General features: G+C 45.5%; 4 protein-coding genes across 7 annotated transcripts; 1 reads left to right on the forward strand and 3 right to left on the reverse strand.

Moving 5' to 3' along the window:
* Positions 1-649: 649 nt before the first annotated feature.
* Positions 650-17302, reverse strand: UTP14A (UTP14A small subunit processome component). 3 transcript variants are annotated; one of them, XM_083371768.1, is made up of 15 exons: positions 16882-17302; positions 15474-15547; positions 15302-15366; positions 13800-13942; positions 12867-13022; positions 11542-11661; positions 11324-11418; positions 10212-10335; positions 10004-10081; positions 8948-9299; positions 7609-7946; positions 4772-4962; positions 4439-4538; positions 2918-3201; positions 650-1924 (listed from the first exon to the last, which is right to left on the reverse strand). In XM_083371768.1, the coding sequence occupies exons 1-15, from the start codon at positions 16951-16953 to the stop codon at positions 1732-1734; spliced, it is 2385 nt and encodes a 794-aa protein (XP_083227894.1). In that variant the 5' UTR covers positions 16954-17302; the 3' UTR covers positions 650-1731. The 3 variants fall into 3 exon arrangements, with proteins under 3 accessions (XP_083227894.1, XP_083227895.1, XP_083227896.1); XM_083371769.1 differs by lacking the exon at positions 650-1924 and having other exon boundaries at positions 2633-3201; XM_083371770.1 differs by lacking the exons at positions 650-1924; positions 2918-3201; positions 4439-4538 and having other exon boundaries at positions 4951-6924.
* A 479-nt stretch (positions 17303-17781) lies between these two features.
* ZDHHC9 (zDHHC palmitoyltransferase 9) lies at positions 17782-31707 on the forward strand. The gene is made up of 10 exons (XM_083371989.1): positions 17782-18027; positions 19906-20171; positions 26007-26167; positions 26285-26443; positions 27554-27691; positions 27853-27899; positions 28077-28181; positions 28907-29010; positions 29827-29989; positions 30628-31707. The coding sequence occupies exons 2-10, from the start codon at positions 20005-20007 to the stop codon at positions 30745-30747; spliced, it is 1164 nt and encodes a 387-aa protein (XP_083228115.1). The 5' UTR covers positions 17782-18027; positions 19906-20004; the 3' UTR covers positions 30748-31707.
* Positions 31708-33676: 1969 nt separating this feature from the next.
* SASH3 (SAM and SH3 domain containing 3) lies at positions 33677-49040 on the reverse strand. Of its 2 annotated transcripts, none has more exons than XM_083372250.1 (8): positions 48809-49040; positions 42316-42414; positions 41456-41599; positions 40503-40602; positions 38946-39094; positions 37624-37830; positions 35001-35151; positions 33677-34554 (listed from the first exon to the last, which is right to left on the reverse strand). In XM_083372250.1, exons 1-8 carry the CDS (start codon positions 48863-48865, stop codon positions 34370-34372), a joined length of 1092 nt encoding a protein of 363 aa, XP_083228376.1. In that variant the 5' UTR covers positions 48866-49040; the 3' UTR covers positions 33677-34369. The 2 variants fall into 2 exon arrangements, with proteins under 2 accessions (XP_083228376.1, XP_083228375.1); XM_083372249.1 differs by having other exon boundaries at positions 40491-40602.
* Positions 49041-52359: 3319 nt separating this feature from the next.
* Positions 52360-81247, reverse strand: XPNPEP2 (X-prolyl aminopeptidase 2). Its single transcript, XM_083371988.1, has 21 exons — positions 80750-81247; positions 78764-78837; positions 75357-75467; positions 74268-74331; positions 72446-72550; positions 70479-70565; positions 70141-70287; positions 69457-69558; positions 68744-68825; positions 66521-66719; positions 64135-64224; positions 62778-62887; positions 61551-61628; positions 60440-60511; positions 58539-58599; positions 57575-57644; positions 56739-56843; positions 55162-55221; positions 54741-54817; positions 53628-53726; positions 52360-53552 (listed from the first exon to the last, which is right to left on the reverse strand). The coding sequence occupies exons 1-21, from the start codon at positions 80799-80801 to the stop codon at positions 53352-53354; spliced, it is 2046 nt and encodes a 681-aa protein (XP_083228114.1). The 5' UTR covers positions 80802-81247; the 3' UTR covers positions 52360-53351.
* Positions 81248-109461: the final 28214 nt, after the last annotated feature.

Here is a 109461-nt window from a genome sequence, read left to right on the forward strand (position 1 = left end):
CGTTTCAACCTAGTTTAAGATGTCAGTCAGTCGCTTATCCAATGATGTTCGACAGGGACGTTCAGGCAGCGGTTCTTAGGGTCTCTAAGCACTTTTTCTCACCATCTACTAATCCAGAGGTCCCCCAACTTTTTGGGCACCGGTTCCGTGGAGAGAGGTTTTTCCATGGACCGGAGGGTGCGTGGTTTTGTGTGCTGCCTGCATCCCGCAGATGGGGCTTTGCTTGTTTGTGCGGACCAGTTGCTAGCGTGCAGCGGCCCACTACTGGTCCACGGACCCGGGGGTCGGGGACCCCTGTACTAATCTAATCCTGGCCAGGAACAAAGGTAAATCCTAAGTCTTTCTCCAGGCTCTATCCAATGCACAGTCAAGCATTTGAACCCATGTTTCTGCCTTCTGGATTCATGATCCACGGATGTGCTTCCCTTGGAGTTCATAAGTCATGTGAAAAATAGCCTCCAAGTGTATTTGGAAAACACAAGCACTCCTCGGTTTACGATCACAAGGGACCCCAAAATTTCCCTTGCTAATGTGAGACTAAAGTTACGTGAGTTTTGCTCCGTTGTGCAACCTGTCTCGCTAAGTCGTTAAAGGAATCACTGCAGTTGTTAACAATTAGTAACACGGTTCTTAAGTGAGTTTGGCTTCTCCTTTTGATTTTGCTCATCAGAAGGTTGCTAAAGGGGAATCACATGACCTTGGGACACTGCGACTGTCATGAACATGAGTCAGTTGTCAAGTGGCTGAATTTTCATCATGTGACCATGGGTGTGTGTGTGTGTGTGTACCGCAGCGGTCATAAGTCTGAAAAACGATCGTAAGTCTGAAAAACGGTTGTCAGTCACTTTTCCAGCGCTTTTGTAACTTCGGCACTAAAAGAATGGTTATAAGTCCAGGATTCCCTGTATTCGGAGCTTTCTCATAGGGGGAAAACAAATAAAATGAGTCTGGCACAAATTTTACAACCTGATTTACTTGGTGGATGTTTTTGGCTAATCTTAGCTTTAGCTAGCAATGTTTGCTGGGCATTATGAGTATTGTAAACCCACCCTCTCTCAGGATCCTTGGGTTGGAGGAAGGCAGAATTAAGCCCCACACCTCTGTGGGGTTCATCTGTGACTCATTTAGGAGACCCGGTAGTATTTTCATTTGCTTGAAGGTGGATTTACTTTGAATCCATTTTTAGCATCCTTGTCCACAGAGGTGGTCTTTTTGATGTGCTTAGCAATGGCTTGATAAGTTTCGCCGATGTTCTTCAAAATGGGGAGAAAACAAGGAGAAATGGAGGAAATGCTTTCCTGCCCCCCCCATGGAGGCAGGACCACCCATCTATTTAACCATCGTTGAAGCTATTAGACTTTAACCAAAATATGTTATTTTGATGAAGCAAGACACATAAAATGATGCAATACAGTCAATTTATATGCAACTGTTTTGTTTGCAAAATTTATCCTCTTCCTGTCACCGAGAAGGGGGAAGCATCTAAAGATGTGAAAACGTTGCCTGCGGATTCCTAAAAATGTTGTTCAGTCTTACCCACTCACCTTCCTAAGCCTCTGAAAAATCAGCAGTGCCTAAATCATCTTTTCAGTCATAAGGACTGGAAACTTAGAAAAACAAAACGGTTCTCACAAAGTTGAATTGTGGATCAAGAAGATAACCAAGCAGGGAAATAGTGACAACTTTAGAAGACAACTCATTTAAGCAAGCAGCCTAATTTATTTCTGATGTCTAGGAACTCAAGCTCTGGCAAACACAAACACACACACACACACACACACACACACAGACATCATTTTTAAAGTTACGCCTGCAAATTTTGAAGGGCGTTCGTTGTCCTTTTTCTTTGCATCTTGTTGAGAAAATTAGGAGGAAAGAGAAGGCAATCACAGATTCACCCTTGGTACAAAAAACACGTTCCTGCCTTAGAAAGAATAAAGAAAAATAGGACATTTTTCCAAAATACACAGATCCTTTTATTAGTTGGCTGTTTCTGGTCATTTTTGCTATTTGTTGGTTACCTGCTATAAAAAGACCTGGCTTTCTGCAAGAAAACTCCGTGTTATCCCCTTCTCTTCCTCCATCTAAACTGCACTGTTTTGCTTTTGGCGTGGGTGCGTGTTACATTTTTCTCCTCTGCCCTGCTTAAGGACAATGGAATTGTGAACAATAATACAGATGTCTCAAATTGGCAGTGGAGTAAAAGTTTGTCTTTTTTTTTTCTTTCCCCCAGACAGAGTTGGGGGTGCCTGAAGGGGCTTGCGCCTTAACCTCCACTCCCCCCCCCCAAAAAAAAGGAAGAATCAACCGAATTATTCCGAGACAAGGGCTGAGGTTTTTAACTGGTGACAAGGGTGTGTTAACCTTCTGTAAGATCCAAGGCAGGGGTAGGCAACCTCGGCTCTTTTATGACTCATGGACTTCAACTCCCAGAATTCCTGAGCCAGTATAGCATAGCTGACTCAGGAATTCTGGGAGTTGAAGTCCATGAGTCATAAAAGAGCCGAGGTTGCCTTCCCCTGATCTAAGGCACGTTTCAGACTTTATTAGGGTGCCTTGCAAAAGGCTCATGGTTATAAGACTGCTTGTCCCCCGAGGGAGCTCATCACTTTATTGTACTTTGACAATAAAGGTTTATTTATTTATTTTTATCAAGAAGGGACGGGTTGAAAGAGTTTTAACTAGCTTCTTTAGCATTTTTTTATAAAAAGGGGAGGGGTGGGTGAGGGAATAGGGAAGAAAACCAAATCGTTTGAAAGGAAGCAGTTATGCCTTCCATTTCCGTAGACGCAGCCTCGGTACGTATGATCCTCATATAAATAGGATGAGCCTCAAAGAAGGGCAGTGTCCAGTTCTGGACATTGCCAAGAAGATGCCAATGTGGCCCATGGTCGAATAAGCACAAATTCAGTCCTACCGGCCTTTCTTCTTTGGGATATGGCGGGGACGAGGCTGGCGAAGAGGAAGGGTTAACTCCAAATCTGGCTTCTGTCCAGCTGTGGCTGTTGACCTGTCCTTCTGATGGATCAGGTTGGTGTCTTCTGCAGTGATGGGATGGATGATCTGGCCGGGCTGAGTGATGACCCGGGGGGCTGTCAGCTGTTGAAAAGCCCGCTGCGTGTTCCAGGTGGAGCCCACCGGCACTTGGACGCTCCGTTCAAATTGTTGGCTGTTCTCAAAGGGGAAGGGGAGCTGGTTCACCTGTGGGAAGAAAGGGATCCGTCATGGTAGGTGAGACAGACACTGGGAGAAGGGAGGCTCAGATGCTGTCTAGACAGCACAGTCCCCACCTGGATAGTGGGGTGGGGCAAGAGACGCTCAGGCTGCAAAAGAGACGGTGTCATTTCAGACTGGCAAGATTATCTTAATGTAGCTTTGCAATAAAAAAAACAACAGAATTAATTTATCTGGTCATGTTTCCTAGCTGGTCTATCTGGGAAGGCTGATAGTATCACGGTCGGCCCCGAAAGGTAAGATTGAAAAACAGAGCATCACATTGTCTGAATTGGCACTAGCAATCTGCACTAGACTTATACGCTAGCCTGTCAGGATCGAACTCCAGGCTGTGGGCAGAGTTAGCCTGCAATACTACACTTTTTGACCACTAAGCCACCAGGGTTCATTCAAGCCACCGCAACATCAGGAAAGGCAGAAGAGGCATATCTGCCTTCTGAGTTAGTGATTATTGTTGAAACTTAAGTGTCTTCATTTATTTTCCCAAGTTCACAATTTGTAAAACATGGATACTCAGCAACATATAAAATAATGGCCTGATTTATACAGGCTATTAAGATTTAGAAATTGTTTCAGGTAGTTGCTCAGCCAAAATCTGAAAGAAAAAAAAAGAAAATGACCAGAATCTTGCAATATTTCAAAACACTCACCCATGCAATCTTCAGTATGATTTTAGTATGATTTCTGAAAATTATGTAAGATTCTCAGAAATAAAAAAAGCTTTTAAATGTATTTTTTCCTATAATATTGGATTCCTATGGCTTTTACGTAAGCATATCATAGGCGCCGTTCCTGTTCCTTGCATACCACTGGCTGGGCATGCACAATTCATTTAAACCAGGTTAAAAATGGAGTAACGGCATTCTTATTCTAAATGTGGTTATATTTTTGGTAGCTTTTCATGTTGGCTAAACTCAGGCCATTCAATTCTTTTACAATTCACTGTATTGGTTGAACCTAGGAAACAGGTTAGTTCAAAGACCAAATTAAGTGCTTTGGGGTAAAACCAGCGAACGCGTGGTTTTATTTGATTTGGAGTTAGCGTGGTTAGCTCTGCGTTGCTGACCTGCCAATCCCAGCTTGTTTTTAAAATGGGAGCCTCTGTTGGGAGAAGGGTGGCTGCATCAATCAAATCAATAAATCCAAATTAAACGCGCAAAATTGACCGGGAAGAACCATCCTGAAAAGGAACGTTGGATCTCACCTGATGAGCTGCAAGTAAAATATTCCGCTGTTCGTTCAGCAAGACGTTGGGCAGGTGCCGGTCTTTCCTCGGCGGTCCGGGTGCTGGCTTGATAAGGAACCTAAGAAAATAACAAGAGTTGGAAGGGATTTTGGAGGTCTTCTAGTCTTACTAACCCTCTGCGCAAGCCGGAGATGAGGCTATCTAGTCTCTTAAAAACCTCCTTGGATGGAGCACCCGCAGCTTCTGGAGGCACGCCGTTCCACGAGTGAATTGTTAAGAGAAGCAAGAGACTGAGCAGAGAACAGGGCAGGGGCCTTGACAGCCATCATCCCACCTTATCCCCCAAAGTACCTTTTCCTTTTTTTTTTGCTTGGCTGCAGCCCTACGCCTCCCCATTCACCCCATCCGGGAAGCACCAGGTCAATGGCTTTGGGTTTGCCGGCTTCTTCAGCTGCTCGCTTCTCTTTCAGGAAGTCATCAAGGACGTTGTCGCTGGCAAAAGCCTCCTGGATCATCTGCCGCTGGCTCACGGCGGACTCCAGCTGCCCAAGGAAATCAAAACAGGCTCTGGTGAGGCAGAACCCGATAGGTTTTCGGTTCCACAGGCAAGGTGGCAGGTGAAGAGGATAAGCGTGGCTCTCCCGAGCTATTTTAAATGTGAATTCTTTAAAAAAACAAAGGTCAAGGACTGCGTTACGGGAAGCTTAGAACCCGCTTGAAAGATCTTTGCTGGGCCCTAAAAGGAGACAGAACTGTATGGAATGCAGAAGCTAACAGCGGCTTTGCAACTTGTCTCTCCCAATGCCTCTGCCCCGTGTAAGCTAAAAAACACACACACAAAAAACACATTAAAAAAGCCCATGCTAATTCATCTTGGGGGCAATTCTTTATCTGGTTCTATTCTGAGGACCAGCCCAGATTCTTACACTTTCCTTCCTTCCTTCGGTGCGCCTTTGAATGAGCATCAGCTCCTTGGAATGTCAGCATTAATCCCTGCCGTTTTCTTGGCAAGATTTCCAAAGTGGTTTGTCCTTGCCTCCCCATTTCCTAAAGCAGGGAGTGTGTGTGAGCGGCCCAAGGTCACTCAGCTGGCTTCAACTGTCAGAGGTGGGGCTAGGAAGGTAGACCAAAACTCACCATCTCTTGGCTTTGAGTCAGGGGTTTTTCATCACCAACCCCAAGGTGGCTCCATGCAACTCTTAGAACTTGAGAGTCCAGTCCCAGACAGCTGTGCTTTGAGCTGTCCTGAATGCACCTCATACTAGGGCAGGGGTCTTCAAACCTGGCCCTTTTATGACTTGTGGACTTCAACTCCCAGAATTCCTCAGCCAGGCACACGTGCCTGGCTGAGGAATTCTGGGAGTTGAAGTCCACAAGTCATAAAAGGGCCAGGTTTGAAGACCCCTGTACTGGTATTCCACAGCCGAGAAGAAACTTGAGGAATGTGGGCAGTTCAAGAACAAAAGCGCAGCTTCCACTCGTGCCTGCACGAAAGAAGCCCACAGCAGCTGCCGGGTTCTGACCTGTCCTGTCTTTCTCATTTGGGTCAGTGTGATCTGGACTCAACGTTTAAATGAGCAAAAGGAGCAAGCTCAGATGGAGGAGCTGTTACTGCCCACTCTGACCGGTTTCAGCTGAGCTTATGCCCCAGTTGCTAGACCCAAGCAAACAAGCATCGGGGGGTTCTGGATGGTTCCTGCCACTAGCGAGATCAGTTAAATAAGCCAAGTAGCGTCCATCCGTGGTTCTTCTAGTGTACCATAGCCAGAGACCATTGAGGATCTTTTATATCCTATGACTTGTTAAAGGAAGACCAATTCAGGACTTCTGGTTCAGATGTTAAAACGGTTGATCAGAGTTTGCTTGGTCAGCTCTGTCAGAAGAAGACAAGAGTGGAACTCTTAAAAGATTCAGTCAAGGGTTTCTTCTTTTTCTTACTGCTCCGATCCATTTTGGACAGGAGTTAAAACAAGGAGCAGATTTAGGATGCTCCTCTCTGTCTGAAGCCCACAATCCACCACTACCCCTTTCTGTAAAGTAGGGTGACTTGGGACGAGGCCTCCACCGTAACGAAGCAAACATCTTGGAGAGCACAGCCCAGCTTTCTCCATCCCACGCTTCTTCCCTCGACCAAGAGAGGTTTCCTCCAAACCGGAAGGAAACTTAAAACAAAAAGTAGTGAAGTGGAATGTGCAAGAGAGATGGACATCCTATCAACCTCCCCCCCCAAAGACAAAAAAATGTCCTCCAATCCCCTTCAAGAGTCCTCAAAGCCACTCTGCTGAAGTTGCTGAAAGCAGGGAATGTAGGTTTTGGCCACTGTGAGGGAAGAATGAGACTATCAAGGTTTGTAGGGCAAAGATATAAAATAGGCTTAACACACAACACAGGAGGGGGAGCGATGGTCTTCCAAAACAATGAATTCTTACGCAGAGATGTCCCATCTCCGCCAACTCGACGGCAGTTCCAGAAGGGCCCCAAAACTTTATAGCAGCCCCAGCAAGCTGGTGTGAAAGATAAGGAGGATGAAATAGCCAAGCCATAGAAAGTTACCCAGATGACTTTGGACCAATCCTGTTCTCTCAGTTCAGCCTACTCTACTGGACTGTTGTGGAGATAACCGAGGGTAAGAGCATTAAGCACGTCAGGAAAATAATATGAGCGGTCCTTGGTGCCCTCTGAGCTTGGTGGTTTTCTCGCAGACGTTTTATGACCCAAACTAGGTAACATCATCGGTGTTAGAAGGGAATGTGATTTATGGAAGGGAGGAAGGAGGAGGAGATAGGAGAAGGACTATATAGGGTGCTAAGCTTGCAGACATTTCATTACCCAACTAGGTAACACCACCAGTGTTAGAGGGAATGTGGTTTATGGTATGAAGGAGAAGGGAGGAGGAGGACTGTGGGGTCCTTGATGCTCTCTGAGCTTGGTGGTTTTCTTGCAGACGTTTCATGACCCAAACTAGGTAACATCATCAGTGCTCCCCAATGAGCACAGACGAGGTTGCCTAGTTTGGGTCATGAAACGTTTACGAGAAAGCCACCAAGCTCAGAGAGCACCAAGGACCCCTCATTTCAACCCTGAGCTACAAATATTCTTCTTTATTGGAAAAAGACCTACCAAATGGGTGCTTCTTCTTCCTTGCCCTCTACCCGAATAGGTCGCCCTCTTTCCCTGATGGCGCTCACCTCATCCTGCACGGCAGCAGGCACAAGCGGGCACTGTGTGACCCGTGGTGCTCCTGCAAGGACTGCCTTGAGATCAATCAGGCTCTGTTGCTTGGCTGACTTCTTGGACTTGCTGATCTGGGGATGTAGCAGGGATTCCTCTCCCACTGACTGGGAAGACTGGATCTCTTTGGCTTGCAGCATCTCGTCTTCTTGTGAAACGTCTTCCGGCTCCAGGACCCCCTCCTCCTCCAGGTCTTCCAGGGTGCGGACCCGTTTCAGCTTCTCACTCAGGAAAGGCTGCTCCCCTGAGGGGGGGCTCGGCGGAGCGTCTGGTGGGACCTCTTCTTTGCCAGGTTCTGCGCCAGAATCAAGAGAGTGCGCGTGATAGGAGAAGAGCCAGGGTGGACTAAAGCAAAGCTCTGTTTCAGACAGGTTCACACATGCTAGGATAAAATGGGAAATGGCCTGTGTTTGCATGATACACCCCCCCTAATTAGCCAAAATCACCCCGATTGTCTGAGTTGGGTTCATCCGGCAGGGTTCCTAATGGCATGTAGGAATGAACCTTGGGAGACAGAAGGGAAGACTCCATGATAGTCAGATAAGAGGCAGCTGTGCCCACAAAAAGAATAGGGGCGTGGTAAGCATCTCAGAAGGGACCCCCCTTTAGTTTCTCAGGCTGTAAAGGTGAGGGGACCTGCAAGATTCTGTTAAGGTAACCTTATGCAACAGAGCAGACATACTTCATCTGGGTGTGCTTCCTGTCTGGACTACCTCTCAAGGCTGACACAAATGCATTACCTGGATGTGCAAACACTCAAACACCCAGACTAGCCAACATTTTTAGCCTATTGTGCCATGCAAAGTTAGTCAAAATAGCAATGGCAATAGCACTTAGATTTATATACAGCTTCATAGTGCTTTGCAGCCCTAAGCGGATTACAGTCAGCATAGCTCTGATTAATGGCTCTATGTAGCAACCTAACTGGCTCAAGTTCTGCAGGTAAACTGTGTGTGTGTGTGTGTGTGTGTGTGTGTGTGTGTGTGTGTGTGTGATAAAATATCCAAACCAAACCAAAGAGTGCACAAGTATCAGTGAAGGGGAATCTGTAGGTTTCTAGTTGTCATCTAACACTCCTCACCCACCATAACAATTTTAGTTCACCAATATCTGCAGGGCAAAGGATTCTCCAGCCCAGTTACAAGTTGATGGTGCGTGGCTGGCTGAGGAATTCTGGGAGTTGAGGTCCACAAGTCTTAAAAGTTGCCAACTTTGGAGACTCCTGAAATAAAGGACACCTCCACCCCCCCACCCCCCACTATGATTAAAGCTTTTCTGGATACTTTGGCAGCTCACCTTGAAGCCCAGCAGTGCCTCGCTGACATTTTAGGCTCTGCCATGGTCCATCAGAACCTTGAGGCAGATCCTTCTCGCTGGCCACGAGTGGTTCTTCTCCTTCTCCCTCGCTCTCTCCGCTGTCTTCTGCTGGAAGATTTGGCTTCTCCTTGGCTTCTGCGGGACCTTTTCCTAACATCCAGGGGTTGCTGGAATCCATTCCGATATGCCTCTCATTGACAACCTCTGGAACAAGATCCTTCTGTGCTTCCGGGCTGCCACCGAGGTCTTCCTCTTCGCTTTCTGAGGCAGGACAGACCTTCTTGGTTAGCTCTTTGTTCTGAGCCAGCTGCTCTTGCATTGCTTGCCTAGCCTGGGGAACCAAAGTAGGAATCGCCATGTAGCGGCCGAACGCAAAACAGGTCTCCCTTTGACTTATTTTTATCTAAACCTTGAGAGATCACCACCGATCAAAGCCAGGAACGAGAAGCAAAAGGCAAGTTCTGCAGGAGGCCAATAAGTTATCCTAGCTGACATGCTGGGCCAACTTGTTAAATTTATAAAGCACGTTTTCTTCCCGGTCTCTGCTAAGGGTGAGATGTTAAAACAATAAAACTGAAAGAGAAGCTACTTTTGGCATCCGGTATTCCTAAAACCTTCAAAGTCAGAAATTCCTGCAAAAGGTAGACATTGATGAATGAACCGGTACGCACAATTACTCTTCCTTGGAGAATTTCTCCTCTAGAATGGGTTTTCACCTCTTTTCTGAGAAGAATGTAGAAATACTGGGGCTAACTCCATTTAATAGCAATAGCACTTAAGACTTATATACCGCTTCGCGGTGCTTTATAGCCCTCTTTAAGTGGTTTACAGAGTCAGCATCTTGCTCCCCCAACAATCTCGGTCCTCATTTTTCCAACCTGAGAAGGACAGAAGGCCGAGTCAACCTGGAGCCAGTGAGAATCAAACTGCTGACAGTCGGCAGAGTTAGTTTGCAATACTGCAGTCTAACTCCTGCGCCACCACAGCTTAACAGCTTAAGATGTTAAGGGGGAGCCTCCTCCAATGCTCTCTCACCTGGAGGTCGTACTTTGCCATGATGACAGTTGACTTGGCCCACCTGCCCTTGTTCTGGTGTTTGAGGCTCATCCTCTCCTGTAGAAAGAAAGACAGAACTGTCAACACAACAGAGCACTGGGTGCCCCCCAAAGCAAGGATGTCGGTATGTTCATCTCAAAGCAGAGAGGCCTCGTTTCAGCTTCATTTGGAAGAAGACCAGCCTCACCTCGATCCGTGCTTTCTCAATCTGCTCCAGCTGCTCCAGGGCAGCCTCGGGATTGCATTTCCGTAGCGTCTCAAACTCCTGCAGCACTTTCCGACTCTTCCCCTTCCTAAGCACTTTGTGAAACCTTGGGGTGAGAAGGAGAGAAAGGCCATGGATGTAATCACCCAGGTTCCGAAGGAAAAAAAGAAAGAAAGGAAGAGTTGCAGCCACTTCTGGATTCAAGGAAGGCAACGCAAGCCAAGAGAACAAAGCACTGGAGAAGAGCCAGGAACCGCTCATCCTCCAGATGTTTTCATATTACATCTCCCATCCTACGGGTAAGTCTTCAATTACAACCGCAACGGAGCCTACAAATCCATCGTGTGGCTGTGGGATGCTGAAAACAATCACAAATGCAGGCCGGATGTCCAAGCACCAGAAATGTGATCACAGGCCCTGGCCAATGGAACCAGGTCTTAAGTTCCTTCGGCAGGGAATCCATCGTAGCTGAACAGTTGCTAAATGATTGGTCCTAAGTCAAGGTCTACTAAAAGGATCTCTTCCACTGCTGAGGAATCTCTGGATTTCTCCCCTATTTAAGCCCTAGTAGATCTTTGTGCTCAACTCGTGCTCAGTTAAATGAGTGAGTCACGTGTTCCAATCCTTCCCAAACCTTTGGGAAAAGGGGAGGGAGAACACAATTGCCCACGATTTACCCCACCATTCAAGGGATGCAGTGGTTCAGCGATTAAAGATACTGAGCTTGTCAGCCGGCAAAGCTGACAGCCCAGGTTTGAGTCCTGAGTGCTACGCAATGGGGTGAGCTCCCGTTCCTTGCCTCAGCTACTTCCCACTTAGCAGCTTGAAAGCCTGCCAATGCGAGTAGATAAATAGGTATCACTTTGGTGAGAAGTAATAGTGTTCCATCTGCTCGTCGTGTAGTCATGCTGGGCACATGAACATGGAAATATCTTCCGGACAACGCTGGCTCCTTCGGCTAAGAAGTGAAGGGTCCCACTGACTGGAAATGACCGGGCAGGGGAAACCTTCACCTTTACCCACCCCGTTCAAGGGAAGCACCTGTTTCTTACATTATGACACATTCCCATCCGTGGCATTCCAATACTGCTTACTTTTTACTCTTAATTTTCCGTTGCCGTCGGGCTTTTGCTTCATAATAAGACTGTATGGCCCGGGCTCTCTGGAGCTCCATTCTGCGCAGCTTAGCCTGGAATACATGGAAGAAGTGAAGAACAGCTGGCTGGAAGTTTTGTTCAGGTCACACTAAAGTCAAGCATGGCAGGGCAAGCAAGGTAAGGAATGGAATGGGCTCAGCGAGGTCAAGATTTACCTCTTCCAGGCTCACGGCCTTCAAGGAGACTTTTTCCTGTGGGGTCAAAAGTGGATCCTTCACTGGCTGCTGACCTTTGTGGAGAAGGCTGAAGATCTCTTGCTCCAAGGGGGTCCGTGCCTGCAAAGTGGACGTGTAAGACATAAGCCACATAAGTTCAGGCTAGGTTTGAGGGAGGCTGAAGAAACCAGCAAGGTGGCTGCTATGGTTGAAGGCAGACTACAGAATGGTGGGGACCATCTTGGTGGTTTAAAATTAGCTTAAAGTAGGAGTCAGGATGCACTGGGAGATGACTTGAGGGATGAAGAAGTACGTCTGTTCCCTTAAATCACAGGTGTCAAACTCGCCACGTCACGTGACATGTCATGATGCATCGCAACTCTTTTTGCATTGGGGTGGGTGCTGCTTCGGTATGATGAAACTGGTCCGTGGGCCGGCAGTTTGACACCCCTGCCTTAAATTGACTGAAATTAGTAAAGTTGGAGGCAATCAAAATATTACAGCTATAAGCCTCGACTTGCGACCGTTCAAAGTTGAACATGTACCTTGGGGCTACTTATGAACCGGATTTTAAGTGCCAATGGTTAATGGTTTCTCTCTCTCTCTCTCTCTCTCTCCACACACACACACACACGAACTTTGGGCACTTTGGCAACATGGCCGCATCTATGGATTAATATGATGGGAAAATCCAGCCAAGTGGTAAAATATTCTGCGATTAAAAACCAGGCGATTGGGAGTTCTAGTATGGAAGACATGGAAGCTACGTGGGCGATTGGGAGTTCTAGTATGGAAGACATGGAAGCTACGTGGGTGACTGTGAACCGGTCATTCTCTCTCTGGCAGAAGGCAAGAACAAGCCATTTCCAAAATGTTGCCCCCCAAATGCAGGAACTTTTCCAGGTAGTTACCTGGAGTCAATGTGACTTGAAGAAAAAAAAAAGAATGAAGAAGAAAGAAGAAGCACAATCACACATCCTGTGTGAATAGAGCCGCCAGCCTCTCTAATTGCCTGGGTCATGGGCTAGATACAGGGGTAGGCAACCTTGGCTCTTTTATGACTGGTGGACTTCAACTCCCAGAATTCCTGAGCCAGCATGGCTCAGCTTGGAAACTTCTCCCTTTCCCCTCACCGTGGCTGGCTCAGGAATTCTGGGAGTTGAAGTCCACCAGTCATAAAAGAGCCAAGGTTGCCTACCCCTGGGCTAGGAAAAGCATGAGTAAATGGTCCACACAGCACAGCCTATATACACTTCGGAGAGTAGCACACTGGTGCAGCTAGACCAGGCCAACTTTAACTACCATAGAGTCCAGATAACACTGACCTGCCAAGCTGACATCACTTCCTCAATGGGCATAATGCTCACACTCTCCTGCTGCAGTGGGAAGATCAGTTGCTCAGCCCGTCGATTCTGCTTCACGACGGGCTCCCATTTGTTCAGCGCTTCGGCGGTCTGAGTGTAAGCTGCTTCCCTCACCACCTGCAGAGAAAGCGCATCACCACGAGTCCCAATTTTCAAAACATCCCATCAAGGAGACAGTTATCAATGACAGAAACCCATTTCCGATAGCACTTTACAGACCAAAGGCCCTTGATTGTCTTTTTTTTAAAAAAATTCTGAATTTTATTTTTATTCTTGTTTTTGTTTTCCTTATATTGTTTACATTAGTTTTAGCTTTGTAATATTTATTTATTCATAGCTTTTAATGTGTTTTTTTTAAGTCCATGTGTACACTGCCCCAGGATCGCTCTGTAAGGGAGACGGGTGGTCTTCAAACATGAGATCAATAAATAATTTAATTTAATTTAATTTAATAATTTGATTTGTATACCGCCCTTCTCCCGAAGGACTCAGGGCGGTGAACAGGGCAATACACAATAAAAATAGAATACAAAAATTAAAAAGCCATTAAACATTATGCCCATAAAATTAATACATATTAAAATTAAAACTATTTGTAAAAACCCAACCCCATCCCGTCAGACCAGGCCAGCTTGTTCGAAAAAGAAATGACGCAATGGGAAGGACAGTCACAATTCAGGGCAGATGCTAGTCTAGAAAGGCTTTTGAGAGAGCAGCAAGAGAGGATCTAATCTGCTTCAACGTGGTGACAATTCCTAAGGCACAGAAAAAATAACTCTTTAGAAGTGCCCTATACGAAGATAGGGTTGAAACTCTCAAGCAGAATGCAAAATCCTACCAAGGATACATACTCCAACTAATGATAACTCATCCAATCTTTCCTTCTGAACTTACCCGTTCAGTCTCCTCCTTGCTAAGTGGAATTTCAGTTGGTTTTTTCTGCTGGGCTTTTTTCAGCTGTTTCTGAACGGGGCGCAGAGCTGACACGGCAGAAACCGGCTGCAGCAAGTCCGAGAGATGGACTTTCTCACTGGCACCTGCAGAAGAAAATGACATTTCGGAGTCTGGACTAGAGGGACTATGGAAGCTCGCATTGTTCTTCCACACGCAATTGGCCCAGGTAGTTTGCATTGGAAACGCAGAAAATAGTCTTAACTGAGCAAAGAGGAGTTACCTTCGCTGATTATGACCACAATTGAGCGCAGAATTTCTCTTGCTAAGTAAAACAATTGAGTTTGGGCCCACTTTATGACCTTTCTTGCCCCAATTGTTAAGTGAGTCGCTGCAGCTGTTAAGTTGGTTATGAAGCGAATCTGCCTTCCCCACTGACTTGGCTTGTCAGAAGATCACAGAAGGTGATCAGATGAGCCTGGGGCAGGCAACCTCGGCATGGCTGGCTCAGGAATTCTGGGAGTTGAAGTCCATGAGTCATAAAAGAGCCGAGGTTGCCTACCCCTTCCCCGGGGGCACTGCAACCGTCATAAAGACATGCCAGTGGCCAAGCGTCCAAATTTTAATCACCTGACCATCCTAAGTGTGAAAAATGGCCGTGCCGCTTTTTCCCCCCAGTGTTGTTGTAACTTTGAATGGTCACTAAACGAGTTAAGTCAAGGGCTACCTACTGTAGGGATAAAGATGTTGCAGGGCAAGACAGGAAGAGCAGCGATGCCTTTGAACTTTGGTGTTGGAGAATACAGAGGATAGCCAAGGAACAAACCAAAGGATCACCCAGAGTTCTTCCTCAAGGCACAAATGACCAGGCTCAAATTATCCTACTTGGGACAGATCGTATGAAGACTCGGCTCTCTGGAAAAAGCTTTTAATGCTGGGAAAGGTGGAAGGACAGAGGACGATGGACAGCAAGGCGGAGGGTCTCTGTTACAGTGGCAATGGGGATGCTGCTGGGAGATTTAAAAAACAACAACCCAGTGATGGCGAACCTTTTAGAGACCAAGTGCCCAAACTGCAACCCAAAACACACGTATCGTCATGTGCCGGGTGGGCCCATTGGGTCGGCGTGGCTGTGGTGGTAACGGCAGACTGGGTGGGACTAGCAAGTTCAATCGATCAGTTCTAACTTTGTGAGATCTTTTTTTTCCCCGCGAGAAGGTGAAATTGATTGAACCTTTTTTTTTTGCACATGGCGGCGGAGGCCTAAAGCGAAAAGGCTTTATAAAACCCAGCTGAAGGCCTAGGACTGAGGTGACGGCACGCGTGCCCACAGAGGGGGCTCTGCGTGCCACCAGTGGCACTCGTGCCATAGGTTCCCCACCACGGGAATAATGTTGCAGAGAAAATTTTACCATGTGGTCCCTAGGAGTCAAAAACGACTTGATAGCACCTAATCAAAAGGTCTTGTATGGACTTAACAGCGAGAAGCCACCCCCAAATCTCACCTCCGCCACCCACATCGAATTCTGAAATCTGCGCGCTGGCCTCAGTCCGTTCAGCCTTTCGCCGTCTGCGGGAATGACAATAACCAACTTGTTAATGGAAAAGGATTATTACACGACACCCTTTGAAAGTGGCTCGTTCTTCTTCTCCCCCACCAAGGACTTTTTCTCTTACCGCTTCCCACCAACCAAGGCGGTGAGGGCATCTACCAGTTGCTGGTGCTTCTTGGCTGCCCCTTCCTGGTCCACCTGGGGAACAAGGACTCCCAATAAGCAAAAACTCATAAATCCAGACGAAAGTAACAAGTCGTGGAAAATTATCCCTGCATCAACAGGCTTTTGTTGTCCATTGTTTTTCAGTCGCTAAGTTGTGTCCCACTCTTCGCAACCCCACCGACCATAGCACGCCAGCATTCCCCCCCCCCCACCTCTCTTCTGGAGTTAACATTAACAGGCTACCTCAAGGGGAAAAAAAACATCTGCTAGGAAAGCAAACGGATTCATAAGTTGTTCCAAATCCAGCATTTACTGTAGATCCAAAACAAGAATGGAAAAGAGGAAAGAGAAGGAGAAGTCAAATTATGCCAGAATAGAATAACTTTGTCACTTTAAATGTACACCAACTGGCATACTTAAAACAAAATTGCTTTGCATACAGCTCTGAAAGGGTCACCACCTCCAACATACACTACATACATAAATATGACAAAAACTTTTTTGCATATACCCACATATATTCTATGACACAGAGAAACAAAACAGAAGAGGGTCTATTTAAAACCGTTATACGGAAGTGCCTTTCTAACTTTTATGTAATAGGACATTTCTCCCCCCCCTCCAAACACGCTACAGTTGCAGAGCCTTTCCCAATTAACTCAAAAGTTGCAAAACTTCCCAATTAAAACTCAATTAAATGCACGAAATGGATTCCAGAAGATGGTAGAGGACAGGAAGGCCTGGAGGAACGTTGTCCATGGGGTCGCGATGGGTCGGACACGACTTCGCAACTAACCAACAACAAAATGCACGAAAAGGCAAGCCCTCTGCCGCCGGTCGTGGGAATGCATCCTTGCTGATCCCATGCAGAGAATGATTTGTTGTTGTTGTTAGCTACGAAGTCGTGTCCGACCCATTGCGACCCCCTGGACAACGTTCCTCCAGGCCTTCCTGTCCTCTACCAGCCGGTGCTCATCTCCAGTTCAAAGCCGAAGAGCCAGCGCTTGTCCAAGGACGTCTCCGTGGTCATGTGGCCGGCATGACTAGACGCCAAAGGCACACGGAACGCTGTTACCTTCCCACCGGAGTGGTCCCTATTTTTCTACTTGCATTTTTACGTGCTTTCGAACTGCTAGGTTGGCAGGAGCTGGGATGCGTAACAGGCGCTCACTCTGCTACGCGGCACTCGGGACTCGACCCGCCAAACTGCCGACCTTCTGATCGACAAGCTCAGCGTCCTAACCCACTGAGCCACCGTGTCCCTTCGAGAATGATTACGAAATCCAAACTTCCAGAATTAGGAAGAGGGTCGGGACCGATTGCTGAAGCCGGAAGGGACCAAGGGATCTTTTCTTTGAGAAGCTCACCTCTTCCCCCTCGTCCTCCTCGCTCGGGATCAGCTCCCGCTCGGAGGGATCTTCCTCTCCGACAGCCGCCATTGGGGGCGAAGTCACCGAAAGTCTCCTCTCTTTCTCTCCACTTCCAGCCAAACACGGGAACCGCCGCCTTGCCTCCTCCTCCTCCTCCGAACGGGCTAGGGAACACGTGCCAGAGCCCTCTCAGCCGTAAAGCACGCCCGCAGTTCCGCCTTTGAAGCCAGCCTTTTGCAGCAGTTCCGCCCTTTCCCCCAATTGAAACCCATTCCTGGGCTGGAATTATACAGTTCAGGGGGCTGTTCTCGTCCCGTGTGCGGGGATGCCCCACGGGTGTTTACCTATGCTGATTATTTTAAAATTTATGCAAATAGGCAATTACCCAATCTCACGCCTTTGGAAAGGGTTCCGATAACGGCGGACCCGCTTCCCCCACCGGCTTCCTCCGGCATTCTGCAGAAGCAAGGCGAGGTGTCTGGCCATTTAAACCGGGTGGGTGGGGCTACAGCTGACCCCGCCTCCTTTAGAATCTAGGCCACCGCGTGGGCGCGGCTTACCAGATCCAATGAACGGTAGGAATTCAACGTCGGCCCGCCCATCCATTTCGATTAATTGGCGCAAGGAAAAATGGACAGCTCTTGCCCGCTGGCCCCGCCCACTTGACAGGTCGCCCCGCCGCTCTTCCCGACAGACGGGCCAGCTGACCAATAAAAAGGCTGCCTTGGGGCCGAGAGGGCGTCTCCACAGAACATCAGCTGCTGCCCTAAGGGGACGAAGTCCACCTTTTTATCCCGCTCCCGTTTGCAGAAGGAGCGGCCTTCTCGGTCTCCGGGAGGGTCGCCTGAGTCAGGCGGCCCCTGTTTCTTCCCTCGCCCGGAATCCGACCGAGCGGGAACGAAGCCAGCCGAAGAAAAACAGCCTCGCCCTCTTTCCTGCCCCCGCCCGCTGCGTTTCTTCAGCGTGAGTGAGGGGCGGCTCGGCCAATCGCAGCCCCCGGCTCGGCCAGGAGGCGGTGCGGAGGCGCGGCTGGGCCAATAAGCAGTGCGTCTCTCTCTTTCCCCCTCCCTCGGAGCCGCGCCGCGACACAGCAGCCAGGCCCCGGCCAGACCCGCTCTCGGCCCCGGCAGCGCCGAGCGGCAGGTGAGAGCCGCGCCGCCCGGGGTGGGAAGCCAAGGAGAGGCGGCGCTGCCGTCTCTGCCCTTGGCTGGCTGGAGCGGGAGGGTGGTGGTGGTCGTGCGGACCCTTCTCCGACCTCCGGCCGCGCTGGGGGTGTGGCTGCCCGGCCGCACGTGGGGGCGCCCGCCCGCCCGGCCTCCCTTCCCTTCCCTTGCGAGAGGACACCCCCCCCACACACACACCCCTCCCGCGGGAACCCAGGGCGCGCCTTCCGCGCTGCACGTGAGAATGCCCGGACGCGTGTCGAGCGGGGCTGTTTTGGGGGGTTGGTCCGGTTGGCGGAGCGCAGGAAATCGCGATCTGTGTGTGTGTGTGTGGGGGGGCTGTTATTGCGGGGCTGTTGTCTCGGGCGTGGGGGTGGGGGGATGGGGGGCGGCCGCCTGCCTTTGTCTGCCCGCGAGAGGGTTTTATTTTATTTTATTTTATTTTTTTATAATGTTGGCTTCTCGGAACGGTGGGGAGAAGAAGCCGGGCAGGCTGGGGCTCCTCCTGCAGAAAAAAAGAGGCGACCTGGAAGGGGACCTTTTATCCTCCGGGAAGAAAGAAAGAAAGAAAGAAAGATGTGCCAACCAAGGAAGGGAAAGGCTGAATTGACCCGGTGTTTTTGTCTCGTCTGTCTGGGCTTGCTTGGAGGGTGGCGGGGAGGATGCCCGCCTGGATGGAGGCGCCTGGATCCAGACCCTTCATTCCCCCCCCCCCCCAAAAGCAAGCAAGCAAACAAAAGAACCTCCTCGCTATTGAAAAATTTAAAAAAAATGCAGACTCGGTCCTGCCCGCTTTTGATTTTCATCTTAACCAAGCGGGTGTCGCTCCTTTTCTTGGAAGGGTCGCCCAGACGAGCCTTGAAAAAAAAAAGGAAAAAAAAGTGGGATCTCGTGCTTGTTTTTGAGCCCAGCCCCCTTTATTTTGAGCCTCGACTTCCCAATTGGAGTGGGTCTTGTGACGGCTTGCCCCGGTCAAGCGCATCCCTTGCTTACCACCAGTTCAGGATCCTGGTTGGGGAAGAGTCAGGAGACTTGTGGGCGGTTGACGCTTTGCAAAAGGAAAGCTGGGGTGGGGGAAAAAAGATGTTTTTTTTTAATTTAAAAAAAATGATTTATTCTCATTGTCAGTCTGTGCGGCTTAAAGCAAGTGGGAGGAAAGGTGGGGCAGAGAGAGACAGAGGAGAGAGAGCGAGCTGAATTATTAACAATTCTGGATCCAGATTCAGTAAGGAAAGAGGTGGGTTTGGTCACTGGATAACTTTGGAGTCATACTAAGGCCAGCGTGCGGACGTCTGGGCTTGGTCCAAAGGCTTTGTGCTAGCAAATACTCTCTGATGCAGCAGGGTGTTAACTTCGTGACGAGTGCCCGGAAATCCATGTAGCATTTTGTGGTTACAGGTGGAATGTAAGTGATGAAATATTATTTTGATTGGATGAGGCTTTGCTCTCTGTAGCACAGACACTTGACATGTCAAGAGGAGGGAAAACAAACCTTGCATAAAACACTGCGGCGCGGTTCGGTTTATCCTCTGAATAAGAGGAAAGGTTTGTCAGGAATGCACTGAAGTCGAAGTGAGTTTGGATGGTTTCAAACTAGTCTCATTTGCCAGAGGAACTCATGATCAATTAGTCCTGGATCAAGCAGGTTTCTTTCATTCCGAGAATCAAGGCGCATATTCTTTCCTCCTTTGTCAGGCATTTCTCTTGCTTAAGGAAATTGTACGGTGACTAAAGCTAAATGTAGGATGTGGGTGTGCCAGAAAGGATTTGCTTCCAGTAATAATAGCTTGGACAATTTCCTAATCTAAGTGCCTTGTGAGGAATTGTGTTGACCTTTCCTTATCGCTTATCTTTCCAGGGGCTGAGGCTGGATTGCTGAGGATGGTGTGTGCTTCCCAGTGGCCGGAGTGGAGACAGGCCATTACCGAGTTATCCCACCTTTGGTGAAGGTGCAGCCATGTCTGTGATGATAGCAAGGAAGAAGGTGACGCGGAAATGGGAGAAGCTGCCAGGAAGGAATACATTCTGCTGCGATGGGCGCATTATGATGGCCCGTCAGAAAGGCATCTTCTATTTGACACTCTTCCTCATTGTGGGGACGTGTGCTCTCTTCTTTGCTTTTGAGTAAGTTCATAAAGATTGGCCTGTTTGCTTGAATGTTTTATTCACAAGACTGGAGTTCATTAACGGCCCACATACTTATAGATTATAGTTGCTCTAGCGTGCTACAGTCCATTTGGCTTCTTGTAGAGATGAATATGCTTTTTTCCCCTTGATGGCTTTGGATGAAAGCAGTGAAGTTGTCTCTCTTTCCTCCCCACCAGTACATACTTCAAAGAACCTACCAAAGGTCAAATGGTCAAAGCAGAACGTACCAACAATCGATCTCCATTGTTTATTTGTTTTTAAAGAAAGATTTGCTAAACGATGTCAGAATTCTGTTTGGAAACGTACTCTGCTTAAAACTTGCTTTCATTCTTGTGGTTTCTTATTTGAAAGAGCTGAATCAAATGAAGGAATTTAATACAGTAATGTTTAATCCCTTGTAAAAAGTGAAGAAAATTCTTGGATCCTTTCCCGGTATGGAATATTTGAATAGTAGAGACTGGATGCATTTGCCTTGTTAGAGAAATGCGAGTTCCATTGTGGTTTGGGCAGGATTTGTTATTGACCAGAATGTGTTTCCCAGAATATGGTTCACCTTTGGGAGACTATTCTGATAGGAGTGGCTTACAGAACTAGGAAATGGCATAATAAAAGGATGTTGGTTGTCTTCTGCCAATAATGTTTGTAGCATACTTTGCAGGAACCTTTTTTGGAACTGCTTAGTTGTGAGGCCCGTACGCTTTTGTGTGTTTTTCTGAAATTTATGCACTTCTGCTACTCAGGTTCATAACCTGGTCAGCTGGTCAAAGGAAGACCATTTTTGGAAAAGGATGTGGCTTAATGCATATTATATAGAAACAAGCATATGCAGGGGTCATTTTTTTTTGGCAGATGAAGGGGAATTCTAGTTATACTGGTAGACTGCTGTCTTCATTGGCTCAGGATTATTATTTTTTTGGAACTAAATCTGATATGAAGGAATGTGGACACCAGAGGGAACTGGCTTGTACGGCACTGCCCCCCCCCATATCTTCATCCTTTGGAACTACAGTATCTAATGAATACCTTTTCTCATATTTTGTGTTAAAGCTCTGAGCACATCTGAAATCCACAGCTGCAGTTGTGGTTAGTAGGAACAGGTATTTATTTTCAGTAATATCTTTTCCCACAGCCTCTGTTTTCGAACAGTTATCTAGATTTACTTCTAATATTTTAGATCATCTTGCCATGCCTATTTTCACCTCTTGCTTTGGACTATTATTATTTTTTTTGATTTGTTCATTTTTAATATATAAATACAGACTTTGCTGTTAGTTCTCCTGGCATTCTGTAATAAGATAGCTTGTTGAATGTGAAGGGGACTTATAGAAGCATAGTATCCTTTATGTTCCTTTGGGTGCTTGGTGTGTATATCCAAGGCCAATCTTATATATCTTGATTCTGACATTGTCTACCTCCATCTCCTTTAGTGACACTGCATCACTCTTCCCAATCTTGGCTACCTCAATTTGCAATGGGTTCCTTAGGGTTTTATGACTGTTGCGTTCATGAGATTAATAGAGTGATTGATCAGTCTTGTTACACAAATGTTTATATGTTGGCACTCATGCCTTTCAACTCACTTTGATGAGCATTCAAGCATTTGCTGGTGAGAGGGGGGGGCAGACTGATCTGAGTGCCCGCTTCTCATCCGTGAAAATTGAATCTCAAGATTCAGCATTTGGCCATTTAATTTCTTTCGTTAACTTAGAATTTGTTCGGAGTTCTTTCTTGTTTAGCCCTGGATGGGGTGACTGTGCCCCAAAAAGATTTGGGGGTCATTTGGGAGACTCCTGCTTGGATCAAAGCTGGAAATTACAACCAGGAGGGTTGCATTCAGGAACTCTGATGATGCCTGAGTGGTGACCTTCTTTGGATCAGGAGATTAGTAACTCATGACCTTGTCATGTCATGTTTGGATTATTCCGATTTACTGTTTGCGAAACTGTCCTTGAAGGCAATTTGGAAACTCTAATTGAATGTCTGGTCACTTGTCAACAACCAATTTTGTGGAAGGTGCCCTCTTTATCAGAAGCCTCTTGGGTGCAGCTCAAGGTTGCTGCTGATCACTTATAAAAAAGCCCCTTAGGGCTCAGGTTGCTTCTGTTTTGGGTACCATGTGACCCAAAGTACCCCCTGCCCATCCAGTCCCCAAAATGGGAAGATTAATGTTTTGAGTGAGGAAGGGTCAAGGGAGGCAAGTTATGGGGGAGGAAGTGGGGAACCAGGCCTTCTATACAATTGATTGATTCAATACATTGATTTGTGCTTAGATTGTAAGCCGCCCTGAGTCTTCGGAGAAGGGCGGGATATAAATGGGATTTAAAAAAAAAAAAGCTCCTTCCCTTTGAAATAGCCTCCATACTGAAGGGTGGATAGACTCGGTTACTGTTTTTATTTTGCAAAGCAGCGAAAACTGCTTTTTTCCATGGACCTTTTGGGGGTAGAAGGAAGCAGTCCACTTACGGAAGTACGGTATTCTGCAGCTTAAATGCTAGGTGATGGGTTGCGATTTATTGATTTCACTATTTGTCTTTTAGGATAGTTTATCTTTTTTTAATCTTGTGAGTTGTCAAGAGTCCTAGGCGGAGAAGGGATATCTTAATAAAGCAAATGCTGTTGTATTAATTAAGCAGTGTTAATTGGATAACATTGTTATCCAGAGAGATGGTTGAATTCTGCCTTTGAGAAAATGTCAGAAATAGTTCTTCAGCTCTGAATAAACTATGCTGAATTTTTTTCTCCAAAGAGCTCAGCTTGATTTGTAGTTCTTCTCACTCCTTTTATTCTTGTAAAATCATAGAATGGGGGGTTAGACCCAAAGAGCTGTTCGTACCTGAACAGCCTTCAGATGCCCAGATTGTGTGTGGCATTGTTCATGGAAACTAAACCCAAGTCTCTGTACCACTTTTCTGATATTAGTCCCTGTTCCGTATTGGTATTTTCCTAGAGTAATATCTTTAAACACTGCTCTCCCACCTTGGGTCTAGACTGGCAATATCAGAACTATCATAGTATTGTTCAGTAAGCTGTTCTCAGGTTAGAGAATGTGGCAAAACAGTGAATGGGTAGAACTGTTCCATAAATTGTATGATTTAATATCGTTCCCTGAAAAATCTAGGAGAAATATCACCCCAGTCTGCACCTTGGCATGAATCAGCACTAATGCAAAGTGGGAAGTATAGTAACCAGAGGTCTTGTCCAACACTTTATATGTAGCTGCTTGATGGATGATATAAAATATTAGAAATAAATAGCTATGCCAATATGTTTGAAAACTGGGAAGATGTGTCTTAAGCATTAAAAGACAATGGAGAAAAGATTTCTCTATGTGAACTTTTAGAAAGGTTAATTCAATTTTATCCATTTATATGAAACTGGCAGTTGGAAAACTTCATGTTACGAGTTCAATGTCAATCTTCAATCTCTTCTCCACTCTTCAGGTTTGCAAGAAGAAATTAGACAGATAAAGATAAAAGACCATGATGTTCTAACCACCGGTGATGCTGGGGAAGTGTTTCTAAATGAAGAAAGAGAACTTTGAATTTTTTTAATAGATTGGCTTGCATTTGTTAACATTTCAATAAGCTCCTGGCATTCTCCTCTAAGCAGAAATGAGAAGAGGTTGAGAAAGGACACGTTGAAGGATATCATTGAGGACTATTGTATAAATTCAGAACGAAAGTAAATAGCAACTTAATGTTGATTTTCTTATGCTTGTTTAGCCTGTCGGACAAGGTTAATTGGCTGATTATGTCACTTCCAAACAAAACAGCCATTTTGCCTCTGATGCACGTGGAACTTCAAAAGGAAAGAACCAGAATATTCCGTGCTTGAACCTTGCTTCCAGAAATGTTGAAAGCTATAGAAGGATTATTTTAAGAAATCACTGTGATTCATTTAAGCTATTACTGTATTTAAGCTGTGGAGGTCTTTTTCCATTGCAATATTTTTGACTTTCGAAGTTGGTTGTTGTTTTTTTATTATTATTAAAAAAGCAGATGTTATCAAAACAATTTGATTGTGTTGTGAATAAGTTTATCTAAGTCATGTGAACTTATTTCCATTAATGCTTAAATGCTGTTTGTGGTTTCATATACTTCCTGCCTACGCTTTTAGATCAACCAGATAAAAATGTTGGCGTGGAATACTATGACTGGCAATGTGCCTTTTCTCCCAAGGGGCAGGGCTGCCAGTTTGATATAGAAGCATATGTGCTCCTTGGGGTGCAAACATTTTTATTGTGTCATGTATGTGTTTTATGATGGAATACCCAAAGTAGGAGAGATGGATGGGGTGTGTGTGATAAATTTGGAATCCCTCTAAATTGGGCTACTGTGCAGCTAAAATATATAAAACTAGACAACCTGTCACCCATTGCCATTGTTTGAGTGAGCATCCATTTGAGATATCCATGCTTGTAAACATTTTACCTCTGTTCCTGCATCGTATCACCCAGTTAAAAGTTAAGGATATGAGAGTTTTAGTAGTACATAGTGTACCGGTAGATAACCCATGAGCAAAAAATTGTTGCTATTTTTGTTTTTTATAGGCAAGAATACTGGGGGGGGGAGAAGAAATTTGATAGCATTCTATATGTCTACTGTACTTCCTGTTCAGTTTTATTAATGTCCTGGTCAGTCATTGGATGGCTGACATGTAGATAGCTCTGAGAAAGATTTTGGTCTGAAACCAGGCAGAGCTGCTATTGGTTGACTTAGACAGAGCTAAGCTAAATCAGCAAGGGACGCGGTGGCTCAGTGGGTTAGGACGCTGAGCTTGTCGATCAGATGGTCGGCAGTTTGGCGGGTCGAATCCCGAGTGCCGCATAACAGAGTGAGCGCCTGTTCCTCGTCCCAGCTTCTGCCAACCTAGCAGTTCGAAAGCACGTAAAAATGCAAGTAGAAAAATAGGGACCACCATGGTGGGAAGGTAACAGCGTTCCCTGCGCCTTTGGCGTCTAGTCATGCCGGCCACATGACCAAGGAGACGTCCTCGGACAAGCACTGGCTCTTCGGCTTTGAAATGGAGATGAGCACCGGCCCCTAGATTTGGAAACGACTAGCACGCATGTGCGGGGGAACCTTTACCTTTACTTTACCTTAAGCTAAATCAGACAACTACCTATAATTCAATAATGAAATAATTGCGCAAGAAACTCGGGCAGGGGTGGAAGGGTTAGGATTTGAAAGAAGGTACAGCGCACTTGTTCCCATGCAGAAATTTGTTACGTACCCATACTTACCTTCACATTTGCACGTCTAGCTTTAATAGCACCCTGTGAGTCCAGGGTATAATCATAACGTGTTATAGCTCAAGTGTGGAAGGTCAAACCCAGCCTGTATGTAGACTAACTTGGAACTTATATGAAACAGTTTTCACCTACAATATGCTGTGTAAACAAGTGCCTTTGCTCACTTTTATACTCTCAACATTACTTTGACTCCTTGGAGCTGTTAAACGAGTGCCAACAGAGCGTGTCAATAAATGCCACAGGAGGAGGAAGCCAGACATCAGCGCAGGCCATTATACAAATGTGAGTTAGTTTTAAGCTTGCATTGGAAGCTGCTGAGATATTTCCAAGAGCTTCCAGCAAATGTGGGATTGACAAGTATTGTTTTTAGAAAAGTTTTTTTTTTTTTAAAAAAAATGCAAATTGCAGCAAGAAGTCCCTTCTGTGGCCTCTAGTGAAATGATGGAAATCTGCAGTTCTTGGATTCTTGCCTGGAGCCCTTTTTGGAACCTTTTAAAGACTTCATGGGAACGCGCGTCTTTGCGTTCGATTTCAGTGACCTGAATTCTTTCTTATTCCAGGTGCCAGTATCTTGCTGTCCACCTCTCCCCAGCGATCCCCGTCTTTGCAGTAATTCTCTTTTTGTTTGCAATGGCAACCCTGTTGCGGACAAGCTTCAGTGACCCAGGAGTTATTCCACGGGCCCTACCTGACGAGGCAGCTTTCATTGAAATGGAAATAGGTAGGTGGGTGGCAATTGGCGAAACCAGCCAGCCAAAGGATGAAGAATACTTTTCCCCCTATTTCGCCCGGTGAGATGGGTAAAGATCAGGCAGTGAAAGGTATGCTTTCATTTCAGAGGCAACCAATGGAACGGTGCCTCCCGGCCAGCGGCCACCTCCGCGCATTAAGAACTTCCAGATCAATAACCAGATCGTGAAGCTGAAGTACTGCTATACTTGCAAGATCTTCCGTCCGCCCCGGGCCTCACATTGCAGTATTTGTGACAACTGTGTGGGTGAGTGACAGAACTGCCCTCCAATCCCTTCAGGGCTCTATTTGGGGCTGGGAAAATGCACCTAAGTACGCTCTCCCAGCAGTCCATGAGCTGGCTGCTATATGCTGCTCTGCAGAATTTAGACATTCTAAGGCAGTGAGCGCTGCCTTTTGCTACTGATTGAAGGGAAAACAAAATTGAAGAGCTGGCAACTCCACTCACCGGAGGCAGGACTTCTACCGTCGCCAGTTTTCAAACCTGTCTTTAACTGTAAATTCTAGACTTTTCAATGAAATGAAAGCAGGAGTTCTTGGGTTTGTAATTTTGATGCCACGCAAGCTACCACACAGTCTACATCTGCTGTGGTTTGCAACTTCCCTACAAAACAGGATGAGAATACCTGCAGGCAGAGTGTTGTGTGGTCTTCAGGTTCAGCTAAAATAGACCTTGTCCCAAACTGCTTATTTAGGCTTTGTTCCCTCTGCATTGCCCACATTGGTCAATGGTAGGTTTGCTTCACTATACACGTAAAAATTCGGAAAGCCCCTTTCTTGTAGGTTGCTATATGTCATGCTATCATGGAGGAATGCTTAAAAGATCCTTGGTGGAGCAGTGGGCTAATGCCTCCTTAAGTAACACCAGCTGCCTGCAATTAGTGCAGGTTCGCGTCCCACCAGGCTCAAGGTTGACTCAGCGTTCCATCCTTCCGAGGTAGGTAAAATGAGGACCCAGATTGTTGGGGGCAATTAAGCTGACTTTGTAATAATGCCGCTTGGGGGTTGTATGAAAGCCCTAATAAGCAGGCATATACATAGAATGAAGGCTATTGCTAAGCACATTGATTTGTGCTTTAAATTGTAAGCTGCCCTGAGTCTTCGGAGAAGGGTGGGATATAAAATTAAAAAATAAATAAAAAATAAAATAAAATGATGTGGGTTTGGAAGGCAAAAGTTGCCCCCTTGACAATCCTCCCACCTCAGAAATGAGTGCATGAATCAGTTTCATAGTTGGCCAGAAGGATTGCAGCGTGGGCTTGGTATATGAGTGAAACTCTACACATGCTGGCATCTGGCAGAGGTTTCTGTGATGGCACCAAAGAGAAAAGGCATTGAGCTTCTCTCTTTTTTACAGAGCGTTTTGATCATCATTGTCCCTGGGTAGGAAACTGTGTGGGAAAGAGGAACTACCGTTATTTCTACCTCTTCATCCTTTCGTTGTCACTCCTCACCATCTACATCTTCTCCTTCAACATTGTTTACGTCGCCCTGAGTGAGTAGGGCTTGTATGAAAGGGAGGAGGGAATTGGACTAAAAGCTTGGAGAGGCATCTTGGAAAGGAAGGAAGAAAGGGTGGGGGCTGGGAAAAAAGCCTCCACTCTTGGTGTGATAAATAACTGCAGGTTAAATACGTTGTATTTTCATTCCATACAGAATCCGTGGATATCGGCTTTTTGAGTACGCTGAAAGAAACTCCAGGGACATATCTTTTCTGCTAGTGGGTAGCGGCTTTTAACTTGCCCAGAGAGAAATAGGAGAGAAATCATTGTACCCTGCTCTCCGTTGAGGGTGGTGGTGGTGGGGAATGAGGCAGGATAGCATTGGGAGAAGTTAACGATTCCGTAAGGAGTTTGTGTTGTTCCTTAACTGAGCTTTCCACCGCCCTGGAGGTTTTGATCTGCTTCTTCACCCTTTGGTCTGTGGTGGGCCTAACTGGATTTCACACATTCCTGGTAGCCTTGAATCAGACAACGAATGAAGATGTAAGTACTTCCATTTCTTCCTGTAAATTCTCTCTCCCTCTCTCTTTCACATACACAAGCGCGTGCGCACGCGCACGCGCACACACGTACATTATCTCTGTGAGAATGTTCTTTTTCAGAAACATTTGTTAGAGCTATTCTTATAGAAGTCTGTGTTTGGCCTTGCTCTAGGCAGGCGTGACTAAGTTTCTTGAAAGAATATCCATTCTCCCTTAAATGGATTGAAGCCACTGGATTTCCTTCCAAAGAACACAATAAACCTCCTTCCAAACGTGTCAGATTTTTAAAAAGAAATCTTCATTTACTGAAGTGAAGACTCGACGCATTTCCATCTTCTGTCCTTTTGTTACAATTTGCAGTGTTTCCCCCCCCCCCCCAGTTCATTCCAACAAGGCTTCAGGAGACGGCTTTCTCGAATCCTTAGGCAGAATAGAACCTGCTTATTCAAATGGGCAGTTGTTTCTTTTCAACTGCAAGCAGTAAACAGCCTTTGACTGATGTATCAGACTTTGGGGGAGTAAAACTCTTCTACCCATGAGGAAGGCCTCTCATTAGAATGAAGTAATTAGAAAAACAGCGGGTGCCGAGAGTTCCAGGAGAGATCTGTTGGAAGAAGCCAGAGTAACTTGAAAGATGCTTTTCACTTGGGATCTGGATGTACATCATCACACAGATCAATGCTAACGTTGGATTTGTATTTTTGGAGGCTGCTCTTGTTCTTTCAGATTAAAGGCTCCTGGACAGGGAAGAACCGTGTGCAGAATCCTTATAGCCATGGTAACATTGTGAAGAACTGCTGCGAAGTTCTGTGTGGTCCTTTGCCTCCCAGGTGATGGTTCAAGCTGTATCTTGTGGTTGTTGGTCCCTGTGTATGAAACAGCACAGCATTTGTGGTGTAGAGGGATTTGAGGGAAGGGCCCTTTCCAGCAGATCGAAGTCTGAGGCGGAATTTAGCCGTTGAGGGGTCCTCCGAGCTTGGTTGTCTTCTTGCAGATGTTTCATTACCCAAACTAGGTAACACCATCGATGTCCTGGTTCCGATAAATGAGACAGTTCAAACAAAATGCAAGCATTGTTTATCTAAAAAGTCTTAATAATGAAAGGAAACATCGGCACTCTTGGAGGGATGCCAGAATCTGAAATCTCCTCCCCCCCAAACCCATTGTAACACACACACAATCCCCGCCCTTATCTACACATCATAAATCACATTATCCAATTAGTTTTACATGTGAGGTTTCACTTCCCATTCTGTACGTGGGCTTTTCTAATCTTCTCACAACATCCGGGTAGTTTTCCTCACCCCGCCACCCCCCCCCCAAAGCAAAGCAATTAAAGTAACAGGCTGTCTCTTATATTGTCAGTGCAAAAACATGTCAATGTTTGCAGCATTGACAATCAATGCTAGTGATCGGTGGAGTAGCATGGATGATGTAACCTAGTTTGGGTAACGAAACGGGGGGAGAAAAAAACAAAACACCAAACCCCAGCCAAGCTCAGAGACCATCAAGGACCCCTCGTTTCAACCCTGAGCTACGAATATTCTCCTTTATTGGTAATTTAGCTCTTTCTCATCTCGAAACATTTCCCTCCCCCGCCCCCCTCCAAATTGTATTTTCCCTGATCTCCCGCTTCTGCTTTGTAGCATGCTGGATAGACGGGGCGTCTTGGTTCAAGAGAGTGCTGTCTCAGGGAACGGAGCTGGGCCTGAGCCCAGAACGCAAGAAGAGAGAAGCCCAGAGCAATGCAGAGCCCAGGAAGCCAGTGGGGGCCCCGAGGGCGGCAGTGCCTTCCCAGAGCAAAGCTTGGTAGGTGTGCAAAGCGCAGATGCGCTTGGGATGAAAATGACCTCCTCCCAGGCACGGCCACCAGCACTGTTTTTCTAGCAGCCCAGAGGGAAGTTGCCGGTCGGATGGATTTCCAGCAGGGATTTTTACGATGGGCAAAATACTAAGCCGCCTTGCTTAACGCAGTGATGGCGAACCTTTTAGACACCGAGTGCCCCAAAACCGCCCCGCCCCCACCTGCCCGCAGTGCCACCTACCAACTCCATGACCCGCCGCAGATCGCCCAGGCAGCCCTGCAGCACCATGACAGCCACACCCTCCGCCTGCACCCTGTAGCATCATCTACAGTCTTGTCCCTGTTGCCTGGATGACATGTCCTTGGCTGCGCTGCTCTGCGTGGGCCGCTCCCAGGGGCAACTCTTTTACGGGTGGGGGCTACTGGTGAAGAGGGGGGCCACAGGGGGAGGGGGGCTGGGGCAATGGTGCGCGTGCCCACAGAGAGGTCTCTGAGTGCCGCCGCTGGCACCCGTGCCGTAGGTTCGCCACCACTGGCTTAACGGTCCTCCAAAGGTCGGTAAGGCTGACCGTTTTGCTTTCAAGGAGCCGTTTGCGGGATTCTGCTGCCAATTGTCCTTCTCCCTTGTCTTCTTCCTCCCCAGCTCCCTGGGCCAACGGAGAAGGTGCCCCAGGAAGCCATGAAGCCACCTGCTGCTGCCGCTGCTTCTTCAGAAGAAGAATCATCTGCTCAAACACTCGATCCTGTGCAGATGACACCGTAGCCTCCAAGATGAACCCGAGAGTGCTTTTACTTGGCTGCCTCTTGCAAAGCTGCAGCGTGAGCAAGGACGGGAACAGCTGGCTGGACAGCATGTTGTTCCTTAGGTGGTTTGTTCGCCAGCGGTTCTGAACAGTATCTACAAACTGATGTTTGCCAACGCTCCCTCCCTCGTCTAGAGGCTGGGCACTTGGTTGTGCTGCTTGACGGACTCTTCATCTCTCAGCAGTCTCTGGCCTAATTAAGTGAGTGCCTCTCTGGCCCCGGCCTTGAGTTCTCCGGAACGTGGAATTTGCTGGGAAGGAGCCGGAGCCGGTGATTGTGATCTGTGCCATCTTTCTCCTTGTGACTGCAGTATTGTGTGTTTGACTGGTTTCGTTTGCCAATGGAGTCAGGCTGGATCCGTGGAAGCTAGCACCTGCCAAGTTCAGAAATCGTAGCCTTCCTAAATGTTCCTGACAAACAGTGCCAATTGGCAGCTCAAAGTCCCAAATAGTCCTAAATTACACCCTGCCAGAGGACCGTGTGGTCCTTTTGTCTCCCCACCCCCCACCCCAACGTCTGTTCAGGTATTGGAATCTGTGGTGCAGTATCAACCTTTCCTCCCTCCCTCCCTTTTCCCCTCCTCCCTTCTTCAATTAGAAGTGCTTCTGATCTTCTTCCATGTCCTGGAAAGGTAGAACCTTCCTTCTTGCTAGCAGTTACCGAAGGGCTGCTGGGGAAATGGGTCACAGGGGCAGCGTAAGTGCTCTGGAAGCAGAAGAGCCAGCGTTGTACGGTAGGAAGCTTATTACTGTGCAGATAGACGGGGTGGGCTCTTGGTCTGTGACTTCTGTACAGCCCATAATGTCTGTGCTCTAAGCTCTCTTGATCCAGGGCTGGAAGCTGCTTTGGGAAATATCTGACTAAATTATGGTCGAGTCCGGCTTGTCGTGTTGTTATTCAGTCCTCTCTCTGAAGCCACATAGAACACTGAATGTGGATGGGTGGGCAGGGCGGGGCCGATACATCTCTGCTCACAGAATCGTATTGCAAAGCTACGCTACCGTACACACTTCTGTGTTGACCGTGCCAGTCAGACAGAAAATGGAGATGAATGTTTTGAAGGCTGTGTATCTCCTTGGCAATGGAAAAATAATGTGGGCTGAGAGACAAAGCTGGCTAAGAATCTTTTTCCCTGGGGGTTTTGTTCCCGCAAGAGAACGTTTGGGGAATGATTTTTTTAAAAAAGAATGCCTGTTCTCTCAGTACAGTACACACACACACACACACCCAGAGCGGGGAAAAAAAAAGAATGGCTAAATCTTTGAACTTGGTTCCCAGGAATGTCGATGGAGATTCTCCGTCATCCAGCTCACCGTTGTCTCAAAGGTGCTTTTTCCCAAAGGCCAGCCGGACTTCCTTTGTTTTTCCCTTGGAAGACGTTTCGCTCCTCATCCCAAGAAGCTTCTTCGGAAGAACTGAAGAAGCTCCTTGGATGTGAAGCAAAACGTCTTCAAGGAAAAAACAAAAGTCCGGTTGCCTTTGAAAAAAAGCACCTTTGTTTGGGCAATGGTGCCCAGAGGGTGTAACCTGGTTCAGATGCGTAGAGAATCCCAGGAAAAAACCGCCAGGAAAAACGGTTGGGAATTGCGGCGATTGAAGTTTCTCGCATCCCTGCTTGCCTCGGGACAAGCGATAGTCGAGTCACAGAGCTATTGAGGTTGGAGTCTGGCCAGGCTCCTGCCGTATTTTGGAATAACACCCTCTGCGCGGCCCAGCTCAATGCATTACAGAAATAGAAGCCGTTTCCATAACGGCTGCCGTGATGGACAGGAGAGCTACTGTAATATGGTAGCCTGGGTGGCTTCCTCCTTTCTCCGCACCCCGTCGTGGGGGAAAAAAACACAACTCTTTTTCCAGTGTGTCTGTCCACCCTTGTGTCAAGAACAGAAAGTGCTGCTGGTGCTTTTCCCTTTGCTGCTGATCAGATCTCCTGCTCTGCTTAAGATGCCGGTTTTTTTCATGTTCTGTGACGGATTATTCCACAGAGTGGGACAGGGCTAGCGGCTTCTTCTTCGTATGTCCACCTCTGACTTCAATGAAGGTTTTGGAATTGGTGCGTTGTGTTTTGTTTGTGTGATCTTGGCCTCAGACGGCCCCTGGCTGCTCACCTCCCGACCACTCCTGCTTCTCTGCAAGATTCAGTATTCCCCTTAATTGCTTCTGTTCGTAAAGTACATCGCTTTTGCTACGGAGAAAGAAGCTGCGCTAAGCAGACCAGCCCTGTGTGCAGAGCAGAAAAGTAGGCAACGGATATCTCCTCTCTCTTGCTGCCAGTTTTCAAGATCAGGTCTGCTTAACTTCACGTTTAGTGTTCTCCAAAACCTGTCTTTTGAGATCTTGGAATGTTTTTGGATGAAGCCTTGGGGCCATTAGCCACCAAAATGGACTAGCTGTACTTCATAGAGTCCTGGGTCTAATGTTCCTTTCTTTCTTTCTTTCTTTCTTTCTTTCTTTCTTTCTTTCTTTCTTTCTTTCTTTCTTTCTTTCTTTCTTTCTTTCTCTCCTTCCTTTCTTTCTCTCCTTCCTTTCTTTCTTTCTTTTTCTTTCTCTCCTTCCTTCCTTTCTTTCTTTTTTCTATCTTTCTTTCTCTCCTTCCTTTCTTTCTTTCTCTCCTTTCTTTCTTTCTTTCTTTCTTTCTTTCTTTCTTTCTTTCTTTCTTTCTTTCTTTCTTTCTCTCCTTCCTCTTTCTTCCTTCCTTCCTTCCTTCCTTCCTTCTTCTTTCTTTCTTTCTTTCTTTCTTTCTTTCTTTCTTTCTTTCTTTCTTTCTTTCTTTCTTTCTTTCTTTCTTTCTTTCTCTCCTTCCCTTTCCTTTCCTTTCCTTTGGCAGCGGAGGAATATTTTACCATTTAGTTTTTTCTAAAAATAATACAGACATACAGGGTCATCTGTACACTCCAGAGATAAATGTGCTTTATTGAAAGATCTGTACCGGTGAATAGTGCTTGCCATTCCACAGAGTAAGCCAGTTTGGAAATTGCACCTACCTGTTCTTGGTGAGGATCTTGTCCTAAAGCTACAAAAACCTAACTTTTTAGAACAAAATAACTAGATATACTTGAAAAGAAGTAGAGCAGAGCCCTCCCCCCCCTTTGCTCTTCCCAACTAAAGCTACAGGAGGATGGAAGAAGGCCGCATTCAGAAGTTCGTTCTCCATCTTTGTGGCAGTCTTCGGATTGTGCAAGAGCTGTCGGGGGCAGGCAAACCCTCCGTGCCCCCCAGAGAAGACTGGGCACACGGAGGCAGAGGCGAGTTCAGTTGCTTCTTAGCAAGTCTCACGGTAGCCACCGCTCACTGCAGCCAAAACTCTGAAAGAGGTGCCTCTGTGATGCAACAGTCTGGCAACAGAGTCTTTGGTGCAGTAATCAGTCAGGATTCTGGATCCCAGCCTTCTCCTTCTTATTCACCAGCCAGGACTTGGAGCTGTATTCCTACTCAGCCTGAAGAGTTATCTGGGGTTTTTCTTCTTCTTTTTTTGAGGGGGGGGAGGGGGAACAGAGGCACGTTCCTGGAAAAACAGCTTGTACTTGCCAGCCAACGGGGGGCTCAGGATGCAGAGAAGAGGGGGGGGGGTGTCTTTCCCCTCAGCCCAAACTGGTCAGAGGATGGGATGGCAGCCCCTCCTCAAGCTTCACGTCTTCTTCTCGCCCACTGTCCAACGTCTCCGCCCCTTCAAAACAGCCAGAGTCACGGGGGATGTCTTCCTTGAGCTCTCCAGGAAATAGCTGACCCTCCACGTTTCCTCCTTCCTCTTCAGCCTCGCTGCTCGCTGGGAAGAGAGAAGCCCAGCTGTTAAAAGGAAGACTGGACGGTGTTAAAAAGCGGCAGGAAAGGGAAGAAGGATGGCCTTGCCTCACTTGTTCCCCCAGTGAGAAACGGACGTTCCCACAACCTGGCTTGTGCTGAGCAGGAGCTCTTGGTAAATGTTGGGACCACTAAACAATTCATTCTACTGTGTAGAATTCTCCCTCTACGGAGGCAGCTTTTACGTGCCGTAGGAAACCTACGCTTTGAAGATTTGTAACGCTCTGCCTCGTGGCGCTCCAGTCCGATTTCTCGACTCGGTTTGGTGTCACAGTTGGGTTTTTCATACCAAATGTGATAGGATTTCAAGGTGGGGCTTTTTGCACCCAGAACTGGTCTCACTTCAAGAACGGGGGCCCGACGATGGAGGAGGAAGAAAGCAAGCTCTTTTGGAGGGTGGAGAGCACTTACTGTCATAATCCAACAGGAGATCTGCTGCTGTAAGCAGCTTGGTGCGATGCTGTGGGTCAGTGATGTTCAATTCATTCAGGTGGATCTCTTGCAGCTCCTTGAAGTCCTCCACGGTCTGGTAACCATTTAATAGCAGTGTAGAGGTGTGCTCCTGAATGGGGGGAGGGGGAAGAGACAAGAGTCCCATTGTAATACTTGTGGTAAAGATTACCTGACGGGGTGGGTGAGATTTGCTGTTATTGCTGTCCCTGTCATAGCAGTAGCACTTAGACTTCACAATACTTTACAGCCCTCTCTAAGCGGTTTGCAGAGTCATCAATTGCCCCCCCCCAACAATCTGGGTCCTCATTTTACCAATCTCGAAAGGATGGAGACTTCACAATACTTTACAGCCCTCTAAGCAGTTTTACAGAGTCATCAATATGCGCCCCCAACAATCTGGGTCCTCATTTTACCAATCTCGAAAGGATGGAAGGCCGAGTCAAACTTGAGCTGGTCAGGATCGAACTGCTGGCGGTCGACAGAGTGAAGGATGGAAGGAAGGGCACTAGCAATAGTACTTAGACTTATATACCACTTCACAGTTCTTTACAGCCCTCTCTTTGCAGTTTACAGAGTCATCAATTTGCCCCCAAACAATCTGGGTCCTCATTTTACCGACCTTGGAAAGATGGGAAGCTCAGTCAACCTTGAGCCGGTCAACTCTGAGGGACTTAAAACTCCTGAGAATGTGAGCAAAGTTAGTCTGCAACACTGCATTCTAAGCACTGTGCCACCATGGCTCTCGGAGAATGTAGAAGTGAGTTAACCCCTTCATAGAGGATTTAGAATTGGGTGTGGCCCCCTAGAGATTGCTAAGCAATTCTCATTGTTTGGGAGTTTAGTTTCCCTATCCTAATCCACACCATCCTCACGTTTGCTAGCCAATTCTGTAGAGAACCAAGGATTCTCTATGGCAGAGGTCCCCAATCTTTGGGGCACCAGGGACCGCTTCCGTGGAGAGAAGTTTTTCCGTGGACCGGAGGGGGCGTGGTTTTGTGTGCTGCCTGCATCTTGCAGATGGGGCTTTGCTTGTTTGTGTGGCCCGGTTGCTGGCATGCCGTGGCCCGGTGCTGGTCCACGGACCGGGGGTTGGGGACCCTTGCTCTATGGGGTATGAGGATTCTGTGAACTGTTTTCCAAATGCTTGAGGTGGCTATTTTTTCAAGTTGTGTTTAGAACTTTTCATTTCTAGTTCTGTATCAAAAGGAGTGGGAGAAAGTTGCTTCTTAAATGCTGTAAAAAAAAAGAAATCCAGAAAGGTTGCAGCAAAATAATGAGTATAATTGAACGCTAAATGCTGCTCCATTTGTTATGGCATTAGAAATAGATTCTCACCATCCAAAACAGGTTTTTTAAAAATATATAGTTAAGATTTAATCAACCTCAGATGCAGATCGGGACTTCTTTACCTTTTAAGATACCAAGTCTAATATTTTTGGAGAGTGGGGGGGGGGGGTTGAAGAAAAGAGACAAAACCAGGCAAGCATTTGTGCTTAGAGAGTAGGTGTAGCTAAAGAAATAGTTTCTCTCTTTTGTGAAAGATTTATGAATGATTTGCCCTGCTGCTCATTGCAGCATCCACAAATGGGGATCGACGTATTTTCTGCCCTGTCTCAAAATGAAACGGTGGGGAGCTCAAAACAGGGATGAGGTCCACACCTCTGCCCGACAGGCGTTCCTTCAGTTCCCTTTTAATATTACAAGAGATGTTCAGAGAATGGTCCAATGCCATTTCCTGTTTATAAAGCAGAGTCCGGCTAGGCACGCCAGCTGGGTGTCAAAGGTGGTGAGTAACACTCGAGGCAGGAGAATGCTGGCAGTTTCCTCACCCAGCTCAAACACAGAACTCATTTCACCCTGCTGCCTCTGTGTATCGGCCTTGGTTGCCCTAGTCCAGGGGTAGGCAACCTCGGCTCTTTTATGACTCATGGACTTCAACTCCCAGAATAGCTGGCTGAGGAATTCTGGGAGTTGAAGTCCATGAGTCATAAAAGAGCCGAGGTTGCCTACCCCTGCCCTAGTCCACCAAGTCTATGGCCGTCACCCTTTAGTCCAGGGATGCGGAAGCGTGGCTCTTTCAAGACTTGTGGGCTTCAACTCCCAGAATTCCTGAGGAGTTGAAGGAGGAAGGCTGGCTGAGGAATTCTGGGAGTTGAAGTCCATGAGTCATAAAAGAGCCGAGGTTGCCTACCCCTGCCCTAGTCCACCAAGTCTATGGCCGTCACCCTTTAGTCTAGGGATGGGGAAGCGTGGCTCTTTCAAGACTTGTGGGCTTCAACTCCCAGAATTCCTGAGGAGTTGAAGGAGGAAGGCTGGCTGAGGAATTCTGGGAGTTGAAGTCCATGAGTCATAAAAGAGCCGAGGTTGCCTAACCCTGCCCTAGTCCACCAAGTCTATGGACATCACCCTCTAGTGCAGGGATGGGGAACCTTGGCTCTTTCAAGACTTGTGGGCTTCAACTCCCAGAATTCCTGAGGAGTTGAAGGAGGAAGGCTGGCTGAGGAATTCTGGGAGCTAGAAGTCCACAAGTCTTTGAAAGTGGACAAGTTTGAAGACCACCGTGTTAGGGCAACGCTCCCACCTCGAGGTTCATCCGTCGCAGTAGCTCCTGCAGGGTCTTGGGCTTGGGCCTTTTGCTCCTGTGCCGCGAACAGGTCTTCGTAGCCAAGATGGGCTCTTCAGGGATGATGCTAACGTAGATGAATTTGAAGGAGCCCACTTTGTCATTCAGAAGGCCGGTCCAGGTGCCAGCGGGAGGTTTTGCAATGATGTGGATGATGTCCCCTTTCTGTGACCAATGCCATATCATTAACTTCTTTCAAATTGCATCCTGTTGTAATATTCACATACTATTTAGCACAATCGTGGTTCGTTCTGCATGTCACAATGGGCTCCGTTTGCACAACACGCCGTGCCCTAAAGCTGTGGTTTACAAGCTTGATTCATGCAGCACAGGAAACCCAAATCAAAACATGCTACGGGTTCGTATGACGCTTATTCCTAAGAAAAAAAGCCGCACATTTCCAAAAGTATATTGTGTTGCAATGTTGACTTCTGGAGAACGGCAGTGAGCACCAAAGAGAACTAGAAGAAGGTAACAACGAATCTAATCTTCCAATAGCTATTTCTGTACAATATATTGGAAAATATATATATACACACACACACAAACACACACACACACACACACACACATACATATACATATAATACATATATGTATGTATGTATATGTGTATATGTATATATGTATATATATAACATCCACACACACACACACACACGTATGTGTATATATATTCCTTGATAAGTTTAAAAATGCGAATCCACTAAGCGAACACTGGGATGGAATAAGAAAAACTAAAACAGTTTCCGTTTTTCTTATTCCATCGGATGGCCTTCAGTTAGGCCAAAACAGGAAATAAAGATTTGTCCCATGTTTGGGGCCTAGCAAGGTAATTTAAATAGTTGACAAACATTATATATATATATATATATATATATATATATATATATATATATATATATATATATATATGTGTGTGTGTGTGTGTGTGTGTGTGTGTGTGTGTGTGTGTGTGTGTGTGTGTGTATGTGTATGTATATGTATATGTATATGTATATGTATACAGTGCTTTTTTTGTAAAAGAAAAAGGTGCCAGAACTCACATATGTCATACAACTCGCCTTGCCTATGCTAAGACTCTCAGCTGGGGAATTCTGAGATTTGAAGTCCACAAGTCTTGTCAAGGCTGGACACACTTGTTTTATAGGATATGAAATTAAATCTCTCAGATGACCACCAAAAGCGCTTATTAACCCCAATATTCTAAGTCACGGAATCGGTCCCTGATACCCAAAAGGTTGGGGACCTCTTTCCCTGGAGAAATGCAAAGCACCCACCTGGAGTTTCAGAGAGTCCTTATCGTAGGGGCTGGGTATAAAATCTGTGTGAACTTTGGCTTTCCCACAAAAGGGGCCGTCGTACGGGGTAGAGATGATCTCATCCATGGTGCAGAGGCTGCTTGGGGTGGGACTGAACAATTCCCTTTCTGGAGTGGGACAAGAGCCAGGAGAAAGAAACATGAGCTGACTCCGTCTCAGCTTGGAGACAGTTTAATACTGGTAGTCCTCGACTTAGTGACCTGTTCAAAAGTTACAACATCCCTGGGAAAAAAATGACTTACGACCATTTTTGTCACACGACTGTTGCAGCTTCCCCATGCTCACATGATCAAAATTCAGAGAATTGGCAGCTGACTTAATTTACTATACTTGCAGTCTCTCCCAGGATCATGTGATCACCTTTTGCGACCTTTTGACGGGCAAAGTCACTGGGGAAGCCGCTAGACTCAACAACCGCATTACCAACTTAACCACCCCGGTGATTTACTTAACAGCCGTGGCGAAGAAAAAAAAAGTTTAAAAAAGGGGGGGGAAACTCACTTAGCAACCTAAACTTTGGGCTCAACTGTGGTCGTAAGTCGAGGACTATCTGCACTGAGTTAGGGTGACTCTCCATCCTGCAAACCACCAGGATCGTTGCTCAGCACACGCAAGCCTAAGCTTTTTGAAACGGGAGCTTAGTTTTCAAAACACCGGAAGTAACATTTGCACTACATTTTATATCTGACGAAGCCTCTCGGTGGAATGTTATGTCTGCTTCTGGACAGGGTAAACCAGAACAGGCTTAGGAAAGGACCATCGGAAGCTAGAAACTAAATCTGAAGACAAGGAGTGGGGGGGAGAGCAAGGATGGCTTAGCCTTGAGAAGGAGAGAGGAGGTTTTTTTCAGATATTTGAAGACTGTCCAAGCTTCTCTTCTGGCCCCAGACTGCAGGACACAGAATAATGGGCGATGTTAACGGGAGTCAGATCCTTACTCAACGAGAGCATCTGTTCTTACGCACAGCGTAAGCGTGGAGCGGACTGCCCAAGAGACGGTGGGCCCCTCTTTGTGGAATATATTCACGTACAGACTAGACAGCTGCCTGCTTTGAACTGGATTCCTGCGTGAAGCAGGTGGTCGGATACAGTTGCCGCTGCCCCATTCTCCTCCACGCTCTCAGTTTCTGCCTGGTTGGGAATGCAGTCAGTGGCACAGCTGGCAAGAATCTAGAGGCAAACTGCTCCTCTTTTCTGGCCAAGGAAACGTCACCAAGCCCGGCTTCAAAGAGTCTTCAGAGCTGAGTTCAACGGATAGGAATTTCTACCTGCCTTTGCTCACAAAATATTTGCTCCCAGAAACTAAAGATGCTCAAGTGCCAGAGAAGCACAAAACGTCCTCTGCAATGTTTAGCTGCTTTTTGTAAAAAAAAGGGGACGAGGGTCTCGTTTGGAATAGACCACTCCCCCACTCCCCCCCCAGTTTGCACTAGTATAGTCTAACCCCGGCTTTACCAGCCGGCTTTAAATCAAGGCTGCCTTGAAGCTAGGTGAGCCATTTACCGTCAGGGCCACCGGGGCCATTAGTCTCCTGGGTTGCGACTGGAAAGATGGGAGGGTCCTCTTCAACGGGGCTGTAGCCTGGAGATGCAGGAGTCTCGGATTCGTCGTGTCCCTGTAAAGAGGAATGGGAAACCATGGAGAGCTCTTTCTCCCCAAGGGCCACGGTTGTTAAGTTTGACCCTTGCTCTCTTTCAAGACCTGCCTCCGTGAAGCCCAGGCGTGCTGTTTGGAGAACAGGAAGAGCATGTTGCGCACACGGGGTGTTTAAAAAAGAAGGAACTACACGCATTTGACACTCCACAGGTCAACAGGTTGCTCTAAACTGGGTTGGGGAGCAAGCTCATCCTGAAGGTATGTTCCTGGAAGCTCCCCATTAATCATTTTGCAGCACGATACTTGATTCTCATCCTCTTCTGAGATCTCTCTCCTACCGACTGGCTGAAATCATTGACCAGCTGCGCTTGGCACAGGAGGGGAATAGGGAGATTTGGGGGAGAGGAGACAGGACCGTGAGACAAAAACAAAAGGAATGGTAGAAAGGAGATTTCGTTTCATTTAACCACCCTTCGATCTATTTTAGGCTAAAAAAGGAGAGAAAAGGCATGCTCGTGCTGCGGTTGAGTGCAGGCGGGTTCAGTATATGGGTAGCCACAGAAGTTAGCGACTTTGGCTTGGTTACCTGCTCAAGAGCTGGCAAGCAGAACCTGCAAGGTCTTTGCAGGTGCATGCTCTTTTTTTTCTGCTTTCTCAAAACCACACAGAGAAGGAAGCGTGCGCGTGTTTGTGTGTGTAAGAGAGAGAGAAAGAGAGAAATGGAAAAAGCATGCAAATAGGCTTAGAGGAAGAAGTTAAATGCTAGGCAATGGTGAGAGAGTGAGACTTTTTGGAAGGAGGCATCTTAATACGACTCTCTTGCACAGACACACGAAGACACAGTGTGGAGCAGAGATGGTCTCCTCTCTCACCTGATCGACCAAGGCTTTAGCCACTGCCTTGCCTGTCTTCCGGTTCATGGTGCGGGAAATGGCAGCTCTCCATCGCTTGCCCAGCTTTGAGCGTCCCTCGTCATCTGGGCTAGGTGGCGGATCGGAGTGCTTGACTTCAGGAACCTGCGGAGAGAGCCAGGGACCTTGGACTTTCCAGGAAGGCAGAAGACAACTCATGGGTCTGGGATTGTGTGAATTGAGTTCGGGAATGGGCCTTCCTAGCTTGGGACACTGTCTTTGGACTCAGATGAAGTCTGCCTTTCAGAAAGCGAACCGTTTCTCTGCCCAACCAGCGCACTACTACAGCGATAGATAGTCCTCAATTTATGACCACTCGTTTAACGATCCTTCGAACTTAAGATGAGGTTGGGAAAATGTGACTTATGGCCAGTCCCACCCTTCTCAGTGCAGTCCTGTGATTAAAAAATTTGGGTGCTTGGCAACATGTGTTTACCACGGTTGCAGTATCCCAGGGTCACGTGATCGTCACTGGTGATCTACCCAACCGACTTCCAATAAGCAGAGTCAAGGGGTGCGTGGGGTGGTGGTGAAACCAGATTCATTTCACAATTGTGTGATTGGCTTAATGAGTGGGACAAAAAAGTCATAAAACCGGGCGCAATTATCGCTTAGCAACCGTATCACTTAGGGATGGAAGTTCCCGGTCCTAGTTGCGCATTGAGGAGTCCCTGTAAGTTTAGAGTTGGGAGGGACCGTCCACTGATAATAGAGGGATTTGAGCCAGGATTAGTGGCAAAGGGGACGATGAGAGGCCAACAGAAGCTGTCATTGAAAGGGCACCAGAGAGGGTCCCAGGTTTGGGGGGGATGGGGCGTTACCTCCTCCTCTTCGAGGCTGAACGCCTTGGTGTTCATCAGTGGGGAGCTGGGTTTCGATTTGGCAAAATCCTTGAAACTGCTGGACCGCTGCAGCGACAGCTGTGGAGAGAAGCCAGAGAGGGTCAGGAATAGCACGGATTGCAGAGCAGAGAAAGCCCCACGGGCCTTGGGAATCTTGCAGCTCTCTCCGTGTTTGTCTTTTTTATTCATTTTATTTTGTTTACATGCCCCCCACCCCCATCTCATCATGCCTGTGACTCTGGGTGGCTTACGGTGCCCTTGCTTAGAGAGTTAGCAGATGGAGCTCCAGCCAGAAGTGGATGGGGTTGCCAGGAGACCATTGTTCTTTTGCCTTCTCCATCCCTGGGTGCCTCTTAACACGGGAAGGCAAAGGTGTGCACAGATGTGTACCCTCCCCCAGAAGAGGAGGCAGGGGATCAGCGAGCTGGGTGGTACAGAAGGTTACACAAACATCTTAAGTTCTACTTCCCATCTCCATTTTCTCCATATCGGTTCCCCACCTCCCCAATGATGACAATAATGAAGAACAGGTTAAACCCAGGCCTGGAACAAGAGAGGATTTGGACAAGAGATGGCCTGTTGGAATTATGACTCAGTATCAGAGAAGGAAGTAAGACTTCTTAGGAAGCTTGAACTCTGGGAGATTGTTAATTCAAAAGCCAATGTGGTGTTCTGGTTAAAGTGCTGGGATAGGAAGTTAGGACACTTGGGGGTCAAACCCACTCTCAACTCCAGAAACTCACTGGGTGATCCTGGACCATTTTTCAGCTAAAACTCTTGCAAGGGTCTAAAGAGAAAACATGGAAGAGGGATCACTAAGCAGACTCCCTTGCTCCTGAATGAAAGGCAGAATAACAGAGAGTTGGAAGGGACCTTGGAGGTCTTCTAGTCCAACCCTTTGCGTAGGCAGGAAGCCCTGTATCATTTCAGACAAATGGTTGTCCAATCTTTTCTTTAAAACCTCCAGTGTTGGAGCACCCACAATGTCTGGAGGCAAGCCATTCCACTGATTAATTGTTCCAACTGTCAGGAAATTTCTCCTTAATTCTAGTTTTCTCCTTGATTTGTTTCCATCCGTTGCTTCTTGTCCTGCCTTCTTGTGCTTTGGAGAGTAGGTTGCTCCCCTCTTCTTTGTGGCAACCCCTGAGATATTGGAAGACTGCTATCCTGTCACCCCAGTCCTTCTTTTAATTAAACTAGAGACACCCAATGTCTGTAACCGTTCTTCGTATGTTTCAAGCCTCCAGTCCCCTGATCATCTTTGTTGCTCTTCTCTGCACTCTTTCTGGAGTCTCAACATCTTTTTTATATTGTGGCGACCAAAACTGGCAGCCTGGCAATCTCCTACTTACTTACATTAAGGTAAAAGCTTTTCATGCTTTTTCTTCCCATGATCAAATCTGGGAAGAGGGAGCGAAGCTATTCTCCAAAGCACCTGAAAGCAGGACAAGAAGCAACGGATGGAAACTAATGAAGGAGAGAAGCAACCTAGAACTAAGGAGAAACTTCCGGACAGTTAGAACAATTAATCAGTGGAACAACCTGCCTCCAGAAGCGGGAAATGCTCCAACACTGGTGGAAGTTTTTAAGAAGAAACTGGACAGCCCTTTGTCTGAAATGGTATAGGGTTTCCTGCCTGAGCAGGGGGTTGGACTAGATGACCTCCAAGGTCCCTTCCAACTTCTTCTTCTTCTTCTTCTTCTTCTTCTTCTTCTTCTTCTTCTTCTTCTTCTTCTTCTTCTTCTTATTATTATTATTATTATTATTATTATTATTATTATTATTATTATTATTATTATTTCAAATAGCATCTTGCCTCTGCCTAGCCATTTCTGGTTTTTTGCAGCCTCATTAAAAAGTGGGGTTTTTTTTTTTAGGCTTGTGTATTCTTATCTCCCTGGATGCTCAAAGAATGAAATCAAGAGTAGAATTTGTTTTTGGGCTACCTCTACACATGTGTATAGGAGGGACAGGTTGTTAGCTTGTCGGTACTGCTCACTTCTGAATAACTGGGTCGTCTGGATGCTTCTAAGTTGATCTAGCTATGTTCTGACTGACTGCCCCTCCTCCCTTTCTCTGAAGCTCTTTCTCTCTCTCTCTCTTTTTTTGCAGAGTTGCTCAGAATTGACACGTAGATCAATACCGTGCAGAGGAAGTGGGTTAACATCAGGTGACCAACAACTGCACTTTCCAGAATTCAAACACCTGGCAGAGTAGTAAAAAGCAGCTACAAGTTGAGGGTGGGTTGATTTCTGCTTTGTTCAAAACAAGGGGCTACAGAAAACCAGTTTGTACCAAAAGCCAATTTGGTGCGGTGATTCAGGCACCAGGCTAGAAACTGGGAGACAGTGAGTTCTAGTTCTGCTTTGGATACAAAAGCCAGATGGGGGTGAGCTGGGGCCAGTCCCTTTCTCTCACCCTTAGGAAGGAGATGAGGGCAAACCACTTCTGAAGCCTTGCCAAGAAACCTGAGGATTAATCCAGGGAGGAGGATTAGGAGGAGGAGGATTAGGAGGAGGAGGAGGAGGAGGAGGAGGAGGAGGAGGAGGAGGAGGACTGGTGAATCACATCTAGTCACTGGCCTCTTGTTTGCCTTCAGACCCAAATTTATGAAAATGTTCTCCAAGGGAGGAAGATCCATAGATCTTATAGGCAGAGTCTCCCTACGTTTATTGATACAGTGCGTAGAGGAGGAGGAGAAGAAAAAACACATGTGCATGCCAACCGATGCATGCCCACTTTTGGATACCCCTGGAAAGCCACATGCTCAAAGCCCAGAAACCCAAATGCGTGCCTCAGTGCATAAGGGTGAGTCCAGGATGCTGAGGTGTAGCAGGCAACCACAGGATGCTGAGATGCAACCTGAGTTCCAGATTCAGATACGCACATGCAAATAATTGGTTAGCAAAGACTAAGTGAGAAATCAGTCTTCTTCCTTGGAAGAGCAGGAAGCACAGACCATTGACCCAAAGAAACACTAACCCTTTGCGGCAGCACCAACCCCATTTCTGGAGGCCCTTACATTGCAGGAGGGAACCCTGAACTCGACAAACCTGTGTGCTTTGCAAAGCTCATCCCCAAAGCGTATAGCTGCTATTTTCTCAGAAACCCGGGGGCTATTCAGAGACTCCCAGACTGCAAGCAGTAGCTTGTTATGCACGAAGCAGATTGAAATGGGCGCCTTCCCTGAAACTAGCCTGTTCTCAAGCTGATTTTGTGTCGACATTAAGCTCATCTCTTCATATTGTAGAGAACTGGGATTCTGGAAAGAAGGGAGGAAATGAAGAGAAATGGTAAAAGGAATTTTTTTTAAAGGAGATTTTAAGGATGACCCAACCAGCAAGAAAACTTTTTTTCTTTCAGCCCTTCATCCTTGTTTTTTTTTTTAAATTAAAGGTTCATAGGAGCTTGCTAAGCTCATGTGCATCACGCTAAGCCATTGTTTACTTAAGCCTGCCTTACTTAAACCAAAAGTGATTGAGTCCATACAACCTTCTCCTTAAACCAGGGTTTACAAACAACAGCTGACTTTACAGAGTAAGCAGAGTAAGCTAAACCATGGCCAAAGAGGTCACATTGCGTGGCTCAGTCTAACAGCATAACAGAGTTGGATGGGACCTTGGAGGTCTTCTAGTCCAACCCCCTGCTCAAGCAGGAAACCCTACACCATTTCAGACAAGCGGTTGTCCAATCTCTTCTTAAAGATAATCTACACTCTTCTCACATTCTGGTGGAAAGCTGCTTCCAAGGGACGATCCTCGTGTATCATCTTAAAACAGCAACAAAAGTAGGTTTCTCTGGAAACACAGAGGTATCTCGGCGCACTCAACTGCTTTGAAACACATCGAATTTGGTACTCAGTGCATTCTGACATGAAAATTTTGTCCTGGTACTCCTTGTTTGTTTGGTACTCGACACACAACGTATCGGCATCGGCTGCCTTGTGACTCACTACATTATTCCTTATGGGAATAATTTTATTTGGGACCCATCATTTTTGATATTCATCACACCCCTCGGAACCAATTCAGGATGAGTACCCAGGTACTACAGTACACCATTGGTCCATAAATCTAACCTTACAATAAAGGTACAGTGGAGATAACATCCGTGGTTTTGGTTTCATTGTCTGGGCTAGCTTGAAGGACTGACAGTCCAGGAGGATCCTATGATTGATGGTTCCAGAGGCCAGTTTTGATAGTACATCTTTCAGACTCTTACCAGCGTGATTTCCGTGCTTGTATAAAATCTGAGACACAAGAATAGCACCGTGCGGAAAAAAATATCCTGCTTTTTTCCCCCTCCCTAGTAATATTTATTTATTTATTTTATTTTATTACATTTATATACCGCCCTTTCCTGAAGGACTCAGGGCGGTTTACAGGGTAATTAAAAACCAAAAATACAAAAGTTAAAAACCAAGTTTAAAAAAGATTAAATTTATCCCTGTATAAATAAAACCCCAATTAAAATAAATTAATTCTCAGCCTGGGCCAGAGAGCTCGAAGAGCCAGGTCTTCAGGCCCCGGCGGAATGAACGGAGGTCGGGGGCAGTCCTCAGCTCCACGGGCAGCTGGTTCCAAAGGGCAGGTGCCCCCACTGAGAAGGCCCTATCCCTGGGTGTTACCCGCCGGCAATCTCTTACCGGTGGCACCCTGAGAAGACCCTCCCTATGGGAGCGCACTGGACGAAGGGAACTTGATGCCGGCAGCAGGTGTTCCCTTAGATATCCCGGACCCAAGCCATTTAGGGCTTTATAGGTCATCACCAGCAGCTTGAATCTCACCCGGAGGACAATCGGGAGCCAATGCAGCTCGTAATACACATTCAATCTGATGAAAGAGGATCTGTTCCTTTTCTATTTTATTTTTTTAAAGAAGAAGAGGGTTTTTGGAAATTCTCCTAAGAGGAGCAGATGTTTCTGCATTTTAGTGACCAAAGAATAAGTGTGAATAACTTGTCTCTTTGTGCCATCAACTCTCCAGTGATCAAAGGGCAGTGGCTCACAACGTTTTCTAAACCCCGCGCCCCTAGAACGCTTTTGATACATTCTCACACCCCGTACAAAAGTTCAAAATAACAAATTATGCACATATTTCGAAACTTCTAAATCCAGGTTTTCGCACCCCCCTGGAACATCGTCTTGCACCCCGGGTTGGGAGCCCCTGATCTAGGACCACCTTGCCTTCCCCCACTTTAATCTCAAGGAAGGAAGACTCTCGCAGAACTTTTTCCAACTGGGAAATGAGGGCAGCCGGGGAGGCTGTAGAGAGATGGAATGTCGTCTTACAGAAACAACACAACTGATAAAATCAGTGGCAAAATAGGACCCGGAGAAATCTGGGGAAAAAATCTGAATCCCCAAGAATAAGCTAGAAAAATAGAAAAAGAAAGAGAGGAAGGAAGGAAGGAAGAAAAAGAAGAAGAAACAAGAAAGGGAAGGAAGGAAGGACAGAAGAGAGAAAGAGGAAAAAAAGAGAAAGAAAAAAGAGAAAAACAAAAAATGAAGAAAGAAAGAAAAGAAAGAGAAAAGAAAGAAAGAAAGAAAAAGAAAGAAAAGAACAAAAGAAAGAAAGAAAGAGAAAGAAAGAAAGAAAGAAAAGAAAGAAAGAAAGAAGGAAGGAAGGAAGGAAGGAAGGAAAGAAAAAGAAAGAAAAGAACAAAAGAAAGAAAGAAAGAGAAAGAAAGAAAGGAAAGAAAGAAAGAAAGAAGGAAGGAAGGAAGGAAGGAAGGAAAGAAAGAAAGAAAGAAAGAAAGAAAGAAAGAAAGAAAGAAAGAAAGAAAAAAGAAAGAAAGAAAGAAAGAAAGAAAGTCAAAAGTCAGATACATCACAGATAAAGAATCATGATTTGGGAGTAGATCGTTGTTTGCTCTAGCAATAGATTCTAGTGGATTACTGGAATACTCCTGATGTTAAAAACAATCTCGCTACCCGGAGACTTCTATGAATGCTGCTGTTATCAGGAAACTTGTTCTGGCAGCAGAAAGCAACACAGCCCAACCACATCCAAGGACTCTTATTCAAAATGGTTCACTTATCCAGGCAGTTACAACAGTTCCTCTCTCTTTCTCTTTGTAGTGCATCTCACTCCTTGTGTGCTCCTTTTCATTAGTGTGTGACCCACAACCTTTACTGCTGCTGCTGCAGGAGCTCCTGAGTGGTTGTGATGGTTCCCCTGATGGAGGAGACCTCTACTCCACGTGAGTCGATCAAGAAGAGACACAGTGTACAAAACATGGAGGGGGGAAATTGTACGGATGTCTCTAATGGGGTCAGGGCTCATTTCCCTCTATGGGCTGTTGAGTTCCTAACTTGACACCAGCCATTCCCCCCTCCAGATTCCTACAAACTCTACCCAAGGTAGGGAATCCACGCTACCTTCTAGACTTCTTCATTGCCTTGCAGCCCCTTTTAGTGGGTCTGCCGGCCAGTTACCTTGCAAGGGCTTAAGGCAGACCTGCCTCCACTCACCTTCCTCTTTTGGACTGGGTCCTTCTCGCTGGCATTGGATGGCTTCCGACGCAGCATGGTGCCACTTCCAAGGGGCCTCAATTCATTGATGGGCAACGCAGGAGGATGCCAGAGAGAGAGGAGAGCAGAGGAGCACGAGAAGCCCAGAGGCCAGGAAACGGGCAGGAAATCAGTGCATCACATGCACCTCCTTTCCCAGCAGCTGGGCCTCTGTGAGAGACGAAAGCGACACCCAGCCTGGGCGCTTGCACATTTTAAACAGGAAGGAAGTGGCAACCTGACGTTCATGAGGACTGGCCTCGCCTGAAGCTACAGAAACGATAGATGACTTTGGGAGGAAGGGAAGGGCCAGTGTTGTGCGACACCTTTTCTTTTTGAAGACTTGTGGATCTCAAACTCCCAGAATTCCCTTGCCAGCATGACTGGCTGGGGAATTCTGAGAACTGAAGTCCACAGCCTTTAAAGATGTTGAGACTCTGGAAAGAGTACAGAGAAGAGCAACAAAGATGATTAGGGGACTGGAGACTAAAACATGTAAGGAACGGCTGCTGGAATTGGGTATGTCTAGTTTAATGAGGAGAAGGACGAGGGGGGACATGATAGCAGTCTTCCAATCTCTCAGGGGCTGCCCCAAAGAAGAAGGAGTCAAGCTATTCTCCAAAGCACCCAAAGGCAGGACAAGAAGCAACGGATGGAAAGTAACCAAAGAGAGAAGCAACCTAGAACTAAGGAGAAACTTCCTGACAGTTAGAACAATTAACCAGTGGAACAACCTGCCTCCAGAAGCTGTGAATGCTCCAACACTGGAAGTTTTTAAGAAGAGACTGGACAGCCATTTGTCCGAAATGGTATAGGGTTTCCTGCCTGAGCAGGGGGTTGGACTAGATGACCTTCAAGCTCCCTTCCAACATCATCATCATCATCATCATCATCATCATCATCATCATCATCATTATTATTATTATTATTATTATTATTATTATTATTATTATTATTATTATTATTATTATTATTATTATTATTAAGTTGCCAAGGTTGGACAACTCTAATATAGGACAAGGCTGAGCCACTTTGGTTTTGCTAAGATTGGCAGAACTATCAGAATGTATGTACGTCCACCAGATGGCAGCAGAGAGACAGAAGCATCTAACCCTGTGCTACCCTCTTGTGTTCATCTCGATCTTTGCAGCTCAGATCTGATATCCCTAGATTTATGGTGATAGATAGACCAGTAAGAGCAGAGAACTGGGGCGTCTAAGATTGCCTCTCTATAACATTTCCTTAATTTTTAACCAGCTTTTCATGTTCAGTGCAGGGAAGCAATCCCTTCTGCTCTTATTTTTACCTTTATAACATGTCCCCACCCCCCACCCCCCTCCACAGAACGATGGGCTTGTTGCCTTTGAAGATTCTTCAACATTTTTGCAAACGAGACCGGGAACTGCATCTATTAGTTATTACAGGGGAGAAAAAGGATCACCAAGGGTTGACTGAATTTTTTTTAGTCTTAACCCCCGGCAAAATTTGGAATTTGAATTAAAAATGGCTAGAACGAAGATCTTCTTGCTGGTATTTTAAAAGTGACAAATCAGGTTTTGTTCCACTTGAATGCAGTTATATGTCAGATTTCCCCCCCCTCTCTTTGTATACCCTGTGTGCAGACCCACAGACCCAACACACATACACACACACACACACAAAGAGAAAGTCACATTATTGTTCTTGTTGCCATATTGCTGGTTAGAGCCTAAAGTTGCATCAATTTTTAATCCCCAAACACTCTAAACTGTTGGAGAACTGCCTTACCGCTAAGACAGCTGCACAGAGACACCCCAGAGTCACCAAGAACCAAGCTTGACTTGAAACAGACTTTAATCTTTTAGATCCAGATAATAATTCCCAGTTTGTTACTTCCCTTCCACCGCAAATATCAAAGTTGAATCACATCCATAATTAATAAAGTTATAATGAGGGTTCTTTTTTCTCTCCTTTATGCAGAGTAATGATTTGGACATAAAGGTCACAGAGCATGTCATTTCCTGGTGGAACGTAGGAGCCGATTTCAGTAAGTTTGTGAGCAATTCTACGCGTGTGAGGTTGCTCTGAGGAAATCTGTATAGAAAGCCTGCAATCCTCTGACTTTGGAGGGCAACCACCTTGCACCACCCTAGTTTCGTGGCGCAAGTTTGGACAAATTATTTCGCTTGGGGCCTCTACGTCACCTGCCTTGCCTCAGCTCTTCTGAAGATGTTTTCTTTCTACCCCCCCTCCCCCCCCAATGTCACTCATTTGACGTTCGAGATCTGAAGCAGTGAGGGAGAAAGAATCAAGATGAAATCTGTCAGAGCAGGTGACAAACACTGCCAAGCGGGAAGCAGAAGAGGAAAGTCTACGTACTGTGTAAATAAATGTAGGGAGACTCTGTCTATGTCTATGAGATGAGCGAGCTTTGAGCCATCTGTGGATCATCCTCCCTTGGAGAAAATTGTCATAAATTTGGGTCTGAAGGCAAACAAGAAGCCAGTGACTAGATGTGATCCACCAGTCTTTCTTCTTCTTCTTCTTCTTCTTCTTCTTCTTCTTCTTCTTCTTCTTCTTCTTCTTCTTCTTCTTCTTCTTCTTCTTCTTCTTCTTCTTCTTCTTCTTCTTCTTCTTCTCCTTCTCCTTCTCCTTCTCCTTCTCCTTCTCCTTCTCCTTCTCTTTCTCCTCCTTCTTCTTCTTTCTTCTTCTTCTTCTTCTTCTTCTTCTTCTTCTTCTTCTTCTTCTTCTTCTTCTTCTTCTTCTTCTTCTTCTTCTTCTTCTTCTTCTTCTTTTTCTTCTTCTTCTTCTTCTTCTTCTTCTTCTTCTTCTTCTTCTTCTTCTTCTTCTTCTTCTTCCTCTTCTTCTCCTCCTCCTCCTCCTCCTCCTCCTCCTCCTCCTCCTCCTCCTCCTCCTCCTCCTCCTCCTCCTCCTCTCCTCTAATTTCTCCGGTAGAGGATAAATTTGATTCCTCTCTGGAACACCTCAGTGCAAGTGGCAAATTTGGAACTCTAGACCTGCTGCAACCAAGCTACCACCTACCAAGCTGCAGGCAGGTCCTTTTTTGAGCTGCTGAGGGCTTCCTTTTGAACTGCATACTCAGCAGGTGGCAAAGCAGGGCAAAAGTCCTGAGTTTTAGATTTCCCAATGGTCAGACCCTTCTTCCTATTGGAAGCCACTCCCACGGTCATGGAGGTAGTCATTTACTGTAGTCACTCTCTAAACCATTGTTTCTTGGCCATTGGTTTCCATCTGGAAAGCCTGGCTCCTACTTTTCTTCCTCTACAGCCTGAAAGATGGAATCAACCATCAGCCTGTCCGTCCTCCATGAGGCACTGTTCTTGCCAACAGTAGCCTCTCTGGGCTTAGCCCCCCCCACTCTAATTTTGTTATATGACGTTTTTACGAGGTGATGTGGAGCCCCAGGCACAGATGGTGCACAGATTTGCCTGGGAATTCAGCAGGACCTTTCCCCCCCCCCCCGCCTTCTCCATTTCAATCTTCAACTCATTAAAAGATAACACTCGATGAAATTCTTTAGAGGTAATTTTATTAGCAGCACCTGTCTGGCTGGTTTTTGCAAGAGGACCGGATCAGTTTATGACGGGATGGTCTATCCGTGGGACGAACCAACCTCATGAATGACAGGACTTAGAGGTCCCGGTGTGTTCGGGCTTCTGAACGTGGCCGGTCCATGTTATGAGCGTAAGGCACCGTGTGATACCAAGCAGGCGTGCCGTTCTCTCTTCATACCCTCTTAGTATGTGTACCAAACAATGATTAATCCTCTGAGGCAGCCTCCTCCGGGCTCCAGTCCTCCAGATGTACAGGTAGTCCTCAACTTACGACCACAATTGAGCCCAAGGCTTCTGTTGTTAAGTGAGATGTTTGTTCAGTGAGTTTTGCCCCATTTTGTGACCTTTTCTTGCCACTGCTGTTAAGTGAATCAGTGGGTAAGTTAGTAACCCAGTTGTTAAGTGAATCTGCTTTCCCCATTGGCTTTGCTTGCCAGAAGGTCGCTAAGGGGATCCCGCAACCCTGGGAGGCTGCGACCATCGTAAATGTGAACTCGTTGTTAAGTGTCTGAATTTGGATCACATGTTCACGGGGATGTGGCAAAAGGTCATAACTGTGACAAATGGTCCTAAGTCGCTTTTTCCCCCCAGTACCGTTGTAACTTTGACCGGTCTCTAAATGAACTGTTGCAAATCAAGGGCTACCTGTATTACCTCGTGAACCTTAAAATTTGTATCTCCCCTTCCTTCTTCCAGCCTCTGCTCCACCTGGGCTCCCAAGGCTTGGTCCGGGAGAGAAACAAAGAGTGGATTTATACAGTTCCAAGCCTGGAACCAGATGCAGGAGACGCTTGTGATCCCGACTGTGAGGGGAAGAAGGCTTCTTCTTCATGACATTTAGAGGCCTAAAATGGAGGCTGGGGAGATATATAGGGACTGAGGTGGATCAAGGCCAGGAGAGCAGGATCGCAGGGCACAGCGCAGCGAGGAAGCCGTGGGGTGCCCCCGGATCAATGTTGAGCCACTGGCAGGAGGCCAGAAGCCAGGGTGCTCACTGCCAAGGTGCCCAAAGAAGCTGCCAGCACTGAGCCGTGCGAGAAAGGCTCTGTGTTCTTCTCCAGCCATTGGTATTCCTCCTCCAGCTGACGTCTCTGCAGCTCAGGCCCAATGACCTGGCGGATGGTCTCGTAGTACCTGTTGATGTACTGGATCTGTGGAAAGACAGAAGCCATGTCCAAGATGGCGTCCCTTGGCTTGGTCCGCTTACCCCTCTAGGCCTCCTTTACCTGGTCCTGGGAGAGGAGACTCTCGTTGATGAGGTTCCGTGCGTAGGGCACCAGGGACACCACCTTGAAGGTCAGGTAAGGGTCTTCCTGCACTGGATACTGCAATCAATAAAGAGGAGAGACTCAATTCTTGCAGGACATGCGTGGATCAGGCTGGGACCCTGGGTTTGCCCTTCAAGGGGCAACTGGCATTTTGGAAGGAGCCCAGAGAGACGTCTTTGAAAGCTCCATGAGTCAATGCAGACCGCATTGCATTGGAAAGTAGGTGTTGCTTCTTAGAGAAATACATACACAGAAAAGGAGGGGATAGATTTTTCATTGAAATTCTGTCCACGGGGATGAGTTATCTCCTGCCTGCTTGCCAGCCGGGGTCCTAACCACTACACACATCTGTTAGTACAAGTATGGATGCTTCTAATCTGCTCAGTAAACAGAAGATCTTTATTATCTGCCATGACACATTTTCTTTTCCCCTCCGAGTTGTCTCCTGGGGAGTCAATTCACCAAACTCCATTGTCAAGCCTATGTGGACTATAGGAAGGAGGTCCAGGCCTAAGTTGATTGGCCTGCTGCAGCTCTCATAGCCTGTTTTTATTGGGTGCGAAGAATCGGGACCACACCTTAAATTCCAGTTAAGATTATTTATTGCTCATGCCTACACACAATAATCTTGTCAACTAGCAGCCGGCACTAAATTGGCGCTAGGTAAGAATCAATAGAATTCAAGAGGGGTTGAACTTAGATTGTTTGTGGGAACGGAATGATTCTAGGCTGATTCCTCGCTTGACTCCGGCCCCACGCTCCGCCTCTATTTTCTCAGTCAAAGTTTATCTGGAAATCAGCAAGTTGGGGAAGGCTGATAAAAATCCTTCCTCTTTTCAATGTAATAATTGTTGGGATAATCCCAGATTCCTTTTTCTCAGGGACCTCCAGCATGCCATGGATGAGTCTACAGGTAATATTCTAGATCCTGCAAGTCTTTTTCTCTGCATTGCTATATATCTACCTGCTAAGGCTCCCTTTCCTAGCTCATCAGATGCAACTGTAATGCCCAGAGGCGATCCTCCGATAAATGGCATGTTGTGAATGGACTGGTAAAAGCAAGTGTCTCACCTTGGTCTTAGCTGGTACCACAAGTGCAACATCCTCAATACGGATTCCAAATTCCCCATCATGATAATAACCAGGCTCTGGAGGACAAAGAAAGTTAGAAAAGGAGTCAGGAACAAAATCTGAGACGCCTCAGATTTTTTAAAATTTATAATTGTCTAATGTTTATGTAAAGAGGGATGCGGTGGCTCAGTGGGTTAGACGCTGAGCTTGTTGATCAGAAGGTCAGCAGTTTGGCTTTGAAATGGAGATGAGCACCAGCCCCTAGAGTTGGAAATGACTAGCACGCATGTGCGGGGGAACCTTTACCTTTGCCTTAATGTTTATGTGTTTTATCTGGTTGTAAGACCCTCAGAGTCACTTTGTACTGTGAGATGGGGAGTGGGGGCCAATAAATTTGATAAATAAAATCAGGTTGACCTACCTATGGAAGTGAACATCCCCTTATCCAAAGGAACATTATTAGACTGGAAGCCAACAGGCCCTGACGGAGGAAGAAAAATCTTATTTTTGAAAATCCCAAGGAGTTATTTGGCAAGATGTGCTGCCTTTTCCTGTGACTTTCCACGACAAATACAAGGTATCTCACAAGGCACTGTGCAATGGGTTTCACAGCCACAGCTGAAGCACATCACAAAATACTAGGGAGTGTGGCTCTGCAAATCTCTCTTGGGTAAAAGTCAACACCGTTCCAGCGACTGGATAATCAAATCAATTTTCTGAGTTGGGTAAAGCCAGCTGATTCGATTGATAAACGTTGTTCTGCAACCCCAGAGGAATCATCCAGATAGAACCGGGTTTTTTTAAAGGAAATTACTCTGATGATACGATCAAACTGACAATTCAAAGTGAATTAATGTGGATCTTTCAATCAAGCCAATCATTTCAGTAAATTGGATTGGACCTCATTCACACTGCTTACGAGGAAGCTGCTTTAAATCAGGACTAAGGAGCTGCAAAAATCCAAATTACCACGAGATGCCACCAAAGCAATACAGGAAACCTTGAATGGTTTCTAGTGACTAGTGGGGGGTTTTGCAGCCAAATAAATGGCCATCCTAGATCTAATTTTGAATTGTCTTCACTCACTTCTTCTTCTTCTTCTTCTTCTTCTTCTTCTTCTTCTTCTTCTTCTTTGGAGTTTTAGATATTAATCTTTCCAAGTATATCTGAAGGTGCTAAAGCCTGAACTGGAATTTTCTGTGGGAACTCTTATCCAATAACGCTGTTTCGTAAAGGTGAGCCCATCATCTCAAATCATAAGGACGTATTCCCTCTTTGCAACGGCTATTAAGGAAGGGTGCATTGAAGCCTGAGGGACAGAGGACACAACTACCACGTAAACTGGTCCATCCAGGAAAGTATTTGGGGAATGTGCTTAGCAAAATATAGAGATGAATGGTGAGAAACTCTGGGAAACCTATGTAGGGGGCCCTTGGTGCTCTCTGAGCTGGGTTGTCTTCTTGCAGATGTTTCATTAGCAAGCTAGGTAACATCATCAGTGCTAGAAAAGGGGAGGGGTTTTGCTCACTGGCAGGGCAAACCACTTGCATATAAACAGAGAGCAAACCCCTCTCCCTTCTAGCACTGATGTGGTTACCTAGTTGGGTCATGAAACGTCTGCAAGAAAACAACCCAGCTCAGAGAGCACCAAGGACCCCAGAGTTCAACCGTGAGCTACAGCCGTTCTCTTCTATCGGTAAACATATGTATAAAAAAAACCAGGCTTTTCTCCATGAAATCATCCTATCTGTTCTAGGACTGAAGAAACTATCGAGTCAATTAGAATTGAACTGAATAATTAAATAATCAAACCAGCCCTTCAGGTGCTGCAGAAGTACAACGCTCAGCAGACCCACCGGCTTGTAGAAGCAGTTGTAGCAACATCTGGAGAACCCTAGCTTCTCCATTCCTGGTGGACACTGACCACTGGTGGTTCCCCACCAGATCTGCTGTCACTGAACAGCCAAAGACCTGCGGTCTGACCCGGTTGCCACTTACATTCGTGAACGGACAAGAAGTTGCCGATGCCATGACCGGTGCCGTGGCCATAGTTCAGCCCGGCTTCCCACAAGGGTCGGCGGGCGAAAGATTCCACCAATCTGCCTGCAACACAAAAAAAATATCAAATCTTACTTACTCTCTGCAGGGAAAATGTTTAGGTTTCTCTCTTTTTCTCTCCCCCCCCACCCCATACATGCAAGTTGATTCTTTGCGCTAAATATATATTTATATTTATATTTATATTTATATTTATATTTATATTTATATTTATATTTATATTTATATTTATATTTATATTTATATTTATATTATTATTTATATTTATATTTATATTATTTAATTTTAATTCTATTTTAATTTTAATTTTAATTTTTTTAATTGTGGGCTAGTCTTAATTTAATTCTATTTTAAAGTGTACTTATTTGTATTGTTAACATTCAGGAAGTATATTGAAACAAGCTTGGAGAACAGAACCACAGCCAACGTCTAAAACCCAAGCTACAAATATTTCCAATTATTTCAGAATTATTCTAGCTCTGCTTCTTTCAACATCCTCTTTTCCAGATGCTCCAGAGAGCTGCAGATTATTCCGGCCAAGGATTTCAAGAACACCTCTGGAGCCCATCAAGCTGGTAATATGAGTAGACCCCCATACCGTATTACTTCTCAGGTTCTCTTCCCTTCAGGAAACCCTGCTTATATCTAGGCCCAAAGTGTTGAGACTTGTCGGAGCTGAGATCACAGTCGAAGAAGGAAACCCAGGAAGTCATCAGTAAGGATATTAGCTTTTCTTGCTTTCTTTATCCCCCCTCCCCTACCTCCCAACTTCTCACCTGGCATTCTGGATGGGAAGACAAGCTTGCTCAAGTCGATATTTCCCATCAGCACTCTTGTGTAGGCTTCCTAGAGGAGAAAATACCATGCTGGGAAATCATGTTTGGAAGGGGAAAGGGTGAGCTGACTTCACAGTTAACCCTAAGCTTAGCATGATTTGTGAGCCCAGAATACGCATAACTACGGTTTCCAGCAAAAAGGCTTGCACGAAGAACATGCAGAACAGCAGCCCAGTTGTTACAGACTAAAATAAGTTTAAATGAAATAAATCGGTCTGTCCCGGAGTAGCACTTTTCTCTCTCACAAGACCTCCATACTCCACCTCTCCAGTTATTCATCCAGTATTCTATTGAAACTAGTATCAAAAAATACATCCTTTCGCCTTCTCTGTATAAAGCATTTCTCCTCTAGCTGTTGGAAAAGAGACCGTGGTACATTTTAGGGAAGATTCTACTCTGTACTTTGCTGGACAAAATACTTGATACTTGATTCTTTTCATCAGAAGTGCTTGTCCCTTCTCCCAATTAATTAATTTTCACCAGAGAGCCTGAATTGGATGTTTTTTGGGGGGAATCCTACTCCTGCTCCCCCTGAGGATGGAGTTAAGATTTCTTGGACAGAGCCAGCTGAAAGATTACTCCTAAAGTCAACTCATAGCGGTGTGTTGAAAAAACAACAACACACATACTACCTTCTAAGCCAGGGGTAGGCAACCTTGGCTCTTTTATGATTCGTGGACTTCAACTCCCAGAATTCCTGAGCCAGCTATGCTGGCTCAGGAATTCTGGGAGTTGAAGTCCACGAGTCATAAAAGAGCCAAGGTTGCCTACCCCTGTTCTAAGCCAACAGCATCCTCCCAGCGAGGAACTAAAAAGTGAGGCACCTCTGGAGCTTCTTTGGAGGAAAGCCGCATCCGACACTTTCCAGGTGTACCGTTCAGGTGTATTTGGGAATCAGCCTTACCTTCTGAAAAGCTGTGGGCTCCCCCCAGTGGATGGTCCGGGTGATGTCTGTGGTTCCGTCACTAGGAAATGAGAAGAAACAAGGAAGAAGCTACTTCAAGACGGAACTTCCTCCACTCAGATCCTAGCAAGCCACGGCTCTTCAGACTTCCCGGGACAATTATGAGAGCGTGGCTATCGTGTCTGCTTTACAGGGCAAAACACTTCGGTTTTAGCACTTCTAAAGGACGGGAGATAAGTAAAGCCAGGTCTAGTATCCAGTCCCCAGGTTAGCAGATCAGGGACAGATTTCCAATGCTGGCTTATTTAATAAGAATGGTAACCAACTGCCCCAGTGTCTATGGGGATTCTCAGTCATCCAGGTGACAGTTGAGGTTCAAGGTGTTAGTTATGACTTACAAAGCCCTTCATGGCATGGGTCCAGATTACCTACGGCAACACCTGCGACCGGCGTCAACTTCCCTCCGTCCAGTGTGCTCCCACAGAGAGGGCCTCCTCAGGGTGCCGCCAATTAAAGAATGCCGATTGGTGACTCCCAGGGGGAGAGCGTTCTCTGTGGGCGCGCCAGACCTGTGGAACCGCTTACCGGTTGAGCTCCGGACGGCCCCCGACCTTCGCTCCTTCCGGCGCGATCTTAAAACATTCTTTTTCGAACAAGCTGGCCTGGTCTGACGGGATGGGGTTGGGTTTTTATAAATAGTTTTAATTTTAATATGTATTGATTTTATGGGCATGATGTTTAATGGTTTTTTAATTTTTGTATTCGATTTTTATTGTGTATTGCCCTGTTCACCGCCCTGAGTCCTTCGGGAGAAGGGCGGTATAGAAATCAAATTATTAAATTAAATTAAATTAAATCCTAAAGGTGCCTTTTTCAGGAGACAACTGGACTTCCTTGTTTTTCCTTTGAAAGACGTTTCGCTTCTCATCCAAGAAGCTTCTTCCGCTCTGACCGGATGGTGGCGAATGGAAGGATTTAGTCAGAGCTGAGGAAGCTTCTTGGATGAGAAGCGAAACGTCTTCAAAGGCAAAACAAGGAAATCCAGTTGCCTCCTGAAAAAGCACCTTTGGGAAAATTGCCCCAGGGCTGCACAATAAATCATCTAGGCTCCTTTTATAGCACTGCAGTTCAAAACTAAATTCTTTGATTCCAAAGGAATAACTTTTGCCTCAAATTCTTTGATGAATTGAAGGCTTCCAGTTTCTTTTAAAAGGTAAATTCAGGATACCTGCCTGTTTCTATCTTAAAAGAGAACACTTTGAAATGCATTTTTAACCAACCAGTGATGGATGCACTATTGGAAGACCTGAAGGACCAGGCTGGGGACAGAACCTCCTTGAGAAAAAATTTGTCTGTCTGTCTGTCTGTCTGTCTGTCTGTCTGTCTGTCTGTCTGTCTGTCTGTCTGTCTGTCTCTCTCTCTCTCTCTCTCTCTCTATCTATCTATCTATCTATCTATCTTCCATTTCTATCTATTTCTCTCTCTCTCTCTCATCCATCTCATCCTATCTATCTATCTATCTATCTATCTATCTATCTATCTATCTATCATCTATCTGTCTGTCTGTCTGTCTGTCCGTCCGTCCGTCCGTCCGTCCGTCCGTCCGTCCATCCATCCATCCATCCATCCATCCATCCATCCATCCATCCATCTATCTATCTATCTATCTATCTATCTATCTATCTATCTATCTATCTATCTATCTATCTATCTATCTATCTGTCTGTCTATCTGTCTATCTATCTATCTAGTTGCTAAGGCTCAATATAGACTTAATGGGACCTAATAAATTATATTAAACAGCTATTCTCTGAGCATACTCCAACATCAACACTTAGCAGGAAAATCCTTTGAAATCTTTCCACCGAATGCTGGCAACTGTCCCTGATGGCCATACTCACAAATATTGGCCCCCAGAATCCAATAAGTACATTTCATTCAGAGACAGCTTTCGAGAAGTAAGACTGGACGGGCTGAAAGAAAAACAAGGAAAGGTACGTTGCCTTCAAAGTGATCCATAGCTAAAGAGGATCAAAGTTAATCCCACTCACAATGTATTATTATGAACACATATCACAAAGATTTCAAAATATCTGCAGTACATTGACACGACATCTTATTACAAACTGGTTGAGTGGAATGTCTACCTGACCAGATTTTTACTGATCCCAGTTTTCCTCCTGGCTCCTGAAGTTTTTTTTAAATCCCATTTATATGCCGCCCTTCTCCGAAGACTCAGGGCGGCTTACAATCTAAAGCACAACTCAATGTGCTTAGCAATAGCCTTCCATTCTATGTATATGCCTGCTTATTAGGGCTTTCGCCCCCCCCCCAGCGGCATTATTACAAAGTCAGCTTGTTGCCCCCAACAATCTGGGTCCTCATTTTACCTACCTCGGAAGGATGGAAGGCTGAGTCAACCTTGAGCCTGGTGGGACTCGAACCTGCACTAATTGCAGGCAGCTGGTGTTACTTAAGGAGGCATCAGCCCACTGCTCCACCAAGGCTCCTGGACTGGCCAACAGTTCAAACTAATTCCTTCAAATCCAGCAGGGATGGGCAATCTTTAGTCCCCCAAATATTGTTGAACTCTAACTCCCAGCAGTCCCAGCCAATCATGGGAATTCCGAGAGGATGGGAACTGCTCTCCAACAACATCTGGAGGAATGACTGTCTCTGTAAGAAGACATCCTCTCCTCCCCAAGTAGCTTACTAAGTGCTTCTCAGAAGCCTACAAGCAGGGTAGGAGGAGAAGGATTTTCTCTCCGGGGTCTGGTGTTCCAGAACCACCAGATTTCTTTTTCCCCCCAAAGTCGAGATATAAGCCCCATGAAGGCGAGCAGTCTGAGAATCCGGTCCCTTCAAATGTTTTTCTAACTCCACTTGCTCAATAAGGAGGAGCTTCTATACTTAACATGAGTGAGATGTTTTTCCTTTTAGGAAAAGGGGATATTTGCCTGTTCTGCACCCTCCATAAAAAACCTTCCCTTTCCCCCCTCTTCTTCCCAGCACCTGTAATGAGCCAGCGCTGCATTCAAGCCACTCGCTGAGATGGTCTGAAAGCTTGGCCCTTTGCAGTGCAGCTCTTCACTGTGGACGAAGAAGAAAGAACATCTGGCGGTCAGTGAGTGGGTTCCCAGCTTGTGTTAAGACACTCCCCGTTTCTTGAATGACCTTCCAGTCGCTGGATTTGCATAGTTTTCTAAGCTAAAACCTGAACCCTTCACATTATCCTTTGGTGCAAATGGCTCGTCTATTTCAATATCCTATGAGTTCAAGAGAGTTCTCCAGTTTGAAATATCAGAACAATTTGATCTCTGGTTGACAATTCAAAGTATCCATATGCCAACCGATTTGTGGAATCAAGTCTTGGACAAATTCACAAAATTTTGCACAACAGCAACGGATAGATAGATAGATAGATAGATAGATAGATAGATAGATAGATAGATAGATAGATAGGTGATAGGATGGATAGATAGATAGATAGGTGATAGGATGGAAAGATTAATGATAGATATTGGATAGCTAGATAGATACTAAGGGATGCGGTGGCTCAGTGGGTTAGGACACTGAGCTTGTCGATCAGAAGGTCGGCAGTTTGGTGGATCAAATCCTGAGTGCCGCGTAGCAGAGTGAGCGCCCGTTACTCATCCCAGCTTCTGCCCACCTAGCAGTTCGAAAGCATGTAAAAATGCAAGTAGAAAAATAGGGACCACTGCGGTGGGAAGGTAACAGCGTTCCGTGCGCCTTTGGTCACGGAGACGTCCTCGGACAAGCGCTGGCTCTTCGGCTTTGAAACGGAGATGAGCACCGGCCCCTAGAGTCGGAAACGACTAGCACGCACGTGCGGGGGAACCTTTACCTTTACCTTTAGATAGATACTGTAGATAGATAGATAGATATAGATAGATAGATAGATAGATAGATAGATAGATAGATAGATAGATAGATAGATAAATGATAGATATTGGATAGCTAGATAGATAGATAGATAGATAGATAGATAGATAGATAGATAGATAAATGATAGATATTGGATAGCTAGATAGATACTGTAGATAGATAGATAGATTGATAAATAGATTCATTCATTCATTCATTCATTCATTCATTCATTCATTCATTCATTCTGAGGAATAGGTACATTCATCCAGTTAATGTTTTACCTGACTCTCCATTTCTATTATTTCCCCTCTGCTTATTAGTGACACCTCAAATTGCCCTATTTAGACTGACCTGCGTAGCTTGTCCAGGTAATTTGCTCCGGACAACTCATCCACTGAGTTCTTGGGCACGTTCTTTTCCAGCCACACCAAATACCGGATCAGCGCCACAGCATCTCGTATCTGAGCAAACGCAAAGCAAAGAGGCCACTGTCGGTCACCCCGCCCCAAAGTAGGAGTAGAAGCAGGGAAGGGAGAGGCTACAATGCCAGGATTGCATAGAAAAACACCTGGGCCCTATCTTGTCTTGTTTTGCTCCAGCCAGACTTAATGGTCCTGCCCTCTGAGCACTTTCCCTGGCTTAGTAAAACCCTTGGAGCTATATTTATACAACAGTCTGCTTGGTTAGTTTGAATAATGTTTGCATTTGTGTGTGTGTGTGTGTGTGTGTGTGTGTGGTTTAGCCTTATGTGCAAATCTGGCTTTTGGGGTTAGTGCGATCCAGTCTATCGGGAGAATTCCCCCTCCCAGATAGATTAATTTAATAACCAAGTTAAACACGGTGTGTTGTATACACAGCTGCTAAACTGTGGGTTCCAGGACCAATTTCCAGCCTTGCTGCCTTCCCGAGCCTATTTTTATCTTGAGTGAAAACTGGAACATTAGCAAAAAGCCTCTCACACGTTTTAAGTCTCTTTACAAATGTGATTCAAAATGCAGAGCGGGGAAGGAGAGTTCTGAGCGTGTGGTGAAAAACCAGCTTGAAGAACAGAATAGACAACACCTCGATCTAATATATCTGCAGTTAAGGCCAGCCATTTAGAGAAAGGAAAAAAAAAAGTCCCACAAAATCGACGGGAACTTGGTTAGACCAATGTACATTCACGACTCGCAGATTTGCGGGGAAGAGTTTCCTGTTATACGGACGCAGGCAGTCCTCGACGTACGACCCCAATGGAGCCCCAAATTTCTGTTGCTAAGCAACTCATTTGTTAAGTGAATTTTTGCCCCATTTTACGACCTTCCTTGCCATAGTTGTTAAGTGAATCACTGCAGCTGCCTTTTGAGACAACCATGACCTGGAGGACAGAGAATCTCCGTAGAAATGGCAAAAAAGGTAATTAATAAAATGAGATACGACCCACTTAAATGCCTCGCTTAGAGACGGACCTTTTGCTTCCCCTGCAGTCATAAGTGGAGGACTAGCTATACGCTGTGTTCTTCTAACCTCTGCCCCTCTGCCCCTCTCTCCTTCAGATTTTGGGCCTGTTTGCTTCACAAAGCTTCACAATGCAACACTTGAAGTTTTTCCAGCTATGGTGGAATCCTGAGAGGAGTTCCTTTTTGTTCGTTCCTGAAGGTGCTTTGGACCTCGGCTCTCAGGGTCGTTGCGGCGCATGGGGTGAGTGTCCCCACTGTGGATTACGTACGTGAGCAGCTTCCATCATCTTTTGCTCTTTCGAGTTCTTGACAGCCTTGGAGAGCATGACAGGAGAGAAATCGTCTTCTAAGAGGTTTTCCTATGAACAGGAAAGTGGGAATTTAGAGTGGAATGGAATGGAATTAGAAATAATAGAAGAGAAGAGAACGATAAAATACAATAGAATTATAAAATAATAGAATAGAATATAGAATAGAATAGAATATAGAGTAGAGTAGAGTAGAGTAGAGTAGAATAGAATAGAGTAGAATAGAATAGAATATAGAGTAGAGTAGAGTAGAGTAGAATAGAATAGAATATAGAATAGAATATAGAATAGAATAGAGTAGAGTAGAGTAGAGTAGAGTAGAGTAGAGTAGAGTAGAGTAGAGTAGAATAGAATAGAATATAGAATAGAATAGAATATAGAATAGAATAGAGTAGAGTAGAGTAGAGTAGAGTAGAGTAGAGTAAGAATAGAATAGAATATAGAATAGAATAGAATATAGAATAGAATAGAGTAGAATAGAATATAGAGTAGAGTAGAGTAGAGTAGAATAGAATAGAATATAGAATAGAATAGAATATAGAATAGAATAGAGTAGAGTAGAGTAGAGTAGAGTAGAGTAGAGTAGAGTAGAGTAGAATAGAATAGAATAGAATATAGAATAGAATAGAATATAGAATAGAATAGAGTAGAGTAGAGTAGAGTAGAGTAGAGTAGAGTAGAGTAAGAATAGAATAGAATATAGAATAGAATAGAATATAGAATAGAATAGAGTAGAATAGAATAGAATATAGAGTAGAGTAGAGTAGAGTAGAATAGAATAGAATATAGAATAGAATAGAATATAGAATAGAATAGAGTAGAGTAGAGTAGAGTAGAGTAGAGTAGAGTAGAGTAGAGTAGAGTAAGAATAGAACAGAACAGAACAGAACAACATAATTCTTTATTGACCAAGTGTGATTGGACACACAAGGAATTTGTCTCCGGTGCATAAGCTCTCAGTATACACACATACAACAACAAAGTGATAGATCCTAAATTATAGTTAACAATCATTGAAGATACAAACAACAAGTGATAAATCATAGGATGCCAATGGGAAAAGAGAGTAGGAAAGATGAGAAACATGACAATAGCAATACAGCCTACTACAGGGGTAAATTTCATAGGTCTGTGGGAATTAGAGCACTTTCTTGAGCTACGCACCTGTAAATGCACAGCTGGCCACAAGCCATCACTGGGATCTGGACATAAAGAGCCATGGCAGCCCGGTAGTTAGAACGCTGCATTGCTAGCTAACTCTGCCCACTGCCAGAAGTTCGATCCTGATGGGCTGAAGGTTGACTCAGCCTTCCATCCTTACAAGGTTAGTAAAATGAGGGCTCAGGTCGTTGGGGCCAATATGATGCTTTCGTAAACCGCTTAGAAGAAGCTGTAAAGCTCTGTGAAGCGGTATACAAGTCTTAAGTGCTATTGCTATTGGTATGTTTCATTTCAGGCCAGGTGGATTCTGGGATGGAGCGCTCCTTGCAAGAGCTTTTGCTGCTGTGTGAATCTCAGAAGATCTGTAATGTTCCTCTACTGGAGCTTCATGTGGGACAGGAGGAGAAAAAAAATGCTAGCTTGTCCCCATAGCCTGACTTTGCCCCAGAAGGGGGCAAAGAAAAACTGAGAAGAGGCTTAGCAGATCTACAGGAGGCTCATCCAGGGATTAAATATTAGCCAACTGTATCACTCACGACAGCAAGTTCCATTAATCAGTTGCATTGATCTGCCCTCTCTTTCTTCGTGTTTCATCTTTAAAAGTTTCAGCTGGGAACAGCAGTACTGATGTCTTTCCTTGCCGTGATTCTGGAAGATTCATGATCTATGGGATCAGCGCTAGGAAAAAGGAAGTGGAATAAAGCTCTCCTTAAGTGGGTATCAAGCATTTATCTTTTTTTTAAATTTTTTTCTCCCTCCTCCTAGAAATTAAGAATTACATTTGCCTTGATTTGCACTTAGGAGCATGGTGCAAACTGTAGCACAGATCCAATTCTTTATTATTATTATTATTATTATTATTATTATTATTATTATTATTATTATTATTATTATTATTATTATTGCTGATGGCCTGATGTAATAACGGACATGTATTTGATAGTTATCCACTTCTAGTTGCACAATTGGTTCTTCTAAGATGATGTTGTGATTCTGCTTAAATCCTGGTCTTTTTTTTTTTTAAAAAAAGCCTGTTTAAGTTGTTGGGTTCAACAGGTGCTAGAAGAAATAGCTCATAGGTGGGGAACAGTTAGGAGATACTCTCTCTATAATCGTGGGAGAAACTGTAGGATTAGAGTAGGGTGGGAAGAATAAGCTTGTGTTTCCTTTTACTCTTCTCTCTTACTTGAGGGATCTCCTTGTAAAGCCCCAGAGTTGTGTACTCGGTTCCAATCCAGACGATCACCCCATCTTGGTGGGCATATTTTCTCAAGCTGGCACCTATCTGGTTGTAGTCTTCCACCTTCACACACGGAGATTCTGGACACCCTGCTGTCAACATCTGGAGTGCTTCTTTGCTCAACCGACTCCAGTTTGTAAAGAGACTGGGGGGCAAACGTAAGTTAATTGAGATGTCCAATTGGAAATGAATTTAATAGGGGAAGTGTAGCCTTTCTCAATGTTGGGCAGCTCCATCTCCCAGCATCCTTCACCATTGGCCATGCTGGCTAGTCTTCTGGGAGTTGTGGTCCAGCATTCATACGAGAGCCCCAGTTACACCTCTGGAAGTCTTCATTTTCATCCCACTATTGTCCCAAGGGCTGGAGAGTAGCATTTCCTAGCCATGCTTCTTCCTTTTAGTCTTAAAACCCCTTTGCCAATTAGGCACAGTTAAGACTTGACGATTGACATAACATCAACCCACTGAATTTTGGCCATGCCAGGTTTTCAGCCCACCTTTTTCAGTTTTCAACCCACTGACCATCAACTAAGAGGAAGACAAATGGGCTTCTCCCAGATTCAGCCAGCATTTCCACTTTCTATTCTCCAAGCAACGAAGAAAAAGGGCTTAAGTCAGCTTTTCTTCCAACCCAGTCTGTTCCAGATAAATTGAACTACAATTCCCATATGGACAAAGGATCTTGGTGCGAAACATCTGGAGGACATCGGGTTGACACAGGCCTCTCTTCTCCCACATTTGTTTTGCTATTCGCCGAATATATATACAAATGTAACACTAATGATTGTGGATCCTTCATTTATTTTAAAATCTCCCCATCTGCGCTCTCCTAAACAGCGGAGTTATTTTAACACAAAACCCTATTGGGCAAACCCAAAGCACTCGCTCTTCCTTTTCGTGCCTGGGAATTCAAATGTAAGATGCACGCTCGCTTTCGAAGACATGAAGTCCACACCCTTATAAACATGGCTCTTTTCCTATTCCCGCCATGGTTTTACAAGTTCTGTAATTCATTTCCTCCTCGAGAACATAAGCCTTGTCTTACCAGATCAGTTCAGAGTTCTAGGCTGGTTCAAAGTACCAGCTGGCTTCAAAGGTCCCAGCTGGCACTTGGATTCCTCGGTGGCACCCAGCCAAGAGGCTCTGGAAGCACACGTGGGCCAACCCTTTTTTTTGTCTCTAGTATTAGTTCAGTTTCCTGGCAGATGAGAAAATGCTGTCTCTCCATGTGGACATGTGGTCTCTTCGTTCTGACATTCTTGTGTCCCGTGCAAAGCAACATTTAACTTGGAGTCAAGGCTCTGAACCAGGGATTTCCAACCTTGGCAACGTAAGACCTGTGGATGTCAACTCTCACTTTTCTCCAGCCAGCTTAGAGAATTCTGAGAGTTGAGTCCACAAGTCTTAAAGCTGCCAAGGGTGGACGACCCTACTCCAAGCCCTGAAATCTGATGATCGCCTCATGATGTTCTCCTCAAGGCTTTAAGATGTCTGTGGAGATCCTCAGTCATCCAGGACATGGTTGTCCCTAAGGTGCTTTTTTCCGGTTTTTCTTTGAAGACATCCAAGAAGCCTCTTCAGCTCTGACTCGATGGTGGGGAATGGAAGGATTGCAAGGACTCTACAAGCAATATAAATCCCTCCATTGCCCACCATCCCGTCAGAGCTGAAGAAGCTTCTCGAATGAGAAGCGTAACGTCTTCAAAGGAAAAACAAGAAAGTCCAGTGGCCTCCTGAAAAAAGCACCTTTGGGACAAGGCTTTCAGACACGCACCAAGAAAATGGTTATTTCCTCGATTTTACCACAGAAATTCAGAGAGGATTACCATGACCTCAGCAACTCCAGAATGTCCATGTGAGTCTGCTCAGAAGAAGGATCTCAGGAAACCTAAGGGAACCTCAAAGGTGCCACGGGATGAAAAAAAATTCTTTAGAAAACAAAGGAGAAGATGAGGAAGGCTCTTCTCTCTCCTACAGACAGCCCAACGATGTCTGAGCCTGCTGATTTGTGGGGGCGGAGATGGGAAAATCGAAAGAAAAACAGAATGGGAGGAGAATGGAAAGAAGGTGGCTGACTGCCTGGTTGGACCCTGGCCACGTTTTGTGGAAGCTCCCACTTACGATGGGAGCCAGACTTGTTGTCTGAATTGTCGAAGGGAGATCAAGTACCTGATATCTGTCTTGGTGAGAAGAGTGTACGCATAGAAGACGGGGGTGTAAGGGATGTCATCTCCTCGAAGATTGAAGAGCCCTACGGGAGAACAAAATAGACGCCTCTAATATTTCCCTCGTAAAAGCAGGAGAGCCATTGAAGCAATTAAAGGAAGAGAGGAAAGCAGAAGAAGAACAGGGAAGCAGCCAAGGGCGCCCAGGGAGCCAGGAAGAAGAGTTTGAGACACGGTTGGGAAGAAGAGGAGGCAACTAGAACAGTTGCTGGAGTGAGTTTTGCCCCATTTTACAACCTTCATTGCCATAGTTGTTAAGTGAGTCACTGCGGTTGTTCAGTTAGTAACTCAGTTGTTAAGTGAACCTGGCTTCCCCATGGACTCTGCTTGTCAGCAGGTCTCAAAAGGGAATCACGTGACACCCAGAGACTGTGATATAGAGAAGGAAGGAAGGAAGGAAGGAAGGAAGGAAGGAAGGAAGGAAGGAAGGAAGGAAGGAAGGAAGGAAGGAAGGAAGGAAGGCAGACGGACAGACAGATACAACACCCATAAATATATAAAGAGAGAGAGATTGATAGAGATATATATAGTTATAGAGAGAGGGAGAAAGAAAGAGAGAAAAAGGAAGAGGAAGAGAGAGAGAGAGAGAGAAAGAGAGAGACAGAGAAAGAAAGGAAGAGGAACAGGGAGAGAGATGATACATATTAACTGACTTACATGCCGTCTCCTCAAGGCCAGAGAGCAAGATTGCTGTGGGCTTCTTGCTGTGTTCCTCCATCTGCCCCCGAGCATTGGCAACCTTCTCTTGCCAGGTACTTCCTAAAGGAAGAAGAGGTCACAAGAATGGGAGGTCTGACTGATGAAAATGTCAGTCTCCAGGCCTCCACTACAAAACAACATCCAGTTTGGCCCAAGAGAGAAAAGCAAAAACAAACCCCTTTTTCTTATGGCCTGCAGTGATGCTGCTATTAAACAGCAGAACTGATAGTCAGCCAATTTAAGGTGAGGAGGATTGCCCTAAGAACACTTTTCTCAAATTAAGGTGTTTCAGAAATATTGCAGGAGAAGAGCAGACAGACCTGGGGGTGGGGTGTGGGTGGAGTTAAATGTGTCATCAGTTTAGAGCCCTTATGTTGCCACAAATGATCCAAGCCCAGCCCGAAATCCAACTTCTTTTGAATTTTGTTGATCCTTATCTGTCACCAATTTATTACTGAACTTTAGTTGATTTAGATTCTTGAATACGGGCTCAGATAAATCCTCTGTACCACAACTTAATGAATGGTGCTGATACTTAGTGCCTGACAAATATTGAACTGCAAACATCCTTCGTCTCCAGTCAAAATGGCCCAGTCTCCACACCAGTCTCCCCTCGTCGCTTTCTTTGCACCCCAAATATACCAATGAAGTCATCTGCGAGGCGATAGATTGTGTTGGTGGGTGGAGGAAGCCGCTCGCTGCCCCAGACAAGGTCCACCAGGTTAACTTCCAGGAGATCCAAGGTCCTATTTGCACCTTCCAGTACCTGGTGATAGTTGTACCACGAATCTAGGGAAAGAGAACGGGAAGGAGAGATCTTGAAACATTACAGCAGAATGGCTGCCGTCAGCCAGAAGACTGGGAGATAAGCTGGCAACTATTTAAGCTGCTAGAGGAGGGCAATGAGGTAGCCTCATCGTCCTTGGTGGACTGGCCCTCTTGCCTCAATGTGCCCAAGAAACTCCAAAGATGCTTCATACCAACAGAAAAGAGGAAGGGATCCAATCCAATGGTTCCTCCAGCGGGAACTTCATTGAGTATCCATTGCCCAATGAAGTTAATCCATGCTGTAAAAGAAAGGGCATTTGGTGAGCTGTGCCCCTTTCGGTCGATTAGCAGAAGGACTAGGTGGTTGCAAGCACAGACCAATGCGGTAGGAGTTGACTCCCATTTCAGCGTCCACCAGAGCTAGCCCATGGGAAGGACCATGGAACAGCCATTGACCTCTTGCTGAGCAGTCAGAAGACCCAGGTCTGATTTCTAGGCCTTCCAGGGAAAGATGGTAAACTGCCATCAACGTAAGCAATACCGGGTTAGAGAAACCAATGGTCCGATTCAAGAGTTAGAAGCTATTTCCTACAGTCTTGCGGTAAAAAGGCAGGAAACGAGAGCCTTCTTGATTTATTGTGGTGCCGCTTAGTGACAGACCCGAAAAGGTGAATGGACTAGACAAGCTCAAAGCCAGAATGGGTTATCGGCACTGCCAGCTCTGCTTCCCAAGATTCTTGCAGTCTCTTCCTACATAGGCTGCCTATTCTCCTGGTTGTGGTTCATGGTCCACCTGCTTTTCTGAGGTTCCAACTGCTGAAGGAGCTGTCCCATACTGTAGAGATGGAGGTCAAGGATATGAAGGGACCGTGGGCAGAAACCTGCCTGCCTCAGTATCCTGTTATCCACATGTCTATGAGCTCATTCCAATTAGCACTGCCAAGGACTGCAAGGAACCAGCTAGACAAGGAAGACTTTGCCCTGGCTTGGGATGTTGGGATGTTCTCTAAGATTGGCTAGGGCAGGGGTCAGCAACCTGAAACAGTGAAAGAGCCACTCGGAACCGGTTCCCTCACAAAAGGAAAAACTGGGAGCCGCAAAAAATGTGTGCACATGCGTGTACATGCATGCATGTGCAGAACAGGGTTTAAAGAGTGGAGCCAAGGCGAGATATGCACCTACCCTGCATATTTGAATTGATTGGTTGAACTTTTTTAGTCCCACTTTTTTTTTTGGACAGCACATGGCAGAGGACTGGGAGCCGCAGGAGATGGCTGAAAGAGCCACATGCAGCTCTGGAGCCGCGGGTTGCAGACCTGTGGGCTAGGGAGTACACCAATAAACAATGCTTTTGCTGTGCGTTATTTCCTGCTTGTTAAAACTGTATAAATACAATAAACTCTGCGTAGGCAAACAGACATATTTAGGACACCCTGCGTTGATTGGTCTCTGAATCCCGCACCATACTCTGTTGCTTTCTTCTGTGCTGGGAGTTGAACTTGGTTTGGATCAGAGGGCCTAACAAATAAATGGCAAAGCAGCAAAGAAAAAGGGACAGGTGGCCTTTTGCTCAAGAGAACTCTACAACGAGAGCATTTGGCCCAGAATATCTCAAAAGGAGCATGATCCAGTTGACCTCCACAATTTTTAAAGTCGCCAAGCACTTTAAACACTGTCCTAAAGCCTTTTTCTCCAGACTTCTTTTTCTCTGGGTGTGTTGGGAATCACATCGCTCAGGATCCCCTAGTAAGAAGATTCTCGTTCTGCAGCTTCTGCAGTGGTCCTTGACTCTTCATTCCTTCAAAGACACAACATCGTATTGGAACCAACCCTGTAGTTTACAACAAAGCATCTCAGGACTTGTTTCTTGCTTTCCTTACGCTACCCCCACAGCTATGTTGTCTCAGCGATTTCAATGGTACCCAGCTCCACATCGTCTCCTGGCTAGGAGATTCTGAAAGTTCTGGTCCCAACACATTTGAAGGAAGTAAGTTTGGAGAAGATTGCTTTAGGATGGTGTTCCACAACCTTGGCAACTTTGACACGTGTGGACTTCAAATCCTAAAGCTGACAAACACTGCTTGAGGATATCGCTTTCCTGGCCAAGAGATAATGGGCGGCACTGGAGCTGAAAAGAGAGAATGTGAAGGTCTAAGACAAAGTTAAGAGAAAGACAAACGAGATTTCTGCAGCTCCCAGTTGCAGTCCATCTGACGTTCAGCCTGGATCCAATAGCGGCTGTCCGTGAAGAGAGCGGCTTTCTGCAGGGTGATCACGCCAGTCCCTAAGGATTAAATTCTAAAATCAGAGGCGCTGAAGACAAAAATCTATTTGAAAAATAACATAATTTTTTTTTACATTTAGTTTTCACGGCTGTTTCCCAGGATGTTGTTTTCTGTTGGTGACGAAGGGACATACTGTGTAAGCTTCATAGCATGTGAATCTTTACTATAAATTAAGATTTGGGGGCCTAAATTGAGAGTAGGTGCTAAACTCCTTGAAATCCAGCTCCCAAAGAAGGTGGAGATATTTTGCCAATTAATGCTATGAATGAGTTTTAAATCTCGGGTGCGCCTTTTTCTGAAATCTGCTCATGTCAGACTAGCAAAAGCTGCTGAGACATTTTTAGTTTACATACATATGTAGCGATCGGATGACAGATGTGGGAAATTACATGTGGGAGGTTTATGTCTCCTTTTGTTGATTTTTTTTTAGAAAATGCACAGAGTGGGAATGCATCTAACACATTTAAGCATCTTGAACACATTAAATATAGCCATTGCACTGCAGCTCTGCTGAGGCAAGATTAAGTAAGAAAAAGGTTTTCATTATTATTATTTTGCATAAAGGCATTTGTTCTTTTTCTTTCTTAGACATAGTCATAATTCACCCAGGGGAATGGAGTAATCTGACGTTGCATTTATCCTAGGATTGGAGACGAGCCATTGCAAAACCGGCAAAATGGCTTTTGTGTATCCAATGCAGCAAAAAAAATATGATCTATGTTGCTCAGCCTTACCCTGGAATTAGGGTGCAACTATACTACTATTTCCGAGGGGACACAGTGGCTCAGTGGGTTAGGATGCTGAGCTTGTCGATCAGAAGGTCAGCAGTTTGGTAGGTCGAATCCCGAGTGCCGCATAACAGAGTGAGCGCCTGTTACTCGTCCCAGCTTCTGCCAACCTAGCAGTTCGAAAGCATGTAAAAATGCAAGTAGAAAAATAGGGACCACTCCGGTGGGAAGGTAACAGCGTTCTGTGTGCCTCTGGCATCTAGTCATGCCGGCCACATGACCATGGAGACGTCCTCGGACAAGCGCTGGCTCTTCGGCTTTGAAATGGAGATGAGCACCGGCCCCTAGAGTCGGAAACGACTAGCACGCATGTGCGGGGGGACCTTTACCTTTACTTACTGTATACTATTTCCAAGGAAGGTACAATGGTAAGGATGTTTGAGTGGGATGTACAGATTGCACTCTATTTTTTTCTGAATTCATAGTTCCTTTTGCCCCGACCTACGACCACAATTGAGTGGAAAATTTCTGTTGCTGAGTGAGACAGTTAAGTGAATTTTGCCTCGTTTTATGACATTTCCTTGCCACAGTTGTTAAGCGATTCGTTGCAGTTGTTCAGTTAGTAACCCGGTTCTTAAGTGAATCTGTCTTCCCCATTGACTTGGCCTGTCAGAAGGTTTCAAAAAGTGATCACGTGACCCTGGGACTCTGCAGCCGTCATAAGTATGAGTCAGTTGCCAAGCGTCCAAATTTTGATCACGTGACCTCGGGGATCCTACAATGGTCGTAAGTGTGAAAAGCAGTCACGAGTCACTTTTTTTTTAGTGCTGTTGTAACTTTGAATGGTCACTAATTGAAGTGTTGTAAGTCAAGGACTACCTGTATTAAATCACTGGCGGGCATTCAGGACAGTTGCTATTTTGATCCCTGAGGACCAACTAAGAAATTTAGGGTTTGAGGGTTGCTGGAGCTCTGGGAGAGGACTCACCTTCTGATCCTGAAAAGCCCGTCATCCAACTAAGTCTCATGTCCCGTTCTGCGACATATTCACTCTGGAAGATGGGAAGGTTTTCAGAAACAAGAGACGGCCCCTGGCTGCCTTACGCAAACATCGTCCCAGACCTACCTGTGTTCTTCGCTTTTCAGAAAACCCAACACTGTTCTCCAAGCTTGTTTTAATATCATTTCTGAACGTTCCGTTACCAAACTAGGTAACATCACCAACAGGATGTTCTTGTCTTGTTCTCCTTAGCTCATAAATGTCTTGTGTGCCAGTGTGGTCAGTTGATTGTGGGACTGGCTGTTTGTTTGGACAAGCAGCTAATCGCACAACCAGCTGACCACACTGGCACACAAGACATTTATGAGCTAAGGAGAAGAAGACAAGAACATCCTGTTGGTGATGTTACCTACTTTGGTAACGAAAGCTTCAGAAATTATATTAAAAGTAAGCTTGGAGAAAAAAACCACAGCCAAAATCTAAAACCCGAGCTACAAGTATTTTCTATAATTTCTAACTCAACACTGTCTTAGTAGACCACATGAGCAATCTTTTGTAGCCAAGTCTAGCCCTCTACATGGACGTCCTAGGAGGGCAAAGCTGAGTTATGCCAGAAATTGGAATTTGGGGTTACACCAGGGCTTCCTGTCTATGGAGATTCTCAGTCATCCAGGTCACGGTTGTCCCAAAGATGCTTTTCCACGAGGCAACTGGACTTTCTCGTTTTTCCTTTGAAGACGTTTTGCTTCTCATCTAAGAAGCTTCTTCAGGTCTGACCAGATGGTGGGAGCTTCTTGGATGAGAAGCGAAACATCTTGAAAAGAAAAGCGAGCAAGTCCGGTTGCCTTGTGGAAAAGCCTCTTTGGGATGGTCAGGGCTTCTTCTCCTGTTCCTGCAATATTTACCACTTGAGAAACTGTGTGTTCTGTAAGGAAGATCAATTCTGAAGGCTTCAACTCTGGGCCTACAAGTTGTTCATCCCATGGCGGACGTTCAACTATGGTTAGGGCTCTATTTCCTTGTCTCACTGCTCCATCCTTGGATCCGGTGGAGCTGTTCCTGTCCTCTTTGACTTACCAGGTGCGCGTCTGTGTTAGGCACAATATAGGCTGACAGCCTGTGGGTTTTCATGTGCTCCCGTAGGGTCTTCAGCCGCTCATCCGTCACAACAACCGTGGGAGGCAAGTACTTACAGCATAGCAAAACAAGGCAACAGGGGGTTAGAAGGGGGAAGAGAGGAACAGAGGGATAGAGAGGTTAGCACCTGTATGGTTATCTTTGTGTGTAAACATCGCCCAGCTGATAATAATAATAATAATAATAATAATAATAATAATAATAATAATAATAATAATAATAATAATAATTTGGAAGGGACCTTGGAGGTCATCTAGTCCAACCCCCTGCTCAGGCAGGAAACCCTATACCATTTCAGGCAAATGGCTGTCCAGTCTCTTCTTAAAAACCTCCAGTGTTGGAGCATTCACCACCTCTGGAGGCAGGTTGTTCCACTGGTTAGTTGTTCTAACAGTCAGGAAGTTTCTCCTTAGTTCCAGGTTGCGTCTCTCCTTGATTAGCTTCCATCCGTTGCTTCTTGTCCTGCTTTCAGGTGCTCTGGAGAATAGCCTGGCTCTCTCTTCTTTGTGGCAGCCCCTGAGATGTTGGAACACTGCTATCATGTCACCCCTCACCCTTCTCTTCATTAAACTACACATACCCAATTCCAGCAACCGTTCCCTATATGTTTTAGCCTCCAGTCCCCCAATATTTTTGACTTTGGTTGCAAGCCTTAGTTCATTTTGAGCCTTAGCTTTCCTCACTTCATCTTTGCAGGCACGGGCTATTTGCTGATATTCTGACTTAGTTATGTGCCCCTCTTTCCAATTCTTATACTTGTCCTTTTTATCTTTCAATTTATCAGAGAGTTCTTTATGCAGCCATGCTGGTTTCTTTTGAGAGCTGTTATTTTTCTTCTTTGTTGGTATTGTACTAGACTGGGCCTTTATTATCTCACTTTTCAAAATTTCCCAAGCTTCTTGAGTTGTTTTCCCCTTTAGGATTCTCATCCATGGAATTCTTCCCATGGTCTCTCTAAGTTTATTGAAATTAGCTCTTTTAAAGTCCAAGACTCTAGTTTGGCTGTGTTCTATTGCTTGTGCCTCCAGAATGTTGAATTCCAATATTGCATGATCACTTCCCCCCAAGGTTCCTGTGGCTTTGACATTTTCTATCATTTCATCTCTGTTTGTGAGAATTAAATCCAATATGGCTAATCCCCTAGTTCCCTTCTCTACTTTTTGGGAGAGAAAGTTGTCTGCTAGGTTTGTCAGGAATCTGTTTGATCTTCCACTTGGTGCAGAGTTTGTCTCCCAGTTCATATCAGGGTAATTAAAGTCCCCCATTACTATTGTAATGTGCTTCTAACATACCTTAGTTAGCTGACTAGCAAAAAGTTCATCTATTTCCTCTGCTTGGTTGGGCGGCCTATAGTATACACCTATGGCAATGTCATTTTCCCCCCTTTTATATTGACCCAAATGCATTCAAGTTTACAGTTTTTGTTATTTATTCTGTAGAGATAAAGTTATTTCTTATATAGAGAGCAACTCCTCCTCCTCTTTTGTTTAGTCTGTTTCTTTTAGTTTAAATCCCTCTAGCTGTGTGTTCCATTTGTAGGTTTCGTCCCACCATGTTTCCGTAATGGCAACAATATCATATCCGCCCTCATTTACCTGAATTTCTAGTTCACCCTGCTTACTGTTCATACTCTGTGCATTAGTGTATAGACATTTGAGTCCTTTATGACTGACCCTGTGTTTACTTGCTGCATAACTTGTGTGGTGCCTGGCTTCCCCTATTTTCTTAGATTGCCAGGGACAGTGATGTTCTGTATCAATTAACTCACTATCACCATTGTTTAGTTTAAATGTTCCTCCAGAAAAGCTGTGATTTTATTGCCAAGTAAAGAGCTGAAGAGCTAAACAGGATCAGAGCTATTTAGGACTTGAGGGTGACAGATCAGGAGAAAATCCCAGGGTGAGATTGGGAAGTTAGAGAAGGATGAACCACCAGTTCTGTTTCCTTGTCATAAAAAAATAACCTGGCTTATGAACTGCAAGGCCCGTCCAATCAGTTGGGTTAGGCAGGCAGCGTACAAATGATGGTCGATAGATAAATACAACAGGGCACCCACGAAGTCTAGGAGCCGAGCTAGGAGTTGATAAAGGGTCTTGGGGTTTTATGAGAAGAATGCACAGCTTCAGGGTTGATTACCCTCCATATTTTTTTTATTTAAAAAAATAGGTTTGATATGGTAATGGAGTAGCGAGTTCAACAGAATAATAATAATTTTTGCCCTTTTGTTTCTTAGAAGTTGGGGCAGGGGTGTTCGCAGGGTATGTAGGTGGGGGAGGGGTCCAAGAAAGAAAAATGGTGGACCCAACCCTGTGATCAAAGCCCCAAAGAACCCCATTAAAAGGTGCAGGATCCTTCCTTCTTTCCTTTGTTCTATAATAGACAGCCATAAACCAAATATGAGCAGAGAGCTTCAGCTATACGGTTTTGATTGTCATCTTATCTATCCATCCATCCATCCATCCATCCATCCATCCATCCATCCATCTATCATCATCTATTATGCCGCCCATATTCCCTACAAGGTAACTCCGGGTAGCTTACAGGTTACAAAACAAGTAAAAAATAATTGAAAGATTAAAACAACACAAAGTTAAAAAGATTAAGTTCACTTTTCTGACCAGCTGTCTGTGGACACCCTTGATTTACAGAAAATAGATGTGTAAGCCTTCTTTTACCAGTTGAACACAACATTTTACTATCTAAGCTGTAAAGACGAAGAAATGGAGAGACGTGGCTGAAAATGGGGATTTTTGCCCCCCAAATTTCATTGGCACGATCCTGAAGGACCTGGGAGCTATGAAAGTGGAGCTGGGTTGCCTCTTCCGACAAGAAGGGATGGGGCTTAGCTTGGGTATCAGAAGCTGCCAAAACCTTATGTTTTAGAGAAGCCGTTCTAACATACCTTTAAAGCCCTACATGGCTTAGGCCCGGGATACTTGCAGGACCATCTGCTGCCGGGAACGAATTCCCATCGCCCAGTACGCTCACACAGAGAAGGCCTCCTCAGGGTACCGTCGGCTAGACAATGTCGGCTGGCGAACCCCAGGGGAAGAGCCTTCTCTGTGGGAGCGCCAGCCCTGTGGAACCAGCTCCCCCCTGAGGACAGGGATTTTAATTATGTTTACAATTTTTAACTCTAATTTTAATTTATTTTAATTTTTAATTTTAATTTATTGTACAGAGGCCTTTAATTTTAATTTTATCTTAATTTCTGTATTTATTATATGTTATTGTTGTTAGCCGCCCTGAGTCCTTCGGGAGATAGGGCGGGATATAAGTCCCATTAATAAATAAATAAAATAAAGATTAGTAGAACGTACATTTTGGGGTAAAGTTCAGGAACTCACCTGTGGGTTAGTCGTACAGTTTCTTATGTCTTCTGATGCAGAGCGTGCTTGCTTAGGATAACTTGTGATGCAGCCTAGGATGGAAGGAGAAACCTCTTATTCAAGCAAGCTTCCTTTGAATGGCTTGAGCGGTCAAATCACCATCCAGCCTTGCAACCATGTCTTTTTCATTATTCCCATTTGTCAAGACTTTGGATGGGGAGACCACCCACACGTTTCCCCTTGCATCCAGTTCCAGGTTGGAAAGGGCCAAGTGTCCTCCAGCAGATTGTCTGACTGCAAGGACTGCTGTAAAGAAAAAGACTAGGAGCATCCAATTCATTAACAAAGAGTCTCACTAAATGTGCATTTTGCACGTTTAATGTTATTCAGTGTGCTCGAACGTACGTTGCTCTCTTTTGATCTGACCTTGTTTGCTACCGCAACATTTGAACATCATTTCTCCTTAGCGAGTTATAGAGTCAGTTGGAATCTGAAGACTAACACACCTTAATATGGCGAAAGTTTTAGCATGTTAAAACGTTAGAAAAGTTTTCAAAACAAATTAGGATACTACTCCACATGCAAGATATAGAGCAGTCAAGGTTGGTCGCCTTATTGTAGCAGTCAAGGCAAAACATTCCATAAATGTTTCTCTCAAGTTTCCTTTCTTGGCAGTGGCAAATATTTATTTTATTTATTTTAATTCCATTTATATCCCGCCCTTCTCCGAAGACTCAGGGCGGCTTACAAGCTTAGCAGTAGCCTTCATTCTATGTCAGGGGTGTCAAACTCAATTTCATTGAGGGCCGCATCAGCATTGCGGTTGCCCTCAAGGGGCCGGGTGGGTGTGGCCTGGGTGGGTGTGGCCTACTGGGTGGGCGTGGCTAGAGTGCGTATGGCCTACTGGGTGGGCGTGGCCAGCTCTACATCGTTCACATCAAGGGTGCCTATGGGGGCCTGGGCAGGAGTGGGACAGATCTGAGGGTCTCTGGCAGGAGGAGGGTCTCTGGGCCGGGGCCAAGGCAGTGGGGGCCGTTCCCTCACTGTTCCCAGGATGGCTTCGTGGGCCACATGAAACCATTTCGCGGGCCGGATCCGGCCCCCGGGCCTTGTGTTTGACATGTCTGTTCTATGTATATGCCTGCTTATTAGGGCTTTCACACACCCCCAAGCGGCATTATTACAAAGTCAGCTTATTGCCCCCAACAATCTGGGTCCTCATTTTACCTACCTCGGAAGGATGGAAGGCTGAGTCAACCTTGAGCCTGGTGGGACTCGAACCTGCACTGATTGCAGGCAGCTGGTGTTACTTAAGGAGGCATTAGCCCACTGCTCCACCGAGGCTCTTGTTAATGAATCAAATACTCCCCAGTTTTCTGACAATGTACTGTATCGGTACTGTAACTAGCCATTAGATCTCACCTAATGATAGGGCTGGCCCTGCCAGAACTATATGTGAAGATTAGCAAAACGTTGGACCTCCTCCAGCTTTAATTAGCTTGGACTCTGGACTTAATATCATTCAGAGATAATTTGTATTCCTCCACTTCAAAATGGGATAAAATAGCCCTATCAGTCTCGTTGTCTGGTTCTGATTAGCTATGATTGGTTTCATATTAATAATACGTTAATATTGCAGATAAGGGAACAACATTTCCCCAAACCCCATGTCTTTCTGCTTTGTCCTTTGGAGTGAACCTAAGCAAGACTTTTCCCACGGTCCCCAGATCAGGAGATCCTGCAGAACTAAGAAAAGGGGATGAAAGCGACAGAAAAGGGCCCCATGCAACGCGCAGCAGGTGCCCAGCAAAGAAATCTTACTGTTAGTTGCTGCGTTGTCTGTCAAATCAACCCAGATGAGTCCATTCAGTTTTGCTGTACTCACCATACCACTGAAGTCATGAGAACCGGTGTGGAGAGAGTAACACAAATGAGAAGAACATTCTTTCTCTTGGTTTCGCAGTTTCAGGAAAGAGTGTCCAGGTCTCAAACCATCATACATACCATGAAGGGAGAGCAAAATCCAGGCTTGTAGGAGGTAAGAAACAGGGGCCATGTCCTTCCTCAGACCGGTGATGTTGCCAAGAGAAGAATCTCAGGAAGAGGTTAGTCTATCAACCAGGTGAGAGTCCAACCTTGCCAAAGTCGGAAAGGTGGAAGAGCAGTCCAGGCAGTCCAAACAACCTTCCAGATTATCTGGCTTTCGATGCCTCTCTTTCTGTTCTCTCCAATAAAGCAAATAGCACGTGATAGAGATGCAAAGTCCAAATTTCAGCGTCAGAAAGTGATTCCCCCCACCCCGGAATGTCTGTGCTTTTATGCTGCTTTTTCAAAACAAAACAGGCGAAGCAACTAAACCAGATCTATTGTTTAATTTACACTCCAGTTGTCTCTGGATGCAGCCCAGACTTGTAGATCTGGGGTGGTAAACCATGAAGTCTATGAAAGTGCAGCAAGGAAGCGTCAAACATCTAGGAATCATCCAGAATGTTGCAGGACAGTTCTGGCTGTCCTAAGAGGGACTGGAGACTTGTAGATCTCGGGTGGTAAACCATGAAGTCTATGAAAGTGCAGCAAGGAAGCGTCAAACATCTAGGAATCATCCAGAATGTTGCAGGACAGTTCTGGCTGTCCTAAGAGGGACTGGAGATGGTCCACCTTTTCCCTGACCCAGTGGCGTTTAAACCATACAAGTCATGTTTTTGGAGTCTGAAGTAGGTGGGGGTAACGTCGACAGTGTATAAATGTGGGCGTTGGAAAGTAAAATGCAATTGATGAGCCAAGCAAGAATCAAGTCGGAGGAAGTCTGTGTTTGTTTCAGGCTGGGCAACAGTCCCATGAGTGAGGTCTTGCCCTGAGTAATATACTCCAGTTGAACTGGTTTTAGCATTGGGTTGAAAAACTTCGAAGTTTTCAGTGGGAGGTGCTAACTTCAAAGGGACGAAGCATAAACAAAGGAACTTTGCCTCGGATGCTGCAGAACGTTACAAAAAGGAAGTTTGTGGCAGTCAGCAGCATGACATCCGTCATAAAAACAGCCAGCCTGAAAAGGGGAAGGGTTTTTTTTTTAAAAAAAGTAAAATAAAGAAAAGGAATTATTATTTTTTTAAAAAAACATTGGTATGTAAATAATAGTTCAATTAAAAAAAAAGGAAACAGAGATGCTGGCGGACCAGCAACCAAATGGCGAGTTCACAACATCTGGAACCAGTGGTTTTTAGGTCAAAGCATGAGAGATAGGAAGATGAGATTAAATTGCATCAAGATGTAAGCTGTGCTACTTAAAAAGAAACATCTAAAATGTGTCAGGCTGCTAGCTTCGGTCACTCTTCCGCTCAAAAAGAAAAACTAGTTGTAGATGATCAGAAAAATTATGCTAAGATTATCCTAAAATTCATGATGGGCAAACGGCTATGAATATTATCAAGTGCTTCAGTCTAAATTTATTACAGCTGCCCTTGCAGTACCAAGATGTATTCAAACTAATAAATAAAATTATAGGAGGTTTTTAAGAAGAGACTGGACAGCCATTCATCTGAAATGGTATAGGGTCTCCTGGTTGAGCAGGGGGTTGGACTAGATGACCTCCAAGGTCCCTTCCAGCTCTATTCTATTCTGATTTTGGACTTCATCTAGAGATAGGCTTAGCCTCCATGGATATCATCTTAACTTGTGACTACATTTATTTTCTCCATAGAGTAGGGGCCCAGAAGCCACCAAAATCAATCTTCTTGAAATTATTGACAAGCTTCACTTCCAAACATGTAAGTCAACATGTTTAAAGTTACTGGCAAGCTCTTTCATTGGAGAACTTTGGCCCATGAGGTTTTGATAATGCTAGAAGTATTTTTGAACAACCTGTGTGGGAGAGTGGTTTCCAAATCAATCTGAACAGTCTGATTCTGATTCAGAATAACAATGTTGGAAGGGACCTTGGAGGTCTTCTAGTCCAACCTTCTACTCAAGCAGGAAACCCTATACCAGGGGTAGGCAACCTTGGTTCTTTGATGACTCGTGGACTTCAACTCCCAGAATTCCTGAGCCAGCCTGGCTCAGCTTGGAAACCTCTCCCTTTCCCCTCAGCATGGCTGGCTCAGGAATTCTGGGAGTTGAAGTCCACGAGTCATGAAGGGGCCATAGTTCCCCCATGCTGGCTCAGGAATTCTGGGAGGTGAAGTCCACGAGTCATCAAAGAGCCAAGGTTGCCTACCCCTGCCCTATACCATTTCAGACAAAGGGTTGTCCAATCTCTTCTTTAAAAACTCCAGTGATGGACCACGCTCAACTTCTGGAGGAAAGTCATTCTACTGATTAATGGTTCTCACTGTGGGGAGATTTCTCCTAGCATTGCAGTATGTGGTGTCTTTTCAGATGTGTAGGCACCAGCCTTCTACTGCATTTCCATTAGGTTTGTACTTTGCTCAACTGGATGCCCTCTCTTCTTTCTTCCAGTTGGGGAAGGGGCCCCCAAAGTTTTCTTCAACATACAATGTTCTTGTGAAAGCAGTTCAGTGAAGTTTGCTCCTCCTTTGTTCTTTCCATAGGATATTTCAGATACTTTTTTAAATTTCTCCTATCTTGAGGAATTTCCTGGTAGAGAGCATGATTTCTTTGTCCCCTCTCCTGTCTAATCAGTCTTCAGACAAATCTATCCTGGCTGCCCAATTCTAAGTCTTTATATGCACTACTCACCTATCCTCAGCAACTCTGAGTGTATATATTAGTTTCTTTTCTTTATAGCTTCATATATTCCTCCTCTCTACAAATCCCATTTTCTTCTAGCACTGATAACCCAGTTTGGTAATGAAACATCTGCAAGAAAACCACCAAGCTCAGAGAGCACCAAGGATCCCACAGTCCTCCTCCTTCTCCTTCTCTTCCTCCTCCTCCTCCTCCTCCTCCTCCTCCTCCTCCTCCTCCTCCTCCTCCTCCTCCTCCTCCTCCTCCTCCTTCTCCTCCCTTTAGGAAAATAGCATTTCAATAGCCTTCCACAACCTGAAAAACTGTAGTCATTCTTTTTACTGATCTTATTAGGACAAATAGAAACACATGCTTACTGCCCTGTACAATAAAAAGTGCAGTTAATTAAAAACACATGTAAAAGAAACAAGATAAACAATGTATTTATTTATACAAATTAGAGGCCCTCAGACTCCACATAAAATTCTTGGAGGCTAAGAGAAAGAGAGGAGAGCCTCTATAACATCTTCCTTTTTTTTCTATTTTCTTTTGAGGGGGGGGAGCGTTGTTTATTCTTTTTGAGTTTTTAAAATAGTCCTCATATTTTTTTTTCTTCAAACTTCACTCTAGTCTAAGGGTATTTTCATTTATAATATGTATTGCTTTCCCTTTTCATTAAATGTCCATGGAGATTCTCAGTCATGCAGGTCGTGGTTGTCCCAAAAACGCTTTTTCATGAGGCAACTGGATTTTCTTGTTTTTTTCCTTGGAAGACGTTTCGCTTCTCATCCAGAAGCTTATTCATTCATTCATTCATTCATTCATTCATTCATTCATTCATTCATGAAGAAGCTTCTTGGATGAGAAGCGAAGCCTTCCAAGGAAAAACAAGAAAGTTCAGTTGCCTCATGAAAAAGCATCTCTGGCTTCCATTTTTGTTGTGTTGCTTTTTTGTTGTTCTTGTTTTACCGCATTAAAACCATAAAATCAGGGAGGGTAAAAGATTGCGGCCAGCTTGCAACTTTAAAAGCAAAGAAGCAGGAGTGATTAAGAACACAAATTATACATGTTGGAAGAAAACAGAGGCATCAGAGACCAAAAAAATAAATCAATCTACACCCCACCCCACCCCAACCAAAGTCTCAGAGGACAGGCAGAATTTTAGCAACATTCTGAGTTCAATGCAGGAAGAGCAACCAGGGTCTCTGGCGAGGCCCCGTTCCAGAGGGCAGAGAAGCCAGACATCCCACATCCCAATACAGTAGATTACAGCTGGTCCTCAATTTACGAGCCCAAAATTTCTGTTGCTAAGCGAGACATTTGTTAAGTGAGTTTGCCCCATGTCACACTCTTTCTTGCCACAGTTGTTAAATGAAAGTCACTGTAGTCATTAAAATAGTCCAACTGTCCTTAAGTGAATCAAGCTTCTCCACTGACTTTGCTCGTCAGAAGTTCACAAAAGGGGGATCCCATGAGGCCCCCCCCAGGATGCTTCAACCATCATAAATACGAGTCAGTTGCCGTGAGGTTGAATTTTGATCAGATGACCCCGGAGATGCTGCTGCAAAGGTTGTGTGAAGTCTGAAAAAGGTCACTTTTTTGGTCACAAGTCACTTTTTTTCCAGTTGCCGTTGTTAACTTCGAATTGATGGTTGCAACCTTGGAAGACCCGAAGAAGCAGATCTGGAACAGATCACCATGGTGAAAAATCCATCTCTGTCTTTGCTAAGAATCAACATCAACTCGATGGCACATACTCAATCATTTTTGTAATTAAGATTGATTACGGCTTTTCCCCATTCTGTCCGGTGGTGCGGTAGATTTAGATTCATTTGTGTATTTTTTGTGTCGTAATGGTCTTGTTTGATCATTTTTTGTATCTTTTTTTTTTGCAGGAGAGTGGGTGGCCCATTTCTTTCCTTTTACAGTGCAGCCTTCTCTCCGAATCCATTTCCAAGTCTGCACAAATGGCCTCTCTCACCGAAGCCTTTTAACGACATGATTTCAGCGAAATTGAAAAGTCTTTTAGTGCAAATGAAAGAGGCGCTGAGAAAGATAAAATAAAACTGTTGGGTTAAAAGGAGGCATGTGGCAATCTATGTGACTCACCCGTAAAGACAGAGTGAATTTGTTAGTACAGACTTACAACAGTTCATTTAGCGACCGTTCAAAGTTACAACGGCACTGAGAAAAAAGTGACTTCTGACCCGTTTTTCACACTTATGACTGTTTGCAGCATCCCTGCGATCCCGTGATCAAAATTCGCGTGCTTGGCAACTGACTCGTATTCATGACAGGGGTCACGTGATCCCCTTTTGCGACCTTCTGACAAGCAAAGTCAATGGGGAAGCCAGATTCACTTCACAACCTCGTTACCAACTTAACAACGGCAGTGATTCAACTTAAGAACGGTGGCAAGCAAGGTCTCAAAGTGGGAGAAGAGTCACTTAACGAATGTCTCGCTTAAGCACAGAAATTTGAGGCTCAATTGTGGTCGTGCGTCGAGGACTACCTGTATGTCAATGACCATGTTAAGCCGCACGGAATGAAAGTTTGATAGCGCTTTACAACTGGGTTGGTTGCGCTGCTTATCTCTTTTTCTCAGAAAGCGTCAGCAGTTTCAGGGAGTGAAAATAGCAAGAGCAGAGTCCTTCCAAAGGGCAAAGACTTCAATTGGGAGTCAGCAAAGATTATTGTTCTAATGTTATATGCGGTTTATATGATTTTTTTTAATGTTTAATATTGGAAATGACAATATTACAGGGGACAAATGATTATACTACCCCAAATGCTGTCCCTTTTTTGTCTTTTTAAAAATACAAACTTTTTTTGGGGAAAAAAGGGGGAAACAGGGTTTAAAATATTTTAAAAATAAAAAATATTAATAGCAACCAATGCATAAGCTGAAAGGTTATTAGTCCAAATCAAATCCTCACATGGAAGAATTGAGATGTTCCCAGCGACAATTGAAGGTAAAACTGAGGGAGTGGGAGAGTCAAATTAATTTTGTTGGAAATCATTGATGGAATGTATTTTTGTGCAACAACTACAGTAGTATTCAGCCAGGAGGTGGCAGTGTTTACAAGTATGAATCTATGGCATATGTACTCTATATTCTTTTGCCCTAAGTAGAGTTTCCCATTTCCTGTTACAGTTAAAACAGTTGAGCAGTAAAGCACATGGTGATGGTACTCTTTGTTTGATCTGTGGTGATATATATGTAAACAGAATTTCTAACAAATTCCCTTATTGGATGTCTGTTTTCTTAGAAAGCTTGAGTCAGCTTGCACTTCATTTTATGCCCTGGGAAGAAGATTGAGCTGAGGGAAAATAGCTGGCCCAGTAGCTGGTAAGTCGGGAGTCGAGTACCAATACGGATAGTCCTCAACTTATGATCACAACTGAGTCCAACATTTCTGTTGTTAAGTGAGACATTTTAAAGTGAGTTTTGCCCCATTTTGCAACTTTTCTTGCCACAGTGATTAAGTGAATCATTGCATTTGATAAGTTAGTAACCTGGTTGTTAAATAAATCTGGCTTCCCCATTGACTTTGCTTGTGAGAAGGTCTCAAAAGGGGATTGGGTGACCTTGGGACTCTGCAACCATCATAAATATGAACCGATTGCTAAGCATATGAATGTTGATCACGTGGTCATAGGGATGCTGCAAAGGTTGTAAGTGTGAAAAACGGTCATAAGTTACTTTTTTTGGGGGGGCAGTTGTAACTTTGAAAGGTCACTAAACACATTTTTGTACGTCGAGGACTACCTGTAGAGGAAAACATTTGTAGCTCAGAACTGAACTGTGCGGTCCTTGGTGTTTCCTGAACTTGGTTGTTTTCTTGCAGATGTTTCATTCATGCTAGCGGTGATGATGTTACCTAGGTTGGGTAATGAAACATTTGCAAGAAAAAACAACCAAGCTCAAAGAGCACCTTGTTGTGGATTTGGAACTAACAAGTAGCCCACCGAGATGTTGAAGAAGTCCACCCAAGTTTGTGAAACCAGAATATCTTAAGACAATCTCTTAATCCAAGGTAGTGACCATTTAACTTGCTCAGCCACAGGACTGAGAAAGGCAAAGCGTCGTTACGTGCGTGGTCCACCTCTGGGAACAGTCTTGCTTTGGGTACCTTCAGGGATGCTGTAACCATGAGAACAGCATACTCAGCTCCCTATTGGCTCCCGGGCTTGGCATCCTTAGCTTTGCTGCTTCCATTTCTAGGACTGCTTGTAGAACAGCCAGAGAGGGAGGGAGGAGAAGGACCAACTCTGCTCCCGGTCTCTCCTGGGTTTTCCATGGCCTTGTTCCAGGTTTGAGAAGGCAGTTGGGAGGCAGGGCCAAGATGCCGCCTTGATTATGTAAGTGCCTTCAACTCTCATCAAAGGAGAACCGAGCTATCTCGCCTGCAGGTCAGAGCCATCAACCTCTCCCTTTTGAAATCCAGCAAAGTCAGCTGTTTCCCATTCCACAGGCCATGCCGAGGCCCTGGCACTGGGGGCAGACAGCTGGCGTGCTTTCTCCTCTTCCAGGCATGGCAAGTCTTACTCAGAGGTTCCGCCTGGGATACTCTATCCTCCCCCCCTCCTCCTCCTTCCCTCCCTCCCCTGGGGAAAGCTGTCATGTCTTTGCTAACGTGCAGGAATGCACGGACCCACAGAAAAGTTTCTCCCAACCACATCCTGCCGTTAGCAACACATTTGTGGCCAGAAAGCTTCGCTCGGTGTTTTAGCCGCAGTGGCTAAAAGCCATGCAGGGACACTTGCCAAATGTGCTTCTTGCGCAGACGTCCCAGTTAGCCTGAGATAAGAACCGCTGGCAACTCCTAGAAGGTTACCTCAGGATCTTTCCCTTACAATCTCCCTCTGATCCTTCACGGGTCATTATATTTTTGCTCAGGAACCATAGGTGCCGGGCGCCAGAGGGAGCTATGATACCCACAATCACTTTTAACCCGAGATATGCTGATTAGGGAGGAAGGTGCTCACGTGCCCGGATAAGATTTTTGAAGGATAAGTTCACTTTTGCCACCAACATCAACATCATTAAAACGTATACATACATACAGCATATGTGTGCTAAGTATGCCTAACAAAGAGAAGGACTAGGGGTGACACGGTAGCTGTCTTCCTCTTGAGGGGCTGTCACGGAGAAGAAGGGGCTCAACCTATTCTCCAAAGCAGCTGAGGGCAGGACAAAAAGGAACGGGTGGGATTGGATCTCAAAGAGAGATCCAATCTAGAATTAAGGAGAAATTTCCTGACAGTGAGAGCAATTAATCAGTGGAACAGTTTGTGTCCATTGCTGTAGGTTTTCAAGAAAATCTTGGACACGCAATTTGTTTGGATGGTGTAAGGACTCCTGCTTTAGGCAGGGGGCTGGACTAGAAGACCTTTAAGGACCCTTTCAGCCTACGATTCTATGACACTACACACAAAAATAGTGTTTGGTTTCACTGGCGAAGATAAATGTTTCAGCTGTGGGCCTGTCCCATCTCATGAGGTCAGTTGTGTAGAGAGCTGAATTAATTGATCTCTGGCTTGGCACCGATTTAATTGAAAGCATTGTACAACGGAGCCAATTTCAACCCCTGCAGAGCTTTTAAGTGTTTCCCCAGGAATTCTGATCTCTGGTATCCTAGGCTCAAAGCCAAGCTTTAGCACCTGGTTCTTAATGTTTGTCTGCAGATATTGCTTTGATTGTATTTTCCTTCTTCCACGCTCCTCTTAGCGTAACCATCATGCAGCCATAGTTAGAATTATTGGGGAAAGCTCCTGGTTGCAAAAAAGGTTTCTGTGATATTATTTTACCATCATAGCTTGCAAAGGGCTATTAAATGTAACTCATGAAGGGTGGATTTGCAGACGGGAAGCTTCCTCTGAAAGGAACAGTTCAGAATTTCTTTAATAGATAAAGGAACATAAGTGTATTGAATGTATTGTTAGATAAAGGAACATAAATATGTTGAAACAATGGTGGTCAGGTAGTAATATGTTTTTTCCCCTTTAGGATCTGCAGTAATTCAAGGTTATGATGCTGATGGTATAACATTTCTGTAGTGCTGAACACAAATTGCACAGATTGTGTTCTGTGCTTGTGCTTGATTTTTCAAGGTTGGCAGGAGTGAGTTTGGTTACAAGGATACATTGACTTTTCTCTGTAGATTTGGCCTCAAGTTACTTTAAATTTCATTGTCCACTTAAGGAACTTTCATTCCATCCTGTAACTTGCTAGACTCTTGTGCTATTTTCTTCCAGTTGCGTTTCTTGTTTGATGTGGGATATCTTCTAGAGTATTCAGCCTTTACCCTAGCGTTTCATTCTTAGATTAATTCCTTTCAATGATGACAATATGACATTATCATCATCATCGCATATAAGCAATGCTTGAGCAGGGTCCACAGGATTGTCTGGGACACGACACGTCCTTGACACAACTTATTTTCCTTGTTATTTTCCTGGAGGTATATACCCAAAGCAGAACATCCAGATCCCGTCACAGTTTTGTTCCATACAGTATCAACCTTGTGAACTCTCAAGCTTTCTCTTTCCGTGATGTATTCAAGGTGGACAGTGATTAATATTTATATGCGTTTGCACATAAGGGTGTAGGTGTATACATATGTTGCATAATAGCATGTTTATGTGTGTGTTATGTACGCGTCCACTTTTGAGAGCAGGCAACAGAATTTCATTTTTAACGTGAGCCATTGTGCCCACAGTAAAAAAAGGACAATAACGGTTATTTCGTCACCATTATCATCACCACTTTAGTAACAAATTTACCAGTTCCAACTTTTACTTCACATCCCCGCCCCTTAAAAATATTGCCAGTCACCATCATCCTTCTGTAACATCCTTCTGACCCAGACAAGTCATGTTAATTTATTTACTGCAGTCTGAATTTTTATATACAGTTCCTTACTCCTGGCAATTAAAGCCATCTGAAGAGAACGGCCCTCTTTTGAACGCCTTCTTTTCTCTAAACAGCTGTTCAGCCCAAGTACAGTTTAAAGAAAATGAAGAAATGCCACGCGAAATCCGTCTTGCAGGCTCAGGCGAAAAGTTTCTGTTTTGCTGTCTTATCCTCAGGGTGGTGGAGAATATATTTGGTGTTTCTTCCAGTTAGGGATCTTCAGCAGACTTTGGTGTCAGATGGGGGCCTTATGGGGTTGCTTTCTCTTCTAGAACTTTCCTTCCCTTTGCAACTTCCTTGGCTGCCCACACTCATGAGTCCCACCCATTAAAATTGAATGGGACTAGGACAGGGGTAGGCAACCTGGGCTCTCTTATGGCTCTTGTGGACTTCAACTCCCAGAATTCCTGAGCCAGCACGGCTCAGCTCCGAAACCTCTCCCTTTCCCCTCAGCTTGGCTGGCTCAGGAATTCTGGGAGTTGAAGTCCACGAGTCATAAAAGAGCCAAGGCTGCCTACCCCTGGCCTAGGCCTAGGCCACTTTATGACTCGTGGACTTCAACTCCCAGAATTCCTGAGCCAGCACGGCTCAGCTCCGAAACCTCTCCCTTTCCCCTCAGCTTGGCTGGCTCAGGATTTCTGGGAGTTGAAGTCCACGAGTCATAAAAGAGCCAAGGTTGCCTACCCCTTGTAGGAGAAGCCAAGGAGGCTGCAGGCTACTGGGGGGAAAATTGTACAATGAAAGAGGAGTTCCCGCCCATCTACGCATGGCCATCAGATCAGTACAAGGATGCCACTTATGCTACTAGGATATGTTCCATGTTTCTTTTCTTCTTGCCTCGGCATTACAAAAATAATTTCTCTTTTATCAAAGTGAATGAACATTGAAAGGAAAAACTGTCTGGAGAATTTTTCCACGAGGAACCTGAAAAAAAAAAGAGAGAGGAAAGGAGAAAGAGACTTGAGGAAGCCCTTTGGTAAAGATCTGCCTGACAGATTAGATTGATCCACAAGGAATTTCTTCTCAATTTCCATAACGTGGTGCATGTCTACTTAAATCATACTATATTTCTGAAAATCGAACATATAGTTCAGTGCAACCAGAAGCATGAAGATGGATAGACACCCCCACCCTCCTCCTCCTCCTCCTCCTCCTCCTCCTCCTCTTCCTCCTCCTCCCCTCCTCATGGTTTTTCTATCATGATTGCTCTCTACTGTTGAGTCTTCACCCCCGGAGATGATATGGCCATCCAAAGGCATATTCCAAGGGAAACCGATTACCAATGCTCTACTTTACCATGGGAGCCTTCTCACAGGTTTACAACTCAGAGGAACCAACCAATTGCTCGTTGCAGTTTTCCTTCCTTCTCGTTGCTTCCTAGGCTTTGATGTTGATGGCCTGGGCTACATCAAAGCTGCTTGAAAGGCGTAGCAGGTATTAACATGCAACGTGGTACTGCTTAGGAGCTGTGGTGCAGCAGAACTGGAGAAGGAGAGGAATACAGACCTCAAGGCCCTGCAGACCTTGTCCGACTCCCAATCTCCTGAGCAAGGCCCAGGTAGTTGTTGTTAGCTGCGAAGTCGTGTCCGACCCATCGCGACCCCATGGACAACGTTCCTCCAGGCCTTCCTGTCCTCTACCATCTTCTGGAGTCCATTTAAGCTCATGCCTACTGCTTCAGTGACTCCATCCAGCCACCTCATTCTCTGTCATCCCCTTCTTCTCTTGCCCTCCATCTTTCCCAGCATTAGGCTCTTCTCCAGTGAGCCCAGGTAGTAGAGTAGTGGAAAATACAGCCAAGAACATCTGAAAGCTACAAAATCTCAAACGCTTTAGAAATGGGGCGAAATAAAATTGCCTTGAAAAAGAACTCTTTCCCCCCACTGAAAGCATGGGCTGATATAACCACACACTGATTTGTTTCATGCCAGCCCAGCAGGTGGCAGCACCCACCCAGCCTTGGGTGATCTTGAATCTAGCACCTGTCCTTGTTAGTATTTGGATGGGAGACAAACAAGCAATCTCAGGGTTGGAGAAAGTTCCAGGAAGAAGGCAAGGACAAACCCCTTCGGTGACCTTCCCAACATAACTAGACTATTATATCCATATTGCAATAAAGAGCTGCGTTTTGCCCAAGGGACTTGGACTAAATCTGGACCACCCTGGACTGCTAAAGACCCCAAGGCTTATTGCAAAGCTGAGAATGCTCGCCATCCCTCTGAAACCCCTTTCAGCAAAAGCCTAGTAGAGAACTAATCTCGCTTGCTGCATGCCTGTTTCTCTGGCAGATGAATTCAGTTCCCTGCAGGAACCAGTTTTCTGCAGTCTGCAGTGAGGCTGCTCGATTCAGTCCAACGGAGAGTTTGCAGAGCCGCAAAGCGGCTTGCTTGCTCAAGGTCTCGCAAGGGTATTCTCCAGCCTCTTTCCTTAAGGCTGACATTGGGCCACCTGCTTTTTGAGCTGAAGGGCTGGGCTTGACAAGAGAGAGACAAGCCCAGCTGGAGGGTGTGCGGCTTGACAGTCTTGCCCCCTCCAAGAATGGAGGCTGACGTGCCACAGGATGCTGCAGCCAGAACGGCCCTTTGCAACATTTTTGCATCTATTAAAAAGTTGCATTTTGCTTCTATGAAAAAGTTGCATCTGCTCTACGTCTCTGGAGCCCTGTCTGTCGCCGGAGAGAGGGAAAACAGCAACAACAACAACAACTCACAACTGGAATTTTTGCACCCTCTCAAGAGTTGTTGGATGTTCTGTTTTCCTAGAATTCCAAAGCTGCGGGCAGAGCAGGAATGACGTTGGCTCAAAGAGCGAGTTTCTGGAAAACAAGCCAAGTTGTTCAGCAATCTGTTGGAGCTGAAGACGAGCCAGTGACAGAAACAGACGGGATTTGCAAAGATCGCTGGAAAAGAAGAAAAAGGAGACGAACGATGGCGCGGGGCCCCTTTTATGTTCTCGTCTTGAGATAGGCCAAAAGTGAAGCTAAGTGCTTAGATCATTGGGAAAAAAGAGGAACCGAACCGTTTCAACTAAAACTTAGTTTCTGCTTGGCAGGATTTTGCTCTTGACTTGCCAGAGTCTTCGAGCAGGGGAGCGATAAAGGCAGTGCCCAGCCCTCCGCCCCAAGAATAGATGAGACAATTGTCCTCCTGGAACTAGGGCCGGGGTCCCCAACCAGGGGTGCTTGCAAGGGTTGCCACAAGAGAAACATTTTTTTTAAAAAAAAATACAGTCAACAATAAATGGTAATAAGACGACCACCTATCAGCAAGACAGACCACTAGGTGGAGCTGCCATCACATTGGAGTTGCTCCCACAATCCTCCGATTTTACAGTAGGTGGTTGCTTGATAAAACTGTAAAAAAATAAAATAAAAAAAAAGACTGGGATGGATGCAAGATAATGTTGGTGCGCACCCATCGCCTTGCTGCAAAGAGACAGAGGACATGCTTGATTCCTTTCTCTTGAAGGGACTAATTTTGGCTTGGTGTGTGGGACTTCAGCTCCCAGAATTTCCCAGCCCAGCATGCACAACCGTCTTGCAAGGGGGAGATAAAACTGAGCGAGACAGGGATTGGCTACGATTCCTCCAGAACTGTCATGATGAAGCCGGAATTTGAATGGTGTCTTCCCAACAGAGCTGGCTGGCATCAGCACCTTGGCCAGCTGCCCTGAGGGAGAGCCCTCCTGCTCGCCTTTTCCTGGCCCAGCCTTCCGGCTGTATCTGCTTAGCTTTCAAATTACCCACAATGCCTTCCGATCAGACCTCGCTCCGTAGCATTGTGGGAAATTTAAAGGGAGAGTAGATTTATTTGCTGTTTGGAGGATAAGTAGGTAAATATGCTAGAGATAGAAGTTGATGCCTGATCCTCTTTTTTTTTAAAATATGTTTTATTGATTTTTTTCCAACCCTTAATATTTGGTAAACAGCGTGTTGTGTGGGTTTATATTTGCAAAACAATCACTAACAATTAGTTTCTGTAATCTATAATCCACATAGTGGCTTTGCTTGGTTTTTCTCTCCTTCTAATAATATTCTCTTTGCCAACCTTGAATTAACACAATTCTTATTATTTTGATAAGTAACACTTAAGTATAAGGGACGCGGTGGCTCAGTGGGTTAGGACGCTGAGCTTGTCGATCAAAAGCTCGGCAGTTTGGCGGGTCGAATCCTGAGTGCCGCGTAGCAGAGCGAGCGCCTGTTACTCGACCCAGCTTCTGCCAATCTAGCAGTTCGGAAGCACGTAAAAATGCAAGTAGAAAAATAGGGACCACTGCAGTGGGAAGGTAACAGAGTTCCGTGCGCCTTTGGCATCTAGTCATGCCGGCCACATGACCACGGAGACGTCCTTGGACAAGCGCTGGCTCTTCGACTCTGAAACGGAGATGAGCACCGGCCCCTAGAGTTGGAAAAGACTAGCACGCATGTGCGGGGGAACCTTTACCTTTACCTTACTTAAGTATAAAGATTTTTCCAATGTTTCTACAAATAATAATCACATCCATATAAGGCCTGATCCTCTTTCCTGGAGACGGAAAATGCAATGCCCAATCAGTCGGCAATGATTTTAAGACATTATCTGGGAGTGGGCAGCTTTAGAACAGACAGGAGAGGAAATCTAACCCATGCTGAAGCTCTTTAAAGCAGACATGTCTCTTTCCCCCCCACCCCCACCCCCAGGATTGCAACATGACTGCTTGAAAGAGGTTTGCATCCTTATTCGGTCCAAATCCACCTTTGGATGCATTTTCAGGCTGCTGCGTAGCCCGAAATACATGTAAATTCAGACAGGCTAGTCCACTTTGTTATTCCTTTCCTGCCCCCCCCCCACCCGCCAACTGCAGAAGTGGGCATAAGCAATGTTGGTTTTCAACTGCAAACACCATCTCGTTTCAGTTTTGGAGGGATGGAGAGAGAGAAGGCCGGGCAGTTGGCATTGCCATGGCAACTTAAGCTCCAGGTTGGTAGGGACCAGCATCGCCATAGCAACGGAGAGATAAATGTCTCTTTTCCTTCCTTGTCATAATTAAAACAGCACCCTGAAACCGGTCATTTTTCAGGTTGCCATTGGATATATTAACGCTCCTATTGGTGAACTGATTCCTTCTCTCTCTCTCTCTCTCTCTCTCTCTCTCTCTCTCTCTCTCACACACACACACACACACACACACACACACACACAGACACACACACGCGTCCTTGCTGACTTGTGTCTGCAAAGAGTTGAACTTGTCTAGTGCTCATTTTATGCCAGGAAAGTCGATTGTGAGTAAATACTGAGCTGCAATGAATATCTCAACCTAGGAAAGAGAAGCAAGCCAGGTTGCTAGAGGCGCTTAATTTATGTAATTACTGAGAGAACGAAGAAAGGCCCTGGAGGTGAGGCAGGCTTCTGTCCAAAATAATCACTCCAATTAGATCTATTTTTTTTTGTGATACACTTCAAAAGCACTTCCAGAAGTCTTTTGAAGAGAAAAAAAGTGAGCTCACTGTTTTCTTGGGAAAGTTATTTAGGGCAAAACTTTGCTTTTTCCATGTTCCCTTTTGGACATCCCATTTTTCCCCCCAAGCTCTTCACAGGCCCAACCATGTTGGATTGTTGTGTTTTATCCCCCACAACAAGCCCATTAGGTAGGGTCTTGCGTATTTTAGCTGCCTAGGAAGAAAGCTGTTTCCACAGAATATCCTCAGAACGAGGGCATGGTCTCCCCTGCTTTTGTGTCCTTGAGATTGACAGGTGGTGTGTTTTTTTTCTCTTTTCTGCCCTCTTTGATTTCTCTCCTTTTTCCTCAGAAAAAAAGAATAGGAAGGGAAAGGGGGAAGGAGGAAGAAAGGGAGAAGAAGAAATGAAAGAAGAGAAAGAAGTAGGCAGGGGAAGGAGGGAAGGGGGGAAGGAGGGAAGGAAGGAGGGAAGGAAAGAAGGAAGGAGTTGGGGAAGGAAGGAAGGAAGGAAGGAAGGAAGGAGGGAAGGAAGGAGGGAAGGAAAGAAGGAAGGAGTTGGGGAAGGAGGAAAGGAAGGGGAAAGAAGGAAGGAAGGAAGGAGTTGGGGAAGGAAAAGGAAAGAAGAAAGGGAGGGAGGAAGGAGTTGGGGAAGGAAGGAAGGAAGGAAGGAAGGAGGGAAGGAGGGAAGGAAAGAAGGAAGGAGTTGGGGAAGGAGGGAAGGAAGGGGAAAGAAGGAAGGAAGGAAGGAGTTGGGGAAGGAAAAGGAAAGAAGAAAGGGAGGGAGGAAGGAGTTGGGGAAGGAAGGAAGGAAGGAGAAAGAAGGAAAGGATAAGAGGGAAGGAGGAATAATACAGACATTTGCTGGATATAGTAGGTGGCAAAGAGGCCTAGGATATTATTATATTTTCAATCCAATGTATTGAAAACAAATGAAATGCCGAAAACCCAGCAAAATACTGCTAGCACTGAGCAAGGCTGTGCTTGGCCTATAGCTTCTTCCATCAGCTTTGTGATATGGAATTGCAAAGGCTTTTTCCCTTGGTGGACTGAGACCTTTCACACAGGAAACATTCAATTGAAGATGCAGGAGGCCCTTTTGAATATGGCTGATAGGGTGGAATTAATACTTGGAGGACAGATCACTGAAAATAAAAACGTCCTTCTGTCTAGACCAGGGGTAGGCAACCTCGGCTCTTTTATGACTCATGGACTTCAACTCCCAGAATTCCTGAGCCAGCCAAGCTGGCTCAGGAATTCTGGGAGTTGAAGTCCATGAGTCATAAAAGAGCCGAGGTTGCCTACCCCTGGTCTAGAAGAAGGTAAAACTTCATCCGTTGGCCAAAAAGGAAAAAAAAACAAAAAACCAGAATGTAGATAGACCCATGAAGTTACCTTTCTTCCTATCTCGCGGTGAAGGAGAAACTGAGTCTGTGTATCATGTTTAGTTTAAATACAGCTTAAACTAAATCCTGAGTTATCCACCAGGCTAAGCCAAACAGAAGCCTACTGCATTAGCAATATGAATCTGGTTTATTTCTCAGCCCTCACTTCAGCCCAGCTCTCCTATTACGATGATTTATTTCACAATTGTCTGCCCTCAATGACTTAAAAGCCAGTGTAACCTTTTGGCTTCTGCTTTTAAAAGAGTAAAGGGTGGGGTGGGGGTGGGGGTGGGGAGAAAGAAGGGTCGCTAAATGGACTATTGTTAAGTCAAGGGCTACCTGCATATCACAGATTACAAGCCCACAACGCCTGAGACGGCTTGAGAGGCTCTGTTCAAATTACAAAATTCTTCCCAAAATGTGGAACACCCCCCTCCCAGAGGCCTCCCCTCCCCCCAAGGAGAGAGAAATCAAGGTCCTTTTCAAGATTCCTCCGGATCAGAGCTGCTCATTGGTGGCTGATCTTTTTACCTGGCTGGGATCTGAGCCATGAACCTGCCCTCTTGGGTTGAACATAAACATTTGGCCCCAGGAGAGTGGCGAAACTGACATAAATCGGCTCCAGGCTGGCAGCCTAAGTGGCTGTTTCATTATATTCTTGCACCAGGGGAATGTTATCAGATTTTTCCAGTTATGACTCCGGGGAGTGTTGCAAATCAGGGGTCCCTGGGAGCCAGATGACGCTGAGGCTCGGGCTGGAGCTGTGCCAGGAGCTGGCGATGCAAGGTGACGGAGTTGTGCTGGGAGACAACAACCCAGAGGGGTGTGCGTTTCCCTGCCTGTCTAACTTAGCCTGCAAAGCCTCATCACTTGCAGCCAGGTCAAAGGCCACAGCCAGCTGGGGCACAGGCCAAGCTCAGCCGCCTTGCAGAGAACCAGCTTCTGGGAACTGACATTCTCAGAAACTTGGCTGGCTGCTGTTTAATCTCCATCTATCTCAGGGCTTCAGTTGGTTTGTACGGTGGGGGGTCTAGGGGGGGCGGAGGAGAGGAATGAGGGTTCAGAAAGAGAGTTCATCAAATTTTCAAGTCTTCTGCTGAGATTGGAAATCCCGGCTGAAGCAGGAGAGGTTTTGCATCCATTCCTGGCTGCTTTCCCATTGTTATCCAAGAAGACAAAAGACCAACAACAGATCTCCCTGATGCTTAACAGGGGCCACAAATCGAACTGAGAGCAGCGAAAGGCTGGCTCGTTCTGGGAAGGAGTTCACAGGCTGAGCTTGACTTATTTAACTGTGATTTGCCCAACCGACTGTCATTTGGGGGGGTCCTGTGAAAAACAGGTTAAATCCAGCTGGGTGGTAGATAAATTATTATTAGAAAATCACGGTAGCCCTAGCAGTGGCTGTCGATTAATCCAGGGCTGCCTTCCTAACCAACTGTACCCCAGATGAACTGGCTGGGAATTATGGGAAGGACAGCTCAGGCTGTCCACGATGGAGCCAGAAGCAGCTACTGTTTGGCAGAATGCAAAGCTGGGTGTCTCTATCCACAGACAGGCAATTCTCCCCTTAGAATGCAATTGGGACCAGCATTTGCTACTGCTAAGCTTGTAAGCCGCCCTGAGTCTTCGGAGAAGGGCGGGATATAAATGAAATTAAAATAAAAAAAATAAATAAATTTTCATTGCTAAGCAAGGTGGTTCTAAAGCAAGTCATGCTCCAGTTTTTGAGCTTTTTGCTACGGCTGCTAAGTGAATCACACAACTGTTAATCTGACTTACTTGTCAGAATGGTGTAAGGGTCTCTTTGGCTTGGGCAGGGGGTTGGACTAGAAGACCTCCGAGGTCCCTTCCAGCTCTATTCTGATTGATGATTGATTGGCTTTGCTTGTTGGAAGCTGGCTGGGAAGGTTGCAAATGGCGATCACATGCTGCAACCACTGTAAATGCAAGCCAGTTGCCAAACACCCACGTTTTGATTGTGTGACGGTGGGATAGGATAGGATAGGATAGAATAGAATAGAATAGAATAGAATAGAATAGAATAGAATAGAATAGAATAGAATAGAATAGAATAGAATAGAATAGAATAGAAAAGAATAATGGAATGAAGAATAGAATAGAATAGAATAGAATAGAATAGAATAGAATAGAATAGAATAGAATAGAATAGAATAGAATAGAATAGAATAGAATAGAATAGAATAGAATAGAGCAGAGCTGGAAGGGCCCTTGGAGGTCTTCTAGTCCAGCCCCCTGCTCAAGCAGGAGAACCTATACCATCTCAGACAAGTGACTGTCTAGCCTCTTCTTAAAAACCTCCAGTGATGGAGCGCCCACGATTTCTGGAGGCAAGGAGTTCCACTGGTTAATTGTCCTCACTGTTAGGAGGTTTCTCCTTAATTCCAGGTTGCTTCTCTCTATGGTCAGTTTCCAACCGTTGTTTCTTGTCCTTCTCTCTGGTGCTTTGGAGAATAATTTGACCCCCTCCTCTTTGTGGCAGCCCCTCAAGTACTGGAACACTGCTATCATGTCTCCCCTGCTTCTTCTTTTCTCTAGACTAGCCAAACCCAAGTCCCATAGCTGTTCTTTGTATATTTTAGTCTCCAGGCAGATGTAGAGATGTGGGACCATCGTAAATGCGAGGACCGGTTCTTAAGACGACGTTTTCAGGGCCATGGTAACTTCCAATGGATGCTCAGCGAATGATTGCAAGTCAAGAGCCACCTGTATTGGTAAGTCATGTACTTTATGACCCTATTTCTGAAGAAGGAAACACCTAGAAAAAATGCTGACTTTCAGAGAACTTATCAACTTTCATGCAGGTTGAGTGCCTTGTGTACTAGGGGTAGGCAACCTTGGCTCTTTTATGACTTGTGGACTTCAACTCCCAGAATTCCTGAGCCAGCATGGCTTAGCTTGGAAACCTCTCCCTTTTCCCTCAGCATGGCTGGCTCAGGAATTCTGGGAGTTGAAGTCCCCGAGTCATCAAAGAGCCAAGGTTGCCTACCCCTGATCTATACAATCCTTCATTGTCATGCGGTCGCTTGTGAAGCTGGCTCCACGTTGGTTTTGCCAGCCATGCCTTCTCCTTTATAAAAAGAAGCAAACCAGTGCAGTCTGCACGTGAACCAGAGTTGGTCTGGGCCCTGGAATGAAGAGCCGGGAGCCTGGAGATGCCAACGCTGCCAGGCACCTGTTCCCAAACGCTGCCGTTTGGCTTCTGCCTCATCCTTCCCACCCCTAAACAAAGCCGGCCTTTTTGCAAACAGGAAAGCGAATCTCCTTGGGAAAAAAGAAACACATCAGCCGGCTGTCAAACTCATCTGGGCCAGGTTCTGCATTCCATGGGAGTTTCTTCGAAGGCAGGCAGGATACTTTGCAGGTTGGCCGGAGGACCGTGCGCAAGTGACACATCCTCTCTTTGTTGGCTATTGTTAGCCTTCCGTCACCTGCCGGAGCTGTGGAAGGCATGACTAAGGCCCTTGCTATGCTTCTAGGAAACAGGATGCGCATCGGAGCGCATAGGGGAACGTAGGAATGTGGAAACTGAGTGGGGTGGGGGGGAGAAGGGGTCTCCAGGAAGGTTCAGAAGACCCTGCCTTGCTGAAGGAGACAAAGCTAGAGCAGTGCCGAGGGCAATGGGGAGTAGGGGTTGCAGATGGGTTCTGTAAGAGAGCCAGTTTAGTCTAGTGGTTAAGACACCATACTAGAACATGAGAGACCGGGAGTTCTAGTCTTGTCCTAGACATGAAAGCCATTGGGTTGACTTTAGGCCAGTCACCAGGAGACTGTGAGTTTTAGTCCCACCTTCAGCAGAAAAGCCAGCTGGGTGACTTTGGGCCAATCATCTGGAGACTGTGAGTTCTAGTCTTGTCCTAGACATGAAAGCCATTGGGTTGACTTTAGGCCAGTCACCAGGAGACTGTGAGTTCTAGTCCCACCTTCAGCAGAAAAGCCAGCTGGGTGACTTTGGGCCAATCATCTGGAGACTGTGAGTTCTAGTCTTGTCCTAGACATGAAAGCCATTGGGTTGACTTTAGGCCAGTCACCAGGAGACTGTGAGTTCTAGTCCCACCTTCAGCAGAAAAGCCAGCTGGGTGACTTTGGGCCAATCATCTGGAGACTGTGAGTTCTAGTCTTGTCCTAGACATGAAAGCCATTGGGTTGACTTTAGGCCAGTCACCAGGAGACTGTGAGTTCTAGTCCCACCTTCGGCAGAAAAGCCAGCTGGGTGACTTTGGGCCAATCATCTGGAGATTGTGAGTTCTAGTCTTGTCCTAGGCATGAAAACCAGCTGGGTGACTTTGGGCCAGTCACTCTCTCTCAGTCCAATCCTCACAGGGTTGTTGTTATGGGGAAAATAGGAAGAGGAAGGAGGATATCTTTGCCACCTTGACTTATTTGTAAAAATTATCAAGGTGGGACACAAACAAACAAATGTGTGAGACCTGCAGAAAACTGTTGCCATGTGGATTCTACCTGTTCACCGTTCTGCTCAAAACGATATGTCATCCATGGGGGCTTTTTCTTATTGTCGTTCATAATGATTTCTTGCAATCCATGGGCTTCCTTCAAGTCTGCTGACACCAATCTCTTCTGCTGTGTCTACATCACCAAGGGCATCCCTGCTGAACGTTAGAAATTGACTGACTGCCCAAGTTTGGAAATTAAGTGGTGATCTGGTTTAGAAAGCCCACTAAGCCGTCCTCTGCTCAACTGTGGTCTGGTGCATCAACCCAAACCAGGCTGCGTTCACACAACTCATTGTGCCCTCAATCAAAGCAGCCAACCGCATTATGGCTTACCATGAGGTGTGAAAGTGGGTGGGCTGGTTTCTTTGTCATTTGCCCTCTAAGGGGAAGAAAAAAAAAATAGGAAAGAGTAGAATGGACACCAGAGAAAAAAGGGGCCAGAGGAAACTCGGTCCTTTTCGTTAGAATTCTGAAAGAGAAAAGGAATTCTATTTTGCCTTCAAGCTCTCAGGCCATCAGCGGCGATCGCTTTTAAATTAGTGCGCTTCGCGTTGCAGCGGTGCTTAAATTTTCATACTCCGATTCAGCTAGAGTTTGTACGTGAAACGCGCTTCATCGCTGCCTCAGGGGAAGCATTGGCGAGAACGGTGGCACTCATGCGCGCCATGCGGCCTGCAACGTACATTCATAATTTATCAAGGCCTTAATTGGAGCTCTGGATGCGTCCCCTTCAAATAGGATGCCTCCCTATGAACGGCGAGTTGAGTTAAAATCAAGATCGCGTGACCATGGAGATGCTGCAACGGTCGTTGAGTGTAAGCAGGGATTTTTTTTTCTCACAGAACGCTCAGAACGGAGTTCCGGCACCTTTTTTGGATGGAACCTTGTAGCGTAGGCAAGGTGGGCTGTATGACATGTGTGAGTTCCGGCACCTTTTTTTTTTTTTTTTTACAAAAAAAGCACTGATCATAAGTCACTCCTTTCAGTGCCATTGTGACTTTGAACGGTCGCTAAAGAAATTGTCCCAAGTCAAGGACTGCATTCTGTATTCAGAATTTCATCGAAGGAGCAAGGAAGACGAGGAATGGAGGCATAAGAGTTTGGTAAATAAAGGTAATCCTCCACTGCAATCAGAATGTGGTTTTTTTGGAGCAAGATGGCTCTTAAGTGAATCACGCCCTCTGTTACCACCCTTTTTGACACAGTTGGTAAGCGAATCATGCAGTTGTTAAACGAATCCAGGTTTCCCCTTTCACTTGGCTTGTCAGAAGCTGGCTGGGAAGGTCGGACATGGGGACCACAGGATGCTGCAACCCTGGTAAATACATGCTGGATGCCAGGCACCTGAAAATTTATCACGTGACTATGGGATGTTGTGATGGTCATAAGTGTGAGGACTGCTTGTAGGGTGTTTTTTTCCCCCAGTGCTTTGGTAAGTTAGAACAATTAAACAAATGGTTATAAGTCAAGGACTACCTGTCATGGTTAGCGTTGGCTCAATTAAAGCGGACGCTTTATTTATATCCTGCCTTGATTATTTTTAGGAATAACTGAGGTTGGCAAACATATCTCCTACTCTTTCCTCCTACTGTTTTCCCCACAACAACAATCCTGTGAGGTGGGTTAGCTGTGAGGGAGTGACTGGCCCAAAGTCACCCAGCCAGCTTTTATGGTTAAGACACGACTAGAAGTCACTCACATGGTGAGTGGCTGGGGAATTCTGGGAGCTGAAGTCCACACATCTTACAATTGTTGAAGTTCAGAGGTGCTGTCTTAGACAGCAACAGAAACGTTTGGGGAAAGGTTGTCCGTATTCTCCACTTCCCCAGATTTTAGAGTGGTGATGGATGGGGGTTTGATCCTTGTAATTAATGTCTGGGTCCATGTGTGGTTGAAATGTTGACCTCACAAACATTTTAAGTGGCCTCTGTGTTCACTGGTGTGTGTGTGTGTGTGTGTGTGTGTGTCCCAGCCATCTGAATCCAGTCTAATGTGGTGTGCAAATCCAAATTTCCTAAATGGCTGAAGAGTAGAGCGAGCCGTATAGGCATTTTGGGATAAAAGGAAAAGGTGATTTCCTTAGAAGCTATTTTGAACAGTTGAGAAAGGGCCACAGCCAACATTAATAAGCGTGTGTACATTTTTCAAGGACACCCTGCCCCGTAATGATAAAATAAGGAACCAGGAAAGAAAAAAAAAATCCTGCTGTTTTTAGAAATTAAATGCATTCATTACAACTCTGCATATTTATTTCTTGTTTTGGTTTAACTCAACCCTTAATTATTGTTGCTCATTATTGTTTTGCAGAACGGGCTCCGGGTCTGCAAAAAAAGTCAGACGGAGGAAATTAAGATCCAGTTCTACCACTGGTACAAACTTGATTTAGTTCTGTCCGTTTTGGATTTGTTAGCAAGGATTGCCTGTATACTTTCCGCATCTTGCTTCCCAACCTTAAACAAACTCCATTTCTCACTTTCCCCCCCTGAAAGCTGAGATTCTGTGAGAGTTGAGTTCTGACCCTGGACACATGTTGTTATTGTTATGCTGCACTGCAACACGTGTGCCTTTGGATAGGGGTTAATGAGAAAGTAGCAAAATCAAAATGGGAGCGATCAAAATGAGGTGGGTACTGTTCAGTACAGGAGCACTCAGTCCATATGCAAAGCAACAGAGGGAGGAAGAAGAGTGAGGAGGAGGAGGAGGAGGAAGAGGAGGAGGAATAAGAGGAAGAAGGAGAAAGAGAACGAGAACACCATCAAACATCCAAATCATTGGAAAGGATTTGATGGGTAGACAAAAGTGCCAAATTCAGTCTGAACATCTGGCTAACTGTGCAACGAACCAATAAAAGGGGGAAGTAAAGAAGATAATAAGGATAAATAACAATACTTCAGCCACACTAGGTGGGTTAATGTACACAGACGTTAGGCAGAACTGTGAGAATTAGGTGCTCAGCAGAGCGATGGCACGAGGGAAAAACCTTATCCCGTGTCTCACTGCCTTGGCATATAATGCCCAGTAGCCCTGCAGTTTATGTCTGGGATGGGAAAGATCTGCAGATGTCTTCATAGCTTCTGTCTGACCCACCTAATATACAGGTCTTCTATAAAGCAGGGGTCCCCCAACCTCCAGTCTGTGGACCGGTATCAGTCCGCGGCATGCCAGCAACCGGTCCGCACAAATAAGCAAAGCCCCATCTGTGGGATGCAGGCAGAACACAAAACTACACACTCTCCAGTCCACGGAAAAAAAACGTTCTCCACGGAACCGGTCCCTGGTGCCCCAAAGGTTGGGGACTTCTGTCATAGAGGACATGAAATACCCTGTACACCCAGCCCAACCCAAAAGCGAACCCCTTTGTAGCTCAGCACCAGGTGGGCTCACCCAGCCCGTGACTTAAGGGCTTCTGGAGTTGGAGGTGGCCGAAGAGGCTCCCTGGCAGATGTGCTGCCCCCCCAGAAGCAGCCACTGCCCAGAGGTTGGGTCCCTTGGTCCTGACATTCCAAAAGCATGATGCGTCTTAGGCCGGATTCTGCCTTGTATCCTTCCTCTTCAGAGTATTTCCTTCTTGGTTTCCTGTTTATCCCCCAGATGCTAAGCCATTTGGAGAGACGTCTTGAGGCCTTTAACGATGCTATTTCTTCTCTCCACCCGCCCCCCCCTTCTCCTCCCCCCAGCTTCTGCTGTCTTGGCTCTGGCCATCCTGCAGATGTTTGCATTGCGGGAGGAACCTGCCAGCCGCTGCCAGCTAAGCTTGCAAAAATGCATGCGCAACAATAACTTCTTTCCTCCCTTCGCGGCTGGCAGGTGTCTGGCGTGTAGAAGTAACCGCCATCTACCTCGTTGTTTGAGGCCCCCCCGGGAACAATAGAAGGGCCAAAGCTGGGCATCGGCAAACTTTTCAAAATGAGTTTATTTCCTCCTAAATTGCACCGAGTCGTGATTTGTTCAACCATGATTGAAGTAGGGAATTGGCCCCGGCTGGGTTAATGCACTAATCAAACTCTTATTTGGCTTTATGCAAGATGGAAATCAAGCCACTGGATTGCACATAAGTGTTATGCATCAATTTTGGATGAGTTTTTGATTTAGAGAACTTTCTATAAACAGACGCGGTGGCTCAGTGGGTTAGGATGCTGAGCTTGTCGATCAGAAGGTCGGCAGTTTGGCGGGTCGAATCCCGAGTGCCACATAACAGAGTGAGCGCCTGTTACTCGTCCCAGCTTCTGCCAACCTAGCAGTTCGAAAGCACGTAAAAATGCAAGTAGAAAAATAGGGACCACTACAGTGGGAAGGTAACAGCATTCTGTGCGCCTTTGGCGTCTAGTCATGCCGGCCACATGACCACGGAGACGTCCTCGGACAAGCGCTGGCTCTTCGGCTTTGAAACAGAGATGAGCACCGGCCCCTAGAGTCGGAAACGACTAGCACGCATGTGTGGGGGAACCTTTACCTTTACCCTTTACCTATAAACAGAACAAGTAGTAGTCTTTTTCCTCTTCTTCTTCTTCCTCCTCTTCCTCCTCCTCCTCCTCCTCCTCCTCCTTCCTCTTCTACTTTTTCTCCACTTTCTCCTTCTCCTTCCCTTTAATTTCCCTTTAATTCTTCTTCTTCTTCTTCTTCTTCTTCTTCTTCTTCTTCTTCTTCTTCTTCTTCTTCTTCTTCTTCTTCTTCTTCTTCTTCTTCTTCTTCCTCTTCCTCTTCCTCTTCCTCCTCCTCCTCCTCCTCCTCTTCTTCTTCTTCTTCTTCTTCTTCTTCTTCTTCTTCTTCTTCTTCTTCTTCTTCTTCTTCTTCCTTTTCTTCTTCTTCTTCTTCTTCTTCTTCTTCTTCTTCTTCTTCTTCTTCTTCTTCTTCTTCCTCCTCCTCATCCTCCTCCTCCTCCTCCTCCCCCCCACCTATTCACACTATTCTGGAGTGCCATTCACTTCGTTATTAGTATTATCATACTATTTACATAAACTTCTACAAATCTTAGACTAGGCATTCTTCCTTTCTCATACGTTTAATGATAAAATATGAATATTCCCCAATGCATCCGATTGGCTGCCAAACGGATGGAAGAGCGTAAACAAGTGGTCCTAAGTCGAGAACTACCTGTAGGCAATATGCTACTTCTGAAAAGTTCAACAAGAGACTTTAGGGTAGAGTCAAGGGCTGTTTCAGACACCAGTTCACCTTTACCACAATCCACCTTCTCCATCTGGAAAAATATGATTGGAATAAGGATTGAGAGGGCTCAGCTTTTTTTCCTATCCCGTTGGTCAACGGACCCCCATGGAGATGGATGGTTTTTTCTCTCCAGTTGTTTCCTCTCAACCGTCTTCCCCTGATGTCTGCAGCTGTTTGGATGGAATTTAAAACCGAGCACCTTTTTTATTTTTAGCCTGGAGATCATTTGAGGCCTGCCTGCTTCTGCCCTGGCCCTGTCCGCTTCGACAGTGTGATTTTGACACCTGGGCGGTTCAGTTCCTTTCCGTCTGCCTTGGAACCCCAGCAGCATTTAGAGGAAGCATCCGATGACTGTAAACATTTATGGAAGGCTTAATTTGTTTATGAAAGCTCTTGCTGGGTGGTGGGGAGGCATTAACTCCGCCAGCAGCACCTCTGTCTTTGGGAGAGCCGGCCCTGTGCATTGGACCACACTGCCCATCATGCCGGCTAGTACCCCACAAAGGGCAACGGAGGCTGGTACTGTACTCCATACCAGGTTTTGCAGTCACCTCAGCGATCCCACGCTTTCTATCGACCAATAGGGGATTTCAAGTCTTTCCCTGAGAAATCCACATTTCTGCAATTTCACTGAATTACAGGGTGTGCAGGTAAGGAGTAGAGGATGCACAAGGGAGGAGCATCCTCGGAGTAGGTGCAGATGGTCCTCAGCTTACGGCCACAGTTGAAGCCAAAATTTACTTTGCTAAGCAAGACAGTTAAGGGAGCTTTGTCCCCTTTTACAACCTCCCTTGCCACATTGGTTGTGTGAATCATTGTGGTTGTTAAGTTAGTCACCCGGTTGTGAAGCAAATCTGGCTTCCCCGTTGGCTTTGCTCATCAGAAGGTCGCAAAAGGGGATCACATGACCTCGGGACGCTGCGACCGTTGTAAATGCGAGTCGGGTGCCAAGCATCCGAATGTAAATCACGTGACCACAGGGATGCTGCAACGGCCATGTGTGTGAAAAACGGCCATAAGTCACTTTTCCAGTGCCGTTAACTTCAAGCGGTCACTAAATGAAGTGTTGTAAGTTGAGGACTGCCTGTATAAGGGCATGCCCCAGTCTCTCATTTCTGAATGCGTTGAATGGAAATTTTACTTCAAAAATCTACCGGGCACATTGCTTCCAGAGTCAGAAATGGATTTATCTCTTCTGTCTTCCCACACGCTGGAGTTAATTAAGTGAAGCAATTGGAAATAGAAAGATACAGGTAGTCCTCGACTTACAACAGTTCATTTAGTGACTGAAGTTACAACGGCAGCGAAAAGAGGGCCTCATGACAGTTTTTCACACTTATGATCATTGAAGCATCCTCATGGTTATACGATCAAAATTTGGATACTTGGGAAGCGGCTCACATATATTGACGGTTGCAGCATCCCGGAGTGTGCGTGTCCCGTGATCCCCTCTTGCGACCTTCTGACAAGGAAAGTCAATGGCTAAGCCAGGTTCACTTAACAACCGAGTTACTGACTTATCACTGCAGGGATTCACAAAACACCCGTGGCGAGCCAGGTCGTAAAGTGGGGCAAAGCTCGCTTAGCAACATAAATTCTGGCCTCAGCTGTGCTCGCAAGTCGAGGGCTTCCTGTAATCCGTAGCTGTGCCTGGCCTCAGGAAGAGATGCTGGTTGTTCTTCCTCACAGTGGAGATGAGAAATCAACCTGGCCCAAACTCCGTAGCCGGCTTCCGAAGTCCAAAATTAGCTCTTGGTTGCTTTAACCCTCCAGAATTGAGAGACGGTCCCCTTGCGAGCAGGAGAGATGGAACGGCTCTTTTGCGAAAAGAGAGGAGCTTGTCAATTCGGTGGCATTTCACACCTGACTGGCTAAAAGAACTCCACGAAGGCCAACAAATCTGAAGTCTCCGTTGGAGAGGATGTGGTTTCCAGCCCTGCACGTACTCACATGCTTTGTGGCGATGACACCGATTTGCAGGAGACCGTCTTTTGGAGAAAAAAAAAATGTTTATTACCGAATGAGTTCAGCAACTTGAGTTAAGTGGCAAAATTCCTGGAAGCTGCCAAGATGCAGATTGCAAAAAGGCTGGAAAGAGAAAGTCCGGGAACTTGGGAGACACTCTGGAGAAGGGCTGAATGAAACCCAAGATTTTGCTTGCAGCCAATAATAAGGGATGTTTCAGGGAAGAAGAACAGATGTTTCCCTTGACGTTACAGAGATCAAACCCATATGGAAGATTTAGATCTTTTTTCTTTTTATATTTCATTATTTTTCTCCCCTCTCCAAAATGAAGATAGGGTTGCTTCTGTGTATTCTACTGAAAATAAGGAGCCTTACTTCTACAAAAAGACATAGGAAGGATTGTGTTGTGATGTTGCAATTTCTAATCCAGTTCCTTGCAAGTCGATGCTGAATAAACATCTATAGAAAAAAGTATTCCATTTGCATCTTTCTAAGAATTGTGAAACAATGTAGGAGGAATGCTTTTTAAAATGGTTCCCCCCCCCCCGCAGTTCTTTTTGCTATAATGGCTTTTAAAATCTTTTCACCTCTTATTGTTTTGCCCAAAACGCAAGGATAACAAGAGTAGCTGTTTTTTTTTTCTTTGATCCTCAGATCGGCAGCTGGGTGTGGCTGCCTCCTTTGGCCAA

This window comes from Vipera ursinii (genome assembly GCF_947247035.1).
Source record: "Vipera ursinii genome assembly, chromosome: 12".
Lineage (NCBI taxonomy): Eukaryota > Metazoa > Chordata > Lepidosauria > Squamata > Viperidae > Vipera > Vipera ursinii.

What these genes read in the sequence shown, in the direction of transcription:
- ZDHHC9 (XM_083371989.1), top strand. Translation starts at nt 20,005, where the DNA reads ATGTCTGTGATGATAGCAAGGAAGAAGGTGACGCGGAAATGGGAGAAG. An exon ending in TTTCATTGAAATGGAAATAG is followed by an intron (nt 26,168 to 26,284) that starts GTAGGTGGGTGG and finishes CTTTCATTTCAG; the next exon opens with AGGCAACCAATGGAACGGTG. An exon ending in TGTGGTCCTTTGCCTCCCAG is followed by an intron (nt 29,011 to 29,826) that starts GTGATGGTTCAA and finishes TCTGCTTTGTAG; the next exon opens with CATGCTGGATAGACGGGGCG.
- UTP14A (XM_083371768.1), bottom strand. Translation starts at nt 16,953, where the DNA reads ATGGCGGCTGTCGGAGAGGAAGATCCCTCCGAGCGGGAGCTGATCCCG. An exon ending in GCAAGGAGGAGACTGAACGG is followed by an intron (nt 13,023 to 13,799) that starts GTAAGTTCAGAA and finishes CTTTCTCTGCAG; the next exon opens with GTGGTGAGGGAAGCAGCTTA. An exon ending in AGGCACTGCTGGGCTTCAAG is followed by an intron (nt 7,947 to 8,947) that starts GTGAGCTGCCAA and finishes ATTCTGGCGCAG; the next exon opens with AACCTGGCAAAGAAGAGGTC.
- SASH3 (XM_083372249.1), bottom strand. Translation starts at nt 48,865, where the DNA reads ATGCTGCGTCGGAAGCCATCCAATGCCAGCGAGAAGGACCCAGTCCAA. An exon ending in AGGACTCTCTGAAACTCCAG is followed by an intron (nt 37,831 to 38,945) that starts GTGGGTGCTTTG and finishes CATTGGTCACAG; the next exon opens with AAAGGGGACATCATCCACAT. An exon ending in TGCGACGGATGAACCTCGAG is followed by an intron (nt 35,152 to 37,623) that starts GTGGGAGCGTTG and finishes CCCCCCATTCAG; the next exon opens with GAGCACACCTCTACACTGCT.
- XPNPEP2 (XM_083371988.1), bottom strand. Translation starts at nt 80,801, where the DNA reads ATGGCCCCTGTTTCTTACCTCCTACAAGCCTGGATTTTGCTCTCCCTT. An exon ending in CCTCGCAGATGACTTCATTG is followed by an intron (nt 69,559 to 70,140) that starts GTATATTTGGGG and finishes TTCTTCCTTTAG; the next exon opens with GAAGTACCTGGCAAGAGAAG. An exon ending in CTTCCCATCCAGAATGCCAG is followed by an intron (nt 56,844 to 57,574) that starts GTGAGAAGTTGG and finishes TTTGTGTTGCAG; the next exon opens with GCAGATTGGTGGAATCTTTC.